Here is a 128,516-nt window from a genome sequence, read left to right on the forward strand (position 1 = left end):
CTCCGGTGGCCCGGTTCCGGAGAAATATGCTGCTACTATCTTCCATGATTCCTTAAAATGTCCTTCTAAAATTGTTAACATTTGTTGCATTACTGCATTTCGTCACTCCGTAAAAAATACACAATCTACGATTTTGCAAAATCTTTTTAATTCTATTTCAACACGGTTAACCGTTACATATACTCTGCTTAAGGCCACAAATGCCAAAAAGGTTGTAAATGCAAGTTTTCTTATTTTGAATTTGCAGTAATGCAGGCAACTCTATAATATTTCAGGAATTGAGCTTTAAAAGTGAAGAAATTAGTTAAATGAAAATGTGAAACTATTCATTTAAGTTTTAATTATCTACAATTTAAATTCAGACCGAATCAGAATTACAAAATTCTGTTGCTATGAACATATTGCTAAAGATATCTATAGAAAGAGCTGTTTTATATATAATGACAAAATAATATTTAACTCGTGATATCAAATATATTTGCGTTATCCAAACAATCAAAGTGTTCTCTTTTGGATTATCAGTGATGATTTGCAGATTTCCAAGCTTTGATTGCATTTTATCTTGCAATGGTAAAATGTTATCTTACGCCCATGCTTGGATAATTTATCAAAGATGAAGATTAAAAATATCTCATTAAATATTATTTTAAATACAGCCAATCTAATAATATGAAATATTTATAGTTATGTGAATTTCAAGGATTTTGAAATTAGAAGAAAACAAATTATTATAAATAAAAAAACACAGAATAAGTTTCCACGACAGGGGACAATTTATAAGATTTAACACAGGCATCCAAATGTAGCAAGCTATCACACAAGAATCGAAAGAATTTCTTCAATTTTTACTTTTTCAATACTTAAGCATTGAAAGTTCGAGTTTTAAAAGTAGACTGTAGTCTGACAATATGCTTCTGTAAGATCGCAGTTAAGATAAATCTACTCAAGGTTAATCTTGTTTCCCACAACACTCCCTCGGCCCTCACCCTATCCCCCCTCCCCTTCCAATTCCTACTCCTTTTACCTCCCTTTGTTCAAGAACTTATATTCTAAGTTCTTTAATAACTAATGCTCAAAACGAGGGAAAGCCAAACATTAAACTTTATAAATAGAACTTACAAGAATATTTGACCATTTAATTAATCGGTGATATTTTGATCGTATTAAATAAAAAATCCTACAAGAAGAGAAAGAAAAAAAATCTTCTTCGAAAACACGAAAGGAAATATTTTTTCTGAATTTCTGAATTCTCTAAAACAACAATCTGGAATTAAAAGATATTGTAAGTTCATAGTATATTCTGTATAACTTTATAATGGGAACCCAGCTTTACCTGGAAACTAAACTTTCTCTGTGAAAGTTAACCCTCTGAACTTAAAATTCTTAAACCGAGTACCCCAATCAAATTGGTCAAGGGGGTCATGAGTTATGATCGAACATACAAACAAACAGGCAAACAGAGATTAATACTTACAAATACAGTTCCAGTTTATCATGTGTGCAGGTGAAAATATACCGTAATTAAAGAAGAAAAATACTCTTAATCTACCTGGCCTGAACCTACTCTACTCAGTTCTGAATATACTATGTACTATCTACATGATTCCACAACATTTTATTTTTTCTATGTTTCTTATTCCGATATTATATCTTTTACTAATTATTGGATAACTCGGGATTTAGTACCGATATTCAAATTATATTTCATCTACGTGGGATTAGTTCTATGTTTTGATTTGTTATACAGGGTGTCCCACGAAACATGACAGTTGGTGAATAGTTTGAAATGTCTTCTTCCATGAGTTTTAAGTTGTTTGATAGTAAAAAGACTAATAAAAAATAGTATATGACAGTCCTATTATAGTAAAACTGATTTCAAAGTAAAATATATTTTAGTAAAAGACTTTTTGACGAAATAAACTGCACAAAAAAATCTTCAATATCTAATACAGTTATGGAAGAAGACATTCAAAACTATTCACCAGCTGTCATGTTTAGTGGGACACCCTGTAGTTTTCCGAAAAAATAAGAGGCTAATAAGTTCGAATTTTGTTACGTTAATAAGTATCCCTTAATTTAAACGTTAATCAAAATCAGATAAAAATTTTAAAAAAGAGTTTTTAAATATATATAGTTCGTCTATTATGATGTCCTTGTTTTTTGTCTTCTTTCTCATCAAGGGGGAATTCTTAATTAGTTTATGTAAACTATCAACTTTCGTAAATTAAATGATGTTGACATATATATATATATATATACGTATGAAAGCAAATAAACTTTTATTCAATGAAACATGTATTAAAATATATTTTATCAGGTATTGTGAAGGTGGTATAAAATTTAGTTTATTTATCAATTTATATGTAACTTTAGATATGTGGATATCGAGATCAATGTTGATCATCTTTAATTAATCTTGAGACTGACCTAATCTCGTGTTTGTGTCTCGAAAAATATATAGAATTCAACCAATCAGAGTGGCGTATCAGCATATTCAACCAATCAGAGTGGCGTATCAGCATCGGTTTGTAAATAGCTAACTTTGTAATTGAACGTAATTATGTATGAGTCCAATTAATATCAAATGTAACTTTGATACAGTAGGGTTATCCAAAAAGAGAGGATTAAGAAGAAAATCAGAAGTGTGTACATTGTATACTGGATACAGATTGATACTGAATATGATTCTAATTAACTGTAAGAGCACCTGCAGTAATTCGCATTAACAGGTATTCTGCTTATTGTTGCAGAAATCTTAAAAATGGAATTGGATATTTTAAGGTCATCAGAGTCATTTAGGGATCCAAGACTTGGCTCCTGGCTTTTCTCAAGAAAGGTAAAATCAAGTTTTGCAAACAAACATTGAATTAAATTTTATGATTGTTTTTTTTTCACTGTTTGTTAATTTAGTCTTGTAGATATTTCTTGATTTTTAAACTAGTCTTGTCTGTTTTTGAGACTGATGAATATGATGAAGAAGACCCATTCCCTGATGGACTTCAGCCTCACGAATTTTTTGCTATGTCTAAGCAACACACAGCAAAGGCATCAAAGCAAGAGTCCAAGTATAATAGTAAAAAATTGAACAAAAAGAATTCAAAAAAGAAAATTCTAAACAAGATTAGTCCCCCCAGAGCGGAATTTTTAATGCCAGGTATTATTTATATTTTTATTGATTTCATCTTTTCTAATTTCCTCTCTATCTTTTTTACTGCCTACAATCCGTCAATATATACATCCCTACCATGTTACTTATTAGAAGGAACCCTAACATGAAACTTACAGAAAACATTTAGAAAGCATAAATATTTTCTTCCAAATTATACAAACAGAATATTGGAGACCTCTTGTTATTGGAGACCCCTTTTATTCGGAGACCCCAACTGCAAAGTGCACAGACACACTTTTTTTCTATTTTGGTCCATTTTCACCGGACCGCATTTTTTTTTTAATAATCTTTCTCCTCTTTCAATTCATTTTCTTTTACTTTTAACATTTTTTCGTCTATTATCTTCACCCTATGCTTTCCTGTTTTATCTCAACTATATTTGTTCATCAATTTAAGTTTAGCTTTCTATAAATCATACAGTGAAACCCTTAATAACGAATACATCGGAAGAATTTATCAAATGTCGTCTTGACAATATTTCAATGAGTTTTAAACTATATTTCGTAAATTTCAGTATTTGCGAAAATAAATAAATAGCCATGAATATGCGGGAACAGTTTTAAAGAGTTCCATATAATCATTTAATTAAAAAAAAACTAAATATCTGCAACATTCCATTATCAGAAAGTGAAGAATACGACATTTGATGAATTCTTTCGATGTATTCCTTATTAAGGGTTTCACTGTACATAAAGTATAATGCTTTCTTTAATTCGTCTTCCCCGTCCTACCCTTAAAATATATTTACTTATTAAAAATGTTCTACCGTTTTCTCTAGTAATTATTTTAAAGCCGAAACCTTGTCAGACAAACAATTTTAGAAAATTGCACACCCTGGTCATAATTAAACCAAGTTTTAATGAACTTTTTCATTAGCATGAGTTTGCAGTTTGCACAATCTTGCATTCAGCCAAAAATAAGTATTTTATTTTAGAAAGCTATGATGCTGAACCAAATTGTAAGGTAATCTTTACACATTTTATCTTTTCATGTACCTTATCAAGAGTAGAGTTGAGGCGGGATATTTTGCGATTGAAGCGAGATTTTTACTTTTTAAGAGGTATTGAGATCTATTCAAGTCACGTACAGTGAAACCCTTAATAACGAATACATCGGAAGAGTTTATCAAATGTCGTCTTGACAATTTTTCAATGAGTTTTATACTATATTACGTAAATTTCAGTATTTGCGAAAATGAATGAATAGCCATGAATATGCGGCAGTTTTAAAGAGTTACATATAATCATTTAATTAAAAAACTAAATATCTGCAACATTCTATTATCAGAAAGTGAAGAATACGATATTTGATGAATTCTTTCGATGTATTCGTTATTAAGGGTTTTTCTGTATGTCGCAAGCGTAGCGAGGGACATAAACGACCTTTATATAAAAGACACTAAAAACAAGATAAAAATTAAAATCCCAACTTAAACTCAAAATGTCGTAACCTAACCATTGACTAGGTACACAGGCAGTTGTATATCCCATGTGGGGACCACAACATGTTTAAGAAAATTAACAAATTCAAAGGGAATTTAAAGTCAAATACAAAATAACTATACATAGTTATGTTCAAAGACTTTGCTAATTAAAGATAGCGCATCAGAAAATCGACGCAAATTTGACGCATTTTCTCGGGTACCAGAAGATAGTAACTAATGTCGTCTTCTCCAGAAAACTATATATTTACCCTGATGACATTTTATAATGTCGTCTTTTGTAATGTATTAAATAGTTATTTAAAAACAAAACAAGGGGAATCCACCTAATTTTTACTATCTTGAAATATTTTTTTGTCAATAGTCCATAACAGTGACTAGTGGAAAAACAATGAATATAAATTACAGAATTTATCACTTTTTAAGATGAAATAACCACGATATCTCCCTCATTGTTACCCAGATAAATGTTTAAATGGTACCGTTGTTGATAGGAACTTTAATGGCCAACTTGAAATTACATCTGTCAGTCCCTTAGAACATTTACTTTTGGTTTGAAGTATATGAAGTGCTTATAAGAAGAAAATTAATGTCTCATATCTTTTATGCAATTGTAACCTTGTACTTTTTAACAGTTATAAATTATCTCATTAATTTTTCATTCAAGATTGAATTCTCTCTCAACCTGATTTAAATGAATTATTGAAAAATATAACGTCATAATATTTATTTAACAGTGTAATAGTTTTTTTCACACTCTAAGATCTTTCAGCGTGAGGAATTCATATGGTCCACTTAAAGAGCCTTCATCCAAACTTTTTTTTGGTATTGCAAACGCAGACTCTCCTATTCTTTGTTGGCTTGGCAGTTGGGTATCATACATGTTATACTTAGCTAGGCAGTGGCACCGACAAACCTGAGTTTATCAGAATTATTTATTGAATTTATATACATAAAACTCCGGAATTTGAAGACGAAATTTAGACAATCTCCATGTTCACTGCTCAATTACGGTATTTTATGTTCATTGAACTATTTAGTCAAAAATCTAAAAGTCGTCTTTATATTCCCCAGTTTTATTTTCACCAATGTATTTCTTTAATCCACCTTTTTAAAATCCTCCAATAATTCATGCCTCAAACCTTCTGTAATCAACTTTAAAAGACTTCTAAGTAAAAGGTCGTCCTTTAATTCGCATTTTTAACGAAGCTGTCTGTGATAGTTTTTTCTTTAATGGTGGATATTTTTCAAACAAAATTCCCATAAATTAATTGAAGAGTAAGATTAATATATTAAGTTATGCGATATCATTTCTTTGCCTAAGATTAAACAGAAGACGACATTTACACAATATTTATTTACCGTTTATAATATTTGAAATTTCTGGTCCCCTCTCGTCTTCATCGCCTAAAATTCCATTCCATAGAACCTCAGGAAAAATATTTGACGACATCTGAAAATTTTCACTAACAATTATTGGCTATTTTTAATACAAAAGAGATGCGTAACTTTATCACAAATTCAGCTATAATTCACCAGCCGATCCTCATATCCAACAAATGATTGAACAAATTTTAAAATACAAATTAATATCATTAATTTTAGTTAACTTTCATCTCAAAACATTCACAATTGAGTTAAATATCTAAGGTTTTAATGTCGATCGTTAGACTCTCAAACAACCAAAATAACCAATGACGTCAAAATACAGCTGTCTTTATAATTAGCAAAGTCTTTGGTTATGTTAAAACCCAGCCGACCAGAACAATTAAGTGGTAAATGGGGATTTAAAAACTATACAAAACATACACAATGGGGTTACATTTTTATTTAAAAATTTATCGTTGTTCAGAAAATACTTTTGTATGTTGTCAAAATGAAAAAGATTTTTACGCCGTTCAAAAATTAATAATGTGTACATACATCAAAAAGATATGCATTAGATATATCATAATGAAGCAGGAGTTTTTTGAACAAATTAAGATTAGATATTGCGGTATAGTATAATAAAATAACTGCATGATAAAAAGTACATTAATATTATATAGGGTGGTTCTGGAATAAGTGGATTTACTTTTGTTAATTTTGTTCTTTCTGCGGCTTCTGTTGCTGCCAACTTAGGTATATTTCAATAATTGTAAAACTGTCATCTGTTCAATTTCTTTAAATCGACATCGTCGTTTTTAAATTTTTTTTTAAAATGTAATAACTGGAAAATTATTAGTGTTATTTTTTATTAAAATAAGAAGAAAAGACGGTTGTGAATGTAATCTGTAATTCAAAGACACCCTTTTTAAGTAAACAACGCCAACAATAACAACAACAACAACAACAACAACAACAATGACAACAATGACAATGTAAACAACTTCAATATCGGAAACAACAATAACGCAGCTAACAACCTAAATACCATCCAGATATGTCCATTTCCCTGTTTACCAGGCCCCCCTCCTGTAATAACAAGTAAGTTCAATTTTATTTTAGCCTAGTTTTCACAAAATAGGTTTTGTTAATTTTCCTCCAAAAAGCAAAAATCTTGAAGCCAAATTGTTCTGAAATAATTATAACATTGCTTAAAGTTTGTTATATTACATTTTAAAATATTTTTGCCAAAAAGATCAAATTTTAATTTGTGTTTTTTTACAATAAACTAGGGTTTCCAGCGAAAAAAAAAATATTATTTCAAAAAAAATTTCGCGACAAAAAAGGAAATTATACCAAAAAAACACGAAAATTTCGCAAAAAAAACATGGTCGATTTGAAAGATTCTTTCTTGAAATTGGGTGGGTCAAAGCTAGCTGGATTGTGGTGAACGTACCTTGACGGACAGAAACTCAGAAAGATAGCGAGAGAAATCGAATTTTCTTTATCAAACAGTTATTAAAGTAAAGGAAGAGAAATTGTTAATATGATAGCAAAACTTAAAATGTTGAGCTCTTAGAGCAGAGAATTTCACAAGTTTTTTTGATCAATTAATTGTTGCAGCTATACAAATTTATGGCTTTCGCGGAATTTTATTTTTCGCTTCATTAATTTTCACAATAAAATGTGAAATTTTGCGAAACGTTTCGTTTGCTGGAAACTCTACGATGATTTTTGCTTTCAATCCCCTTTAAAGTGACCTTTATTAAGGGAGAAAACGGAAAGCAAGTGTTATTGGAGAACTGTCCTATTTAGTATTACAAGGAAACAGGTTCTAATCAAATATGTCTTTGTTTGCAATCTGATTTTTAAACCAAAATGTAATTTAAATAATTTTTTTCAGATCCAGACTTCATGATGTCCAACGAAATGGCAAAATTGAATATTTACCTAGATCATCCAACTATGTAAATTCAGAAAAGATAAAGGACGACATTGCTATAACATCGATGATTCTTTTAGAATTTGGATTTGAATTGGACAAAGGTAAATAGCCAAAGGTCAACCACAAGTAAAGCAATCANTCACATATAAGATTTACTCTTTCTAATGTAACAACGATTTTTAGATCATTCTCAGTTATCAAATTTACTGTGCACTGTTGGAAAACAACTAAAAGAACTGGATATCGGAATGACAGGTTTACATTTACATTATAACATTATACCTTATTAATAGCAAAGCTTGAGCATCAATGAGGGGGCGGAGAGGAAGGAAACATCTGTAGAAATTAATATTCCCAGAATTCTCTGGAGACCACTTACATCCTGAGGACGGGGCTAAAGGGGTAATGCATCAATATGACGGTGGAGAGGACTAATCCCTGCAGGAGTGATCTTGTAGTGAACTAGACCATTCTGCACCATGAGGTCAAGAACCAAATGGAGATGTTCGAGGTGGAGGTCTCTATCCTGACTTACCACTAGAACATCATCTAGATGCATGAGGCGTTGAAACGTCTGAGTCGCATTTCTTTTACCCAAATACAGGGTGTCCCAAAAAACATGGGAATTCAGTGACAAATTCGATATCGTCTTCACAAATAATTCTTTGATTTAGTATAGTGATACCTACTGAGAAAGCTGTAATCTGTAAGAGTTTCGTCTGCTATGTTTACATTTTGTTTGTTTACGTTTTGACTGCATACAGTTGTACTTAGAAAAACAAGAAAATTACAGTATACAAACAGAGTAAACTTGTCCGTATTCCTTGTTCATCTTGCGGAGACATTATAGACACATCTTTACAGTCTTTTACCCTTTTCATTAAATAAACTCTAGCAGACATAATAATATTATGGCTTTTGAAATTAGGTATTACAATGCTAATTCATAACAAAGACGATATCGAATTCGTCACTGAATTCCCATGTTTTTTGGGACACCCTGTAGCATAGAGAGGAATTAGAACAAACCGAATGGCATTACTATGGCAGTCTTGTAGATGTCAGCTTCACTCATGGGTACTTGGTTATAACCCTTCACCACTAGGTACAGTTGTGAAAAAACTGTCCAATCTTTCAAATTGTATGTGAAATCACAAATGTTTGGAAGAAAATAATAATCTGGGCTGGTAACATTGTTCAAACGGCGGTAATGGCTGCAAGGGCTTCAAGATCCATCTGGCTTGGGAACCATAAGAAGAGGAGAGGCCCAGGGACTATCAGAACGGCAAATAATACCCTCAGTTTCCATCTTCTGATACTCCAAGTATCGTTCATGACTGTCTCTGTGCACCCTTATAGAGGCCGACTATCGTGTTCCACAATAACTACATTTAAATCATTTAGATCCTTGTCTTTAAATTTAAATGTTAAAACTTGACACCGCAATGTAGGAGCATGATTTGGTTAATTTTCAAGACTAAGCATTAAAGATTTTTAAAAAAATATACTTAGCTTCTATTTTTAATTAAACGAGAAAAGGTTTTTATATATACAAAATGATTTTTTCTTTTCATATCGCTTTTTTAAACTGTTGTGCTTTAAATCTCTAAAAAATAAGCACGGAAAAAACAAATATTACAAAAATTTTGTTTTCGTTTTTCTATTTTTAGGAATAATGATGGCTGAGATAATAATTCAAAATGTTTGGAGTTTATTGACGTCAATAGATTTACGAGGTTAGTGATTGAGTTAATATCTAGTTTTTACAACAAAACCTTGAAAATTATCTGGAAGTTTATTAAAATCATATCAAGACGTTTGGTTTGTTGTTTCTTTAATTCCATGGCCAAAATATTTCAAACGCCTAAACCTTACACTCAATTTTTATTAAATACCTTTTACTACATCCATCAAGATTTAGATACCAGTAAATTTATATACAGATACAGGGTGTCCCACATCATATTAGATCATCAATGGGTCTGAATAACGTTTTTTGGGACTAATCAGAAAATTTAAGAATAGTTAATCATTTTGAAAAATTGAATAAGGCTAATACAAAAATTTTCTTGAGAAAAAAGCAAGGTTTTTCGAGTATTACGTGTTTATTTTGAAGCTACAGCTTACAGAGATAATCTAAAATAATATGGGACGTTCTGTAGATGTATTGCACAGATACAGGGTTATCCACAAAGGATGAGACGTCAGAAACGATTATACGGAAATTTTTTGTCCGTTTTCTTGCATTCAGGGTTCCTTGTAGGTCAAACTGGTTTTTTTCTGTACTTGATCATTTAGTAAACCATCAAAATACTCAATTAAATGCAGAAACCAAAAAACACGCTTAAAATTGTCATGGTTTTAGAATTGTGGGTCGTCTTTACAGTCTCATCCTTTGTGGGTAACCCTGTATCTAGTTTCATGAACTATGAGAGTTATTCTCCCGATTTTTAAAACCGCGCGACTTTAAAGTGCTGCAATGACTTGGGTCTTGGTTTTACCTCACTAACTTGCTTATGCTTTTTTATACAGTTTTCTTGTTTATATTTACCTTTAATTTAAAAGAAATGATTGGCAAAATTCTGTTAGATTTTGCTTTAGAGCTTGCTCATTTTGGTTTTCAGTAACTGACAAACTATTTGATCTCTATTTCTTGGGTTACTTCTATTTTATATTATGTGTACTGTAAACGTAATTTTGATTTATCCTTTTGTTGGCATGTCCGATTCATAACGGTACTTTTAAGAATTGTATTTGATTACGTTTGAATTGGATATCCATGACTGTATTGATAACTGATTAATTCATTTGTGGTTTCTCCACAAAAGTAATTTGTGCATTTTTGGTTAAAAAATAATGGATAAATTTATGTTATCTTCGTATTGTTAATCAGATAAAGAATTTCAATGTTATCGATATGAATCGGGTATGCCCCTCTTTACATGGCAAAGTGAATTAATAGATAAAACTAAGGTGAACCAAACTCATAGTTGAATGACGACATTTTATGTCCCAAAGATTTTATAATAAAATTGTGGGGACCTCACAATCTTTTTGTACAGAGTGTACAGTACTAAATAAACTTGACTTCATTTGTTTACAAATTTGCAATTAGATTTTATGTGAACTTTGAATCAACAAAAATATGTTAAAGAACAGAAGTATGAAGGCTTTAATGACTGTTGACAATTTCATATTACATGTGATAAGCCTGTAATATGCATAATTGGTAATAAAAACAAATGCCTATAGCTTGACTTGTGATATAAAAAGTGAAGCTGCATAGAAAGAAACAGATGTCTCGGATCCAGAATGTGCATTGTAAGGCCGGGTTTAAAAATGTGATTTTAAGTGACGACGACATTAAAAATCGCAGAATTTTTCTAGTCCTTACTTTGTAAAAAGGGTCCCGCAACAATAATATGGAAAGTCTACCAAACCAAAAAATAGCTTATTGCCCGACTAGTCGTCTTTATTCTGTTTGTTCCACTTCAGTATTTATTCACTTTGTTTAAATGAAGGGTCACTTGGAATCACGTCTGCTGTATACAGCTAACATTTTTTTCTTGTTTAGACATGACAGAGAGTTTAAACGAGACTGGGAGAAATAAACAACAGTTAATTGATCGATCTAAAAACGAATTTCTGTCTGGATATCACTTAAAGGCGTGCTAGTAAAAATATAGATGCATAACTATGTATTGTTTTCTTATAGTAACCAATTTGAAGCAGATAAAAAATGTCGTCTTCAACAAGACACACTTTTGAAAACAATTAATGTGGATACTAGATAAACAAAACACTTATCTAATATTTTTTATCAATTGCCAATTTTTCGAAAAAAAATAATTATAAAATAAAGGAAGACATTATGAAAATAGTCTGAAGGCTCTCACATAGAATGAGGCTGGTATGAAAAGTTTCATCAATTTTCAAAACTGGGTTGACTTTGGAATGTCCCAACGCCTTGGCCTTTGGTTTTACCTCACTAACTCAATTTTAATTATATGTAGCCCTAGACATGTAATTTCAGAACGTTAAAGCATTTGTTTTGAGCTTTAGTTTTAAAGAAGTAATTGGCAAAATTCTCATGGAATTTAGAGTGAGATCTTGCAGCCTTCGAATCGCAGTGTGTTATTTCTCCAAATTACAATGGTCGATCAGATGACGTGTCCGATTGTGTGCGTACCAGGGGGGGGGGGGTGATAATTCTTAACCTGTGTGCTACGTTAGCTTTGATGTACACACATCTGTATACTAATATTGATATGCTATAGGTTAAGTCAGATTCTCCCTATAATAAACAAATATGCACTACGCTCTCGGTATAGTTTATGGCATATACAATTAGTAAAGGATTAGCGTACATCATCACTCTATACACTATAACCTCGTTGGTGCGTACGTATCTCTATCAGATAAGAATTTAGCGTAAGACTATATCTATATATACTTTGCTTGTATGGGTGTTTGTTTGTTTATATCCAAAAAACTTCAAAATGGCTGAACCGATCGGGCCCAAATTTTGTGCAAGACTTTACATGTCCCTAGGGAAGGTTTATAGATTATCAAATGTCAAAAAATGCCTAAAACAAAATTCGATTTTCGTTAAATGTTGAAAATCCACGATTTTTTTTAATAAAATCCGCGATGTTTTCTTGTTTTTGTTTTACAATGTACACAAAGAAAAAAATGTTCACAATTGAAATAGATAATGGGCGCGAAGCGCCCTAAAAGCCTATTATTTAGAGATTTCATAGAAAAAAATGTGCATCAAACTATTTAAAGATGGCCATCTTTATATATTTTAGTACAGCTACAAATAATGACATTCATAAAACTTCAGCAACGCACATATTTTCTTATGTTTACGGAACGTTAATTACGAAATTACATACACGGGTTATATATGAACTATTAAATGATTATTGTCGATGTGGCTGTGAGCACTGGTTTTTCCAAGTTAACCATCTAGGTATTGCTGTTCAAAGTAGTCTGAAAACAAACACATATAAAGCATTTTAAAACCAACCATCCAAGTTATATGTTAAGCGCTTTATTATGGCATTTTTGCTGTAGTCATTTGCTAGAGTCATACTTTATAGCATTTTTCTTCATGGATTATTCCTGATAGATAATAAATAATTCGAGATGTCGAAAAATATGCAAGGATCTAGGACAGTGAAAAAGAAAAGACATAATTTAAAAAGTGACCTGTATCCATGGTTCTAGTTGGGTTAGATCTGAGTATACACCTGGAGAAGTGCCACACCCTATTCCCCAGCTAGTCACACCCACCTTTAAACAATTATCTAAGTTGTACATGGACGAATTGTTAATTAATCTAAAATGTTTTCAAAAGTAATGGAAATCGTGTAATCTTTTTTCGATGTAAACTGCAGAGGACATGACGAAACATGACAGTTGGTGAATAGTTTAAAATGTCTTCTTAAAAAATTAGTTAAGTTGTTTTATATTAAAGAGAATGATAATAAATATTGTATGCGAATTATATTATTGTAAAATTGATAGCAAAGTAAAATATATTGGAGAAAAAGATGTTTTTATCGAAATGAAATGCAAAAAGTCTTTAATATGCTATATATTAAATGGAAGAAGACATTCCAAACTATTCAACAACTGTCATGTTTTGTGGGACACCCTGTATACAATTTTAATTTCCACCCCATCTTTTCAGGATCTTAGAAATATAACCAAAATATCTATAACGTGCTTCAGCCTCTTTGAGATAAATCGCTAATGAAATGTTAAACTTCGATTGGTCAGAACATGGTTTGATTTTAATATGGTTTGTATATGCAGATTATGTCAAAATGAGAGCAGCATTCTATTTCCTTACCATTCATCACTATAAGATTAAAGTAAACTTAATAAAACTTACCTGTATAAATCGTTTAGGTTGATCAGATAGGGGACACATTAAAGGTCCACCTCCGTCACCTGTACATGCATCCGCCCCATTCTATAATTAAAACTTTGCATCCGTGGTCTGTTTTACAAATATGACAATTGTCAAAAGTAATCATAGCACCATCAAGGAATAATGCTTTCGGAAATTTTTTTATCCAAGATTGATATTTAAAGTGATTTAAGTGTTAATATATTTAAGGAGAGAAAACATTTCTTTCAATCAAACACCCNATCAATATTAGACAAAAATAGTCCAATAGAGAGAGAAGGTTTTGATAAATATAGTTGTGCAGGCAACGGACAACAGATTTCTTAAAATCACTGTAATATTTACAGAAAAAAATAAATTAATTGATATGGTTACCTTCCCTGCACACATAAACTTTTCATGCAGTCTAAATGTTTTCCCAAGCCTTGTTCCCTGTAAGGTGGTCTGACAATCTCCGTGCTGAACTACTGGAACTATACAAATTTTTTTAATTTAAAATATTTCTTTAAATACAAACCGAAAATTAGAAAAATTTACCTAAAACTTTCTTGAGGATTGCTGAAAATCCCGGGTCATTAAAATTCTGTTTTCCCCAACCTAAATTTGTAAATACAGCTTTATCTTTAGTATTCTACCTTAAAGCTTGTTTGTTTGGTATTATAGGTTGCAGCCAGATACACTAGCATCCATGAATCTTTGTCCTGCATTACTATTTTTCAAAATTTCCTTGTCTTCACATGCGGCAGTGGTTGACATATTGCTCGCTTTTATATGAATTTAGTACTTGGGAACATAATTTTCAAAAAGAATTTTTTCTAAAATTATTGTGAATGACCAAAAGTACAAAAAGAAGGTATAAGGTAAATATATATGCCCTATTAAAACAGTTTTAGTGAGTTCAGAAGAAGATTACAAACGTTGTTTTTAAAACGTTGATCTCACTCTGTCACACTAATAACATTTTGAAATGAAAATAATTCATTTTTAATGTTATCGTGTGTCCAAACATATTTTTTTATAATGTTCAGGATGGTTATTGTCATTTAAGCAGATTTCTGTCTGATTTGAAGGTATATTTTTAGTTATATGCATACTGCACAGTAGATGCACACCGTTTTAAAGGAAAAGAAAAATATCTTACCAAGAGAGATGCATTTATCTCTGTGGTACTGATCACTTGCAGAAGGTAGACAAGAAAATCTAATATTCGGTCTGAAAATTAAAAATTACCATATTTTTATGAACTATTTTCGTTTATCCAGCCAATACTTTTAAAAGAAAATACAGGCACACATTGGATACCGAGATCAAGCGTTCAAGATTCACACTACTCCCCACTAAAGTTCTGACCTCAGACACAAGAAGACAAAATGATTTCATCGAGTTTTTTTTTGCTAACACCATGTTTCCTAGCTATGTAAAAAATAACTGCTTATATGCTTGACTGCAAGCTTTACATTACCTTGATGTATCTGCATCACTGGAAAGAATGATGACTGCCACATCGTTAAACAAGGCTCCAGCGTAGAACTCAGGATGAAGGATGACTTTCGAAGCTGTGATTTCCTGTTTAGATAATAGGTCAATCGTACATGTTTGAGTTCAGGATATACCTGTATAATGTGGGGTTTGGCAAATACCTGTGTTGGATAAAGTTCATTGGTTGAGGCTGCATCCCATTCTCCAAGTCGTACAACTATATTTTCTTTAGCCTGCAAATTAATGTTATTAATGTGAAATGAAATGCGATGGTTTATTTCAAATAAACCTTATTTTGAAGGCAATGAGCTGCAGTTAGAACAGCTCTTGGATGAATTAAAGTCCCTCCACAGATGAAAAGTCTTCCTCCACCCACATTTTCTAGAACAGCCGTCATCCATGGAAACTCTCCATATGCTGTAAGTGTGTCAGATGTTACTCTTGTCAGTCCTATACCCTCTGGGTTAGCTACTCCACAACCAGTAAGAGGAGCGGATGTAGGTTTGACTGTGGTAGTTGGAGCAACTGTTGAAGCTGGTTTTGGTCTGGTGCAGCATACATCTCCAGATATACAGAGCCTGCGTGGGTCTATCATTCCGTTTCCAAATTGATGAATATCAGCAGCATCACATCGATAGGATTCAACGCAGGTGCAGTTCGAAACAGAAGCTGGTGCTATGATGGGTCCAATATTGTAATGAATAGTTGTTGATGCTGTCGTAGTAGTCGTTGTTGTTGCAGTAGTGGTAGTTGGGACTGCTCCTGTAGGATTATTTGGAATTATTACAAGAGAAGGGCCGGTAGGCTGGGGTCCCCCTGGATTAAATCCTGAATTCATACAATTTTGTCCAGTCAATATTGAAATTATAACTCCTGGGCAAGGTTTATTATGCTGTGGGTACAGGACTTGTTGGGGGCGTCCATGATGATGCCCTTGGTGATGTTGATTCTGGTAAACAGGTGGTAGAGGAATAAAGGGGGAAAATGGTTTGGAAAATACAAAGAATAGTCGGCTATCATTTTCTCTTGATCGTTCTGCAAGTTTATTGTCCACGGTTTCAGTATTAAAAAGCGTATCATCAACAATTTCAGAATTATCAGAAGAATCAGGAGTTTCATTACCTCGTTCCCACATCCAGTTCTGTCCAAGACATGGTTGTAAGACGAGCACTATCAAGAGAACTATCTCCATATTCTAGAAAAATTTGGAACGTCCTAAATCACAAAGTTGAATTATGAAACACTTACCTTAAGCTTTCAAGTTTAAATTCACATGGAGTTTTGATACTTTCAGTAGAACTCAACTCAGGCCCTCAGAAAAGACTAATGAAGTTTGAACTGTTCACCTGCTTTTGTAAATATATTCCACACTTTCCCCTTTCATTTTGCCAAACAACAGTTTTAAAAAGAATTAGATCAAATAAATAATTTTTTTTTGAATAAATGAATCAATTTAAATCAAATATAACTTTCAACCATCTATAAATCCCAGCCTGTTTGAAAATTTAATTTTTAAACATTTAACCAAAATTTAAAAAGTAAAATTTAAAACCATCTTATTTAAAATGGTGGGGGGTGGGGGTATTTATGAGAACTAATTTTAAAATGAGTTTGAAAATCGGTGAACATATTTGGTCTGTGCTTATAATGGTTTCATTTCAATAAGTTCCATGCTACTTATAGATTGAAATAGAATGGCGTGACAACAAACACCATTATTCCCAGTGGGTTTGTATGGAAAGTTAAATAAATGTCTTCAACTCCTCCTTGGACAAATTTCTGAAGAGGGTCCTAAACTGAATTGCAAAGGTTTGAATTTTCAAAATTACTGAACTGTTAATAAATGGATCGTAAAATATTGTTTGCGAATTTTACATTGTAAAGTACAATGTGTATTATTCGACTATTATGACGGGAAGGTTGATAAATTTAATTTAGACAATTTATCAATTTCTGTTTACTGAAGTTTAAAGGAATAAACATTGTTACTATATCAGGAAGAAATATTAATCCCTTTCACTCAAAATATTTCCCTTTATCAAGACACACATAATGGGTTATTTATTATTGTGTAACAAATATTACACGTACCTTCAACTCAAGTTTTACATTAAATGTTACACATACCTTCAACTCAAGTTTTACATTAAATATTACACGAATGATATATACTTTGGAGAAAAAAACTCAGCGGGAGCGGTTGAACCAGCGGTTGAGATATAGCCTAGACTCTACGCAGTTCAGAATAAGAAATGCATCTTTTTTGCTCAAATTTAAAATTTGTTCAGCCGCTAACTTTTTTGATTTCAACCGCTGGTTTTCAGATTTTTCAGAACTTTTTTGCTTTCAACCGCTGGTTTAAAGATTTTTCAGCAACCTTTTGCTTACAACCGTTTTCCAATATTTCAGCAACTTTTTGCTTTCAACCGCTGTTTTTCCGATTGTTCAGCAACTTTTTAACTTTCAATCGCTGATTTAAAGATTTTTCAGCAACTTTTTTGCTTTCAACCGCTGGTTTAAAAATTTTTCAGCAAATTTTTTTCCAGCAACTTTTTAACTTTCAGCCAATGATTTAAAGATTTTTCAGCAATTTTTTTTTTCAGCAACTTTTTAACTTTCAACCGCTGATTTAAAGATTTTTCAGCAACTTTTTCTGATTTCAACCGCTGTAAAAAAGTTGCTGAAAAATCTTTAAATCAGCTATCGAAAGTTAAAAAGTTGCTGAAAAATATTTAAACCAGTGGTTGAAAGCAAAAAAAGTTGTTGAAATATCTGAAAACGGTTGTAAGTAAAAAAGTTGCTGAAAAATCTGAAAAACAGCGGTTGCAAGCAAAAAAGTTGCTAAAATATCTGAAAACGGTTGTAAGCAAAATGTTGCTGAAAAATCTTTAAACCAGCGGTTGAAAGTAAAAAAGTTCTGAAAAATCTGTAAACTGGCGGTTGCAAGCAAAAAAATTGCTGAAAAATCTTAAAATTAGTGGTTGAAAGTTAAAAAGTGCAAAAAAAATCATTAAACCAGCGGCTGAAAGCAAAAAAGTTGCTGAAATATCTTTAAACCAGTGGTTGAAAGTAAAAAAGTTCTGAAAAATCTGAAAACCGGCGGTTACAAGCAAAAAAGTTGCTGAAAATTCTTTAAACCAGCAGTTGAAAGCAAAAAAGTTGCTGAAAAATCTTAAAATCAGCGGTTGAAAGTTAAAAAGTTGCTAAAAATCTTTAAACCAGCGGTTAAAAGCAAAAAAGTTGTTGAAATATCTGAAAACAGATGTCAGCAAAAAGTTGTTGAAATATCTGAAACGGTTGTCAGCAAAAAGTTGCTGAAAAATCTTTAAACCAGCGGTTGAAAGTAAAAAAATTCTGAAAGATCTGAAAACCGGCGGTTACAAGCAAAAAAGTTGCTGAAAAATCTGAAAAACAGCGGTTGAAATCAAAAAAGTTGCTGAAATATCTGAAAACAGTTGAAAGCAAAAAAATTGCTGAAAAATCTTTAAAACAGTGGTTTAAAGCAAAAAGTTGCTGAAAAATCTGAAAACCAGCAGTTGAAAGCAAAAAAGTTGCTAAAAAATCAGAAAACGTTATTCATGAAAAATTATATTTCATTTGTTGAAAAAGTGCGAACAAATTATTCTGAATTGCGTAGAGTCTATGCTAGATCTCAACCGCTGGTTCAACCGCTCCCGCTGGGTTGTTTTCTCCAAAGTATATAGCATTCATATTACACATACATTTAACTCAAGTTTACATTAAATATTACACTAAATTCAACTCAAGTTTTACATTAAATATTACACATACATTCAACTCAAGTTTTACATTAAATATTACACAATAAATTCAACTCAAGTTTTACATTAAATGTTACACATACCTTTAACTCAAGTTTTACATTAAATATTACACATTCATTCAACTCAAGTTTTACATTAAATGTTGCACATACATTCAACTCAAGTTTTACATTAAATATTGCACATACATTCAACTCGAGTTTTACATTAAATATTGCACATACATTCAACCTCTAGTTTTACATTAAATGTTTCACATACCTTCAACTCAAGTTTTACATTAAATATCACACATACATTCAACTCAAGTTTTACATTAAATGTTACACAAACATTTACCTCAAGTTTTACATTAAATATTACACATACATTCAACCTCAGGTTTTACACTAAATGTTACAAATACCTTCAACTCAAGTTTTACATTAAATATTGTTACAAATACCTTCAACTCAAGTTTTACATTAAATATTACACATACATTCAACCTCAAGTTTTACATTAAATATTACACATACATTCAACTCAAGTTTTAGATTAAATATTACACATGCATTCAACTCAAGTTTTACATTAAATATTACACATCCATTCAACTCAAGTTTTACATTAAATGTAGGGCTGGTAAAAGTTCCGTTAACAGAACGGAAGTTTTCGAAAATTAACGGAAAAGTCCGTTAACGAACGGCAAAAACCGTTCATTTTAAACCGTTAACTAAATGGATTATCCGCTTTTGAAAAAAAATAACAGTTTAAAACGAAAAAGGAACGGATTTCTATTTGAAAACGTTAAATTTAGCTTTTTCTGCTTAATATTGCATTACATGTGTAAAAATATTTTACCTGTTTTGATGTTTTTAAATGTCGTCTTCTGAGTTTCGAAATTTGAATCTTGATAAAAATTTGGAGTTTTTCCAGCCGTAAAAGAATCTGGGTTCTCCTCAGAAAAGGATAAATATAGTTGATTTGGACATCTATATACAGGGTGTCCAAAAAACATAGGAATTCAGTGACGAATTTGATATCGTCTTTGTTATGAATTATCATTGTAATACCTAATTTCAATAGCCATAATATTATTATGTCTGCTAGAGTTTATTTTATGAAAAGGGTAAAAGACTGCAAAGATGTGTCTATAATGTCTCCGCATGATGAACAGTGAAGACGGACAAGTTTACTCTGTTTGTATATACTGCAATTTTCTTGTTTTACTAAATACAATCGTATGCAGTCAAAACATAAACAAACAAAATGTGAACATAGCAGAAGAAACTCTTACAGATTACATTCTCAGTAAGTATCACTATACTAAATCAAAGAATTATTTAAAAAGACGACATCGAATTCGTCACTGAATTCCCATGTTTATTGGGACACCCTTTACTACTCAGTCCGCAGAAAAGGATAAATATAGTTCAACTGCTATTGCCGTTAACGATTTTACAAACCGCTAACGCCGTTAATACTACAAAAGACCGTTATGATAGCACCGTTAACAATTATATAACCGTTATCGATTTTTTTTCGGTGCTTGACGCCGTTAATACTGATCAGTAGACCGTTAACAACTGCGAGCTGTTACGATTTTTTAACCGTTAACGATTTTTGGCACTTCGCGCCGTTAATAATGTGATAGACCGTTAACGACTGAAGCTTTTAACAATTGTTATTAACAATTAGAAATTTTCCGTTAACTTCGTAAATAAAATTGAGATCGTTAACTAACGGTAATTTTTAAAAAATATGGTAAATGCCGTTACAGAAATACTAGAACCCCTGAGATGGTACAGGTTATAAGTATACAATTATTGTTACAGGGTGAGTTTGTAGCAGAGATAAGAGAGTTACTGAGATCGAATATCAGCTAAAATATGCGATATTTTCCACAGCATGTTCTATTGTGTACACGTGCTGTACGCGACCAATCAGGAAACATCTATATTAAGGGATATTTAAGGATCCTTTGGATACGAAACACAAAATCTTGTAAAAAAAAAGACTGAATTCATAAATGTTGTGTTTCACGTTTAAAATTGGAGTATTTCTTTGAAAGTTGTGAATGGGTATTATGTTCAGCAAGTGGCCGTGAGATGGCACTCTAAAACCCTATCGTAAAAATGTAGCATGTCGTGCTGGGTCAACTTAGGCCTACATAGCCCACCCTGTAAAAGGAGATGTCTGTGTAGTCTAAGGTTTTGAAGATACAGAGCGTCCCATATCATATTAGATTATCTCCAATCTTTAACGCCAAAATATGCACATAATACTCGAAATAATCCAGCAATTTCCACAAATAATTGTTCTATTAGACTTATTAAATTTTTCAAAAGGATTCATTCTTCTTAAATTTTCTGATTTGTCCCCCAAATCGTAGTTTAGACCCATTGAAGCGGTCTAATTTGATGTGGGACACCCTGTACAATATTCAAATACAATCTAATCATTCTGATTATTATGAGTACAAAGATACTTACCGCAACTTTTTAAATCCAATGTACTGTATGTCAGTAGCTAGTAAATATTTATAATAATTGTACTAAGGTTATTTCAGATTTGCACTAGTCTTCACTTTTCAATAAGATGTTATGCATAGAATAATAGAATTTATCTGATATAATTACAATTTGTATGATCATTAACCAATTTATTAGATAATAATACTTTTATTCAAATAGATTGTCAAGTACAGGGTGTCCCACGAAACATGACAGTTGGTAAATAGTTTAAAATGTCTTCTTCCATAATTTCTTAAGCTGTTTGATATAAGAGAATAACAAAAAATATTATTTGGCAGTCATATAGTTGTAAACATGATTTTAGATTAAAATGTATTTGAGTAAAAGATTTTTTTAACAAAATAAACTGCAAAAAGTCTTTATAAATTAACACAGTATATGGAACAAGACATTTAAAACTATTCACAAACTGTCATGTTTCGTGGGACACCCTGTACAATAGATGGCAACAGAAAATTCGACCAACTGCGCACAACGTCACAAGTGTCAAATGTAAAAAGAAATACGACATGTCCTCTAACTAGTTGATATGAATTCCAAGATTCAGCGGAGATAAATGTCGTCTTTGTAGGAATACGTAAAAAAATATTTACAACTCAAAATTACATACAGTATATTTACTGTCGTTTGGTGGCCTGATTCTTTTTTTCTGTATATCTATGTAAACTAAATAGTATGAGGGGGGGGGGTGGCTTTTTAAAACCAGTTATTTTTTTGAAAATTCAGACTTCTAATTTTTTTAAACACAGGCCGTCCTCTACTCATACAATATACAAATTTTACAAAAAAAACAGTTTGATTTCTCTGTCTTTAAAATAACAACGTTTTGGTGGTTTAAACAATGACTGAAGTATGCACATTATATCATCATACACAAGAACAACAAAAAAAAACAATAATAAAAATACAAAAATATTTTTAATAATTTATTGAAAAATAGATGGACCTTTTTGCTTCAAATTTCTTATCATGTGATGACCGAGTTTGTTCACTAATACATTTAGGTGCTTTATTCTTTGGAAAAACAGGATTTTTTATATATTTAAATATAAATATAATCCAACAAAATAGACATTTAGTTTGGCATTGGAAAAAGAAGGCGCTCTCATTATTCTCTTCAGACTAGAAAATTGTAAAACGCCCAGGTTTAGGCCAAAAACGACATAAATGAGCTTTTCGTTGAATTAAAAAAATTGTACTCAAACAAATGCTTTTTAAGTTGTGAGTGTGCCCCCCCCCCCACACACAGATAGATTTTTAAAGTATTGCAACCCGATGTCAGGTTGTTCAGATATAAGAGTTAGAAAATTTGACTTTGTGGCAAAGATCCAATTCGTTTGCGAACTACTTTGTTAATCGCAAATATTGTGTAATATCGTTTGACAAAATACGTCGCTGAACCTTTTTACATTCAACTCATTAATATGCTCTCTCTGAGAATCCAAGTTTTGTTGCTGAATTATTCACGGTATGTTGGTGCACAATGGAGACAGATTTGAATTAATGGGAGTCTACAGTGTCAACAAAAACCGCTCTGGATTGTTTCGGCCTCACTCTCCCTTTAGCATTTATTCTACATTCAAGCTCAACTTTTTAATTCTGTTTCTTTTTTATTGTTTATTTATTTCTTCGATTGTATATATTAAGTACAGTAAAATAGGTGGCTAACAGGGAAACGGACCAATAATACACGACGTCACAAGTGTCAAATATAACAAGGAAAACGAAAGATTAAATAAAAAAAGTGTAATAACAGAAAATAAAGGACACATAAAATTGCACCATAAACGCTTTATTCTAAAATTATCACTATTATTAATAATTTTGTCGGACACAAAAACTGAGTTGACACTTGTGACGTAAGAATACAACTGTATTGAGAGTGTACAAATTCTACGTTGCCATCTATTGTATTATAATCTATTAGGATTGTACAACTATTAATTTATTCTTTATAATCTTTTCTGAAACATTTATATTTTGTAGCTTAAAAATACATGATTTTCTCAGAAAAAGAAGAATTCCTTTGGTTGTCTAACTATATTATCCTATTTTAAGACTATAACTAGTATTTAAGCCCTAGGACTATAAGTTGAGCCCACTCCCGTCTGTGGAAACTAGTTGCTGGAGTTAAATAAATGAAAAATCATAATTACAAAGTTTTCAGATCTAATTTATGGGTCACAAAACTAATCTTCATTATACCTCAGTTCTCTTAATGGGCCAGATCGAATTTCGAAATAACAAAAGTGACAAAAGATAATGCTTTGGACCGGAACGAACAAATTCAGCCGGTAAAAAATCCTTTACAATAATTTTTTATATGTCTTTAAAATAAAATATTTTTACAAATTTAGGATTATGTTAGGCTTTTACATCGGAGCCACAGAGACAGTTGTTAAAACTATCGTTTACTATTTTAAGTGTTCAGTTTGGCGAACTTTTTGTTTCAAAACGAAAAGATCGGGTTTTTTTAATTTTTTATAACGAAAAAATCGTCGTGGAAAAATCTAAAACGACTTTTGAATTTTAAGCTCAAAATTATGAACATTTTTCAAGTTCTGTTTACGTACAATCATAGATTTTTTCAATTAGTGAACAGTACCTTTAATGACAAAATCGATGACTGTAAAATTTAAAAAACACCAATAACGTTAACACTGCAAGGGTCAAAAATGTTCCTAGATTATACAACTAAACATTTGTCTCAACATTTATCTTAAACCCATAATTGATTGTTCTTCATTGTCGGATAATTTTTTCTTACATTATTATTTTTGTAATTTTCTATTTGTCATAAAAAGGGATTGTTCGTCAAATGACTGAATCTATGAATGATGTATATTTACTGCTAAGAGAAATAAAATAGTATGATCTCAAATGAGAACAATCATGATGAGATGTAAATTGAATTCGGACACTCCAGTTTACCAGAATTGAGACTCAATTTTCAGCCTAAACAAAGTTTCCCAGTATACAATGCACTATAAATTAATACCAAGGATTCAATGTAAAAAAGGTATAATTAAAGTTTTTGAAATTCTTTTAAAATTCTTTTTTAAAAGATGACTTCAAAGTTTTTCAGAATTGTAAAATTTAACAGAATACTCTTGCTTTTTAACAATCTTTTAAAATGAATCTATCTTTATTGATGAATTCCTTTTTTTTCTGTGCGTTTCAAACAAATTGGATTCACTGTATTTAAAATGTTTTAAAGCAATATCATATCATCACTTTAACTTGATTCAGAACGTCCAATGTCTCTTTAAGTTGTTGTTGGNGGGTTCTTACAGGGACTAAGTCTGAATCTAAGTGATAGCTTATCTAATTAAAATCATATAATTTCAATATGGTCTTGATTTATATATTTATCTGAATTGCACAAGACATTTTACTGCGCAACAATGGTGTGAAAATTGACGATCATGTGTCTGCACGCAACAACTTAATCAATCATTGAAAAATGGAATTAGTTTTCTATGAGAAGTTTACATGAATGGTAATGTATTCTGTTATTTAAAAGAACTAGATTCCATTAAGCTTCGCGCCCTCTTTCGTGAAATAATTTTAGCTTTTAAGTTTAACTTTAACAGAACTTCAAGGCAACACTTTTTCATAAAAAATAACAATTCTAGATTTCGTAGGATTTTCAGATTGGTTCAGTGCAGTGCTTTGATGTTCAAAACATACAAACAGAGACAGTCCAAATATGTATGGCACATGTGAGATTTTGATTTGAAATAAGGGATTTTTAAAAATGTATGTTCAACCAAACTAAGAAACTAAGCAAACTAGAATCTTATAATCCCTATATCTTTGCAACCTGGTGATTTACCCTATGAAATTTCAAATTGCAACTAACTTACTATCAGAATCCATATAGTTTGTAATATCAAACATCAGATTGCAAAGATATACAGATTATAATGATATAGTTTGTGACAAGTATTCAGTTCGTTTACTTGATTAAGCAAACTAGAATCTTATAATCCCTATATCTTTGCAACCTGGTGATTTACCCTATGAAATTTCAAATTGCAACTAACTTACTATCAGAATCCATATAGTTTGTAATATCAAACAACAGATTGCAAAGATATACAGATTATAATGATATAGTTTGTGACAAGTATTCAGTTCGTTTACTTGATTATACAATTTATAGCTATATAAACAAATATGCAACTTCTCCACTGCTTTAAATACATTATATAGACAGATGTCACTGTTCTCTGCACCATGTAGATAAAAAAAATTATTATAAATTTTGAATGATGAAGGGTTATAAATTGTTTGAATGCATGAAACAAGTATTGTAAAGAAATGTTTAGAATAGAATGAAGTATAAAAATATTTTCAACTTCTTAACTGTGTGTACTGGAAACTTTATGGCAGCAGCATCATATACAATAGCTAATCCTATTTATCCTTCGGAGGTATAAAATATCATTAAAGACAAGATTTCAAAAGTGTTACATATTGCAAGTGATTGGATTTCAAAGCTAAATTGATTGCAACAAAATTGAGTTGATTTCAGCCAAGATTGATTGCAAACAAGTTAATTATTTTTAATGCCAATTTAAGTATAAATGAAACTGTCTGAATTTTCAGGCTCTTGCACGAGGAGTCATCGTGTCCAACACAGGAGTAGTACTAGGTATGTCTGGACATTTTAAAAATTCTATTCGTAAGATAGTTTTTCTGGGTAAATGCACAGAGCCATCCAGTTCATTACTTAGAAATTTTATAATCAAATCAGATCTGAAATATTTTGTATTTGTTAGGTTCCGCATATGTTACTGCCTCCTTAATTACCCCATTTTGCTGTAAATTGGTAACAGTATATACTAACCATGAGGAAACACAATTTTTGATAGATAACTTCCAATTCCGACGGGAACATTAACATTACATTTTCATTAAAAAAAAAACAATAGTCAAAAATGGTATTTCTACATTTTTTAAATTGTTATTTGAAAATTATCTTTTTTTTAAAACAATCGTCATAGATTCTAAGTATATTCTTTTAATTTCAATTTAAAAGCTTAGACCTGGGTTTTAATTAATTCGGTAAATCCAAGTGTAAAACCAACTTCAGAATCAAATTTGGTTGGTTTTTGTTAAGAATAAATCTCAATGTTAAGTTTTCAAGGTCGTAATTTTATCGTTTGCTAGTTACGAATATAGAGCATTTTAAACGAATTGTTCCGATTTTCTTTTAAATTCCAACTAATGAAAATCCACCAAATTCTTTATTAAACCAAACTATATGGAAAGTTAGTCCCTACTTAACACGAAGCTTTAGTTCTAAATTAATCTCTATTACAGTTTAAACTCTAGAGGCTTATCTTTTCGAATTTAAGCTCTGATGTCGTAGATAAACCTATGAGTTCAGCTAAACCAATTATTGCAAGTATGAAATATCAAAGACTAATATGATGGTTGCAAATATGTCTGTATTAGAAAATTCGAGTTTTCTCGCAACTGATTTAATTTACGGTGAAATATTTGAAAAGAATTTAAAAAATAACATTTTTTTAGATTTCAAAGTGGGGCGCTAAGAAAGTGTATGCTTTTGGATCAATGGTTGGAGGAGCAGGAAACATTTTGTTCGGGTAATAAATACTTGATTTAGATAATTATATTAGATTATCGACATGAATTTGATGAACAGGCGCGTTTGCTGGGCGTCGCGTTGTTGACCCCTTTTCCAATACAAGTTTACCTCTTATCTGTTGATTTTTAAGCCACCATTTTTCATCGTACTTCAATGAACACAAATGTTTGGGAATGTTTTTGTTTAAATTCTTAGATTTTCAAAAATCCTTGAAGTCGAAATTTTTTCCAGGCAAGATCATTTCATTTTTACCAGCCAGAAACCTTTCCTGGGCTCATGTTAGTTGCCACAAAAAACGTGGGCCCTATCGGTTCAGCCGTTTTGAGGTATACCCACTGTACACTTTTAAATAGCTTTGTAAACCATTCTCCACTTATCTTTACAAATATCTTTCGTTGCAACATCTGTATATGGTTTCAAGATCTAGTACTCATTTCAAACTTTAGATTACTTGACTACATTCACGGGCCTGTAGAGTTCTTTTGGTTATCTCTTTTATTTCGGACAATAAGCTCATTTGGAGAGGCAGTTGTATTAAATTCATCATATCCCATAGGTACCAATTTCTTTGTATACTTTTTGTACCTTATTTTACGTGGGTTCTATTGTGAGATGACATGTAAACAGGGGCCGAATTTAATGACTTTAATGACTGCCTACCGCTGGTTAAAACTGTTATCACTGATTCAAATCCTTCTTTAATATTTAACTTTGAATCGGCAGTTGGTATTTCAGTGACGTAGCTCAAATTCTATAAATTCGGCCACTAGTGTTTTATTTGTGCATAAAGCATGCACACATTTTTCCAGATTTGGTACCCCCCACTCTATGTGAAATTCAAGATATTTTTGGTATGCTTATCAGTTTCTTAGCTTTTGGTAAAGGAAATTATTTATATTTATCATAAGTCTTAAAATCCATCATTTTTTGGGAAGGAAATTATATATATTTATGAAAGGTCTTAAAATCTATCATTAATAATCTACATATTATTAAATTTTCTTGTCAAATTAATTTTAAACCGGCTGTACCAGTTGGGCCCACAAGTTGTATAGTTCCGGACTCGAACCTCTTTATTCATAGCCTTGGAAAAAAATTGCCTCCTTGGAAATTGACAGTAAATGAATATCTGACTTGAACAGTGATAAATAGATATCATTTTTTGAGACTTAAATCCAATCTTAACATATCCACAAAAAATGTCTCTTCTCAAATGCATTGTCAAATCTTTAAGTATGATGAAAATATCATGCATCTACAACATCTGGATCGACGTAAAAAGATTTCAACATCGCTTGATAAGTTTAAATTTAAAAAAATGGAGTCTTGCACAATCTCAATTTTTAACCCCTACATCCTTGCAACCAGATGGTGTAGATCTTTGATATTGCAAACTTAGATTAGTTTACCTTACAAAATTGATGGTTTTAAATACTTAAGGTCTACGACATTGGGTTGCAAATTTATAGGGATAAGAAAATCAGAGTTTGTGGCAAAGACTCAATTCCTTTCCGCCTCAATTCTTAAGTACATGATTAGTTATTTCATCATAGGTACAAAGCAGTTTTCTGAGAACCACAGAGGAAAAGTTGTGGTAAGTTCTTTCAAAATGTCTCAAAAACATTATAAGAAAACCCCTAATATAGGCTTTTCTGGATTGCTGCTTTGGTTTTGGAACAGCTGCAGGGCCGTCAATAGGAAGTTTGTTATTCTATGCATCAAAAGGATTTCTTGCACCCTTCTTATCTATTGGTATAATTATGATTCTTCTTGGTGGGCTTATGCTTTCACAAGACTTAAAGAATGAAGAACAGGATACTCAATCCAAGTAGGATTATCAATATTTCTAATCTCCCTATCTCTTTATATATCTATATATTTAAAACTAATATAATATTTTACAGTGAAATTTTAAAGTGGACAGATATTCTCAACTGTCCTGGTATATCAGCAAATATTGTGGTTTTGGTTTTTGGTTCACCTGCAACAAAATGGGTGGCTGCATCCTCAGAACCACACTTCATAGAATTGGTAAACTAACAAAGATTTTTTGTATGCTAATTAAACATTTAATTTCTTGTAATGAATTTGTAGTGTATAATGTATATAAACTATATAACTGAAAAGGAGCTAACCATTGTGTTTTAATTAACTATGAAAAACTGAGGCTGCTCATGATGAATTGCAAAAAAGTTACTGTATATGCATAGTAAATACTATATGTGTAATACAAATGGTATCAAACTTGCATAATAAGGGAACAGCTAATCTGTTGTTTGTACCTTTCGATGTTCAGTATGGTATGACCTCTGTTGATGTTGGATTGGCACTTACTGGAAATGCCATTGCTATCGCACTAACACATCCTATAGTCGGAGTGCTCTTAGATTATGGATTGTCATCAATATTCCTAATTTTTGTTGGAAATGCACTTGTTGTTTTAGGCTTAATAGGAATAGGTGAGAATTAGTTTAAAACTGCAAACTTTCATTTCTTTTAATGAAAAATAACAATAATTTTCATACAAAAACGGAATTTTTACAGGACCCTTCCCTGGGCTTCAAGCTCTTCAAACAATCCCGATGGCAGTTTTCTCACTTGTACTAATTGGGATGGGGATAGCAACAATCATTCTTGCCACCTTTTCTAACATGATGGAATGTGCCAAAAGAGCTGAAATTCCTGACTCTGAGCAAGCAACTGTAAGTTTGAAATCAATTTTGGTGATAGAAAAATGCCGTTTTTAGAGCATTACGCTTTTAGTATATGAATTACACAAATAAGACTAACATTTTCCATTTGTTTTTAAAACTTTTCGATTTACTATAGCAACAATAAAGATAAAATTAAAATCTAGCATGGCCCGTGGGTGATTTGTTTTCATTCTGACACAGTTACTGAGGGCTAAACTTGATAGTTTTTAAACCTAGTTTACATTATTTCATAACATTCAGAAACGTTAGCTCTAAGAAAGAAAAGAAAGTCACGTTTGACCTTTATCTTTAAAAAGAAATTCTAATGATTCTTAATTAATTACTTATTCTTAGAGCATGATTACCAGTTTATGGTTACTGGGTAACTATGTTGGTGCATTCTTATCCTCGATAGCTGGTGGACTTACATTTGATCTGATTGGATTCTCATGGAGCTGTACTTTACTAGCAAGCATTATTACAGTTGCGGTAAGTGATGTTTATAATATGACTATTAAATCTAAACCGTTGCAAGAGGCTGGTTTCAATGGCAATTAAATTGGTGTATTTCTAACTATAGATAAATGATAAAATCAATTTTGAGGTTTATTGAATAATCAGTCTTTTTTTATTTAGGCTTGTGGAAGCTTGATCAGCTCAATCATTAGCAGAAAAAAATGGGCTTCTTATCAACAGTTTTAACATTATTTGCACACTTTTTGCAGACCTTTAATAAAAGCACCATAAAAAGTAATAAATAAAAATCATATACCTATTATGATATCCTTTCATTGCAGTGTAAATGTGGAAGGTAAAAATAGCATAAAAATGCATTGATCTTAGGATAAATGGTTGTGTGTAATGGATGTTAGAATTACCATGGTATTTGCTCAACCGATAACTACTTTTTAACACAATTAAATTAAGTAATAGTTATGTAATTTCTATTAAAGTGCTCTTCCGCTATACTAAATGCTGTATCATTGCAGTTAATATTTATATAATGTATAAAGTTGTAGATAAAATCAAAAAATGCATATAGGAATGAAAGAATTAATTTTCAAACAATTTAGGTTGCTTTCTTTGGGTTTATTAAGTCAGAGTGCAAAGTAATAGTTTATCACAATCGAAATCATAACAAGGATTTTTTCATTACCAATTTGATTATTTGCCAGAACAATCAATGTTAGTTATTATGCAGTAAAAACTACAAAGTTATAAACAAACATTCAAATGTTCACACTTTATGTACATAAGTTCATTTTATGGATTGTATATGTTTGCACACTGTACAATGTATCTATATATGTTATAGACTATATTTAGGTTTGTAAGAAGGTTAATTATAAAGTATATACACTTTAAAAGAACACAAAGTACATCTACTACAGTTTTTCATAGGATTCAGATTTTCTTCTGATGAATATTGAACTTATCAGGCTTCCAAAGGCCTGAAACATAGATTTTTAAAATAAATATTGATAACAAATATGAATCTTTGATATCAGGATGATGAACCTTTTGAATTTAATATTATTGCATAGAAACAAATATGAAAACAGTCTCTTCTATGAATTAAAACTTAATAGCCTTTATTTTACTTTAGGCTAATTGGGATAATTATGATGAGCTGTGAATCCCCTCCAGACAATTATATGACAAAGGTCCAATCCCTATTTATTAGCAACCTGATGGTAAAAACCTTTGATATTTCAAACTTAGACTATTTGATCGAACAGAAATAACACCATGAAATATCAAAGGTCTATGATATTGGGTTGCAAAGATATAAGTACTATAAAACAGAATTTGTGACAAAAACACAGTTCCTTTGTTAATAAAATAATTGGAAGCTCTTACCGAAACTGCAATAATACTTGCCAGTACAGTACAACTCCATGAGAATCCAATCAAATCATAAAAAACTCCACCAGCTAGCGAAGACAGGAAAGCACCAATATAATTACTTAGCAGCCAAAGACTGGTTATCTTACTCTGATAAAGATTATAATGAATGATCTTCTTTATTTTTAAAATATCAAGAAAAAAATCCAATTCCACTTAACCCGCTTTTTAATCTTGTATAATTAGATATCACTAAAATTAAGAGCTCTAATTTTTCTTTCTCGTTTCTTATTTCAGTGGAAATAATTCTTTCCTTCCAGAGGTTAAATTGCATAAAACTTACCGTTGTGATATCAGTCAATGGAAGACCTGCTATGTTGTAGCTTTCAATAATATTGAAAAAGGAAGCTAGACTAATAGTAGCTATTCCAAACCCAATTAATATCAGTGATACAACTGCTATAGGGAAGGTTTGAAGAGTCTCCAGTCCAGGCAAAGGTCCTTTTAGAGTATTGGGGTAGATGAAAATTACAATATTAGATTATTTAGATTTTATAAATTCTATTCTTCAATAAAATTCTATTTTAAATATGTACTATTAATATGTTTATGCAGTATGACAATGTTCATTTTAATGTGCAGTGGCTGAATTAAAGTAATAAATTGCAGAAGATTTGGCTCAGCGCTAGGTTCTGTGGTTACATTTCTCTTAATTACATTAGCTGTAATTTTAATCTTATATATGTAGGTAGAAGACTTTTTAAAATTTATGATTTTCATTTCCCAACAATGTCAGAAACATGTGACTTATATTTTGCTGGCAGAAAACTATCCTATATTAAGTTTACTCATGAAGTGGCATCAGCGCTAGAACCAGTAATGCTCTAAGCAATTGGACCGGAATCTGTCTTATCCCGACGTAATCCAACGTAAGGAGGGAAAATTCAAAGGCAAATTATTATTTCATATCTGGATAGCCTCAGCACTCAGACACTAGACTAATTATAGGAAGTGTAACTTCATATACAGTAAGAACCATACAACTGTGGAACAGAAAGACGACTTAAAGTCTTAAAAATAGTCTAATAAACAAAAACCACAGCGCTTTGTAAAAGTGTTTGCTTTGTAGCAACATCAAATATGCATAGGATTGCAAAAAAAATCGTTTTCCTCCCACAGTTTTGTGATTCTTACTGTAATAAGGAGAACCTGAAAATTTCAGAATTAAACATTTTCTTTTAGATTTAAATAGTCAAGATTCTCACATGAGGCCCACAAGGTCCTGTAGAAATGCCTATTTATAGAATCAAATACAAATTGCTTACCTATACCTATCAAACCAAATACGGTAAAAATATTTCCAGCAAAAACTATAAATGTTGATGAAATGTCATGATCCAAGAGTATTCCCACTAGAGGATATGCTAATACAGTAGCAACTGCGCTTCCAGTCATTGCCAGTCCAACATCAAGGGAGGCCATTCCGTACTGAATACAGACAATAGACAATACGAGATGTGTTTACTAAATCTTGCAAAGTTCTACTTCTAGACGCCTCAGCCTGAGGGTTTTTTTCAGCTCATGTTATTTATCCAAATTTATTTCTTTAACCAGAAAATGTCGCCATTAGGTTGCACCAGGAGGCTGTTTAAATTTCTTGTCACAGCCTAAATGTTCCATCTGTGACTAAAACTTGATCCATTTAAGGGCGTTTTAGTTGCTTTAACCCTAAACAGGCTGGGTTTTTTTTTGTCCTAGCACTCCCATTTTTGTCACTATCACTGTGAAATTTTTTGACTATTAATAAATAGTAATTTAAAGGAAATTTTTTTAAAAATGTTTTTTTTAATTTATAGGGTAGGGTGAGTAGGGTACAGGGCGGAAAAAAATCTTAAATAGCCCATAACTTTTTTGTGACTAAAGCTAAAGATCTAATCTAAAAACTATATTTTTGAAAAGCCCTTGAAAAATGCAAAGCATGTGTCACACTTTGATATTTGTTAAAAAAAAAATTTTAATTTTTTTGACCCTTTTTTTGGCATTTTTTGTCCACCCTCCCTAGCACCCACACTATTAAAGTTATCGGTCTAATTTTTTTTTCTTTGAGCTGGCCATGCCAAATTGGGCTATGAACATGTATTTCATTCCTATACCTCATACAACTCTGACCCTTGAGTAAAAGTAAATTACCGCGTCCACCTTGTTGCACCAGCTAGTCCTATTGAGTGTCTGCTTTATTTACCTTATGTCCGGGCGTGCAGTACAAACTGGGACCGGAAATTCAAATGTACTACGGCTGCCTATGTTCTATTCTCTAAGGCCTTTTTCTAGGGGGGCGCCAATCGCACCTCCCCCCCCCCCCTGGCAGTACATAGATTCAGAGCCCCCAGCCTTTATAGAGTTTAGGAGTGCTGGATTTTTTTGTCTGAATCTTGACAGTTTTAAAATCTTTTTAATTTTGTATTAAGGACCAAAGCAGATGAATATATTTGGAAAAATAAGGATGGATTTAGTGAACTTAAAAAGAAATGAAGGTCTGAGACGTCTAAAGTACATGTACAAAAATTGCGCTAAACTTAATGACTATGTAAGAAAAAAGTTGCCCTTTTTAGCAATCAGGTCTTAACATAAATGTATAGACCAACAAAAAGCATGAAAGTTTTAAAATGATAAAAGGGCCAAAATGCGATGGAAAAATTAATCTTTCTTCAGAAAGATCCAAATAATCATAAATGTAGGTGTTAGTACAACAATATAATAATCTCGTCTGTCATACATACCAGTTGAATAAAATGTGGTTCCAAGGAAGCAGCCACCCATTTATTTGCAGGGGATGCCAAAACTAAAACCGCAAGGATAGCAGCAACACCAGGACAGGTTATGAGCTCCGTCCATGCCAAGGATTCACTGTGAAATATTCAATCGTAGATAAAGAAGAATAAACTAATAATTTCCAACTTAAACAATTACAACATACTCTTTTTTTGATTCTTTCTCTTGGTTTGTGAAGTCTTGTGAAAGCATTATCCCGCCAAGGAGTATCATAAATATACCAATGGATAAAAAGGGGGCAAAGAACCCTCGAAAGGTATAGAATAACAAGCTTCCCAATGATGGCCCTGCAGCAGTCCCCAAACCGTAGCAGCTATCCATAACAGCCTAAATTATGAAAGCAGAGTTATTATCTTTTAATGGAAAACCTATATATATAAAGATATATTCTGCATAAGACAATGTTTCTCAACATCACAGAAATGTACATATTCCTTTTTAAAAAGCTGGTTTATTGGCATTCAACAATTTTCATTGAAACTATTATAAAACTTATTTATGTACCAGGTGTTCCAAAAAAATGTAAGCAGAAAAAATCCTTCCCCCATTTACCAGCAACGTTGTCACTTAGTCTACCGTTAATACTCAGTTATGTCATAGAGTCGCCAATGCTATGAAGACAACATTTCTAGTTCATTGGAGCGCATTCAGAGTATATAACCTAACTATACAACCTTGAAGCAAATGTTTTATAAATATTTCCTACTTAAAGATTTTGTGGGTTAATTGTGATCAATAATGATCAAGAATACAGTCTATCAGCATCTTTTTTATGGCATCATTAGGGATCGTTTCACACTCAAATCTTGACAGATGCTTCTCTAATTCGCCACACCAGTCAAACACCTTACTAGGGTTACCATCATATGTTGGGGCTCTACATCTAAAATCCAACAGTCTCTTCTTATTTCAGCTTCGGCCCTGCTCAGATCTCGTAACGTCATTCTATCTCCTCTGCCTGCTGCCTTCAGAAAGGAAACGTAAACTTCTTGTGCATCTTCCACCTTAGGGCGTTCTAGTCTTGCAACTACTCTTCCGATAGAGTCCTGTGTCTCTGGTGTCGCTGACTCCTGCCATGTCTGGGTGAATGATTTGTCCATATCTTTCTGCTCAATATCTGCCAATTTATTCTTAGTCTCCGTCAGCTGGGCTTGGAGCAGCTGAAACTGCTGCCTTATTTCCGCCATGTCATCTATCGCTGGATGAGATTGTCCCTCCATCTCTACTTCCGATCCAGAATCGTCACTGGGTAAACTTGGATATCCTTGAAAGGTAGCCACTGTATTTCCTGTAGCCACACTTGATTCACTCACAGGCAATTCCTCTCCTGTTAAAACTTCTCTAGCTAATCTGTTAAACCAAGTTTTCACTTTACTCTTTTTCCGGAATACTTTCAGAGTCTCAGGCATCTAGATTTGGGGTCCTAGGTTATCCCACCGCTGCCACCACTTTTGTAATAAATCTAGGTCCTGATATTACGCTACTCAAAGTCTAATTATAGTCTCACTGACTCTATCTCTAGCCAAAACTCCAGGCTCTCAACTCTAGCCAAAACTCAAGGCTCTATATTCATCCGTATGATACAAAGGTTCATTTAGTACTAAATTTATTTATATACAGGTAAATCAAACTGACCAGATCAGCCGGTCAGAGCAACATTGATAAGACATATATTGATAACATAGATAATAAAGATTGTGATAAGCATTACAACAGAAAATGCTACATACATAAGATTTTTGTATATTGTCATTTCTTATCATAATTCTGTTGACAGGTTGAATGTCCATTATGAATGATATATGGGCCAGGATATTATTTATTATAACAATTTAAAAAACAGATGCTCCAGCAAGGCAAACTAAATGATGGAACACAAAATTTTAAAAAGATTTTTTTGATTGATTTAAATTTGATAATCAATGAAATGGGAAACTTGCACAGGTTCATAAGGATTGGGCCAGCCGTTTTTATTTTTAAAAATTCAAAATCTACCGTCAAATCTTTTCTTATAAATATTTAAATCTTACCATGACTTTTCCTCTGTGATTGCTCGAAAATTGATAAGCACCTGAATGCATCATATATTTGTATTTATTTTAGAAAACCTAAATCAAAAATTGAAAGTTAGCAAAATCATACTTAAGGGATATGATGTATTCAGTACAACTGCCTCTCCTAAGGAGCTTATTGTTCGGAATATTAGAGATAACCAAAAGAACTCTACAGGCCCGTGAATGTAGTCCAGAAGTCTAAACATATGCTTTTCTGATAGGCGGATTTTTGGTAACTAACATTTTGGTAGCTAACAATTTGGTTACTAATAATTTAGTAACTTGACAATTTGGTAACTTACAATTTGGTAACTAACAATATGGTAACTTGAAAATTTGTTAATTTAATAATTTGGTAGCTAATAATTTGGTAACCTGACAATTTGGTAACTAACAATTTGGTAACTGGACAATTTGGTAACCTGACAATTTGGTAACTAACAATTTGATAACTTGACAATTTGGTATCCTTGCAATTTGGTTAGGTTAGGTTAAGACGATTTCTGGGACAAACGCTACAGCTAGGACAGGATAGAGGGCCGAGCACTGCGGCCTTATTTAAGAAAATAATACAATGATATCTGATATGTGAGGTTAGGTTAGGTTAAGTCTTTTTCTGGGCCTATCCCTGCGGCTAGGATAAGTTTTGGCCAACCGCTGCGGTCATATTTATTATACTAAAAAGTACAAAGGTCAGCAGAAAAAAGAGAAATACGTAGACAACCTTTGTTAAACAAATACAGTGGTCTGCAGAGAAAAGTGGAAAAAGAGGACAACAATTTTCAAAAACAGAAAAGTGGAAAACAACGTTTGTTTAATAAAAAAATAGTCCACAGAAAATAAATTTACAAACAATGATTGTGAAACTTATGTTTCAAATGTACAAATTGTTAGTTACCAAATTGTCAGTTACCAAATTTTTGGTTACCAAATTGTTGGTTACCAAATTGTCGGCTACCAAATTGTAATGTTACCAAATTGTCAAGTTACTAAATTGTTGGTTACCAAATTGTTAGTTACCAAATTGTCGGGTTGCCAAATTGTTAGATTACCAAACTTTTAGTTACCAAATTATTAGTTACCAAATTGTTAGTTACCAAAATGTTGGTTACCAAATTATTAGTTCCCAAAAATCTGCCCATTGCTTATCTATGTAAATGGTTCCATACATACATACTTTTCTTATTTCATGATTAACTGATAAGGAACAAAAAATGTTTCATTCTATTATTTTTGTTCTTCTTAAAGTATTTTTTTATATTTATAATATAATAATATTCCTTAATACTACTTTATATTTAACTGATAAGAAACAGCAAATGTGTCATTCTACTATTTTTGTGGTTGTTAAAGAAATAAGCATTCTTTATATTTACAAAGAACCCGTGTCAAGTAAGACATTTTGTAATATCTCTTTCAATATTAACAGCAGCCGGTTCTATTTTTGAATGTAGACTCATATAGTTTGTTAGAAGCAGGATATGAAGTCAGATTGTCGATATCTCTTTCTGGAGTCTTGGAACCTCTGAAAAGTGACCTCCGTCAGCTCCGATTTTTTATCTCCGGCCTCGTTGGACATAAATAGCCCATTTTTTAAATATGTACTCCCAATGACCCCTAAAATACACAAAAAAAAGATTATTCTTTTTTTATCAAGTTTTGATGTCAAAACAGGGTGTCAAAAATTGCATTTTTTTTTTTTTAATCGCAAAAAATGACAAGTTCTGATAAAAAATATCGGAGTAAAAGAAAAGATAAAATATTATTTATATTATTATCTAACACATTGATGAAAAAAAAATTTCAAAAAATTAATTTTTTCGTGGGCTACGGGGTGTTTATATTTTTTTTTTTTACAAATCACTCTTTTTTTGGCATTCTCCTCCCTTTTATAAATGGTGACTGGTTCTAATTTTAAAAATAATGTTATATAATTACCTAGGGGCAGGATATGAAGTCAGATTAACAATATCTCTTTCCGGAGATTTTGAACCTCTAAAAAATGACCTCCGTTGGCTCCAATTTTGTATCTCCGGTCTTGTTAGACTAAATAGCCAATTTAAAAAAATACTCCCAATAGCCCATAAAATGAATGAAAAAAAAATATTCAAGTTTTTGATGTTAAAACAGGGTGTCAAAAAGTGTTTTTTTTCGATATGTTTAAAAGTGAAGAAATCAACTTTTTACATTATATTTTCCTTCCTTTTATAGATGGTGGCCGGTTCTAATTACCTAGGAGCAGGATATAAAATCAGATTACGGATATCTCTTCTCGGAGACTTGAAACCTCTGTGAAGATGTACATCCGCACTGCTCATCGTTTTAATGATGGACGAATCCCATTCCAGAACTACTAGCTTCAAATTATGTGGAGCGGCCGGATTCCTAAATGAGTAGTTAAAGAATGACAAAAAATATATATTTATAAAATATCCCTTGAAGAAATGTTCAAAGGAACATAAAATTCCCAAAAGAATAATGGCCTCAAAATATTATTACATGAATTGATCTTGAAAGTAAAAGTAAACATTTTTTTTGGATATACTCTTCTCATATTTTAAATGTTATATCTTAGTTGAATATTAAAGCTGGACTACAAACCTGTGGTTATACTCCTGCATCTAGGAGTCATAGACTTTTGAGCTTCATTCATTTCTTAGAGTGGCCTGGTGAGCTTTCATAAAGAAATCTAGAATATGGATTTACAAAATATGATAAACGAGGCTTTTAAAATAATTTTAGCCTTTTTAACTGTTGCTCTGAAAGTCGGCCATTTTAAATAATTTCTAATTTTGGCGAATTTTTCTTTTCGAATTAGCGGCTTTCCCCAAAAAATAAATCCAACTATTTTCCAGGATTTTAATCCAATTGATTGATTGATAAACCAGTTGATATATTAAAAACCCAGATGATTGATCGATAAACCGAAGGATTGATTACTAACTAGATGGTGTATTGATTATCTAGGTCATTTATTGATAAACCGGATGGTTGATTGATAAATTCGATGATGGATTAACAAACCAGATGATTGATCGAAAAACCGGATGATCAATAACTTGATGATAAACTTGATGGCTGATAAACCGATTAGTTGATTGATAACCCAGTTGATATATTGATTGATTAATAACCCGGATGATAAACATATTTCCCCTGATCTTCCCATGTCACTTATAGCTGTTATTTTACAAGGTTTCAAATCACATTCTTCTTATTTAAAAACCACTTTACATTTCTCTTTAATTCGTCTTAAATTAGCTTTCCGTGTAAAAGTCTTTTTACATGTTTCACACTCCATGACTAAAAAACATGTAATCCCCTTTCTTTGATTACAATAAAAAAAATAGTAAAAACCCGGTTTTTAATTGTAAACATGCATACAATTGCAGTACTATTGTACAGTACATAACTTTGTAAGGTCACATGGTTTTTACCTGATATAAAACTTTCTCTCGGGATATGTGATCAGTAGAACAAGAACAATAGTTAGCCACCCTTCTATAAAGTAAGACAACGAAGAAAAAAGATTAGTAAAATAATTAACACCCTGAAGTTCACAAGTCATTTTATGGAAATTATATTTGCCTCACTAATGGTTTAGATAAATATTGTTTACTCTTTTTATTTTCCTAAAATGTTTCATATTATTTATCTATGAAAGACATAGACAAAAAAAACTTAAATAATCTGTCTTCTACATTTATAAATTGTCAGTCCACAGAGGTTTCACGTCTCCGTGAAGAGATATCCGTAATCTGATTTCATATCCTGCTCCTAGGTAATTAGAACCGGCCACCATCTATAAAAGGAAGGAAAATATAATGTAAAAAGTAGATTTCTTCATTTATAAATGTTTCGAAAAAAAAACACTTTTTGACACCCTGTTCTTAATATCAAAAACTTGGAATTTTATTTTTCATTCATTTTAAGGGCTATTGGGAGTATTTTTTTTTTAAATTGGCTATTTATGTCCAACGAGGCCGGAGAGACAAAATTGGAGCAGACGGAGGTCTTTTTTCAGAGGTTCCAAGACTCCGGAAAGAGATATTGGTGATCTGACTTCATTTCCTGCTCCTAGGTAATTATATAACTAAAATTAGAACCAGCCACCATCTATAAAAGGGAGGAGAATGCCTAAAAAGGGTGATTTGTAAAAAAAATATATAAACACAAAAAAATTAATTTTTTGAAATTTTTTTTTCATCAATGTGTTAGATAATAATATAAATAATATCTTATCTTTTCTTTTACTCCGATATTTTTTATCAGAACTTGTCATTTTTTGCGATTTAAAAAAAAATAAAAAAACGCAATTTTTGACACCCTGTTTTGACATCAAAAACTTGATGAAAAAAGAATAATCTTTTTTTTGTGTATTTTAGGGGTCATTGGGAGTATATATTTAAAAAATGGGCTATTTATGTCCAACGAGGCCGAAGATAAAAAATCGGAGCCGATGGAGGTCACTTTTCAGAGGTTCCAAGACTCCGGAAAGAGATATCGACAATCTGACTTCATATCCTGCTTCTAACAAATTATATGAGTCTACATTCAAAAATAGAACCGACTGCTATTAATATTGAAAGAGATATTACAAAATGTTTTACTTGACACGGGTTCTTTAAAAATTGATTGATTTAAAGCAGTTAATTATGTTGACTACCCGAATGAAATGTTTCCTGCTCCTGCAACTATAGATCCAAGTGCATACACTTTCTCTGCACTCCACTTAGAAATCTTAAATACTTATCACTGCTCAAATATTACATGGTCTTTTGGATTTTTCAAATTGTACAACAAATCTGATCATTTTATTCTTTTCCTTGACCAAATATTGATTAATTCACATAAAGAACCAAATCTAATGAGACCATCCAAGTAAAAAAATTCAAGAGCAAAAATTGGCTTGGTTTTTAGGTTATTTAGCTCTATGCACATAAAGAAATATATGTAAAAAGCCCATTTAAGTTTCTCCCATGGTCAGATTTAGAGATAGAGTTTTCAAAACATCTAAAGATTATCTAATAATCATAATAAACAGATTTGGTAATTCGTTAAGTAAATGGTGCTGTTGGGTATTTACTATTTTCTACAAAATCCACCCATAATTGTTAAGATTATGGTCTTTTCAGGCTAAAAATAGGAAAAATAATTTTTATCTTTGCCTCTTATTCAAAAACCAATAAAGATATATGCTGATCAAGATGGTAAATTTGTTTATCATGGCTTTAAGATAATTTAACATATTTCTATTTGCACATAAAGCAAAATAACCTACAAACCAAGCCAATTTTTGCTTATGTAATTCTTTTTCTTGGATGTACACATTAGATTTATTTCTTAATATTTGGTCAAGGAAAAATATAAAATAATCAGATTTTTTGTACAATTTATTAAATCTAGGAGACCTAATATTTGAGTATTGTATGTATAGGGTTAAAACAAAAATTTCTTTGTTTTTAGCACAGGCTTTTGTTTGAAATAGCGATAATTAGTATCACAACGGTCAGGTTTTTATAAAGAAGATTTCATAAGATTTAAAAATTTAAAAGATGATCTAAGAAAAGTCAATTAAAAAAGCTTCTTGTTATTTATTTGTAAAATTGTGATTCGAAAAAGCTTGTTAAGAATTAAAACTTGAGTAAAAATTTGTCGTTATGTTATTGATATAATCGCCTACCAGCCTATGATAACTAAATATCTTCAATTTAGAATGCATAAAATATTACTCAAGGAAAGAAATATTGTTCAAGTTTAATATACTATAAAATAATGATTACATTCAATTTTACCAGTTGACAGCAAAACGGTGTGATCAAGAAAGCCGTGAAATATGCAGAACCTGAATATTTTAATATCTATTTAAATAATTTTTCATTTAATATTAAAACTCTTTCTATAGTAATGTATGTGACCTACCCAGCACGATTCCTGTTTCTGATACACTAACTCCCCGCAAAAGGGCCTATATTTTCAAATTGGTTAACACACAAACATGGTGCATATAGAACTGTTTGTTGAATAATATGTGTAAAAACGAAATATATAAAATTATATTCTATTGCAATAAAACAGAGTTCATTCTTTAAGTTTTATTACATTTTTCTTTTTAAATTTTAAATTTTTTTTACAATTTTCTATATTTCTTGTTCTTCTGCATTCACTTCATAAAAAAATCAAATCAATTAAAATTTAAACCCATTTGAAACATTCTCCAGTTACCTTTAAACCTTTGACTAATCAAGTATGACGGACATCTTCATTTTTATTGGTAAACATTGTTTGCTAGCTGTTTTAATATAAAGTAATATTGTTATTTACATTCTAGAAGTCACAGAAATGAATATTTACGTTAAACTTTTTAAACCCCAGATTAACATAGAATATTTAGAATTTTTTTAGAAATATATGTAACTTCAGCTGTGTTGAGTTCACACTGTACGCTCTCACTGAAATTGTTCCGCAATTTGAAATCCATTTTAAAGATAAACACACATGGTTTTCTTTTCTTGATGATACGCCTTTCCATGGAGGGTCACTTTTAATTAAGTTTAAAGTAATTTGACATGCAGCTTAAACTTTCAGGTATCACTAGTCAAATGTTGGTTTTTAAGATAAATTTAATTGTCAACAAATCTAACCTTTCAGGGTTCTTCCAGGTAACTTAGGTAACAGATTTATGAAGAAAACAAATTATTTGGTGTAAAGCATTAAAAGATAATTGAATATCATGGTTTTGCCCCTGTCTTCTTTTACAAATACTCATATAATAATTCCGTAATCCTGTTTTTTTATTAATTGATTATAATTTACCATTTAAAGATCTAAACTGAAGAATTAAAACAAAGGGTCGGATTCTGTAGTAAGGCTGGTATGTTTTGCACTCATGCAGTAATGCTTAGCTTACATATTTCACTAAATAATTGGCAAATCGTAAAAGAAAAAGCATGATCTTTGATCATTGTTGATCGTTTTATGCTCAAGATAATATTTTCAATGCTTATTTTCTGTGATATCCGACCATCTTTAGAGCATTGAAGAAATACACTTCATGTCTGCCAATGACAATTATTAAACAATTATTAGATGAGAATTTACATAGTTATACAGGGCAAAACTAAGACACTCAGTTATCTTTTTAGTATGTACACCAAATATTTGGTTCTCTTTATAAATATTTTACCTAAGGTACTTGGGGCAACCCTAAAAGGTTAGATTTTTTGTGCAATTGGATTTATCTTAAAACCCTACATTTGACTAGCTAAGGGCTTAAAGTTATTCATTATTACATGCCATTCCTTTACCAACAATTTGTATGACGATTCTACATGCTTTGATTTTACCTCCGAAGGATAAATAGGATTAGCTATTGTATATGATGCAGCTGCCAAAAAGTTTCCAGTACACACAGATAAGAAGTTGAATATAATCTTAAACTCCATTTTATTCTATTTATCACTCAATCATTGTGATGTTATTGTTTATATTACAAATCTGCGAGAAAATATTGCAACAAATATTGAACTAGATCCACATTTAAAAAACAAAGATAAAAAATAAGTGGTGCATCTTCTTACGCGTTTTAGGAAGAAACATGTTTTACCTTCTGAACAATTATGTAAAGAATATTTTAAAATAATCATTTCATTGTTAACATGTTTCCCTTATTAACTACAGTTTATCATCAGTAATAAGTCAGAGATAAAACCATTTACAGCAATTAATAAGAATATTAAAACCAACACAAACATAGAGGACAAATATTAAAACCAACACAAAGATTTTTTCCAGAAGAACACACTAATGAATGCTATGATTTAATACTGCTTAACAATTATAATAATGTCTTGTTTTGTTATATGCCCTTGACATTGATGCAGTTTAACACTAAATGACTTGCTTTTATTAAAAAATGCAGCTTTCGATGCACTTTATTATAAATAAAAATAAACTCATGATCTGAATTACCCTGCACATGGGGGGCCTCAAATCACATTTTAAAAAGTAAATCTTTCAGAGCTTTTTTATTCATACTTGAAATCTAGAACTACTGAACTTTAAACCGAACCTTGATAACCTGGAACTAACATTAAGTAATGTTCAAATTGGTCGTGCCAATGTACCAGATAGTTCAATTTTAAGGATGTTTGAGTTGTAGCTGAATGATTCTAAGGTTGAGTGGTACACTTAATCTAAGCTTACGTTGCGTACTGCAGATATAGTGTGTTTTAGTGGAGAGTTTGTGCAACTAAGTTAAATGCTCTGGGTATTAGGGCTGGGCACGTTCCGACTTTTTTGAAATCGTTCCGTTCTAGAACGAGGGCCTTCAGCTAAATCGTTCTGTTCTCGTTCCTTTTTTAATAGTTCTGTTCTCGTTCCGTTCTGTTCTGAGTATAAGAACGGTCTTTCCATTCCGTTTCGTTATTGGCGTTCTTATTTAAAGAACGGTTCCATACCACCCATTTCATTCTTAGTCAAAGAACGTTTCCATCCCTCATTCTGTTCCCACGACAAAAGTTTAATAGAAAAGAGTTGGTTAAAAAGTAAAAATAAATACGATTTTAAAATAAAAAGTTTCTCACGGCCGTAAATAATACTTTAAATTATATATTTTAAATTTAGGGTTAAAAGAATAAGATTAGATAATTTAAAATTTTGTGAGAGCGGGGGCGAGGGGAAACACATTCATGATTTAAAATGCGTTCCCAACTTAGATTGCGTTCTTGATAATAAGAACACATCAATGATTTTAACCGTTCTTTTCAAGCAATTCCCATTCCGTTACATTCCGTTCTTTTACAAATCGTTCCAATATTTTTAAGAACTCATTCTAAGCGTTCGTTTAATTTCGGAACGATGGGATCATTCTTGATTGTTCCATTCGTTCTTGGGAAAGAACGATTGTTCCACCAGGAAAAAGCCCAGCCCTACTGGGTATGGGGTGTTTTTACTACAAGAGTAAATAGAACCCAGGATGCAATTCTGTTAAGAGGACAGAGTTTGCTCGAAAAAACATCCTGATCAACAATGCTATTGTCGGCAGCTCCCAGCTCCCAGCTCATGCCTAGCAACTGACTCAACAAAATTCAACACTCATTAATAAACTGACTCCTAAACCCATTAATAACCTGAATCCACCACCCATTAATAAACTGACTCCAAAACCCATTAATAAACTGACTCCGAAAACCATTAATAACCTGACTCCAACACCCATAAATAAACTGACTCCACCACCCATTAATAAACTGACTCCAACACCATTAATAAACTGACTCCAATACCCAATTGGCTATTTATGTCCAACGAGGCCGGAGATAAAAAATCGGAGCCGACGGAGGTCACTTTTCAGAGGTTCCAAGACTCCGGAAAGAGATATCGACAATCTGACTTCATATCCTGCTCCTAACAAATTATATGAGTCTACGTTCAAAAATAGAACCGGCTGCTATTAATATTGAAAGAGATATTACAAAATGTCTTACTTGACACGGGTTCNACCCATTAATAAACTGACTCCAACACCCATTAATAAACTGACTCCAAAACCCATTAATAAACTGACTCCCAAAACCCATTAATAAACTGACTCCAATCCCCATTAATAAGCTGACTCTAAAACCCATTAATAAGCTGACTCTAAAACCTGAGCATCCCGAAGTTAAAAGAATTTAAGAAACCCTAGCTAAGTCAAGTTTTATAATAAAGATCCGGAGTTTTGAGGGAATCTAATTTACCAGAACAAATTGTGTGTCCTGGTTTCGTATCTTCCTAAATATTGGTTCTTTACAGAAAAGGATGCAGCCAATAAAAAAATTCAAAAAGGCTAAATAAAATACAAACTTTACTAAAAATATACGTGAAGTTTGAGCAGCATCATTAACTATGAAGACATGTTTATTCTTCTTTCATAACCTACAACTGTAGACTGTTGTAGACGTCTGACTCTTGAGGGTGAAACACAAAATCCAATCAAATCGAGTTCACCAAGAACTGAGGTAAACTCAAAAATCTGAAGTCAGAATGAATATTGAATACTCAACTTTTGACGAGGATTGCCACAATAATTCTAATGTTGTAATGACAAGTGTTATCCAGGCCATCCTTTCACAATAAGCAGATGTTGTATTTTATGTTTTGTCTTGTGAAGCAATGATTAGAATTCTTAATAAAATATTCAGGAAACACAAACACTTTTCAAGCAGTCTGGGAACTGGGTTTAGGAAATTCAAATTGGAATAAGTCAGTGAAGATGAAGGAAAAGTTCTTTTTTAAAACAAAATATTTTTATTTTCGTAAACATAGTTAGTTACACAAACTTTTACTTGTGATGTTTCAAGAGTTAACAATATTTTACAATATAAATTGGCTATACTTTCATAGCTAGTATTACAGTTAATTATGTTTGAGATATGTAATGATATGCTATAATATTATAGCATTTTGTATAGTTAATAAGGATCAAGGGATACACTTTAGTTTGACAACAGTTGCACTTGGAATGAAAGCTATATTCATTTTTTAAACATTCGATAAAAATTAAAATATTGATATAATTTTATTTTGCATTGTGTTTGCTAATCCAATGAACAGAGACGTTTTGCATAGTTTTACATAGTTTAACCTATGAATTATACAACTTTTAGGTAATTGTAGATTTAAGCTGGCGCTTAATTGAAATCAGGTTTTGGCAGATTTAAACCACAGCTCAAATTCTTTAAATTCCATCTCAGTTAATATGAACGCTAGTCAGGATTGTATTAACGAGGTTGGAAGTTTGTAAAATTCTCGATGGAACGATCAGGTTGAGTAATCCCGGGTTAAAAAGGTAATCAAAATGCACTGATATATATATGAGATTAACATTTAAAATTAACCGCGCACATTGGCTCGTTTGACCGATTTGAGGTCTGAAAGAGGTCGATGGAGTTTCAAGAAGTTGTTGGTCCTGTAGCGTAGCGTATATGTTACTAGGGATGTTAACGTTTTCATTTTTCAGAAAAAACGATCGTTTCGTTATGATAACGACGACGAAAAATCGAAAACGAAACTATCGTTTTTAAAAACGATCGTTTTTTAAAAAGTTCGTTTTTTAAAAATGGTCGTTTTTGAAACGATCGTTTTTCAAAACGCTCGTTTTTAAAAACGATCGTTTTTCAAAACAATCGTTTTTATAAAATTTGTCGTTTTGTTAACGATCATTAACGACAGACCTTCGTTAACGATTGTTAACGACGACCCTTCGTTAACGATCGTTAACGACGACCCTTCGTTAACGATCGTTAACGATCGTTAATCTGTACTTATCATTGAGTAGTTTTTAAGAAAATATCAAGGAGTTTTAACTCCCCCACAACTGTTAAACTTCATGTAAGACGACATTCAATAAAGTTGCATGTAATTTTTTTCCAAAAACAACCGTTTTGATAAAGTTCGTCGTTTCGTTAACGATCGTTAACGACAACCCTTCGTTAACGATCGTTAACGACGACCTTTTGTTAACGATCGTTAACGACGACCCTTCGTTAACGATCGATAACGACGACCCCTTCGTTAACGATCGTTGACAAAGAGAGGAAACCTACCTGAAGGGCATCTGTACTTATCATTGAGCAGTTTTTAAGAAAATATCAAGGAGTTTTAACTCCCCCACAACTGTTAAACTTCATGTAAGACAACATTCAATAAAGTTGCATGTAATTTTTTTTCCAAAATTAACCGTTTTGATAAAGTTCGTCGTTTCATTAACGATCGTTAACGACAACCCTTCGTTAACGATCGTTAACGACGACCTTTCGTTAACGATCGTTAACGACGACCCTTCGTTAACAATCGTTAACGACGACCCTTCGTTAACGATCCTTAACATAATTGTTAATAAAAAAATTCAAAAACGATTGTTTTTTTAAATACAATCGTATAAAAAACGATCGCAAATTGTTTTAAAAAAACGATCGTTTTCAAAAACAATCGCTATTCGTTTTCTAAAAGTTCAAAACGAGTGGGTCGTTTTTAAAAACGATCGTTTTTTTCTGAAAACGAAACGATCGTTTTTGAAAACGAAACAAAAAACGATCGTTTAACGATCGTTCAACGATCGTTTACAAAAACGATTAACAACCCTATATGTTACCCAGCATACACCAGAGTTTGAGTGGGTCGAGAGGTAGGTCCTCGAGTTATTTAACGCAGACATTCTACACTTGGAGCTCATTCTACAGTACACTGTTAATGACTCGTGGAGTTGATTCAGGGTAGGGACCGGTGCTCATCTTTAGTTAGCTGATCAAAAAGGTCTTACTACGTCTAATCTAAAAATAGTACTTAAAAATATAATAAGGAACTTTCTTTTTTGGACGTAAATTTGAACTGGTTTTAAAATCAAATTTTTTCGCAAATTTTGAAATATTTAAAAAAATTTTTTTTCAGAAATGTAATTTAAACACATGAGCAACCTATAATCCTCAATAATTTGTTAAATTAAGACAAAAACTATAATAAAAAATTGATCTGTATCATCGTTAAGGCTAGTATGGAATTAAAACAGGAACATAAAACCAGAGTATGTTTTAATAATTTTAGTTCAGATCTTTGGGGATATTTTAAAAAAATGTTAAATATTCCCAAAAATTTCTTAATACTGTTAATTTATTTGATTTGTATTTATATTAGTATAAACAAGCTAGTTTATATATAACTTGTAATTGAGCTGATGAGACAGGAGAAGTCATACAATAACACAATGTAGAATTTTACCTTTGTAAATAAATTTTGAATTTTGTCCATTTTTTTCTTCTATTTTATAAAAAATTCTTTTTTATCATAGTCGTGAGGGAACAGAATATGTTACTTTTAGAATGTTACTATACAATTATCAAAATTTGAATTGCACAATTTAAAAATCAAATAAATATAAGCTAAAATTACTTGTTTTATTCAAAAAAAAAATTATTTCTGTTCCATCTAGCACTCCACCTCAGATTACTATTACATATGAAAGAAAAATGAATCAAGGCAATCACTCGTATTATTAATATTCAACGAGTCGGTTTTTCTTACAGTTTATTATTTACAAAGATACAAAAACTAAAAGGATGATACTATACGAATCAAATATTATGAATTGAAGTTGTTTCAGAGTGATGGGGAATCTTCAAGGGAACCTCTATTAAAGGGAGCTGGTCTTCAACTGATTCTTTTCCCTTGATTTTGCTCCACCCTCGGCTAGGGTTTAACCCTAGTTCCCTGGGAGCTGGCCTACTGTCCCCCCCGGCACCCGGGCCTCTGGAATGACGGAACTTTCAGCTTGGCTTGGGTTATTTATAGAATCCACATGCAAACTCAACTAAATCCGTTAAGATTCAAAATAGGATTCAAAAGTCCAACCGAATGGTAAAAGGGGGGGGGGCATGATACCCCTAGGTAGCTATGATCTCAGCGATCTAAAAAATCCTTGAATCGCTGATCGTAAAAGATCAACAAAATCACACGTTGTTACATTACAAAAATACTTGTAAAATTAGATCTAGTAAGAAAATCATGAAGGCTCTAAAGATCAAACCTTAGCTCTAAAATAAAACACTCAATTTTTTGTGATCTCTGACAACATCTTACTTTAAGATCTAAATTGAAATAAGGCCTAAATTATTTCTGTTAATTATCGGCTCAGGCAAGTTTTAACTTGATTACACTAGCAGAATTTAAAACCGCCTAAATACTAAATCATGTCTCATTATCTAACGCTGTGATGAAAATCTAAAGAATATTTTTTAACAAGCTTATTGTGAGGGGTTGTTTAAGTAAATTGTTTAAAATAGGTACATAGTGCTAAAGATACTGAAAGTAATCACATAATAGAATATTTGAAAAAATGGACTAAGCTTTTTCTACATTTATTTTTTGAATATTGGTTTTAACAAATTTTATTACAAAATTGTTAAAATAATCATATGATGGCAGCTGCTGGTTTTTATGTCTCTTTTGTTCTTTAAATCTCCATTTTTATTGTTCATGTTTTGCATTATTGACCATATGTTGGCTGATTTTGAAAAAGAAAGAAAAACTTTTTTGTTTTGACATCCTTGCGAAGCCAAGATTTTACAGGTTTCAAAACTGAGAATACAGTAGTGCTATTGCTCACGATCAAATTTGTTCATAGGAACTGAATCTTCTGCTGGTAAACATTGAACTAATGAATGTTCCAAAGGCCTAAAAAGTTGACTTTTAGTATGAATAGGGAGTAAAACTTATTGTCTTGCTTATTTATAGAGACCCTTTGTTATGAAAAACCCCTGGTAGAATCCAATTTAATTTACAGTCACAGAAAACTTAAATATGTTTAAAAATGCTTATACTCATTCAATTCAATAATGCACAGTTTAAGTAGCTACAATGGTATATACTTACAACGAATGTAATAATGGTTGCTAGTACAGTACAACTCCATGAGAATCCAATTAGATCATAAGTAACTCCACCAGTAAGAGAAGATAGAAAAGCCCCAATATAGTTACTTTGAAGCCATAAGCTCGTAATCATACTCTGAAACATTTAAATATCTTTTAATAATAGATCTAATGGCATTAACAATAAAATGCCAATGGAAGAGAATTATAAATTTAAAAAACTCGAATCTAGTTTGGATCCAAGGATCAATTGTCAAATGATTTATTCGATTATTTTTGTAAACGTTGGCAATCTTTTTCTTTCTTTTTAAATTTTCTTTAATTGATTGCTGATGTAACCCCAAACCTAAAAATCAGCCTTGGCTTCAATAAACTTTAATTTTTGAATCCCATGATTTCGTAGACCTTATTGATATTTCAAACAATAACTTTGTTCTAATCAATTGATCTATGTTTAAGATATCAAAGGTTTACGTCATAAGGTTTTTAAAAAAAAAGAAATTAGAAAATTTAATTTTTTGGCAAAGACTTCATGCAAACTTAACAAAATAATTTGTTGATTATGCTATCTATTCAAATTACTGTAGTTTTCTCTGAATTTTGAATCCCGGTCTTTGCTGCACAGTCCATCATATTAAGAATAGTAGCAAGGAAAATGCAGGACAATCCAATCCCAATGAGTGCCAAAGAGATCAATACAACAGGAATGGTTTGAAGAAAAGCAAGTCCTGGAACTGGTCCTGATAACGAGTAAAGTGCAGATTTCATTGTGCCAAATACAATTTGTTTATTTTGTGAACTTACCTATTCCAATAAGACCAATAATAGTCAGACAATTTCCAACCAAGATCATATTTAATGATGAGAACCCAAAGTCAAGAATTATCCCTACTATTGGATTTGCTAATGCTGCTGATATAGCAAGGGCCGTATTTATCAGTCCCACATCTACCGTGGATATGCCATACTAACAATAGATATATTATTCCAAAATTAGGTAAAAAACCATCGCTTTAACTAACCAGATCTTTGAGATGTGGTTCAAGAGAGGAAGAAATCCATTTTTGTGCCGGAGCTGATACTACTAGTACCAATACAGATTCAAACATTCCTGGACATGTGATTAAATCCTTCCACTTACAGGTTCCACTGCCACTGCATATAGCATAGTTAGTTTTTACAGGTAAATTGTCACCACTTTTCCATAAAACAAACATTAAAAAATTCAAAAAGGCGTTTTTTCTACCTCCCTGTGAATTAATATCTTTTAAAGTCTTGATTGCTTAATATGAACATATACTTACACTAAGCCAACACCTTCAATTTCATTATTAAAGTCTTGGAGCAGAAGGAGTCCGCCAAGCATGATCATGATTATTCCAACAGTCCAAAAAGGTAAAGTAAACCCACCAGCAATGTTGAATAAAAAACTTCCCAATGACGGTCCTATGGCTGTTCCAAATCCATAGAAGCAGTCCATAGTAGCCTATCCAAGCATGCACAATGAAAAAGTATATTATATTATATGGTGCAGAATTTGAAACAATTTAAACAAAGTAAAGAGTGCACAAATTTCTTTATTAAAGGGAGTATTCACGAAAAATTAAAGGGAATATAGGCTTTCAGCAAAAAACTATCGATGGTGATTTCTACTAATATTAATTCTACCGTCGCGTTTTTATGGAGAAAATTGATAAAAAAAAACGCATAAATTCAGAAAGTTGGATCGTAAAAAAGTCAAATTAATTCCAAACAAATCACTCAGATATTACAACCTATAATTCTCAATAATTTTTTGACGAATTCGTATAAAGTGATATTTCATAATAATTTTTATTTGTTTTATATACAATGCACTTAAAACGACGATTTATCCCCGCCCGCTAGGTGTCTCTGTCACATGGAATCATTCAGAGCATCAAGAGCAGGGTTCACCAACAAAGGGTCAAATGACACAGGGTCAAATGACAAAGGGTCAAACGACACTGGGTCAAATGACAAAGGGTCAAAAATTGCAACAAAGGGGCAAATTTTGTTTAAATTTTGACATCTGTTACAGTTAGTATTTATTTATTATTATTTAGGGTTAGGTTAGGTTAAGACACTTTCTGGGTTGAGCTCTGTGGCTAGGTCAGGCTATGGGGCCGAGAACTGCGACCACGGGTTAGGTTAGTAAGACACTTTCTGGGCTGAGTGCTGTGGCTAGGACAGGCTAGGGGGCCCAGTGCTGCGGCCACATGGTCAATTATATCCATGTCTGACATATAAGATCCATGTTCAAAATTGATAGGAGGGTTGCGAGTTTCCTATGATTCAAATCAAAAAATATTTTTATCATTTTGACCTTTTGTCCTTTGACCCTTTGTGGCACTTTTGACCCTTTGTCGTTTGACCCTTTGTCGTTTGATCCTGTGTTATTTGACCTTTTGTCGGTGAATCAAAAAACAACTTTATACAAATGTGTTAAAAAATTATCGATGATTTTATATATATATATCAGTATGATTTGTTTGGAATTAAATTAATTTTTTTGTGTCGTATATTGCAACTTTCTGAATTTGTATGAACGCTATGTTCTTCGGTAAGAGTCGTTTTTAACAATTTTCTCCTTATTGACGTAACCAATAGAAGTAAGATTAGTAGTGATCACAATCGATAATTATTCACCATAAGCCTATAAACCCTTTCATTTTTCACGAACACTCCCTTTAAAATACATTTCTTGAATGTTTTTTTTTGTAAATGAATAACTTACAATAACTTTGCCTCTTTCATTGTCAGAAAATAACTTTGTCCCTGAAAAAGTATTTTTTTAATTTCTGTTTTATTAGAAAGATACCAACTCACCTAAAGGATATGATGCATTTGCCACAACTGTCTCCCCTAAGGAACCTATAGATCTGAATATCAAGGAAAACCAGAAGAATTCGGCCGAGCCTGATATATAATCTAAAAAGCTAAAAAAACAGAGAAAGATTTTGGAAAAAATTAGGTTAAAATTTTAATAATTTTTAAATTACCCGAACAGAACATTTCCTATTCCTCCAATAAAAGATCCAAATGCGTAAACCTTCCTGGCACCCAAGTTGGATATCTTAATTTAAATATGGATTACTTTTTTATTGTGTCTAATGAAATGAAATAATATTTTCTAAACAATTCATGTCAAATTAAAGCAAATTACAGGTAAGAATGAAAACTTTTATGTTTACAATCATAACTCTGCTTATTGAAGAGCTTTTAAAATGACAATTTTTAAAAATTTATTATATGTAATGGAATAAATTTTCTTTTATCATACTTGTACATATAATTACAAAGTCATTCTAGTAATGTTGCATTAATTTATCCTTCTCCTTCTATAGTTTACAGTCAATAAAGCTTTGATTTAGTTATTGTACTTTACATCAATGACAATGTAGAAGATGAAAAAAACCTTCTAATTTCTAGAATGAACGAAATAGTCATTGAAATATTAGTCTAACTGAAAGGAAACTTTTAGAAATGTTAACTGATATATGTTTATTCAAAAGATAATTTATGTTTATATTGATTGCTTACTAATTTGCTACAAAATGGTGTTATAACTAAGCCTGTGACATATGCTGAACCTGTAACAGTGAAAGAAGAGGTTACATTATTTTTTTAAACAAACATCTTAAAAGCTTTTACAACATAATGCAAAAAATTACCTAATACAACACCGGTTTTAGACACACTGACTCCTCTTGAAAGCCCCTTAATAATTAATAATTAAACCATGGTTAAAACTCTTACTTTAATACAAGGAAATTGCAGTTGCATTCCTACAGCCAAGGAGAGCAGAGCTATGCTCACCAAGCTCTTTGCACTATTTGCAGTGGGCACTGAGACAGGTGTCTACACATAATAGGGAGGAAAGACCATGTGGGGGCCTGTACCCCATGCTCAGTGCTCAATGCTCATGCTTAGCTAACCTACTTTTTTAACTACAGTACTCATGGCTGGGGTACTTAAAAACTTTGAATAAAATCCAATTTTAATAAATACTTATTTCTAATAATTTGATTCACGATTACAAAATATAACGCAATTAACACAAAACAATTACTTTATTCATATTAATGAAAATAAAATAAAATAGTTTATAGCAACACAGCGATTGAAGGAAACAGCATGATCACAAACAACTCTGCTGCACTGTGCTCTGTCAGAAATCGTACTCGGCTGCCCCTCAAGCCTAGCCTCCTGAGCCCAAAACTTAAGACAAGGTATCATTGTGAAAACCAGTTTTAGAACTCGGGTTTCATGCATGGGGTTAGGCAGTTTTGTGAATATCAATATTATTGTTTTGAAATATTATTTCATTTAGTTTATTCATATTCTCCATTTTTTTCGAATCTCTTAATCAAAATCTACACAAATGTTATAAGACCCAAAAAGGAAACTCAGGAGTTTCGTTTAACGATACTCTTTTAACTTTCGGGCTCAGCCCCTATTTTCTGAGTTCAGATCGATGAACCCACACCATCCCTAACATGGGGACGCTATCAGCAAGTTGGCTTGGCTTGGTTCCACAAATAGCATATTTACTGGTGATAGAGAAAACACGAGCCAATGGGGGTGTTTATTCTCCCCTCATTGTCATATATACAATTTATCAAAAAACCATCCTTCTGACTAGGGTCACAATACTAATTCAAATAAATAGGATAACAAAGAGCTAATATGTATAATACTAATCCGGTTTTATGCCCACTCCACTTAGCGTGTGGAGCTCTTTCTGGAAAGGCCCTGCTCAACAGCTGATAAAAAGGTACAACTCTGCATTCTGCATGTAGCAGTGCACACAAAATGCAATAATACCAAAGGAATTCCACTGGGCTGGGAAACAGTATAAAATGTGGACAAATAGATTGGTTTTTTTTTAAAAACATTTATGATATGCCACTCCTGCAAACCCTTATCCTCATTTCCACTCTTTTTTTTCATATTTTTTTAATTTTCAACAATATCATTTTAATCATGCAAATATTTTGATATTTCTTATTCTCTTGTTCTTCCTTTTCTTCTTGTTCATACATTTTTCATCATATATTTTGGATGATTTTGAAAAAAAAGAAATTTAGGGACATCCTTGAAGTTTTGCCAAGCTGCAAGCTGTAGAACTATGATGAGAGGATCTTGCGTTCCTTATTTTCTGAGCTCTGTATTGTTTACTCAGCAACAAATATTCTTCATATTCTCTATCTTCTACTTAGGGTGAAAAAAATGGAGAGGGGGGGGGGACGTCTCACAGCCCAATCTCTAATGCTGTCTCTATCCTAATGGAATAAATTGATAGTGTGAAGCTTATAATCAGAGATCTCCCTTCTAATTTTTCCTGTTCAATTTTCTTTTTTCTTCTTGTTTCTTGTTTCAACCTTATAATGCCTCTCCAAATAGTTCTTGTGACATCAAGTTGTGGAGCAGCAAAATGAGACTTAAGGACATTTCTCTGTTGGATCCTAAGTACGTCACTTGATTTTTTTCATTGGAATAACAATCCTCATTTGTATTGAAGAGTAAAAATGAAGTTTAAGGCAGGGAAGTTATTGCTCCCTTGCTGCAAATAGAGACTAACTTGAAGTACTTTGAGTGGTGACCTAGCTCATGCAAGTAGACAGAATGTGCAGACCTTAGGCTGCAATTACAATTAATCAAAACAAAAACAAAAAACAAAGAGGGGAAAATCTATGAAATGAATAGGTGATTTTATAATGCCGCAAAAACATTCTTTCAAAAGCTGTGCCATACATGAGCAAGCAAGAAAAAGAGAACCTGCGGACGAGCAGATAGAGAAAGGAGAAAACAGATGAACATTTAAAATTATTAACTATGCCTTTTATCATTTTATTTTATAAATATTATAGAAAAAATAAATCATAAAAACATTGTTAGTACAAGGAAATTGTATCTTAGCCACAAACTCTGATTTTTAATCTATATATCTTTGCAAACCCTTAGATATTTCACAATATGAATTCTGCTAGATGAAATATCTCAGGTTTACATTATCAGAGCTGAAAACTTTAGAATTGATATCCTTAATCAGAGTATCCAATGGACACACTTTTCTTCTTAAACCGTTCTTTCCTGGATATAGTAGAGAAAAATCAAAAACCAGTTTTTTAAAATTAGATAGTCCCTCCTGTTTCTGTATATTAATCTTAAATCTTATATTTCAAACTATCAGCTTCATATATGCGACCCTGATTGGTTGAATTGTATACACTTTTCAGGATACAAGTGCAAGATTAGGTTAGTCTCGATATTAAGAAAAAGAGATGATGAAGCATTAATCTCAATATCCACCATTCTAAAGTTTTCAGCTCATGTTGCAAAGATATAGGTAAGAGAAAATTTGAGTTTTTAGCAAAGACACAAGTTCTTTGCAATAATTTTGTTGGTCATAATATTAGCAACACAAAAAATATAGCTCGATATTTTTTTAGAAATTAATTCTTATGGTTTTTTATAAATGAAATGGTATGTTTTTGCCCGTCCTTTTTAAGCACTGTTTTCTGAAAGAAAAGAACCAAATTGCTGTCTTTAAGCCTGTTTAAAGACAGTGTAATTTAAATCACACATTCAAGATAAAGCATTTCATAGCAGCCGCATTGCAACTTACAGCTGGAGTCAAGAACTTTTGTGTTGTGAATCCCCATGAACAAGCATTGATCGCCATCCTGTGCAGACCTTCATATCGGTGTAATTCCTCTACGAAATCCTGTGGGCATCATATTCTGGAGGGATAATTTTAATTGGGAGATCAATCGAGTAGATTAACTAATTAGTATCCTTTCGGTGGAATAATTTGTGCCCCCTGTGGTTTACAGTACCACTCCTGAGGAGGCATTGTTGTCCGTTCTGATTTGTAATCTCTTTTTCGAATAATTGTAAAGCAATTGGTGTCCTGAGTCCATTCTTCCGATAAAGTTGTAAGTGTAAATTAACATCGCTCTGATAGATTAATTAGTTTCCTGATTATTAATCACCAATCCTCCGATAGAGCAATTAGTGTCCTAATTAATCAGTGTATATTAAGATACAACTCAATCACAAACTACAGGTTGCTCAATAATACTTTAGTCAATATTAAACAGGATATGACTATGTCTATTTTTAACTTTAATAACTTATTTTAATTGAATTTTACAATATTTTTTAATTTCTATATGATATCAGATGGAAACATTTGAGACTTCTATATTTTTTTTTCATTCTTTCTTCTTGATCATACTTCTCTCGTCCATTCTTCAATCATACTTTGACTAATTTTGAAAATAAAAAGAAATACATTTTGTGGATGTCCCTGCACGCTAGCCAAATTGCAAGAAAAGAACTATTTTTCTGAACCCTGTATTTTGGAAATATTCTAAATTCTCGGGTGAGAGGAGCAAGGTCACTACCCTTTCATATTTTGCTCAAGTCAGCTGTTCCAGACATTTTCCAGCATGCTTTATTTCAAATAGGAATACATAGAAGGGGGGGGGATGGGATATCTGGCATCCTGTGTATTTGTCTTCATTCGCTATCAGTGAAAAAAAATATATATAGATAGTGTAAAGCTCAAATCCCCTTCTAATTTTCTGTTCAAAATTTTCTTTTTCTTGTTTATCTTGTTTTTCCTATGTTTTCAGTTTCAGTTTTCTATCCTGTTAATACATGTTGCTTGTGCAGCTACTTTTCTACACACTTTCCATGATATTTTCTTGGGGGTGGAAAGGGGGGGGGGCATGCTTTATCCACCCCCCTCCCCGGTGGAGGGGGGGGGACTGTCAAGAGATTTCCCCTCCCCTTTTTTTTCTTTTCAATTTTATTTTTTCTTCCTGCTTCTTGTTTTTTGTTTTTACACTTTTAGGCCTTTCCAAATAGTTCTTTAGACATAGAGTTGTGAAGCAGGTAGGATAGAGATAAGGAGGTTTGTAGTAGGAAGGGTATAGGGGATTTTTCCATGTTGTCCTTCTTTATTATACTCTTTCTGAGTTAGGGGAATAAGGAAACCCCATAACTGCACTCCTTAAGTAAAATGGGGAGTTGTGAGCCCTGAAAGCTCTTTTGAGAGAAATCTTCCTCACATCTAGCTGGTAGAGTAACAAACCGGTATTGTTGTGTATGGCTTATATACCCACAAGGGGTTAAAGTCCTTCTTTCAGTGCACCACGCAGAAGCTGAAGTTTTGTTTAAATCTATGTACAATTCTTGCCTCCCCTGTAGGATACAAGATGCGTAACTAAACTCATTGCTTCTCCAGCTGTAATTCTGTGACCACATAGGATAGGTTTGCTCTCCTTGGAGGCAGTCAGGCAACTGTTCTAGCCTATATCTAATATCTATCTTTCAAGACTCAAAGTTCAGGTCGCTCTCGTTTTGCTACATAAGGCATATAATTACTCTAACACTGTAATCAAAGCAGAGTATTATTCCAACTGAAGTATATTTTGAGTTCTATGGTACAGGTTACATTAATGAACATAATCACAAGTTTTACGTAGTTATTTATAAGTGTAGTCAGGCTTAATCGCAATACAGGTGTTACGTAGTTATCTACTAGCGTAGTTAGGTTACAATTTACAAGGTAATTTATCTAGGTGTGTTCAGGTTTATAAATATGGGCTTTGTTATGATATTTATTACAATCATTTACAATCTACAATCCCTCCATTAAAATAAGTATTGTTTTTAGTGCTAATTATTATCACTTTGATGGACTAATTAGTGTCCTGATTCTGGGTGTTAATTACCATATAGAGTAAGATAATTTTCGCACATTAACGTGGCTGATTCAAACAGACATGACATTTGAATATGGAAAAAAATGTTTTTGCTAAAAGTTTTGACGGCAGTATAGAAAGGCTCATGCAGCAATAATGTAAAACAGGGAAGAATGAAAAAAATGGGTTTGAAGTTTGAACTAACCTCTGAAGGATATATAGGGTTGGCCATTGTGTATGATGCGGCAGCCAGTAAGTTTCCAGTACATACAACTAGAAAACTGAATAATTTCTTCCACATCATCCTTTGCTTGAAAAGTAAGAAACGAAATTGGATTTTTAATTTCTCTGATTATTGGTCTAGGGGGTTCAAACCAGAGCCAAATAAATTAGATAGATTATATACGCTATTACAGGTAAATGATTACTTCTTTGTTTTTAACATGTCTCTAAACTTAAGTATTTTTGTTGTGTTTATCAAAAAGGTGGAAGTCAAAATTGCTTCCATTTCAATGATAATATTATAGATTTAAAGAACAAGTTTGCACTCTGCAGTCAATTTTAAATTCCTCTCTAGGGTTTCCACCGGAATTCCGGGTTACGGTTTACGTACGGAAATGATTCGGAATTTTTTTCCATTTCCATTATGGAAAAGGTTCCGGAAATCCGGAATTCCGGAACGATTTTTTTCCGTAAACCGGAAATTTCCGGGACGTTGTTCTGGAATTACGGAACGTTACGGAATAGTGTTCCGGAAAATTCCGGTTTACGGAACAATTGTTCCAAAATTTTCAGGAAAAAGGTTCCGGAAAACGTTGAAGACATCTTAAACTTATGTAAAAGATAAAACCAGTAAGTAATACTATGTACAGAATAATAGAATGTGCGCCTGGTGTAGCTGTATTTAAAGTTATAGTACTGTGAATTATCATGAAATAATATAAATCCTGACTGCCATGTCTCAAAATAATTTCATCTACAGAAAACTGAGGAAAGGAAGACGACATGTATATCAATCCTTGAGTCTAATTGATGTTGTTTCAAAGCAAATAGGTTAAATAGTAACTTATAAAATCACTTTTAAATTGGTTCGTATACAGTAGTATAGTATATACTATGTAATTGCCGTGTCTCATGTTCATTGGATTATTCAGAGTCATAATTTAAGTCTAAAAGTCGTCCTCCTATTCCAGAGTTTTCTGGTTCTCACTCTATTTATATACTTTGCTCGTCTGTTTGTTTGTCCCTTTGTATTCAGTAAACGTCCAAACAGCTGAACCGACCGAGCCCAACATTTGTGAGGCAACTCACATGGCCCAAGGGAAAGTTTAAAACTAGTTAAAAATTTATGCGGGAAAAAACGTCTAAATTTATTATTTTTTTAATTCACCAGTTTAAAACCTAGTTTTTATAAACTCTTATTTATATGGTTCATTTCATCCCATCCTGAGGGGGGGGGGCATAAGCCTATCCGATGATCCTCTTGAAAAATAAAAACTAATTTGTCAAAAAATATTGTGGGGAAAGTGAAAGCTGTAACTGTAAAATAGTCATGATGAACTATAGTGAAATATGTGTGAATATAATTGTAGAACTAAATGCATATTTAATGTATGTAAACTAAAACGTTCTAACTCTTAATGTTTTAACATTGCTTTCTATGTCTAATATTGTGTTAAAATTTTCCGGTTTACGAAATGGAAACTGGAAATTTTCCGATTTACGTTACGTAAACTGGAAAAATTTCCGGTTTAAGAAATGGAAACTTTAAATTTTCCGGTTTACGATACGTAAACCGGAAAAATTTCCGGTTTACGAAATGGAAACTGGAAATTTTCCGATTTACGTTACGTAAACTGGAAAAATTTCCGGTTTAAGAAATGGAAACTTGAAATTTTCCGGTTTACGTTATGTAAACCGGAAAAATTTCCGGTTTACGAAATGGAAACTGGAAATTTTACAGTTTACATTCCGTAAACCGGAAAAATTTCCGGTTTACGTAACGTAAACCGGAATTATCCCGGAATTCCGGTTTACGCAACCAATTTCCGGATCATTCCATTTCCAAAATGGAAATTTTTTTCCGGAAAAATGGAAACCTTATTCCTCTCCCTCCCCCCTTTTCCACTAAAATTTGATATGAGTTACTTCAACTGCAGGAACAGTTAAACTATTTTGTTATCTGTACTTAATTGATAAAGGATTTGTGGCTTCAGAAAAACGCTTTTTCTTTTAAGTTTACTTCTTATATTATCGTGTACTGTCATGGTTGCTTATATCAATACAAATAAGACGGCTTTCGATTTCAATTTTTGATTTATATCAAGCTTTTAAACAGCAAAGATAGTACATATAACATGTCACAAAGGAAAACAACTTCTCTACTTTAACCCAACCGCTGTATATCTATATTTTATTGAAATTATGTGTACTGGCTTGTTTTAAACTAACTGTGGCTTGGATTCTTGTTTTAGGAAACATGTGATGCATGATAAGTTGAGAATATTGCTAATATGTTAGGAATTTATTTTTCTCATTTATAAGATTTTTTTTCGATGTAAATGAAATGTTTTAACCTGTCCAATTGAGATGTCTTGAAAATAAACAATTATTGTCAAGATTAAATTACAAGAAATGAGAACTTAATTACACTTTAAATTATGTACGTGATTAGAGATTATGAAGATTATGGGGAACCATGGGAAAGAGAATATTGTTCAGTGTTTGTGTTCGTATAGAAAGTATGTCTGTGCACCTCAGCTTAACCCATTCCCTAGTTCTATATAATCCTACTTAATGTTCCATATAATGAGCAGAATCCTAGAAAAATGTCCTCCTGCCATTCTTGATAGTGAAATCCTCTTTATTATACGAAATACAGGGTTAAATATTATATCTATGATTTGATATATTACACGTTTTTTTGTTGAAAATATAAGGATTTTTAGAATACGGGGCTCAGCAACAAGAAAATAATAATTTAAAAATTTGTCTTTACCAAACAAAAACAATAAATAAAAGTGAACAAGTGCATCCTTTGTGAAAAATTTAAGGACACCAACACGTTTTAAATTTTTTTAAATTAAAATTTATGCTANAAATCAAATAGGGATGTATCTTTTTCTTGTTTTATATCATATACTCACGAAACCTCAATGGTTTATGTTATAGTCACGCAACCTTGCTGGCTAATAAAATATTCACGCAACCTCCATGGTTTTGGTGTCGCCAGATAATCCGTAAGTTTTATAATTTATTACAATATGGCACAATTTTCAATCTACAAAAAATGTTGAAAAATGAAGGAAACGATGGTTGTTCCTGTTCAAATTCTCAAACCCCTTGAATATTAAAGTAAGAAACCAAACACGTAAAAGTCGTCGAGTCGATGAGAGTTTTGCCAAGAAAAAACAGCTTTTTAATTATAAAAGTATAAAATTGTGACTTAGTGAATCTAAGACCAAGATGATGTGGCACTTTGAAGTGGAACCTTTTATTTCTCCTTATTCATAGAGAAGTATTCTTGTAAGCAATTGATTCATATTCCTGGTCTTACTCTTGCGAACGTAATAATGACCATTGGTGGCCGGATATGAAGGGGAATACAGAAAAAAAAAACAGTAAAAGGGTAAATATATTTTACCAACCCTTTTAAACAAGATTTAATTAAATTAGAATATGTTTTTTTTGTGTTCCTGTTCAATTTGGGGAGGGGGGGTGTAAAAAGTGATCTATAATATAGGAATATTACTCTTTCACATACGTTGCTTTCATGCCCCTCAAATAGAAGTAAAGTAAAGAATTAAAGATAAAGACAGCCATTGCGTGTTTTAAATATTAGGTTGTTAATGGTCCGGTAGGCCCTGTACTATATGTATGAGTAATGGCTGTATGATTATTATGACTATTAATAATGGCATCTAATAACCCATAAAGGATAGAGGGAGGGATAGGGAAACAGAACAAATATATAATTACTTCTAAGCAAGGAGGGGATGAGGAGGGCCTGCAGGAGGGAATGAGGGGGGCCTGCAGGAGGGGATGAGGAGGGTCTACAGGAGGGTCTGCAGGAGGGGAGTAGGAGGGCCTGCAGGAGGGAAGGAGGAAAGCCTCCAGGAAGCAGGGAATTAGTGCGGACATGAACACAAATAAAAAACAACTTTACCTCGTCTTAAAATTAAAATGTTGTTAATTTAATTATATCTTTTTCGTGATTTATGTGTTTTTATTTTTATTGGTGAGTACTTCCATTAAGTTACTTTGCTCAGAAGAGAAAATAGACTTTTCATAACTATTTGGAAAAAGATTGACCTTTAAAATAAAGCAATATTGGAACTTGGAAAACTGAGGGGACAATGAGGTTGGGGGTTGGGTTTAGGGGACACAAAAAGAAAGGTTGAGGGGGGGGGATGCATTGTTAAATTTGACATTTATTGTATGAAAGACAGGGGGATAGGATATTAATTATGATATGTTTTGGTTGTCTAATTCTGAGACATCACCCCCCCCCCCATTCTCTCCATACCGCCTCCCTTCCCTGTTCCTTCAGACAAAAGCTCTTTTCTTCCCCTCCATTCATGAATATTCCTAGATAGCAAGACTAGATTATACAATACAATCAAATTGGAACTTTTTGCAATAGCACAATAAAGCAAATTAAGCTGCATAAATATTGCCTTCATTAAACAAATGAAGATTAAACTTTGCATTATATCGTGAACGATCCATTTTGTCTTTTTTTTGGGCTTTGACCCAACCATTCCTGAGATAAGTTTACTGAAGTTTTCCTTTTTTGCCTCTACTTGCACACATGCACAACGTAAACGCCATAAACTACGCCCTCATCAGCCTCTTCACAATACTATTCCTTCTACTTCTGAACTGAATTTTACTCCTCAGCTCCTACACCAACAACCAATTCTAGTTCTACTCCTACACTATAAACATACTCCTAAACATTCTCATATACCATAAACAACTCCTATTACTCATGCTAAAGTATAAAGTACACCTACTCGTACTTCTCCTTTTACCTCATTACCTACTTCTGCTCTACATATTACATCGTTAACAATTCCTACTCCTCCTTCTCCACCATAAACTACTCCTACTCCTCCTATGCCATAAACTATTCCTACATCATAAAGTACACCTACTCTTCTTTTAACACCATAAACTATTCGTACTACTCATCCTACACCATAAAAAACTCCTACAACTCATCCTATGCCATAAACTACTCCTGCTAAACCAAAAATTACTCCTACAACTCTTCCTACATTATAAACTACTCCTACAACGCTTATTAAACAATAAACTACTCGTACAACTCCTACTACACCATAAAATACTCCTACAACTCATCCTATGTCATAAACTACTCCTACAAGTCCTGCTAAACCAAAAATTACTCCTACAACTTTTCCTACATTATAAACTACTCCTACAACGCTTATTAAACAATAAACTACTCGAACAACTCCTCCTACACTTTAAAATACTCCTACAACTTATCCTATGCCATAAACTACTCCTACAACTCCTGTTAAACCAAAAATTACTCCTACAACTCTTCCTACATCATAAACTACTCATAAAACTCCTCCTACACCATAAAGTACTCCTACAACTCCTCCTACATCATAAACTACTCCAACACCTCCTCCCTGCAGTTTACTCGCTATGGTTCGGATATGATCATGATATAAACAGTGGAGCAGTGAAAAGTAATGATTTTAGATGCTTTGAAGAAAAATAAATGGTTTCCGCTTGTATTGTAGAATCACAAAAGGCGCTGGTTTCAGAGTGTCTGGAACTGTTATTACTCGCATTTCAGTCTGAATATATTATATATTTAATACTCAGAGGAATATAGATATAATCCTTCACACACCATATACCTTTTTAAATCATAAACAACACGTGTATCTTCTTCTTTTCATCTAACTTCTATACTTTTTCATAATTTCTTTTACAAAGGAATTGAGTCTTTGGAACAAAATCAAATATTTAAACCTCAATATCTTAAGAACCCGATGTTGTAAACCTTTGATATTTCAAACTGAGATGATTTGATCTAACAGAATTCATAGTTTGAAATATCTAAGGTTTGCAACATTTGTTTCCAAAGATTGTGATTAGAAAATCAGAGTATGTGGCAAAGACTCAATTCCTTTTTCTTTTCTTTCCTTTTTCCTCTTTACGCAAAACAAAAGTGCATTGTTGAGAAAATAAACGTTTACTTTGATAAATGATAAAATAAAACCCATAATTAGTATTTTTAGTTTAAACTAGGCTTTTAGGGCGCTTCGCGCCCGTCTTCTATTTAAATTGTGAACATGTTCTTTTTGTTTACATTTTAAAACAAAAAAGAAACAAATTTTGCGGATTTTTAAAAAAAAATTCGCGGATTTTCAAGAATTTAAATTAAATTAAAAACCTTTAAAACACATTTTTTTATCATTCATAAACCTTCCCTGTGGTCACGTGATGTCCCACAAATGTCAGCCGTTTTGACGTTTATTGGATACAAACAAACATACAACAAGACACCCAAACAGACAAGCCAAATTTATATATAGATGACATCATCGCTCATTTTTTCTACTCATTTCACTTTAAATCCCATATTTAAATATCAAGTCAAAAAATATTTATATAAAAGAAAGAAAAAACTTACCCTATTTTCCTTCCTCCCTTTTCTTCTCCTTCTCTGTTAGATTACCTTCTTTACTGTTGAAATAAGATCTGACAGAGTTTGATGTAAGAAAGTAAAAGAAAGTGAGATATTTTGTCTGACAGGCGAGAAAATTAGAAACTAAAAAAAAACTGTTGGAAACATAGAATCCTGTAAAACAAACGTGTGTCATCAATTTCAACACGAATGAATCAAAATAACTCTTCAAATTCTTTAATTTTATAACAGAAGATAGGTTTACTATGGACACCAATAGTTAAAAAGATTGTAAGGGCAAAAAGTAATAATTATCATGCTTACTACGTAGAACCATAAATGGAATAGGAAAACGAATTTTAGCAATATTATGCAATATATTTATTGTTTTTATAATTTAAATAGGTTACTAGTCTTCAAAATAATTGAGTTTTTTAGTGAAGTGCGTATGTACATATTACAGCACAATTGCCGTATTAAGAAATATCTAAAAGGCTTTTGTAATTTTTAATTGTTATTAGTAATATGTATATTTCTAATAATATTAGGGCTCCTTTAAAAAAAGTCTTTGACTTTTACATACTATCAAACTTGTAACTGTCATATTAACTCATGTTAAGTTAAGACTTTCACTAAACTCGTAAATATTTTTAAAACCCTAGATGGCAGTAGGGATGTTAACGTTTTCATTTTTTATAAAAACGATCGTTTTTTTTTCGTTTTCCTATCGTTTTTTGTTTCGTTTTCCGATCGTTTTAAAAACTATCGTTTTTTAAAAAGTTTTTAAAACGATTGTTTTTGAAATGATCGGAAAACGAAACAAAAAACTATAGGAAAACGAAAAAAACGATCGTATCGTTTTCAAAAACGATTAACAACCCTAGATGGCAATGACGGAACGGCATTAGAGTTATAGCCTACAGAATATTATCTATATCGTTAAACATTCATTACATTTACCTTTAAAAAAATCATTATAGGTTTTATTATTAAAAGGTGAATTCAAGCACATATTAAGATAGTATATCTTGGAATGGTTCATATCCACCTATTCCATATCAGTGTATCGCAGGTTTATAGAAAACCATTAAAATAATCCACAAAGTTTTGCAAGAAAATAGAAAGAAAACAAAATAGTTTGAATTTCTTTTCTAACAGTTTAATTAGAGAAATTAGAAAAGATAAAACTTTTACTGACTTTCCACCCGGGGAATTAGCATCGGAAATGAGAAGGTGGTTTCACCACAAGGGGGGGGGGGAGGGGGATTACATTTTTTTAGATTTAATGTGGGGTATAAAAAGGAAACATTACCCTCCCCCCACCTCATCATGTTTCCATGTATGTCCTTTAAAGCTATATTTTTTTGTGCTTCGTACCTATTTCCACTAAAAGCTTGCAAATTCAAACTTTCATTATTTGAAACATCTAGTTTGGCCTTTAAGAATAAAGAATTAAAAAATAACAAAGTTTGAATCAAAAATCAATATCCTCGTGGGGTAATTTTTGTTGAAATGGCGTGAAAAAGAAAGAAGGAGAGGGGGAGGGGACTGGGAGACATAATATAAAAGCTGATTAAATTAAAACCGAAATGGGAGAATTTAGCGCCATCCAATTAGATAAAAACTCAACCGGAGAATCATTTTAAATTATAATTCAAACTTTTAGAGTCAATTCATAATTTTGGAAATAGCAGAGATTGAAACAATTTTGCAGGGATCTATGACAAAAACTCTTATAAATAGCTTTTAAGGAGAGGAACTGAACACTTGCCTCAAACTGTATATTTCTATTTTAGTGACACATGGTGGTTGTAAACCAAATTGATATTTCAAACTTTGAGAATTTGATCTCGGAAAATTCATGTTTTTATATAGCAAAAGGGTTACAATATTTGGTTGCAAAGATATAAGGATTCAAAGTTTGAGTTTGACGCAAGTGTTCAGTTCCTTTAAGATTTGCTCCTGGAGAATTGGTAAGATTGGCAGCTCAATATTTTCTACATATACAAACAGTTGAAGATGTCCATTGTGACATAACAAGGATTTTGTGAATTTGATATTTGCGGATTTTCCCGAATATTTTGACAAGGGTTTCTATAAACCGTTGAACTGTTCTAATCCCCGTGGAATTTGACACTGTGCAGTGTGTAGAGTGGGGTTGGAGTACCTGGACCTTCTATATTTGAAGAATGCTTTATCAATCAGACAATAGGTAGCCAGGGCTTTGATTGAATTCTTTCAGGGCACGCCTACAGGGGGGCAGGAAGGGGAGGTTTCTCAATATGCTTATTCTTCCTAAAAGAGGTCTTAATATCAGTAAATTACAGTTAATAGCATTTAGAGTGAATAGGATATCTTTCTAATTATTTGTTAGGTAAATATGTTTGCGTTCCTTCATTAATTCCTGAATTGTCGGTTTATAACTTTAAGTTTTAAATTTTTCAGAGCCCGCGATTTAAAAGCTTCGGCTCGAGTCTTAATTCCTTAAACAATCTATTTTTCAACAGAATTTAGTTCATAAAACCGGTTTAATGTTATATTTGGCGGATTTTCATAGTTGGAATTGGTGCATTCCGGGTTTTGATGAGAATAAGACCCAACATTGAGCCTTATTCTCCACTAAAACCAACAAAGGTCGGTTTTATTTTCATTGGGCCTAACTCCTTAAGTCGAGCCGAAGATCTTGCAGCTGTCAATCACGTGACACAAGCTGTCGTTAGAGTTGGGGATTGGGTCTTAAAGTTGGGTTTAAGGAATTACGACTCGCGCCGAAGCTTTTAAATCGCGGGCTCTGGTTTTCAGTTTTAAGGTTACCCTGGTTTTCAGTTTCCTTACTCTGCTTTCCTAGTTTCTAGTTTACTCTTGTTTTCAGTTTCCCAGTTACACTGGTTTTCAGTTTCCAGGTTACCCTGGTTTTCAGCTTTCAGGTTACCCTGATTTCCTAGTTTACAGTTTACTCTGGTTTCTTAGTTTCCAGTTTACTCTGGTATCCTATAGTTACCAGTTTACCCTGATTTTCTAGGTTCCAGGTTACCCTGGTTTCTAGTTTCCTGTTTACCCTGGTTTTCTAGTTTCAAGTTTACTCTGGTTTTCTAGTTTCCAGTTTAATCTGGTTTCCTAGTTTCCAGTTTACTCTGGTTTCCTAGTTTCCCGTTTACCCTGATTTTCTAGTTTCCAGTTTACTCTGGTCTCCTATAGTTTCCATGCAGTTTACCCTGATTTTCTAGTTTCCAGTTTACTCTGGTTTCCTAGTTTCCGCTTTACCCTGATTTTCTAGTTTCCAGTTTACTCTGGTTTCCTAGTTTCCGGTTTACTCTGGTTTCCCAGTTTCCAGTTTACCCTGGTTTCCTAGTTTTCAGCTTAATTTGTTTTTCTAGTTTCCAGTTTACTCTGGTTTCCTACTTTTCAGAAGTAGATTTTGGTTTTAGGATTTATCAAATCTAGGTTTCTAATTTAAAACAGGACTACCAGTCTTTGTGACTTAGGCCCAGGCAGGGGCTTTTTGGTTTCCGTTTCCAGGATTCCTGGTACACTGCATGGCTCGATTAATGTATCTTGTATAAAAAGCTTAGTTCCGGAGTTGGCGCCTTAATCTTCATTGAATAAAAGAGAATTAAGAGACTAGAAGTAAGAAGAAAATGATAAAAGATGAGAGTAAAAAGTTTCTTTTCTCTCTCCTGCTGCTCTTTTCTACTTGTAGTGCCGGGGGGTTGGAGGAGCTCAAACTAATCTGGGAGTATATATAATGGAATACAAAGAGATCAGTCAAAATTTTAATTTAATATTAACATCTTTTAATGCTTTTACTTTTGCCTGAAACAATTGGAAAAGAAACTGTTATTATCATTTTTTGAAAGGAATCAAGTTCATTATACTCCTAGACAAGCTCTTTAATCATCATATTTTAAACTCAGTCTAACTTCATTAAACCGAAACAACTCGCAGAATTATTTTATATAATTTTCTTTCAGAAAATACTTCGTCATTTATTTCATCATGTGTATTGTGCACAGCAAACAAGTAAACCTTATAAAGGAAAAAAAGTAGGTTTTATTTAATATAGAAATGTATATATTTCGGCCTGGGGGTTAACCCTCTTTATAAGTTCTAACGATATATATTAACCATCAAATCAATGAAAAAAGTTTAAAATATTTTTAAAAAGTAAAAAGGATTTCGCACATGTTGCAAAGATTGTTAAAAAACAATTATCAATCTTTGATATTTTTACTGTTATTAGAAACAAAACTGCTGTTTATTATTTTAACACACATACTCATAACACATTACATATCCCCTCATTTAATTAGTATGAATTATAAATTAATTGGTAAAATTAATTATTAATAAACATATAAGCCGAGTCTTTACCACACATATCTATATCATAACAACCCAATTTTGTGAACGTTAGTTATTTCAACCTTCTACCATATATATTTTGTGAGATGTGGGGTTTGAACCCGTGACTTCTTGTGGAACACCAATCCCCATTTCGGTCAATGAAAGGTGTTTACTAAAATCAGGGAATAAGAATAAAGGGAAAGGAACTGGCGCTGGTCTGACATGAGAAAGCCAGTCGCACTGCTTTGCAGACGAGTTCGGTATTCCTTACACACACTCTTTTGGTACAGACACACAACATGACTATAGTCAAGGAAATTGCAGAAAAATGTCGTCAATTATAATTAAACTGGAATAACGAGTAGTTTATTGTAAACTTTAATCAAATTATATTCTTTGCATGCAAATTTGGCTTTATAGTGTTGACTTAAATATATAGATAATATATTACATGTACATTAAACTTATTTTTAAGTAAACAATAAACAATAAACAAATGTATTACCATTTAACAGGGTGCACTTTGGTTGAATAGTAATGATTGATACGCCAAAAAGAGGAATCATTAGTTTGTTTCTTATTCAACAAAAACATTGGTATTATCATTATTCCCCATATAGTCAATATTCCGTGCCAACAACCAACATCTACTAAATTTGTTTTAAATATCAAAATATATTTTAGGTTTTGCACAATCACGAAACCTCTATTTGTTTGCTCGAGGTTGCGAGATAGAAAAAGAAAAAAATATATTAAATATTTAAATCAATCTCAGGAAAATGACGTTCTTGAATAAAACGGAAAACATGGTATAAGGGACGTTTACATCGCATTCCAAAAAAATGTTTACCCCCCCCCTTTTCTCCCCCTTTTGTTCGTAATAATTTCAGATCACTATTTAACAAGGAGATACTAAACTTCTCGCAAGAATATAACCATCTCCTGAGTCCTGCTTCCTGTGGAGCGTGATTTTTTTTTATATTTTGAAAATTGGTTGACTTAAGGTCGGTGAACTGTTTTTTTTTCTGTAAATTTCTTATATTTTTACCTAAATATTACTATTATTAGAAGGTTTGATAGAAGAAGATGAATACAATGCAATTATCTAGATAAACTAATCCAATGTTGAAGTAACGATTATCAAAAGATAAAATTTAAGAATTGATAAATAGCCATTACCTCGGGGACTGTCCGTGCATAATGTTCAACTATACAGATAACTGCAGGTTTCAAAGATTAAGTATTTTACACTTATTTCCAGAACATATTTTCATCACAGTTTTTGTACACCATTTTTACTGTAAAGATTTTTTACGTGGACAAGTCAACATGTATTGTATGTGTATTAACTTTTATGTTGTACCATGCATGGATATAAAACACTTACTTTTAGGAATATTAACTGTACCGAGCAGCTGAAACTATCACTAAATAAATGCTGCTTTCCTGTACATGAATCTGTACCTGTACATGTCCTAGTACTGCTGGGGATCTTAGTTATGCTTATTCTCAAGCTAATCAGCTGTTTTCTTATGTTTATCTGCAGAAAGGTAATAAATGCTTTAAATAAAATAGTTTGAATTTCAACGAAGTGTTCATGAAATGTGAAAGGAATTGAGTCTTTGTCACAAACTCAAATTTTCTAATCCCTATATCTTAGCAACTTGATAACTCAAACCTTTGATATTTGAAACATAGATTATTTGATCTACCGGAATTGATATTTAATTTGAAATATCTAAGTCTACGACATTGGGTTGCAAAGATATAGTGATTAGAAAATCTGAATTTGTGGCAAAGACTCAATTCCTTTATCAACGATTTTCAATAACCAGAACTAAAAATTAAATTTGAACTACGTTGAAGGTAAAGGGAAGTGGTTTAAACTACCTCGCGTTATTCAACACATATTATGCTTGATATTTTTTTCTTTTGGAACACATTTTTACAAACTTTCTTCCCAAAAAGAGTGTACGAAAAACAACAAAAATACCGAAATAATTTTCACCGTTCTAAAAATGATAATGAATATTATTCACTAAGAATAAGATCGATTAATAATTAAAAAAAAATATATAAAAATTTTAAAGCTCTTTAAAAATATAGTTAGTCGTTTATCTAAATCCTCGTCTTATTGCTATCCGCCAAATCTTCTTGTTTTTTGAAATGTTTTACGCCCCCATTATTTCCTGTAAAATTGAAGTTAATTAGTATGAACTGTATGATGGGAATCTTTTTAAATCTTAAAGGGAGTGTTCGCGAAAAATGAAAGGGGGTATAGGCTTAATGCGATAAAAAAGCGCTTTTGATCTCTACTAATCTTACTTCTATCTGTTGCGTCTATAAGGAGAAAATTGTTAAAGACGTCTCATACCGAATAACATAGCGCCCATACAAATTCAGAAAATTGCAACATACAACTTAGACCGTAAAAAATCAATTTAATTTCAAACAAATCATTCAGATATTACAACCTATGGTCATCGATTATCTTTCGCCACATTTGTATATAGTTTATATTTTATAATATTTTTAAATTAATTTGTTTTGAATTTGATTATTTCTCTTGTTGCTTGCGCAACTATCTAAGAAATCCGCGAACCACTTACAGTTTTCAAAATCCGTTAAAACGTTTTCTAAACAAATAAAATATTGTAAAATATGAACTATATACAAATGTAGCGAAATATAATCGATGACTATAGGTTGTAATATCTGAATGATTTCTTTGAAATTAAATTGATGTTATATGGTCTAAGTCATATGTTGCAATTTTCTGAATTTGTACGGCGCTAAGTTATTCGGTATGAGACGTCTTTAACAATTTTCTCCTTATAGACGCAACTGATAGAAGTCAAATTAGTGGCGATCAAAAGCGCTTTTTTATCGCATAAAGCCTATACCCCCTTTCATTTTTCGCGAACACTCCCTTTAATTTGCCTTTTGACCATTAGAAAGTCAAACAAACTAAATATACAAACCCTTTATACAAATCCTGAGGCTTGTGTTTTCAAAGATAGGAAAACTATGAAGGTGTGGGGGGGGGGCGGTTTAAGAGGAAATTTTTTATTCTTTATTTTCATATTTTAATGATGCTCAGAAGGCAAAAATCAATATTGAAATAAAGTTTGTGCATTCACCCAAAAAAAGGAAATAGGGCGAAATTGGATTCTAAAAAATGGATCACTTTCTAATTTTTTGAGACGTCTGCTAGCCTACAGGTACATTTAGACGTCTGCTAGCCTACAGGTACATTTAGACGTCTGCTAGCTTACAGGTACATTTAGACGTCTGCAAGCCTACAGGTACATTTAGACGTCTGCTAGCCTACAGGTACATTTTCTGAACAAGTCATTGATACAGTTTGATATTCGACATTTTATTACATTTCAAAATCTTCCATTTTTGACCTTTCGATTTAATGAAACAAAAATTGTGTAATGTTTTATAAGAAATAGTTTCTTTTTGCTCTAGGAGGAACTTGGGGAACGGGATTATTTGTTAGCCCAGACTGTACGGTTCCAGACTTTGACTAGGTCAACTGGTCAAGAACCGGTTTTATCGAGTCCGCTGGTTATCTTGGAGTGCCGAAACTGTACAGTACATGACGGACAAATTAGAGAGACGGCTCTTTTTCACCATGAACAGATTCAGAACAGCAAAGTATTAAATGTAAACAATTGTACTTCAAAACGTCCGGTAAATCATTATATGCATGAACATCCAGAAATTTGTGAACTCGTGAAAGAAATTGAACTATTATAATATTAAAATACTACTACTATAACAATGAACTACTATAATATTAAAATACTACTACTATAACAATACACTAACATAACTCAATAGTTTTTTAGTCTAAATAAGTCAGACTTATTAAGCTAATTTTCCTATTTGATTATACTTTAGTTTTAATTACAACATTAATTAAGTTTACAATATAAAATACACTATTTAACGTTGATTAAAAAATCAAATAATCCACCATGTCTGCATCATAGTTACTTCATTCTATAAATATTAGAATACTTGATAGAACAACGTGTAAAAAATCTGACGTTGCAATTATTTTAATCTCGAGAAAACGTTAATTATTATTTCACTTTCTAACCTTCAATACAATTTATCTGTCTATACCAACTACCAGTCTACCAATGCCATTCGCAGGTTTTCGCGTATAGTTGACTACAAAATGTATCAAGCAAGTCAATGCTTGATACATTTTTTACTCAATTGTAATACACTGCACGCACAGCCCATGCTGCACTGGGAGGAAATCAAAACAAAGAATTTAGGGGCAAAACATCATGTACGTGGGCGGAGGGGGGAATAAGAAGATATTGCAACAGTAGGTATGAACATTAAACATCATGATTAATGATTATAAAAAGCAAGAATATTTGTAGCTTTGAGAGGAGGAATCAAACTTTTGGAAAAAGGATTCAGTTAGAGAAAAAATTAAAAGCTTTGTGACCTTGGAAAGAGGAATTTAAACGTTGGTAGAAAAAATCCAAGATCAGGAGGAAGGAAAAAATCCTTGGGGGGAAGAAATTATATCAAAGGAAGAAGAAATAAAACCTTAGGACGAAAGATTAAACCATAGGGAGGCAGTGTTTAAACCTAAGAAGTAATCATTTTAATCTTGTGAGGAAGTAAACAAACGTCAGGAGGAAGAATTTAAACCTTGGGAGGAAGAATTGAAATCTCGTCGGGAGGAAAAAGAAAAACCTTGAAATGAAGGGGAAAAAATATTCTACCTTGCTTTTTTCGGAGCCCATACAAAACATATTACCACAAAACTTATCACCACAAAACTTATCTTTTCAAAACTTATCAGCGACAAAACTTATCAACTACAAAACTTATCAAACTACAAAACAAATCAAACTACAAAACATATCAAAATTAAAACTTATCAATAAAATTCATGAATCTAAATTTTCAAATCATGGAAATGTTTCAACAATTGTTAAAAAATCCGCGAATTTTACTAGAAAATTCGGTAAACTCTCAGTTTCCCAGTCCCTTTCAACCGAGATGGAGGCTAATTTTGTTCTCTAACAGAAGGGTACAAACTTACTTAAGGATGATGAAAATCATCTTTACAACAAATACAAAGAGAACAAGAACAAGACCTGAAGGCTATGTGTGCAAGCTTTGATAGTGTACCCTTGAACACATATCTGTTCAATATTGCCAGCCTATTTACAGATGAATAATGATTTATAAATATAAATTCTAAGTCAAGTTTAAGTTGTAACAACTTTTAAAAATGTTTTGAAAAATAAGTTTTGTAGTTATTCTATTAAGTTTTGAGTTTGATAAGTTTTGTAGTTTGATAAGGTTTGTTTATATTGCTCCCAGAAAATACAGTACACAATTTGCGTACATTTGAGAAGGGCGTTCCTGTCTTCAGTTCCTTGATTTATGGTATTTGAATTTTTTATTATTCATTAGCATCGTTTTCTGTTCAGTTTTTAATTAAACAAGTTTTTTACAAAGTGTCAGCGGCGGAAAAATCAAAACTTAGTTACTAAAATCATGTTCGCTATGTTCTTTACTACAGGGTGTCCCACGAAACAGCAGTTGGTGAATAGTTTAAATGTCTTCTTCCATAATTTGTTTAACTGTTTGATACCATAGCGAATAACAAACAAATATTTTATGGCTGTCCTTTATAGTAAAATTGATTTCAAAGAGTTTTTTAATGAAATAAACTGTAAAAAGGTTTTTTATATCTAATACAGCATATGGAAGAAGACATTAAACACTTTTCACCAACTTTTATGTTTCGTGGGACACCCTGTATATATTAGAAGATCCTGATTTCTTATTTTAAAAATAACTATCGTTTGTTAGATCCAAGGAGTAGACAATAATGAAAAAATACTGCCAATAATCAATAATTAATAATTTGTTATCCTTCATGATATAACGTGGAAACTGGAAAGGAAAACTTCATAACATTTTTTAAAGGTAAATTAATATATTTGTGTGTGAAAAAAAAACGTATTTCTACGCTTTCTATGTAATGGTTGGTTGAGCATTTGTCACGAATTCTTCTTGCCAAGATTATGAAAAATTACAGAATATCATGTAGAATTAGCGAACTGTCTTCAGGAAACGTTATATGCGATATTATTGGTTTTGAACTCAATCAATCAATATTTAAACTCCAGAAAACGATTCACCGACAAAAGGTCAAACGACACAGGGTCAAACGACAAAGGGTCAAACGATAAAGGGTCAAACGACAAAGGGTCAAAGGTGCGACAAAGGGTCAAAGGTGCGACAAAGGGTCAAACGACAAAAGGTTAAAATGATAAAAATATTTTTTGATTTGAATCATAGGAAACTCGCAATCCTCCTATCAATTTTGTACATGGATCTTATATGCTAGACATGGATATAATTGACCATGTGGCCGCAGCGCTCAGCCCCCTAGCCTGTCCTAGCCGCAGCGCTCGGCCCAGAAAGTGTCTTAACCCAACCTAACCCTAAATAAAAATAAATAAATACTAACTGTAACAGATGTCAAAATTTAAAAAATTTGCCCCTTTGTCGCATTTTATGACCCTATGTCGTTTTACCCTTTGTCGCACTTTTGACCCTTTGTAGTTTGACCCAGTGTCGTTTGACCCAGTGTCGTTTGACCCTGTGTCGTTTGACCCTTTGTCGGTGAACCCAGAAAACGTGCTTAAAAGGTTGAAAATTATTGATAATGTTTTAAACTTCAAAATTTGTTTAACCATTTGTTGGATATTATGAATGATGATATCCTGATAATATACAGTTTAAGATAAGTTTTTACTAAGAAATATGCTTTAAAAAGCCTAAAATCTTTTGAATTTAAATAAAAAACGAAAAATAAGGGTTATGGTTTGCGTGTATAAAAGCTGTTGCCTAGTATTTAATTAAAACAAGGTAATTTTTTGCCTTAAAGAATAAAAAAAGGATAATCCAGTCAACATCATTGATAACATGACATTCTTTATGTATTTATACTCTCTGGTCCCAGCGTTTCCCCACCTGCACATCAAATATAAAGATATTAATCAAAACTCTTTTGGAGACTTTTGGTCCAGAAATATCAGGTTAATTGTGCGAGAGAAGTTGAACGGGACAGATGCAGCATTATCATAGATGTCAGACATAACATTTTAATTTTGTATAGTATGAAAAAAAAATAAACTCCGTAAACACCTAGAGCCATTTTATGAAGACTGTTCCATTACAACATCAGTTAATGTGGTGTTAATATCTCTAATTTTAATAATGTTCTATATTATGTCGTTTACTGACAGATCTCCTTAGTTTCGACCGACAAAAAAAAAAATTATCAACAACTTAATCATGCACCGTTATAGAATTAAACTATAACTACAGTTACACCGATTTCTAATCATTAATCATGGTCATGAAAGGTAACTCTGACCATCAATGATGGTTGTGTAGATGGTTATTGATTATTTTGTAATGTTTTATAATATTTATAAGGTTCTAATTAATTTTTATAATTTTTGCTATTTAACTCGAATTTAGAAATAAATACATATATGAAGATGATTGCGTATTTGTGAAATCTCTATATTTCTCATGTAAACATCTATACGCAGATATATCGTGTAAATTAATTTAGTCCTGTATTTATTGTAGGCTCAACAGTGATTCATATATTTACTTAACAAGCTAGAATAATTTGTCAGATACAATATAAGGGACAAAAATGTTAGTTTTCTATAAAGCGTCACTCGTCAAATTGTACTAGTGAATGCATAGTCAATCCATATTACGAAGGAATTGAGTTTTTGCCACACACTCTGATTTTCTCATTCCTCTATCTTTGCAACTCGATGTCGTAGACCCTATTTCAAACTGTGATTTATGTTGGATCAAATAATCTACGTTTGATGATTACAAATTTGAGTTTGTATTAACGACTTAATCCCTCTTCCAACATGCGATCACAATTGTTATTATAAGATACAGGGTGTCCCACGAAACATGACAGTTGGTAAATATTTTAGAATGTCATCTTCCATAATTTGTTAAGTTGTTTAATACCAAAGACAATAGTAAAATGATTATATAGGAGTCATATTATCTTTATACTATCTTTATCTATAGTAAAATTAATTTCAAAGTAAAATATACTTAAGTAAAAGGTTTTTTAAAACGAAATAAACTGCAAACAGCCTTTAATACCTAATACAGTGTATAGAAGACGACATTTAAACATATTTACAAACTGTCATGTTTCGTGGGACACCCTGTATGTAACTTTGACATCGGATAAAAGTAACATTCTCATTGTTCTCGGGAGCAAATCACAAAATAGGAAAAAATTGGAACCAAGAAGTAAGATTTTTCTGTCGTTGAATCGTTTAGTTCTCATTATGTTTCAGTAAAACTGTAATTTGTATTAAAAACTTGTGTTTATAATCTGGATTTGATATCCTCGCTTGAAAACTGCCTGTCTGCCAACTACAGATTTAGGCATAGAAATCATCCTTTTTTTCTTTACTCCCCCCATCACCAATCATACCCATATTACCTATCCCCTTCCCAAACCTACTCCTCCGCCCCCCCCCCCTTTAGCTCTCATAATTAACCTATTCCTAACCCTCCAACCCCATCATCGATTCTCAGGCACGTAGACGGGGGGGGGGGGGCATATCAAGGTAAAATTTGAGAGAGTTCGCGCTAAGCGCTAATAAAATGTTTGCCACCCGCTAGGCGTTTTTCAGCCCCCCTGCTCCCATTTGGCCCTAAAATTGCTTTTATTTTCTTTAAAGTCTAAATGTCTCCTGTGGAGCCCACCGCAGTCCCAATTCAAGGACTGTATAAATGTATACTATAACGTATCCCTCTGTATAGTTCTTTATTTTTCTCTGTAGTTCTGAGTAGGCTCCCCCCCTTGGGATGCTCATGAAGGGGCAAGAGGACTATTTTTTGTACGCTGCTGTCGATTCTACCAGACAAGCGTCAGTAAAAATAACAATTCTTTGTTAAGCAAGACAAAGAAATATAATTACGAGTAATACGGATAAAAAAAATGTATATTAATGTGAAATTATTTGATGCTTGTGAATAGCTTTCTCTGCAAAAGCTTTAATTTTGCATTATGCAAACTTATATCCCTCTATGTAATATCTGTAATATGAACAGTGGACAAAGAAATTTTTTATAGCTGCAGTTTTACATTTTAGTTTAGAGTCCCAAAAATATTTTTTTACAAAGAATAGACATTTAGTATAATAATATAAAGATGTCAATGCCCGATTCACAACGTTACTCTTAAAGCTTTGTCTGATCAAGTATGAATTAGATATCCATGGTTTAATATTAAAAAAAATTAGTGTTTTCAATTTTGGGTTCTTTACATATGTATCTTGCATATTTTTATTACAGGAAAAAATATAGAAATGATCAGAAATAAGTACTTTTAAACCTATAAAAACGACAACATCTTCCACATTATTAATCAGATTTCAAGATTACCGTTGTGAATCGGGCATTGTCGTCTTTGCATGGACTTAAGTCTGTATTTAATAGTAAAATGTTTCTGAAAAAAAGCATATTATCGACCTAAAATTGAATCTCTATATTTGTCCGTCTACTCTGGATATCACATCTTTTCAGACAGAGAGACAGTTTGTCACATAGTGTAAGTTAGTTAGATAGACGTTAATTCAACCCTTTGATCCATGTATATAGAATGGTAGGGGCAGGTGCTAGGTTTCTCATAGATCCGTAGCTCCGCCATTGTACAAATCTTATCCACATACACAGATAAAAATTTACTGCCTAGAGACCTATTCATGGAACCTGACATGTTAAATACTATTAAACCTACTTAGCTACTATACTGGTACTGGTTAGGGTAGGTAGGAGGCCCAGTAGGGGGGCACTTATGCACTCAGGGAGGGGGTACCAATCTATAAGGGGGCGGGGTTGTTAAGAGAGGAGAGGAGGGGTTGACTGCATGGAAGGGTACTATAAATATGTTATATACGGACATATGATGATTGGTACATTTCCATTTCCAAAACTATAATTTCCTTAAGCAAGACAGTGCAAATTTCTCAATTTTCGTTGTGGGAGCTTCTTTAATACGTGTAGTAGTAGTGTAGTAGCAATAGCATTTACTTTTTAAAACTGTAGTAAATAGTTACTGGGAAAGATACCCTTAAAATTGTATTTATCAGCATTGTATTATAATAATAATGATTATTAAAACCAGATATAAGAGAGTAACAGCGATTAATTGAAACCTAGAATAATAGAGAAAGATAAAGTCGTAATCCCCCCCACCCCACCTCTTCCCCCCATTTCCTGCCGGGGCTAACTGGAACCCCCTCCCCTTGGCGATACATTTTAATTAAAATTGCGGCGTTGATGTCACTGAGTCTGTAGAAAGCTAAGAAAATAAACATGGCCGCTTTCTTTCTTTTACAGGGTACTACATGTAATAACTTCATAGCGGACATAGCGCTTCTACAGTGAGAAATATTTCTAAAATCTACATCTACCTGATTCCGCTTGTACTCACGTACACCTATATTCTATTCCTTATAACTCTATTCCTAAAATTACGATATTTTCCACAGCAGGTTATATTTTCAAGTACTGTACAAGACCAACCAGCAGACATCTGTATTTATGGATCCTTTGGATACGAAATACAAAATCTTCCAAAATAGACTAAATTCATAAATTTTATGTTTCATGTTAAAAATTGGAGTATATCTTTAAAAGTTGTAAAACTTAACCCATGAATGGGTATTATACGCAACAAGGGTCGGTTAGATGGTAGTCAACAAACCTTTCATGTAACTCTAGCAGGGCGTGCCGGGACACAATAGGCCAGCTCAGCCTATCCAGGTAGAGCATATGCGCAGTCTGGTTAGTCTGTGTTAAAAACCAAGATTGTGAAATTTTAAAATCTACTTAAATTTTTGTATGAAGCACCATGTATGTATTGTATACAGATTTACGCATCAGATTTGGCGGTTTCTAGTCTATACGTTTCTTGATATAAAGAATCTCGTTGTGTGAAGAACCTAATGATTTGGATTCTAGATTCAGAAAAAGAGATCGAGGAGATAAAAGATAAATCGGGTTTCTTCCCATTTTAAAACAAAGTTTAAACCCAAAGAGAAAGGACTAAGATAAGTTGATAACCAGTTGAAGGGAAAATTGTATCTGAGTAAATGTATACTGTGGATCTTTATAGTTAAGAAACTGAAAGCATAAGAAAAATATTCAAATCATTTTTAGAAACACTTTTTCTTGTACAATGTACATACTGTATTTCTACTTGTCAAACACGGACTTCTTTATAAGTATCTCTGATTTAAAAAGCCAATTAATTTCGCTGTAAGGAATTTTAGCGTATGTTTACTTACAGTGCACGATGTTGGATGTTTAAATGTGTATGTTGGGATGATAGTTTATGTATGTTGGAATGATTGTGTGAAAATCGGGATGATGTGTGTGTACCGTGTATGTGTGTAGGGGTGTGTGTGTTGTGTGAGTGATTGAGTGGCTATTATTAGGGTATGTATTGTGTGAAGGACTATTGAACTGTGGATTTATTGAATGATGGACTANTGATGTGCGGGGAGGGGGACAGAATGGATTAAAATTGATTTATAGGAGCTAAATTTATATCATCCATTTTTCTTTTTATCATTTCTTTTAATTTTCCTAATTCTCCCCTTTTCGTATCTTTAGTTTTCTTCATTTCACATTATTTTACTTTTTCCTCTTCTTTTCGTCAGCCCTTTATCTCTAATCTTTTGCATATTATAGCCTTATTTCTCGAATTTCATCTTGTTTCTTTTTTCTACTTTTCAGTTTTTTCCTCACATTTACGAAATATGTAGTGCATGGACTAAACAAGAGAATGAAAAAATCTCTTGATACATTTTAATGATATATGTACAATCACAAGCTGGGCAAAGTTTTTTACGCATGGGGCTCACCGAACATATCAATAAGATTTCTGTATATTCATCTTAAATTACTTGACAAAGCCAAGACTAAGAGACCAGGGATCAAGCAATGAACACCAAATTATGCAGAAATGTTCCGATCTTAATTCACATCAATAAAAATTGGTTCTTGATTGAAAAGACTTAATTGCATTTCTAAATATAACGTGTGTAGAGATCTTGTAAGCAATCTTAAATTGTTCTCTTTTTGGATAATATTACAATTATTAATTCCTATTCCTATAATACTGTTATTTAATTGTGATGTTCAGTGATGATAAATCATGCTGCTGTACCCTTTACAGCAACATTTTTGTGAGATCTCTTTTGTTTCCTTTGTCTTTTCTTCGCCGCTCGGGCATTTTTCTCATTCTATAAACAATGCGTTATAACCATCTTCTGAAACAACATTCAGTTAAAAAAATCTCTTTCGCTGCAGGCAGCAACATATTATTAAATACAAAATTATATCTGGCACAATATTTTTAATCTTGCTCTTGTTTCATGTATTTCTCCGATTTTAATCTTAATTTTATCAATTATCCTAGGTTTGGACCAAAACTAAAAAAAACCTTAATAATCTCTTACTATTTATTTCTTCCTATTTTCTCCTTTGTCTATCTTTCTATAATTCATTTACTCTATAGCTCTTTTGCTCCATTTCTTCGCCCCCATCCTCTCCTGCAGGTTGCTGTAAAAATGTATCTATCGGTCTCCTCTCTGTGAATGTTTGTATAATTCTGTTCAGTGTTTACTTAACGTTTTTATTACTTTGGACAATCTTTTATATAAAATATGGATTAACGTGCAGAAGGGAAGGGCCGTTGGGATGCTTTCAGATCAACCAAATTTAACGCCAAGGAAAGGGGAGGGTTTGATAATTAATATAAAATAAATCGAGAAATGTTTACTAATATTTTTTATATTAAAACGGAAAAATGGGTACTGAAACGATTGATGAAAGAAAGACTGACAGCTAGAGAATAGAAAAACAAATATCAAGAATCGTGTTTGAGTCTAACATTAGGAGATTATCATTCCTGTAAACCCGGTCTTAAACCAGTCATAAAGGTAAAGGATAAAAACCTACAAAAGAAAATTTATTCATAACATTTCTCTTTCTTTTCTCATTCTTTATCATACTGAGAGCTATTGACAAAACTTTAAAGTAGAGCTGGTTCAGACAGGGGCATGGGGTGGAGAGGGAGGAATGGAAAGGGTAGTGGGTGTGGGGGGGGGGGTGAAAACCTGGATATAAGAGATCTGAAAAAATTTTGAACATTTATTATTGGAAAGAATCATATAGATACGATAATTTCAAAAAGGTATTGTCATCTTGATATGAACTAACTTCTCGTTCTAAAGAGTGCGCCATATACCATTTACAACTACATTCTTCACAACTGTGCTTTTTAACCAACTAACAACTCAAACTTTAGGCAAGAAAGAGGAATATTTCAAAGCAAAGGTATTAGAAGAAAATGACTTAAATTTACGTAATGACAGATAATTTTAGAAAAAACATCAATTATAATGAAAGATTTAATTTTATTTTAAATTTTAAATATATATAAAAAACTGAAAAATCTATCCTTAACCTTACTTAAATGAATAAAATAGTTTTAAAAGTTTTAAAAGATACATCAAAAGACAACTTTTGTGTTGTGAAACAAGCATTCATCTCCGTCACATGCAGACTTATGGATTTATTCCTCTTCAATATGTCCTGGTGGGCTTATTCTGTGGTGATAACTTAAACTAAAGCATATATTTTCAAATTCAAAGGTTCCCACATTGGATATCGAGATCTTGTGTTCTAGATTAACGATACTCCAAATACTCTGACCTCAGGAATAATAACAATCACAATTTAGTAAATATTTTTGCATCTGCAAACAGCTTCATTAAACTTAATGCATAGGCACACTCTAGAGGCATGCATAAACTTTTCAAATTAAATAAAAACCATTTATTAGCAGTAATCAGACATTTTCTGTCTTTTAAAGGGAGTATACGCAAAAAATGAAAGGTGGTATAAGCTTATGTCGAAAAATATTCGAAGGTCATTGCTACTAATCTTACTTCTAACTGTTGCGTCTTTAAGAAGAAAATTGTTAAAAACAACTCATGCCGAAGCACTTACAGCGTCCATACAAATTCAGAAAGTTGCAACATTCAAATTGGATCGTAAAAAATTAATTTAATTCCAAACAAAGCATTCAGATTTTACAACCTATAATCATCGATTTTTTTCACGCAATCGTATATAGTTGACACTTAATAATATTTTTTATTTGCTTTAAATACGACTTTTTGTCCGCTAGGCGGCCAGGTGTCTCTGCCACAAGAGCAGAGACACCTGGCGGCGAACTAATCGTCTTTTAAATTGCATTATAAATAAAACAAATAAAAAATCGCATCCTGTGAAAAAAAATTCCGGCATTGAGCACTTTCAAAAAAATTATCGATGATTAGGTTGTATAATCTGAATGATTTGTACGGAATTAAATGGATTTTTTATAATCCGGGTCGAATATTGAAACTTTCTGAAATCGTGTGGACGTTACGTTCTTCCATAAGAGTCGTTTTTAGCAAGTTTCTTCATTTAGACGCGATTACCATCGATCATTTTTCGCCGTAAACCTATAACCCCTTTCATTTTTTGCGAACACTCTCTTTAAATGTTAATTTTTAGCATATTTTTGTTGTTGCACTGAAAAGGATGTGGCAAAAAATTTGGTTTTGGAATTCTATTTGTCGTTTTATCTTCATGTTGTACCATCTTTGCCTTGTTCAACACTGTCCAATTATAAAAAAATTGATGGATTGTCAAAAAGAGAGTTAACTTGATGATTGATTTCAAAATTCCACATGCTTTCTTACATCTTTAAATCCTCAAGAGTGTTAAGCCTGTCACCAAAAAACGTTGTATATATTGTTTGAGCAATATTAATACATTTTTGTTGGATTTAGGGAAAATTAGTCAATCAGTCCATAATTGAATATTTGAACATTTAAAACAAAGTTTTTTCGTGATCATCAGAGTTATCTATTTATATTTATGTTCCTCATATAATAAGCATCATACCAAATTTAAGCAAGTTAAACAATTTAAACATTTAAATTTTTGATTTCATTGAAACCCCTTGTTTGTTCGAGTAAAACCCAACAAAATATGAAACTTTCAAATATGAAAATTTTTGTCCAGACACAAAAAGGTTTAAGAAATTATCAACAGAGATGATGGATTGAGACATTTAAAACTGACAGATACACACTTGAAAATTGGAATCTCTCATTTAAAATAAGAGTCTGTTTACAAATTTTATTTTCAAACAAATCTTTTTTATTTTAAAATATTTTGAAATTCTCGCATTTGTAAATATTTGTGCTGACTATCATTAGAATCGCCTTTTGAAATTGTATGCATCTTCCCTTTTATCTGACCAAGTGAACAATTGACAAATGAAGTAACTAAGTTGACCTGCAGGTTTAGCGGGGGCTGGAGACACCGATATATTGAAGTATAAAGATATGAAGAAGAAATGTATTATTTTAAATATTTTTATTTGGGACTCCGTATTTTAGGTGTCTTTTATAATAAAGTTCTTATATATACATATATATATATATATATATATATATTTATATATCTCACATAAATGTGCATCTTATCTCTATTGGTTCATGCTAAAAATATACTCCTAGGGTGACCGACTCTGCTCATAACATGACTGCTCACATGGAACATTATTTCCGATTAGTAGTTTTAGGATTTGTTTTTCTTAAATAGTTTATACTTTCTTTACAACTGCTCTAGGGCAAGCCTGGACAGAGGAGACGTTTTGTAAGGGACAAAGAAGGAGAGGGGTGAAAAAGATAAAATATTACAAGTGGAGAAATGTTTGAAATTCATTTTTCTCGCAAATATTTACAAAAAAAGAACAAAAAAGAAAAAAAAATGAACAAGTCCTAATTTTCAATTTTTAAAATTTAAAAATTAAAACTCTTTAGACGTGAAAACAATTTTAAGACATTTAAGGTTTAAATTAAAATTTGTTTTTTAGAATAACGATGGCTATTTTTCTATTTAACATTTGTGCTATACCTGACGTATTTTCGAAGCTTTTGTAAGCTACGCTGTCTTTGTATTTCATTTGTCCTCTATATTTTGTATTAAATATTGGTCGGATGAGAAAAGAAGAGGAGAGAATAGGGAACCTTAAACCACTGTCTGCTGAGTACCCGGAGAAGCCTGAGTATCCGTCCCAACCTGTCCTGGGTGTAATTTGAACCCTCCTTACACAAACCCGCTCTCGGAGACCGGGTGATCAAGAGCAAATATATTTATTTAAAGATATATTTTCTTAATTAATATATTATTTAATATATTGTTTTTTTATCTGTATATATCAGACATAATTCTAAACATAATTATTTTCTACTCAAAAATTGAATTAAAACAACAGAATAAACATTTTCACATCAATTTAAAAAAATTGGTTTTCCGGACATTTTTCCTATGTTTCAAAAATATTTTAGAATTTTTTTGTACACCGTACACTGTACAGTGTATACTTATCACACATCTGTGATGTCAGAAAGACGGCAACACAATTATTACACTGTCAAAATTTCTATCTCATAGCTTAAATTAACCATATAAATTCACACTAGTCTTTCAAAGCAATGTAAAAACAGAACCCTTAAGTTATGAAAACACAAACCAGACTTACATCGAAAATTAAAGATTTAATATTTTGATAATCTAATTCACATTTTACCTTAATTTTCACTTTCCAAGTCTAAGAAAAAGGCGTTTTTATTATTTTATACCCTATAGCTGTGCACATTGATTAACTAAGGTTCTTTGTCCACATACTATCTATTATATTATATGAATATATATATATAAACTGTGCTTTGAGCAACTAAAGTAAGATATTTTCTTTGTTAGTTTTTATGTTCCCATCTATCCCAACCTATCCTAGCATACTTCTTTTTATTCTGAATCTCCTTCATACCTTCTCCTTTACCCTTACAACTCTACTACATTCTTTCTTCTAGAAGTATAGAAGAGTAAGGGGTTATTCACATTTTACGCTGACGTTAGACCAGACCTGAAACTAGTTTTAGTGTAAAAATATTCAGTTCTATCAGTTGCTTGAAAAACAACTTATTAATTGAAATGGGTTTTGTGTAAACTATTTCAAATCATAACTGAGTCTAGCAGTCGCGTCGTCTTCCTATTCCACTGTGTTATGAGTCTCAGTATAGCTTTCTGAAGACATTTTTTACCCTTCATCCTATGTTATTTAAAACATTTCTCAGCTGAATTAATTTTTTAATTAAAATTAAAATCAAATTCTTTTTTCATCCAAAATTTGTACAATCTTCAGAAATTTAAATTACAAAATAATGAAACCTCTAATGATAAAACGAAGGAAAAAAGACAATATACATGCTCCAGCACCCCCCCCCCCCCCCCCACCTAGCTTTATCTCTCACTAATCCTCCCCTCCCCTCTTAAATTCTTCAAAAATACAAATAATAGCAAAAACACATTAAGAAAGAATAACATAAATATTCCTGTTGTACTAAACAACACTTACACAGTCACACAGAGTTGAAATATTAGAATATTCAAAGTTTCAAAACGAAAGCAATTATTATTTTAAGAGTTTGTGAATTTAAAAGGATGAATTTTTGCTTAAATTCTGAATCAGAATTTTCTTAATGAAAATGTGATTTGTGAAGTATAAAAATATGCAAAACTAAGAATTTAGAAATTTAGAAAAATATTTTTGGTACAACTATTTCTTTTATAGCGTCAAATGCTGTCTTTTTTACCAAAAAAAATTAAGTTTTGTTAAATTTAAAGTTTTGATAATTGTGTATGTTACGCAAAAAATCACCTATTGAAGATGGAGATTTTTTGCATATAAATTTAACTAGCCTGAAGGGCAGAAAAATCAGAAAGAATGTCTAAAAAACTGAAAACCTGAATCCTGCTCTGCTTGGAGATGATTGAAACCCGATGTGGTCTAGCACAGCACCCTGTGTATAAAATCTCGCATATGCTCTACAAAGACGTAGTCGTTTACTGTGGTTCGTTCCATAAGCAAAAAGAAAAAGAAGAGGGAATAAATACAAAAGTATAAAATCTAAAATGATAAGCATAAACATACATGGATAAAACTACAAATTATTTGTCAACATCAAAAATGGTTTAAGCGTAGATTCTTTAGCTCAATTTGCCGGAAAAGTGAAATTGGTGTTGCTGCATTTTGTGTTGAGATTCATCAAAACAATTCCAATTCAGACATTAACCCATCTCATTTTATAATTCATACCTATGTTGCTCCTTACAGACAAAAAATACTTGGTGTAGCTTCAAGCCTTTAAACCTTTTTCTTCTAAAGCATTGCATAGGTTAACCCTACCTAAATTTTTACTTTACAATACCTTCGATATGCGGTTAAGGTTTTAGTTTTACCGTACAATTCACTCCCCCTAGTTCAACTTAGGCCGTTCCTACCATAAACTACACAACTTGACGTCTCCTATGATGGTCGTCAAGACTCAAGTGTACGGAGAAATTATCTATTTATCAGATAAGAATTAAGCATGAGACATCTGGCGGCCAACATATCGTTTCTTAAAGTACGTAAACTACACGACCACTATCTATGGAGAGAGAGAACGGGCTTGGCATTGCACAGTACGCTTAGAACTGCGTCTACTTGGGCCCTGGCTTTGGCTTATCTGATCCAAAACTACCTTTGAGCCCTGGAATAACAAAACAGTTTATATATGTTACAAAAAATACTATAATTAGCCTCAATTAAAACAGATTTATGGCACTTTGCCTAACTTAACATCATTAATTTTTTTTCAATTTCTAACTTTGCCCGCCTTTTTTTATAAACAATCCTTAGGGATTATCAAAGATTGCATGTACAATATGCATGAATGAGAGGAACTAGAGTATAGAATGACATGCCTTGAAATGGTACATTACCGTACTAATTTATAATAATTGATAAATACTTCTGATCTTTGATAAACTTTGTCTAAAAAAATTGTTAATAATTCTTTATTACCTGTAAAAACCAGGAGATTTAAGGAAACCTGTGATGTATAGCGGAGGCTCTTACTGCATGATCCGGAGGCTTGTACTGCATAGCAAATCCGGGAGCCTCGTTTCTGCATTGCAGTGGCTCATGGCGGCCGGGGGTTCCCTCCCAAACAACAGACATTGTTATTAATTTACAGTGGGAGTGGGACTAAAAAAACTGCCAAAAGTAAAAAGTCGACTTTAAAAAAAAAAAATATGTTATCAGTTTACACTCTTATTACACATACACTGCGTTTCAAGTTATTATGCCAGAAAATTTATTTAAAATTCCGACTCAGAAATAATTTTTTTCAAAATCTCCATTTTACAAAAAGGTGTCCTTCAATGGAAACTTGGTTATTTAAATCACAGAAAAATGGGAAATAAAGGTGATCTGGAATGAAGGGAGTAAAGGGTAAAAAACAAAAATTATCAAGAAATTTAACTTTCTGCCTGTACATATACATTTAAAACGGAGATCACTGTAAAGATCTTACGTAAAGGCTAAATAGTAAAAATGTAACCTTAAGATGACTTAATTGAGAATAAAGATAAGCAGAACACCCGAGGCTACCAGTTTAAACCATGTTTGAGATCGCTATTTTGAATATTTCGCACAGGGCGACGCATTGTAAATTGTGACAATAATGAAAAAAATAAGAAATTTGCCACTCCTGATCAAACGACACAAGTAAAAAAGAGTCAAACGGGCCTCATCATATGATAAGCTGGACTTATCAAAAGTCGTCTTTACAAGCTAGTGCATGCCGTGAGATACTTGATGGCCCAGACGGTTGGGCTATAGGTTTGGGTCTAAAAACCAGGAGCGTAAAAAGAGCCAAGTGCGTGGGATGGGATCTCAGCTGGATCATCGTGGAAGAGATCATTGGACCAATCATGGTTGAAGAAATCTGAATTCTGAGGTTCATAAAAAGCTTGTATTCCAACAAGGTAATACTCCCTGGCATGCATTTATGGAGAACATGGGTTGGCTTGCTAATCAAGGATTCAGTGACAAAAAATTAGGGTCAAAAAGGCAAAATGCCCTTATTTAAATCCCATAAGGTTCTTGTAGGCCATCCTGAAGAAGAAAGTTTACCACTCTGGTAGGGAGAGTTGTGGGTTGTTGTACAGACAGCTGAAGCTAGTGTTAGGCCAGAGCAAATAAATAAAATATAACCAATTCCATGAAGAAGAGGCTCCTAGGGGTCAACATGAGGTCATGCAGGAGGCAACATAGAAATGTAATTTCATGTTGAGGATTTTTCTTACTTTTTTTTTGGTTGAAATATAATTTTCCATCATATGTATATAAGTATTTTAAAGTCATCTACATAATAACTTGAAACAATTGACAATTGTTTTTCATATTTTTCATTTTTTTTAATCTAAAATGCAAAAAATTAATTAAATGTTTATTTTTTCTTCATGAAATTAAAAGTCAATTTTTTGTAAAAATCTATATCTTAAATTTTGTCTTCCTATTCCTTTACGCCTTAAAAAACCTATTTGTATAATAACTTGAAATTTTGTATATAGTTTATTGATTTTAAGTTAAAGATTTTACAGTTATTATGTTGATAAGTTTGCAAGATTATACTTTTTTCCACACTTCAATATTCGGAATTATTTTTCATTATTTTTTATCGTAAGTAAAAAATTAAGTTTTTAGAGATTTATCAAATAATATAATATTTTATCTTAATTTATCATATTTTATGGGTTTACATAATCAAACTTAAGCCTAAATATTTCTATCGCTAATAAAAATAAATTTTCAAAACTGTTCCTGAATCTTTAGTGTGGAAATTTGATAAGTTCTAAAAGTTAAGAAACAATAAACTAAAAATTATTTTTAAAATACAGAAAAGCTACGAAAAGAGCTATTTCTTTGATAATCATAACTCTCTTTTCTCTCATTTAAAAACATGAAATATAAACTGTATATTTTATTTAAAGCCATCACTGCGTAAAAAACGTCTCTATGTATACTGGAATGGTGAAGTGCAGTGTACTGCAGACAGTGTACATAGCTAGTGTACATGAATATTTGAGCTGAGAAGAGCAGTATAAATCTCATGGAATTGCGAGCACCGACATTTTTGGACTACATTTGCGTGAGATTTCACATTTGAAGAAGCACACAGAGAGAAAACTTATAAAATGAAAAATATTGCTCTATTTTGAGATTCATCTTCCCTATGTACACAAGGATAATGCCCGAAATCCCAAAATGATTAATATCAACGGTTTCAAAAATATTTCGAATTATTTTTAATTTGAACAATATACAGCTGAAAGAAATTATGCCTTTTCTAAAACGAGGCCTGATTGTTTAACTGGTATTTTCACTGAGTTGCATTGAATATATTAGGCTCGAAAGTTGACAGATGACTAGACTTGATCTTTTGTAGCTCCCAGTCCAGCTTAGACGATATTCTATATAATGTTAACATGGCGAAAGCAGAAAAATTGAATTAAAGCGGTATTAAAAGAAGCATTGATGAAGAAAGCATAGAATTTTAGGATTATAATCTTTTTTATGTCTTTGGCGCGGCTGTAACAAGTTTCATATTATAAAAAATATTAATAATTGGTGGTTTTTGAAATTTTCATTTATGTTCATTTAATTTCATATCTAAATTGTTTGTAACACATTTGCATGATCATTGTTGTAGTTAACCATTTTGTTTTAGTTGCTCATTTTTACATCAATCTTTTTGGATAAATAACTATAAACTATACGATGAGTATTTTTACATAATTGGCACATATGAATTCACATATTTCTCAGAGTATACTATTTATATATATATATAACACAGAAATAATAACTATAAAACGTATGGGGGGGTCTGAAAAAAGCGTCCAGTTACTTTATGCTAGAAAATCCTCCTCCACTTTGCGTACTATCATACTTACAAATAGAAGAACAATGAAAACCTGGGAATACTTATTTTGATTTTAATTAGAACGCTAATTTCAAATCCCCCTTTGCTAGAATTAGATCTAGCTTCCAAAACCCCCGCTAGAGGGATCTGAAGGTTGCATAGAGTAATCATCAACTCATCACATCTGTCGCTGAGGAAGGATTTGCTCGACCTCGGACATCGAGATCGGAAAGATTTTGGCACAAGTGCAAAAAATAATTTTTTGCTTAAATATATTTATAATATGTAGGAAAATAATGCCATCATCGAAGACTTTGTTTTGACGCTCAGTAACTGGTAGTTTGGCAAAATTCTCCAAAAATGCATTTTAAAACCATTTCACAGATTTTAGCCACAGATAAATTTACCGTATTCAATTAACCAAGTTTTCCATGGTTTCCTGCTTGATGGTTTGGTTTGGCAAGTTGGCGGGTTTGCAGTAGGAAAACCTATGATTAATATGCTGGGAGTAGGATCCAGAATGAGAAAACCTTTTCAGGCATTTAGGACACTGGAACGGTTTCTCCCCACTATGAAGTCGTCTGTGCTCGGTGAGATGGTGTTTATGTTTGAAAGCCTTGTCACATTCAGCACATTTATGTGGACGTAGGTCTGAAATACAAATATTATCTTTATTTTTTTTTAAATCTTGAAATATATATATATATATCATATATTTTATACTGTAAACTTTTAATTATTGAAAAATGAAACTTTAAAATATTATATAGGTCTGAGAAAATATAATGATTACAGTTCACATGAATTTTTTTTTACTTATAAAATTTGAAATTTCAGATTAAAAGGTGAACAAAATTGAATGTAAAGAATTGGGTTCTATACGCGTACTCTGATTTTTATACACCATAAGATGGCAAACATATATACTATTTAGGGATTGAAAAATTTGAGTTTGTGGCAAAGACTCAATTTTGTTTTTATCATTATCAAAATTGAGATTTCAGAAAAAAAAAATTTTAAATTAAATGTAAATTTGATTTTATCATCATCATAAGGACAGTTCTTTTTTTCTATTTGTTTTTTATTTCTATAATTGTATTGACTGAATCTATCAATTGCAGTAAAAGATTGGAGAAGATGATTGAATTGGTAATTTCATTTCGAGCTTAGGAGATTTTTTCTTTCCTCAGTACTAAAAATTATTAGATTTGGAAAATACAGAAAAAAAGTTTCTATGTAAGCTGTTGTTTTTTTCAGTCATTCAAAAAAATTTAAATATTTTGCTAAATAAGAGTAAATAGTCTCAAACTCTGCCATGACATTTTTATAAAAACGTCTTTTCCATGATGTAATGATTGATTCGAACGTATACTGCTTTTTTTGTAGTTTTATGATATTGTCAACCTATAAGTTCTAAATTTGGTAAAAATATAAAATTTAGTGTAAACAAGATTGAAATATGATCAATCTCAATCAATTGAGTAATCTAGCTTATTTTCAGGGGTTAATGTTTCAAGAAAAGTAAACAAAAATTTTTTTACAATTAGAAATTTTGTAATTTTTATAGAAAAATATTTTTTTTTGTAAATTATGCAGTATAAACACCCCTGAAATGTTTCTAGGTAACAGATCAGAAACTTCAAGCTTTAAACACTTTAATAAATCAACTCAAACCTGAAATATTAAGCTTTACTTTTAAGAAATTTTAAAATGTTCAGGTTTAGAGTAATAAAAAAAACATGTATTAAATCAAAATCTTAAGCTCTGGAAAAGTTAAAAAAATGCATGCGTAAAAATGTTTAAAATGAATGAGTAGTGTGTACTCTATACATATTTTTAAATATTTGAATACCATTATTGGTATTACAAGGATCTCACCTGAATGCTCATATTTGTGTCTTGTTATTGAACTCTTTTTAGTAAATGTTTTATCGCACTGATCACAATTAAATAGTCCGGACTGATCTTCCTCTGGTCTTACATCCCTTCGTAGAACAGACTCAACCACGTCTCGATCTGGAGTTAAATTTACCAGCTTTTCCCGGATCATTTGCTCGAAACTTCGTTTGTTACAATATTCATCTTCCTCTTCCTCATCTTCCTCTTCCTCCTCCTGCTTCATAAAGAACTCCTCCTGGGTGTTCTCCTGCTCGGCAACTACAAGGGGAGGTGGGGTTGAACTCGGACTTAGTTGCTGCTTGGTTGTAAGGTCCAGGGGCAGGTTATCTCTCCGGTGTATCAGGTCTAGTGGAATCAGATCTCGTTTAGCTCCAGGTGGTGGAGTACTACCCGGAGACTGGAGTATAGAACCAATAGACGGTGGAGGGGTTGGATATTTCGGAGAGGACGATACAGGATGCTTTCCTTCTCTTCTATCCCGGGCTCGGGAGTTTTGAAACCAGACCTTGACAACCTTGTAAGGATGTCCTATTGTATCAGCGATTTGGAGCAGTTCTTCCTTCCTTGGCATAGGATTGATCTTGTAACAGCTTCTTAAAATTCCTAACTGCTCCTCAGATATCAAAGATCGAACTCGGCTCTTTTTCTCTTCCTTTTCAGTCATCTCAATATCCGGTTCTATGTATAATGTATCTTCGTCACTTATTCCGTCACTGTCGTAGCTATTGTGCCGTAAACCTAGTTTCTCCGGAGCCGGCCAAGGTCGAGGGATCATCGAATTCCATCTGAGGAGGTTATCCTCTAGGAGGGATCTTGTAACAGCAAGATTTACATGCTCCAGTAAGGTTCTAAGGTTTCCAGTTTCAGGGTTCAGTATTCCTCCGTTCAATCCGTTTATTAGGCTCATGTTGGCGAGTAAAGCCTCTGCCATGGCAGGTTTTCTTGTCTCCGGTCTCTGCAGTCCACAGAGGAGTGAAGTTAAGTGTAGTCGGTCTAACACTCCTTGTGGTTCTTCTGTTTTTAGAAGGTTACCTAGACCGAGAGAATGAGGGAGAAGGAAGGACGGAAAACTATGTTTAAGATCTTGGATAGGCTTAGAACTAGAATCTGGAGTGGGAGAAGGTGAGGACTGAAATCTATCCGGAAAAGATTCAGGAATGATTGAAAGCTTCTTGGCGAATGAAATCGGACCGTCCTGGACTGGAGAATGGAGGTCGTCGGAGCTACAGTGGAGGTTTTCATACGTATTTTCCATCTTAAAGCTGGTGGATTCATCGTTTGAGGAAGGTTTCCCTCCTTGACACTTCCTGGACGTCATATGCGAGGAGTAGGAACCAGAATGAGAAAACCTTTTTCCACAGAAGTTACACTCAAAGGGTTTGTCTCCAGTATGGATTCTGACATGCTCCTGAGCAAAAATAAAATCAATTTTGCTGTTAAGAATAAGGAAATAATAGCAATTTTGCGACAAAAAACCAAGAGGTCCAAAATTTACCTTCAAGTGGTGCTTAAACTTAAAAGCTTTTCCACAATCTGTACATTTAAATCTCCTCTGGACCGCGGAGTCATCATGGCTTATCATGTGTCTTTGCAACCTATACACATTTGCAAACTCCTTCTTGCACACCGAACACTGCTAAACAAAGATATTTTTTTAAACTATCAAAACATTAGTAGAGAAAAAATATGTGAACCGTTTAAATTCTAAATTTTATTTTAGATGATTCTTTGATCTTTTCTTTTTCATCATATATATTTAGATAAACATGATAACTACAGGAATCTTTTCCAAACATTCAAATTTTCTAATCCCTAAATCTTTGTAACCTAATGGTATAAACCTTTGATATTTCAAGCTTAGATTATTTAATCAAACATTAATCATTTATATGAAATATATAATTTCTACGACATTGGGTTGCAAAGATTTAGGGATGAACCAGAGTTTGTGGCAAAGACTCAATTCCTTTTAAAACTGAAGAATTTAAATTACCACTTGAGTATCTGCAGAGAACTCTTGTAGTTGTGTTGAGAGGTTTGAACCAGATGATTTCCAGTTGAGGGTAGAGGGTTGAGTAGGGTAGGGTTGAGGAGGAGAGGAGCAGGTATGGGGCTCAAGGGAGACCAGAGGTACTCCACAGAGTCCACACACAACACACTCTAGAGAAGAGTTTTATTTTATTATTATTGTTATTATTATCATTATTATCATTATTTTTATTATTATCATTATTAAAGAAAACATATTCAAATGAGACATGGACACTGGACAGATCTCAATAACAGATCTTACAACCCATTTTTACAAGGCTGCAAAGTTATATAGAACTAGGAAAGAAAAGTTGCAAATGAGAACACAAATGTAAAGAAATTAAATGTATTCGCTTTATTGATGGAGAAGGTAAAAATTGAAGGCAGAAAGATATTAAATATTGAATACCATTATCCGGGTTGTGTGCTGGCAGGATGGTTATCATGGTTTTGTCAGGACTTCCTCCGGGACTTCGAGAAGTGTCGCTTAGGCTCAATAGAGCTTCCACGGTCTCCATCTTATCATCCTCCAGGCCTGGCTCCAGGGAGCTTAAACTTCCATTATAATTGGACTGAAGGGAGCTGTTGTTCGGAGTCATAATTATTTGAACTTCCTTTTTGTTCAAGTTTTGATTGGACTCAGGGGTTCTCAGGGTTTCACATTGAACTGAGAGTTTGGATACATCGTCTGATCTCTCCTGTAGGATAGGTTTGGAATTATCTCCCGGGTAGCTTGGCAAGGGTTGGGGTGAATCTGTTCGGTCTGGGAAGGGCGAATCTGACCCCTCAGTTGGATGGGGAGATCCTGACCCCGTGTCGGAGTCTGGACTGGACGGTGAGGGTTCGCTGTCTACACCGCTGTCGGTTGTGCAGTCGGTTTCAACTGAAAAAAAATTAATATTATTGTTATTTTTATTTCGTGAATTTAAAATTTTTTATCCCTCTACTTTAATGATTATTAAAAACTTTTTGGGTGTGCCGCTATATCTTTTTGTTTGTTAAAAATCACATTTGCTGACTTAATAATTAATAAATTTTGAATTATACGACAGTAAACCCTCCAATGACAGGTAAGGGGAGGTGGCCCAGAGTTACATTCATTGGTTGTAATCAGGCCAGGTGAGTTCTGATTGGCCTTCACCTGGGGTACAGGACCTGTGTACCTGGATTTAGCTGGGATTGGTTCAACTAGTTTAATTGCTTAGCTCTCATTGGTTGGTTTGTCAGGGCAGGTGGTTGGGCGGAAATGGTTCATTATAAAAGGACGTGGTGGGGAGAGGAGGGTTGGGACAGTTTAACGGTCTTAACAGAGTACAGACAGACAAATAGTTAGTTAGACAAAAACAGAAAATATTTTCAAAATGGAAGACTCTAAAATTGATAGAGAAAAGAGATTAAAAGACACTTGAAATTGATAGACACTATAGAAGAATAATGGACATATCTAGATAAAAAGCTGAAATTTAATTTTAAAAGGATATTTTGCGCAGCGTACTTTATTCTAGTGCGCTATTTTTCTATTGACAGTTTTTTATTAAAATTATGTCAACACTATATTCAAGAAAGAAAAAAACTTGGCAAACCTGTATTTAATATAAACAAGATACAAACTACTTTGAAATATTCAGACAGTGTAGTAGTGTGTACCTACGTTAAAAAAATATTGAAACTGAATCGTTTTTTAGAAGAAATATTTTCAAATATAGAATAAAAAGTTCCAAAACGTGATATTGATTTTATCATGTTTGAAATGACATTTTTTCTATAGGAGTGGTATATTTTTTTTTTGGGGGGGGGGGCTTTAATTTTCAATAGCTGTGGAAGTGATTAACCTGACTTTTAAATGTTTTGCCAAACTTTAAACTTCATTAATAACTATTCAAGTGAGTTGCTTCAACGATATATCCTGATATATATTAATGAATTAGACGTGTTGTCAGTAGTTATCTATCTAAATGCAAAGTTAAGAAGCTTGTTCTTGGATTTGCGTAAATTATATAATATATATATATATAGTTAAATAGTTTTTCTGAATTTCTTATTTTTTGTATTTTTACTTATATTACTTATTTGGCATGTGGAATTAAAACTCTTGTTCTAACGAACGCAGATCATAAATTTAAGGAAAAGACTCTTGTTCTATATTTGCAGTCACGAGGGAACCCCTTTCCCGCGTAACGGAGAGAAAATACACACTTTCCTTACTATTTAAATTGTTAAAGTTTCCCTTTATTATATACAAATATATTATATACAGATATTGTACAATGTACATTGCACATTATATACAGATATTGTAGAATGTACAATGTACATTGCACATTATATACAGATATTGTACATTGCACATTATATACAGATATTGTAGAATGTACAATGTACATTGCACATAATGTACAATGTACATTGCACATTATATACAGATATTGTAGAATGTACATTGTACATTATATACAGATATTGTACCATGTACATTGCACATTATATAATTTACTTGGAGTTTATAATTTGAAACTAGAAGGCTGAAGGTGTGTGATGTTAGTGACGCTATGACGCTGAAACCCCAGTTAGGGTCGGTCAATCTTTAAAAGCTTTTTGCGTCTCCCAACTTACCCCCTAAAGGAAGTTCAAATACTGATTTAATCCACTTTTTCTTCAAAGGGAATTGAGTTTTTGCCAAAAACGTTGTTTATTTTTTATATCTTTGTAACCCGATGTCGTAGACCTTTGACATTTCAAACTATGACACCTATTATATCTGATATAATATTGAAGTCACAATGGTTTATACAATCAGGTTCTAAAGATATTGTAATTAGAAATTTTGAGTTTGTTGCTATATAAGAATAAAATACTAAAAAGCACTATAATTGTGATAATTCGCTGTTCAAATCACAATCACTAAAATATTTACACTTAGTAAATATATGATTTTGCAAAGTTTTTTCCTTTTCTTCTTAAGTCTTAAAAAATTTCTATGTAGGAACTATTAGATACTTAGTAGATAGTTAATAGATAGTGAATAGATAGAAAATACATTAAAATACATTCTATCAACGTACAACTTAAAATATCACATCAAAATTTGAGAAAACATCATGTATTTTTATAATTTTAACTTTGTATCATGTCATCCATATATATATATAAAGTTGTAATCTTTAATAGCGAAATATTTCCCCTTAAAATCGTTCCAGTGCGGGTAAACGGCGGAAATAACTTTTAGTAACCTTGGCTGGGTTCCTAAGCTAGTTTCATATATTTTTTAACTTTACCATAGTGAATTTGAGAGCTTAATTGAAGGCCTTTAGAGTCATGCACATTATTTCACACGTTTATTGAACAACTATTTTTAACTTCTAGGGTCAGGCTTATCCACTGCCATTTTTAAAATTTATTTTTTTGTTTTGCTTTCAGGTACAATCTTTAAAGCTGAAACTTTTACGGCTCGTGGAGTAATTTAAAAATGAAAAGTTTACTTTTCTATAAAATTGACAGGACAAATTTTCCGCATAGATGAACACGGGTTGGGAGGGTCAAAAGGCGGAACTTTTATAGGGTTTAGGGACTTCCTCAGAGAAGTAGATATATCAAATAAAGGCATTGAGTCAGGATGGGAATAGATATTCTAAATAATTAAGTAATGACCTAACTTTAAAACTTGAACACTACCTTGGGACATTCCTAACAAATTTTTTCCAATCAGCTTGAAATATTTTGTTTCAATTACTAGGTCTGTCCTAAGTTTGAAAATTACAAAAAAAGTTTAAGATATCCAATCCAATAAGGTAACATCATAAATTGCATTTCAACTTCACTTAACTTAGGATCGAGAATATTTTTTAAACGTAAATGATCTCTACTAAATAAACGTAAATGATCTCTACTAAATAAAACTGATTTAAAGATGGGTTAAGACACGTTTCTCACCATTTACATGCAGCAGAAAATATACACATAAATGTAGTGTATATCTCTTTAATTTTGTATGTATCTTTTTAATTAAATACGTATATTTATATATTAAAAGATATATATATATATATAACTAATAAAGCAATAATCAGAACAGCTTCTCCGTTTTCATATTTATTAATACAAACTGTTTCAGATCTCTCGATCCTCATCAGTCAATAAACATGGGTTATACATATTATATATTTATATACATATATATATTTATATTTACGATATATTTTTTTGCAGCAGACTAGTATTAAAATATATTTGCAATTAGCTGTGTGTTGATATATCTTAACTCAAGTATTTACAGAGTGTTATATTTCCATTAGCAGTAGGGTCAGCCTCAATACCTGGATATTTCAGGTATATTTAGTATGGTCATCCCTTATATCTCGGGGCCGGCCATTGAACCTGGATATTCGGTTTATTCTCTGAATTGTGGAGTAATAGGTAGATTCAGTAGGGTTAGCACATAAACCAATTTGGATTGGGGAACTGGTTTGAACCGAAGAAATTTTCATGGTCTGGTTCAGCAATTCTAATTGAGTATAAGGAAATTTCAGATTTCCAGAAAAGCCTGATCTTTCCAACTTAGGATATCATTTATTAAGTAGGGTCAACCTGAATATTTAAGGTATATTCATTGGGTAAACCTGGGGTTTTAAAGTAGTTTTAAGAAATTCCTTCAGATCCCTAGATAACCAAACAAGACTATAATTAATTTGTATTTCAGGTTTAAAATAGAAGGGCCTTCCTCTGAATCGATCGCCTATATCTACACTAACGAACTCATAGTACTTGTCCATAATTTATTAAATTGTTTTGGAAAAATATATTATTGCAATATTTGCTTGGCCGTATTTTTTGCGCCTGTCAGAATGTCAATATGTTGGAGGGGAAAAAGTTTATCTCTTCTGAAAGTTTCTCTCAAACGTAGAAATAATTTGATAAAGACCTTCACATGGAGCAAAACATATCTTATCAAATCTAATCAAATCAAATATATACACCGTAGTCGCCGAGCTTTGATCTTTCAAAACTAAAAAAAGATATAAACTCTTTAAATGCGTGTAATATTTTGGATACAAAAAATTGAAATAATGATCTCGACCAAAACAGTAGTTCGAACCTTTAAAAATCCTACTTACAGTGAGTTGAACTAATAGGAAATAGGTGAGCTAGCATATTGAATAGATCACGTATGTTTAGATTATCATGAAGCAGGTTTTTAACGATTGAGCTTGATATCACATGTGTCCTGTCCTAGCTCCGGTATTGAACTGAACTGAATAGTGAATACACACATCTGCCTAACACACCTATACCGTGTAAACCCCAATATATACCCATCTGGGGATATAGAGGTGACACACCGGGTTGGACAGACAGGGGCAACATCAGCCTGGTCCCTACTGTTTATGTCAGCGGCGATACAGACCCCCCCCCCCCCCCGACATTACTAAATACCTGGTCTCCCCTAGTTATATACAATAGACGTGCAACCAAACATGCTCATTGAGATTTAGTGCAAAATATTATACATTCAATTCATTTAGAACACTCAAATCTCGAGTGCCTGAAAGAGACTCTCTAACCTAGTGGAAAATAAAATTTTAGGCATAACAGACGCATTTAACAGAACAGTTTCTAACCACTTTCATCCTCCTATAATCATATAATTTTGAAACCAACTCGTTCTTAATTTTTTACTTGTTTCTTGCTATAATGTCTTGCATAAAATCTTTCACCTCTTTTTCTACTTTCCCCTCCTTTCACAAACCCTTTCTACTTCCCTGCCTCCCACTCCTTGTTGTTTACCCATTAGAAAAGGGTGAAACTTAACTAAATACAAGAAATTTTGCATTTCACTATTTATTTTGTTTTTCATAAAAATCGTCTTGTTACAGCAAAAAAAGGTAAATTTCCGTATCATCCTCAAGGGTAAGGTGCTCAATCATCGTACCCACCTTCAACCGCAGTCCACCCACAAGCAATTATTCCGTGTACATTTCTCATTTCACTGACTCAAATAGTTAAAAAAAAACCATTCGAAACAGATTTAAAAAATATGCAATTTTGCGTTTACATGAAAGAGAAATTAATATTATTTTAGTTTACCTCGTTACCCCTTTTAACTAATTTTTTAAATTGCTAAATTGTTTCGTTAAATATTTTAGGATGTAATCTTTATTTACAAAATGTTTTTTATAGAAATCATTTTCTTGAATTTATTGGGAATTTGTTTTTAAATTAAAAGAAAACAGAATTTTAAGTAAAAAAATGTTCTTAAAAAGCTAGTTCATCTTCCTTTTGACTTTCCGACAGAAATATCCCTATCCTTATCCTAGTATAATTCCCCCAAGAATATCTTAAAATTAGATTTTATTTTCTGCTAAACATGAACCACAGAGTTCTCAGTAGAACCATAAATAAATCTATACGTATTGCGTATATACTTACAGTGGAACCCATAACACCATGAAATAGGTTGAATAATATAGTTAATCCGATGAATCATGAAACACTGCAATCGTGCACCGTGCACTTGCACAGCCCATTTCACTCAGACCAGTAACTAGGATTCCATTTGTAACAAGTAGTAAACAGCCATTTGCACAGCACTTGCACAGCCCATTTCACTCAGACCAGTAACTAAGATTCCATTTGTAACAAGTAGTAAACAGCCATTTTTTAGGGACTTGAATAAAATGCACCAAACCAAGGATATACTTTCTGATAATTATGTTTTACTTAACAATTTTTCAATAATATTTTATGCTGGTTATGCGTGTAATAAGGTGGCGCTAAAAGGCCCTGAAAGGAGGAGACTAAATAATGTTTCTTGTTCCTGACCATTCAGCACATGGGGAACAAATCAGGAACCCATGGTGTAGCATTCCACTATAGAAAGATAGATGGATAAACAGATAGATAGACAGATGGATAGAGAAGGTGGGTATATGGCAGGTGGGATCCAGGCTTAGAATAAACATTAAAGAAAAGAGAATATCCAAGTTCAGTTAAAGGTATTGTTATAGTTTTACATTTGGTATTTTCCTCAATAGAAGGAACGAAATGGTTGTAACATATAGAACAGAATAGAATAGACCGATGAATGAATTGATGATTGGATTTAGATCAAAAAAAGAAAATTATGAGGTGTAAAGAATGAGATAAATGAAAAGTACGCAAAATAAACATGTATAAATGGTGATTATTCAATAAGAGACCTCAGTTCCCTGAGTGAATTGGGTGACAAGACGACCCCCCAGATGATAAGCCGGATGAGGAATTGAATATTTCCCGCCAAATTTTTCAGGAATTCGTCCAGGTGTGAGAGAGATGGATTCACGAGAAATTTTCTTGTTTATCAGACTCGATATATACAGAAATAAGATTTAGCGTTTATCTTCCAGCATTTGGATAGAGATTTAGGTCGGGTTAAGCTCCAGGCTTAATTGAATAAGATTGAATAAGGTTTTGTCATATAAATATATATATATATATGGGTTTTGTCTGTGTGTTTTCTTAGCTCCAGGTATAGGTAATTACAATGAGAGTAAGGTTGATGTGATTGTTAATGTTTCTTTAGCTCCGATCCAGCATAGTAATGTGTTCCATAGCTTCAGCATAGAAAGGTTTAGTTTATGTGTTTACTTAGCTCCAGGTATGGGGTTCCAGTGGAGTTGCACCTGCCTCTATTGTAATCAGTATAGCCCAGGTATTTAGAGTTTATATAGAGCACAGATTTTACCATATTATCACACCTGGTGGGATTCTTTCTTACAAAGAGGGAGGGTTTGCCCCTGAACAGACTGAATAACTAATATGAATATGTGTGCATTACTAAGCCTGGAGATGTATAAGACAGATTATCAGAATTTAGAATGATAAATGTTAAGAGATACAGAGACAGATAGACAGATGAATCAATGTTCTGATCAATTTCTGCTGAATTGCAATAATTTTTATAAGTTTATAAATTTTGTTGGTATTATTTTACACATTAATTCAACTATTGGGTCAAAAATATTACTATTTACCATTTATAATATTTACCAAGGTCTATAAAAAAAGGTGACGGGGATTGCATACAATACACATTTGACTATGACGCAACGAAGGCCTGGCTTATTGTTTATTTAAAATAAACCAGTTCCTGGGCTGTTCTTATACGACACAATAAAAATGTACACAAACCCTCTACCCCTCTCAAACTTTTTTGAAAATGAAAGTAAATTTTGGATGTAAAAGTGTACGTACCCTGGTTGATTCAGGAGTTTTTAATAATCAATATAAATGTGGTAAAAAATCTTTTTTTGAGCCTTCAATTCTCCATTCATCCATTAAATACAGATACATGCTCACTAGATATATCCGTAGGATTACGAAAGGTATGGGGGGGGCAGGTGAGGAGCAAGGGAAGGCAGCTGAGTGGGAGTGGGGGTTTAAAAGCAGTAATCATTACACTTTTTTGGGGATTTGTGGCAATCAACTGAAAATCCTGAATACAGGAACTAAACTAATCCTTAGACAAAGGAAACACGTTAAAGAGAAATTAGAAATTAGAACAAAATCATCAAACTGAAAGGTAAAACGGACAAATACCGTCTCAACAGCCAATATTCTCTATATTTTTCAAAATTCTGAACTCTTCGTAGAATTTTAAAAACTCTAGGGTTCAATGCTTATCTTCGTTTCTTTGAAAACAGTTTAAATATCCTAACAAAGAAGTGTTTTGAAATATTGACCCCGAATAATTCACCTTCAAAACACATGATAAATAAATACCAGCAACCCTTCAACTAACAGAGCTTTATTCATTTACTTTTACCTTAAGCCATCATTTTTTCCCGTATTCAATCCTCTTTTTTCCATCTATTTTCACCCCTCTCTTAATTCCCCCCCCCTCCAGTTTTTAACCCCCCCCCCACCCCACCGTACCTCCAGTCCAGACTCTTCTTTACGCCTCTTCTCATTACAAACCTTTCAACTTTTTGTTAACATACTTAGACAAAATCTACGAAATATTTTAGTTACTTCTTATCCTTTGTCTTCCTACCTTTCTCCTTTAAACATAAATATACTTCTTAATGTTTATTTGTTGTGAATTATATTATTTATTATCCCGATCAACTGCAGTCTTAAAATAATAAGTTTTAATTAACATATTACTGAGCTACGTGTATAATGTATATTGTGGCTCAATTTTCGTTCTAAATTTTTAAAGCTACATATAGACAACATGTAGCAAATATCGGATAACAGGATATTCTGTAAACCTGCAGTACGTTGTATATTATCAACAAGCTATGTTTGTAAACTTATACGTAAAACCATTATTCATTAAAACTGCGTTTCAATTGAATCCGTAGGATGATTAGTTTAAATCATGGGATATAAAATGACGTACATCTTAATTGCGCTGATTTCAACTGTGCTGTAATACGTAAAATAATTACCTTAATCATGTGATATAGATAACGACGAGGAATTGTAATTACGTCTAATAAGTTTAACTTGTAACATATAAACCAAAAATATACTAGTTGATATAGTAACTCTCTACTGTTTACTGCGAGAGAGTAATCGTTCTCTACTTTAAAAATTGGTTGAAGATCATCCCATTTAATTTGGGATTGATAGCTAATAGCTTCCGATTGATATCGATAGCTGACGAGATCGCGCCCATTGTTAGTAACGTTAATAGATCACGAGATTATATCCGTGTGGTTCCCTGTTTTGATCGACAGGAGGAGGATTGTCCCCTAATAATTTGGAGCGATAGTTGCGAGCTTCAGATTGATATTGATAGCTAACGAGATCGCGCCCAGTGGTAGAGGCGTTGATAGATCATAAAATTGTATCCGTGTGATCCCTGTGTTGATAAACAGGTTGAGAATCGCCCCCTTTGATTTGGGATCAATAGTTACGGGATTGTATTCCGGTTTAAACATTGATTGCTAAATGAAACTGAACTGTATCTGGATAGATACGTGTTAGAGAAACCATTCTGGAGTAGGGTATTACTACAAACATAGATTGCATTAACAAACTTCAGATTTATTTCATATCGCTTTACAATTTTTATATTCTAGATACCACCGTATATTCTACATAATCCTCCAGAGAAGGCTTCTCTGTGTATGATTGAGTGAGGGGAAAAAAGTTCCGGAATTTGTAATTATACAGAGTACTTTGGATAATATGAGCAAATACAGAGGATAGAAAACATTAGAATATATAGCTTCACAAAATCTCTCTTCATTCGTCTTCTTTTATCATATTTATGTTAAACGTTTCATAAAGAGCTTTTAAACTTTGAGAATTTTTGAGTTTTCATCGTTCTAAAATGTTCGTTTATTTTCCGAAATTTTCAAGAAAGTTTATTCGCAATCTAAGCGCAGCGAAGGCAAAGAAAATGTAAAAAAGTTAAAAAATGAGGCCGAAAATATAAGTCCAGGACAAGAAACAATAAGAAATGGAAAATCAAAAACATTTTGTAAAGGAAAGCGAAAGAAAAATAAAAGTGAAAAAGAAAACAAAAGTTTTCTAAATATTCTAAATTTAAGTTTGAATATATAACCTTCTATGTGAGCATACTGCGTGGAGGGGTTTATGGATCTCAAGCAGAATACTGATTTCAGGACTTTAGGACCAGAAATATAAATAGAAAGATAGATTGATAGATAGATAGACTGTAAAATTTAGAAAAAAGAGAGCGGAAGCAGTAAAAAATGTTTACGTTATGATTTTCCGTGGAAAACTATGTGATTCCCTAATTCTCCTGTCCGACCCCCCTTCCCTTCAATATCTTCCCTCCCTTCTATATCCTCCCCTCTCTCCGATTTCTTTCTTCCCTACCTTCAACTCTCCTTCCTTTTCGTTCCCTTCCCTCCCTACCTTTCCTATCCCTTCCCCCGGAACCTTTCTCTTCCATACCTTTCCCTTCTCTTCTCTACCATCTTCTTTTCTTCCATTTCATTCGCTACATTCCCCTTTTTCTGCCTTCCCCTATACCTTCTCCTTCTCTGCCTTTTCCCTTCCCTCCATTTCTTTACTTTTCAAAACTACCTTCCCCTTCCCTGTTTCACAAATTAAAAAGAAATAACATTTTCTATTTTCTAATTACGATTATTTTATTAAGAAAAGGGTTGTCATTCAATTTGTTGTCCTTTAAGTACGTTAATCTTTTTCAGTTAATATATCAGTCTCAACTTTTAAATTTGCAATGTTGCAATTCTTAACAAGGGCTAGGTATTTCTATCTATTGGAACCGGATACTCGGCCACCATCTTGGTTTCAATATCTCAATTCTATATCCGGTTTGAGTTAAGTATAATTTAACTTCCGTTTCAATTTCATAGAATTGCCAGTAGCAGTTATAAAAATATTTATACAGATACCAGTTAAATGTAATTTTTTTTCATTTCAAATACCTGGATCATTGATGTGTATGAAAAGTCAAAGTGTTATAAATTGTCTTTTATATACATCTAAAAAAGCATCAGAGAAAATCTAAGACACTTTCATTAATCACTTCAGCATTTTTAAGTCACAAAAGGGAAGACACAATAATTTGTATTAATTTTTAATGATGTCTTGTTAAACCAAATTGGAATATTTAGATTATAGATAAACCTCTAAATAGACAGTTGATAATGTAGAATAATTTTCCAAACAAACCTGAAATAATGATAAAGGAAATATTAGTTATAATATTTGAGAGAGGTGTGTAATATATTTAGATGTATTAATCATGTATTAATATATATTATATTTAATCTGCTGAAGGGGGACTGGTAACATCTGTTGCCCCCCCCTGACACATCTGTAAATTACAAAGTGTTGTTTCGTACAGTTTTAATCGTCTTCATCTCGTTTTTCAAATCGAAACTTAAAATAGTACTGCAATAATTAAATTCTTCTTTATCTATCTTGAAAAAAAAACACAATCGTTAATTTAATATTTCAATATGGGTTAATCCTCCCCCTCCTCTCTTCCATTCCAAAGTACTGTAGGTTTAATTTATATCTACATATTATCGAATATATAGATTATATTAAATCTCTATAGATTATCACACTTAATAGAACAATGAGAATACGTTACAGAATGTTAAAAAATTTAGACATGATATTTAGAATTGATTGATACACGATACACAACATGTTTTATATGACAAATATCAAAGAAATGTTTTTAGAATTGTATTTTTTTTAACCCTGTAAAACCCATTTAGAAAATTAACCTGATTTCAAATTGCTGAAAAGGTATTAAGGGAAACCTATTAGGGAAATAGATTTATACAAATAGAGTTCTGTGGATTAGTGGACAATTAAACTATTAGGCAATTATATTAAAGGACAATTAAATTACTAGGCAATTATATTAAAGGAAAATTATAGTACTAGGCAATTATATTAAAGGAAAATTAAACTACTAGGCAATTATATTAAAGGAAAATTAAACTACTAGGCAATTATATTAAAGGACAGTTAAACTATTAGGCAATTATATTAAAGGACAATTAAACTACTAGGCAATTATATCAAAGAAAAATTAAACTACTGGACAATTATATTAAAGGAAAATTAAACTATTAGGCAGTTTTATTAAAGGACAATTAAACTACTAGGCAATTATATTAAAGGAAAATTAAACTACTAGGCAATTATATTAAAGGAAAATTAAACTACTGGACAATTATAATAAAGGACAATTGAACTACTAGGCAATTACATTAAAGGACAATTAAACTGGAAGACAATAATATTAAATGACAATTGAACCACTAAACATTTACTTAAGAATAATTAGACTAGACTGAATGTACTTGTTTGTTTGTCAAATAAAACTGAAATGAATAAATTCCTTAGATAAAAAGGGTGAAATTTGGATTGTCATGAAAAGAATTCGTTGATTGGAAATAAATTAAAAAGAATCCTTTTAAACAGAAGCCAAAACAGACACTTAAAATAGAGCGTGGAGTTAAAAAAAGGATTCTGTCTTTTCTTATTTACTTTGTTTAAAAAACTTTTTTTTCTGCTGAACATCTTGAACTCTTATTATTTTTCCTGTTCTTTCTTGTTCAATATACAGTTCTATTTTTTATACTTTTATCCTAGCACGTCCTATAAGTTTCTGTTAAATACTGTTCTTATTATTCCTTTTCTATTTTGTTTTATAATATTTTTTTCCTATTATTTCATGTCATAATCGGTATGATATTTCCTTATTTGTTCGCTTCATTCAATATTCTGTTTTAAAATTGTTCCATTATTCCATTACTTTCTTTTTGTCTACAAACTGGCCGGTTAAATCCTTATTTTAGAATATTCAGTATTGATCCTATCCTGTTCTATTCTGCTCTTTCCTGTTCTTTCCTGTTCTATCCTGTTCCATCCTGTTCCATCCTGTTCTATCCTGTTCCATCCTGTTCTATCCTGTTCTATCCTGTTCTATTCTGCTCTTTCCTGTTCTTTCCATTTCTATCATGTTCCATCCTGTTCTATCCTGTTCCATCCTGTTCCGTCCTGTTCCGTCCTGTTCCTTCCTGTTCCATCCTGTTCCATCCTGTTCCATCCTGTTCCATCCTGTTCCATCCTGTTCCATCCTGTTCCATCCTGTTCTATCCTGTTCTATCCTGTTCTATCCTGTTCTATCCTGTTATATCCTGTTATATCCTGTTCTATCTTGTCATTTTTCAATATTCTGTTTCATGTTTTGTTAAAAAACATGATCATCTTTATTCCGGATTATGAAAAACACGTCCATTAACTTTTTGTTTGTCTTCAGTGGGGAGAATATGTGTATGTGTTTGTGTGTTTGTGTGCTTGTCTGTTAGTGAGCAGGTATGTTTACTGTTGACAGTAACGACCAATAAAGAACCCTCGCTCTACCGTACACTGCCCTATATTGTAGTATTTGAGATTAAACTTTACAATAATATATCTGCAGTTAGGAATGTGGGTTCGGATCAAATAATTAATGCCAGGAATTTGTTATACCTCGCACTGTGCTCTGCAACATTAAATTGAAACAAAAAGAAATCATTCAATCTGTGAAATAAATAAAAAAACACATCTACGCCAAAACGAGTCAAGTGAATATTTAAAATACATCCTGATATTTATCACCACATATCATAAAGCAATGCTTTGAGGAAAACGATGAGAAAAATTTGACCAGGAAGTAAACAGGAAGTTCCTAACTCTCTCTTTATTCGTTTATCCAGCTAGAGCTCTCTTTATTTCCTAAGGTATATACAGGATACAATAATAATAGATTGGCTCTAGGATCAACTATCATTCTACTTTCATAGATAAATAGATAGATAGATAAATAGATATATATTATTTTATTCCTCATAGTTACTCCAGCTGTTTACCCGCGCTTGGTTTTGAGCTATGATTTTACCGGATTGTCTGACGTTGCCCGTGGAATTTCAAAATGTCATTTTTTTAGCCTTTGTCACCCCCAGGTACACGGGCCATGGGTTATCTAAAAAATGTCAGTCAAATGTTAGTTAAGAAACAAATGAAATATTTTGATGTCCCATTGGACCATGAATGGAAAGTTCTGGTTTTACAAGAACTTTTAAATACAAGAACGAATAATTTTTATGTTGAAGGATTCGATGATAACGTAATAACTGAAATGATAAATATGTTATGTAGTGAGTAATGATTAATGTCGTCTATTTGTGCATAATTTTGCATGTTTTTTTCTTTTCTTTTGGAAAGCTGTATTTTTAAAAAAAATGTATTTAAACAAATTTAAACTAAACCATTTATATATGTATTTTTATATTTGTGTGTGAACAAATCTTTATAATAATAATAATTTGGTCCAATAATAGCGAACATATTTACATATGATTATATCTTGATTGAATAGCATTTTCACATGATTTTACTATTTATTCTCTATATAATGTTTTTCACAAACTTTAGGGCACCCTTTATAATTGTGAGATATATTAATTAGACCAGAGACCGAATTTAAAGAATTTAAGCCGTGGTTTAAATTTAAGCCGCGGCTCAAATTTTGTTGGTTCCACTCAAATTTGTATTAAATTTTTCAAGATTTAAGTCGGCGCTCAATAGAAACCGGTTTTTGGGGATTTTAGACGCGGCTTAAATTCATTAAATTCGCACATAGGATTAATTTTACATACATTAATATATATATATTAGATATTTATATCTATATAGATAGATAGACAGAAAGACAGATAGAAAATTAGACAATTAGATCATTACATTTCTAATAAAAAAGCATTGATAACAGTCAAAATTTAGAAAAACTTAAAAAAGAATGTTAAAACGCTGTATGCATATTTTTCTGTTTTGAGAATAAATAAAATCAAATAGATAGGCAACATATGTCTATTTGGTTCTCCCTTAATATTTCTTGAATTTAATGGTTTTCAAAAACACAAATATAAAATGTCCAGACACAGAAAAGTTTTTTTTAGTAAGTTTTTTAGGAGGTCGTAAGGGAGAGGGAGAAAAATAAACAAAAGTTTTATGCACAATAAACTTTGCTACCTATAATATGTTCAATATCTTTATATTGGTATCATATGACAGGTTGAGTAAAATACGGGTTAACCCTCAATAGAAACCCTACTCCCTCTTTCATCCTCGTCCCCCCCCTTACATTCATTGCCCTTTCCTTTCAAGCCATCCTCCTTTTTTGTTAACTAATTTAATGAAAAAAAAATCTGAACTTATATTACTTTTCGTTCTTATTTGATTTTTATATTTTTGTTTGGGAATAAGTGTTGGGAGTAAGTGTTTATAAATTAATATCCATCCCTGGTATTCTCATATTACCTAGGTTCCACCTGCGCACTGTATTACGCGACCATTGTACAGATTCAATACACAACAACGGGTTGACATGAGGGGGGAGATACAGGGGTTTGTGCGGATGTTTCAAGAAAATTAATATCCCTGTGGATACAAAGATTGGAGGTTAGGATACAGAGATTAATGCTAATATGAACTAGAGTTTCATTTGAGATTTTAAATCAAAGTAAAAATACATGTTTTGGAACATATAAATTTTATTTCGTATAAGATTATATTCAAATTAACAACCAAACAAGTTAGCTTTTCTCCAAGTTTTCTGTAAAAATTAAAAAGCTACAGGATTTGCAAGATCGCAAAGTCATACCTGTAATTACGCATATATTTGCTTATATTTAGATTGGAGCTATGATATAGAAAATATGTGCATATATTTCTTCATACCTGTAATACAGATAATCCTTTTTTTAAGTGAAGTGAGACTTTTGTAGGGTGAATCTCATGATCAAGCATTGATCGTCATCTTATGCAGATCATACAAATTAATTTCTCTCCGATATTCCTTGGTAATCATACCCTGCGGGGGTAATTTTAATTCAGGGATCAAGCATTGATCCTCAAATTTAAAAGTGAGCCCACTGGATATTGAGATCAAACGTTCAAGATTGCAAAAACTCGAGACAAAAGTTTCGACCCCTGAAGTTAAAAAAATGAGGTTTGAAAATAACTCTACATTAGGAAAACTAAAACCTTTATCGAGGTGAACAAATTTAAATGAAATTTTTATCTATCAAAGTATTAGAAGGTTAATTAAGTTTGAGTTATAGAGTAGAATTTGGTAGACTAATGTGCTGTGCAGTTATTTCTTAAAGATGCAAGTTTCTTGCAGATATTTGCAGATATTTGCAGAGGGAAAAAAATCTGGGGAGAAACGAGCAAAAATCTGTGGTAGATTTGTTCAAATGAATTTAGTTTTTACCGCAAGCTCTAATGTTCTAATCCGTATATCTTTGCAACCCAATGTCGATAAAAATTTCAAACTCAGAATTCTATTATATCAAATATTCTAAGTTGGAAAATCAAAAGTTTCCACCATAAGGTAACATAGATATAGGGGTTAGAAAACTTGAGTTTGTGGCAAAAACTCTATTCCTTTCTAGTGTGAATTCACGCATACAAACATTTTTAAGGATTAATATGATGATGATATCGTTATAACCAATAAAAGATGGAAATATTTTTGTATTCTTTCTCTCTTGTAAAAGTACCACACACAGCTTTGTAATTTGTACTTACTCCAATACATTATATAACTAATTTTTCCTTTAGGAGTATTTTTCATTTGAAGAATAAGAAAAGACGACACGGAACTTCTTTCGTGTTATTGATTATTACTCTTAGCTATATTTAATTATATTGTCACTTCCATAAAACTTTTATAGGACTCCATAATATATCTATAGGGCCAGAGCTAGCTCTAAAGATATTCATTTTTTAGATTTTTATATTTCTGAGTACAAACTCAATTTGATACTTGTCAGAGACAATTCGAAGGAAAACTAAACTTTGGAAAGATATAGAAATATATGTTATATACTGTATACAATATATGTTATATACAATATATGTTTACGTTGAGTTCAGAGAACTTATTGCCCCTGATTTTTTTGTTAATTTTTTTCATTTTTTTATTCATTGATTATTGTTTTACCTGAACTACAATGTAAAATAAAATTAATATGGAGAAAACTTTTCATTATTTCACTTTTCATTTCACAGTGCGCTGCATAAAAAGATTGATGTTTTAAATATTTTACGCAATTCAATAAGCAATTACGCTTTGCGTCTCCAGCTGCGCGGGATGTTACTGAGTAGGTCAACTCAGGTGAACTGAAGGCAGTATAGGAGTCCCATATTCATATATTTATATATACAAACACCTTCACTCACACACACACAACTTCACGTATCCACGTTCACACCGCAGTTTTGCGACAGAGGGGAGAGAGGCGAAACGAAAAAATCGGTAAAGCGCTAAAGCAAAACAAAATTAAGTAATTTCATGATCGTCAAAGATTTTTTTTATTTTAAAAAGAAAACAAACATTACCGATAAGTGCAAAAATTATGAAGCAAGTGGCAAAAAAAAAACTCTTTGAAGAATGAAAAAGAAAATAAAATTCTGTAAAAGTGTCCTCAGCTAATCCCGAAAAGGATGCAAACGAACCCATTTATAAGAAAAACAAAATTTAATTTGCAAAACATGCCAAAATATTTTGACATTTTATCAAGTTTATTCCTGAAAATAAGCAATGCAAATAAAAAAAAAAATCAAGTATGAAAGGTTGGCAGATTTTCAGACAGTCGGCCAAATGAGACGAAAGCAGCACTTTTAACTTTTTATGTGAATTTTATTCTGACATGATCCAGGTATAATGATCCCAAAGAGAGCTCTGATAAATTTTTAAAATATTATAATCTGATCTGTTTAATTTTAATATTTCTGATACGATAAGGATAAGGTTAGGTTACAGTGTATCAGGGCAGGAGTTAAAGCTTGAAAGATATCAATCCTGCTTACGGAGCTCAGTACAAACCTTTGAACTTCGTAGTAAATTGATACTTTTTAAAATTTTCTTTCATCACACCTTTAGAGATCTATCAGACCTTTTCAAAAGTATCATTAGATGACATAGTTTCTTTAAATCTGCACTTCTTATTGGCATATCAAAATTTAATTAGTTTCATTTTTCTCATGTTTAAATGAAAATTCTACTCACAATATTTACCCAAACCCCCACCCTCAAACTCCTTAATACATTTTTAAACTGCATTATCCCGAAAATTTGTAGAATGCGAGAGAAGAAGATTGTTTAAATTTCTCAGTGTAATAGATCACATTCATGAGAATACCGGGGAATATGAAACGTGCTATAACATCATGCATCTCAGGATAATAGGTAAACACTATAATTCATCAAAAATTTTGTTGCATTATTTTTCTTACAGTAAAAAATGTTCAAATAAAAGAAAGCACATTGGTGAACATCATACTAATTATATTGGAGTAGCTTGGAAACCCGGCTCTGCCTGAAGACTAAACTTTCTCTTAACCCAACCCACTGATATTGGAATTTTTAAGCCAAGCTCAGAAAATTCCCGGGGATGTAGATATCACTGTTTGTAACGAAAATCTGCGAAAATAGATCAACATCACTTATTTATCCTTGTTTTGCACGAATGCCATATAACTTTTAATACAAAAATTTCAAACATTCTCTTCTGTTTTTAGCTCCAAAAAATTTGTATTATTCAAACCCTTTTAAACTTAAAATGTTTGTAAAACTGGTTTCACGGAACTGCCTCGTAAATAAGAAAAGTTTAAAAAGATTCATCCAAGTTTTCCTTCTCCTGGCATACCTGAATAATTCTATGCAAATTTAAAAGAGGTTGTTTAAAACTTGAAAACGAGAGTTTTACACAAAAAAAGAGAGATTGGAATAGAAAATACATAACAAATCTGTAAGTTTATGAACATATGGGTATTGAACTAAATTTAATTCAACTAAGCGTGCACATTTTTTTATCGCCATTAAGCGCATTGAGCAGTATGGACATATGGTTTATATGAGCGAATGAAAAGGGCAAAGGTTGAGGTTGTCACCTGTTCTAAATAATAATTAAATCTGCAAATGGTTCCAATAGATTAGGTGGATAATATATCATGAGAATAGTAGAGATCCAAATTCAACCGGCATTGCGCGTCGCGGGGGAGACAGAGGATGGGGGGGGGCTGCAGATTAGAGAGAAGAGTTAATTAACTGTTTAGAACAAAAAAAAACATTTCAAAAACGACTTCATATCGTATCAAGGTTGATCAATATGTTAACTGTTATACGTTGACTGTAGCTGTACAACGTAAATCAATAAATATATATTATACTTTACAGTAAACTTTACACTGTCAAGTGTAAAATAAAGTTTACTGTACACTATAATAAAGTAACTGAACACTGTAAAGTATCTGTACTCTAACAATGGTATTTACCATATAAGCTGTACAGCATCTACCTATATACTACATTTTGTATCTATAAAAGAGTAAAAGAGGAAAAATATTTAATTATAAAATTAATTAAGAACATTTGTATCAAGACCATTACCCCCATCATCAAATACACACAAACAAGCAAACACCCAAGCAAACAAACAAACAAAGCAAAATAAAAAGATTCTAAATTATGAAATAGTTTGAAATATCTAGGAATAAATATATTCTAATAATGACAGAAAAACTTTCAAAATCCTCTCATTCCTTCATTCTTAAAATGTTGATCCCTTTAGTTTTCCTGCCATCCTCTAATCCCTTTCACCTATAATCCTAATAATCCGCCTTGAATATAAAATGAACAGAGGAGTATATTAAAACTGTTATTTTACTCCTGATATTGTTATTGTCTGGGTTCAGCTGCAGGGAGGAAGGGGAATTACCAGGTTGGGGCACGTGTGAGTTCCCCACTAGGGGGGAGAGGGGGAGGTACGATCGATATTTTTATCGATTGGTTACTCACTATGGAATACCTACACTTTGGGTTGATGTGTTTAGTGTGTGCGTGTGTTGATGTGTATGTTTGTTTTCTTAGATTAATCCCAATGTTAAAAGTTTTTATTAGAAGCATGCTAATCACTGCAAACTAGATAGAATGCATGAAGGTCAAATTTATGCAACATTACTAGTACTTTGTAAACCCATAAAGTGCCTCTAGTTTAGATTTTACACACACCTCTATTAGAAATTCATTACTTTTAGAACACGTTAGATATATGTTTAGGAATTTGTTGTTAGGAATATCTTACATAATTTGCGAACTGTTTTGTTAAACTTGAAAGATTCACTGTATTAAACAGTGTTATATAATGTGTGAGTTCTAAAGTTGCTCAACAGCTCAATATGTGTGTTTTTAGGGAAGTTTGTAAATGTGTACGTGTAAGTTAAAGCCTGGTTTTCACGTAATCAGATTTGTTTGAGTCCTACTGATATTCCTTATATACAGGGATATTCTTAACACTCTCCCCATCTCGTAGCAACCCCCTCCCCCCCCCCCATCCACTATGTCAGGAGAGCCCCTGCATCCTCCTCTCATCCCAACGGAGAAACGTCTTCCGTATCGCACTTTAAAGAAGCTAAGAAATAAAAATAGCAGAAAGGTTTTTTTTCACATATAAAAACGAAGGGATAAATTCCCCCCACCCCACCCTTTCTCAACCTTAACACTGATATTTTGGGAGGTTGAGTTTCTAAAAATAACTATTTCAGATAAAAGTTAAGCTTATTGGCTATTTTTATTTTCCTTATTTTTTTTTTTTCTTGACTAATAACAAAATAGTTTTGGCTATTTTTATTTTTATTTCTTTATTTTGACTGATTTAAGATAATGAACTACATAATGTAATAATAGAGCAGATTTGAAATGGTAGATGGTAGAAGATAAAGGGCGGGAAGGGTAAGGGGGCCAAACAAAGAGCATTTACATCATTGAAACATGAAACGTATATCTGGTGTGTATATATGTGTATTAGTAACTAGAATGTATTGTGCGGATGGTTGTACTGTGTACGTCCTCTAAATAAAAAAACCTCCAGTGAAACAATTTGCCAATACAATTTTTTATTTTCAGGAGTCTTGTCTTTGCAACAAATCCCAATTTTCTATTACCTATATAACTACAAACAAATTATGTAAACCTTTGATATTTCAAACTTTGATTGTTTGATATAACAGAAGTCATAATTTGAAATATCAAAGGTCTACAACATTGGGTTCTTAAGATATAGAGATTTAAAAATCAGAATTTGTGGCAAACACTCAAATCCTTTAGGGTTAAACCAAAATTCAAAAAAGGGTAAGAATAAGAATTATATCAGTAAGATTTTAATTTGATGTGTGAGCTTTTTATGAGAGTTCTGAGTCTGTGTATCGATATAGAGGGTTGTATAAACAGAAAATATTATTTCTGCACAATTTATTTTTATAGAAAATATCTTCAGAAAGTAGAAAAAAAAAGAAAAAAAGAGGAGAAGGAGAGGGACGGCGGATATTAATAAAGTGGGATAAAAAAGATAAAAAGCAAAAGTAAATATGATTAGATTATTTAATTAAAAAGAATAGAAAAGTTGTCAAAATATAAGAGGAGAAATAAAATGACTAATTCTCATCATATTTAATACTTTAAAATCATTAATTGATATTCATCCTGCATTATTTGTTGAAAGAACTTACCTAAAAAATAGTTTTTTTATTATTAAATTAAAACATTATTTTAATTAGCAGCTATATTTCAGGAGTTGGTAAAATATAGAATCTGGGGTAAACACCTGGAATTAAACTAGCCGTCCTGGTTACAAGTCCTAAGAAAAATTGCCACTGGAAATGAAATTATCAATTATTTAATGGTTGGAAATATTAAGATGCAAAAAATCAGATAAAAATAAATCGCTCTATTTTATTCAAGTCCCAATATTGGTTGGCTATCTCATTTTTAACAATAGATATATTTTTGGGATTTTTTTGAGAGTCATAATAACAACTCCCGTCTATATTTCACTTCCAGGTCGTAATTTCCTTGGTTTTATTTGCTAAATAAATAGATGCTGGGAGGTGACTCAGTTTAATCGAAATCTTTATATTATTCAACCAGGCTGAGAATAATAGGATAGACGCCGGTATTCAACCTAGCATTCAATATCGACCCTTCTTATACCAACCGGTAACGCCTCCCCTCCTTCTCTCTTCCTCTCTCCCCCTCCCCCTTTGGGTACCCATTGTGTCGGGTGACACGTGCACATATACACCAATCATCAAATCAATCATTTTATGTCAATTAGTATTTTCTCCAGAATAGGGCGTCAAGTGGGATAGGTGTACTATACAGTGAGCTTCAATGAGCAAGATAAAAGAAAAACCTTTCGTAACATATAATCTTAATAATATTTCAGAAATAAAACGATCAATAGAAAAAGTTCGGTAAAATATAAAGTTTGAGTTTGACTGTATTAACAGATTTCACTTTACTTCCTATAACATTCTGTCATTTCTGCTTCCTTTAAACAATCAAAGTTCGGGCGGAACTTTAACATGAACCTTAGACGCCGCGGCGGAGCTGTATTAAAAAACTTTAAAGAAAAGAAATAATGTAAGAAGGGGTTTACTTTTTACATTGTATTCTTATTCTGCCAGTCTTTGAGTCGGGGTGTATCTATTTATAAAGAAAAAAACACACAAAGCATCATAAATACTAATGTTTGAACACTCAGAAAACTAAACCTGAGACAGTAGATAGATCTTAGTTACTCAGAATCTAGGACATTACGTTTCTTTATAAAAGACAATTACTTACACAATTACATAACAGCTTCTTTTGTGCTCTCACAAATGGAGGAAAAAGAAACACAAGGTCAACCAGAATGGAAAAAATCAAACAAAAATAAAGAGGAAAGAATTTCATAAACTAAAAAAGAACACGATCAACATTTCAAAAAGGAATAAAATGGAACAATGACAGAAAGCGGTTTTTGTCATTCGATTGCGATAAAGATTTAGTCGCAACCAAAACTCTAACCAAGACTGATAAACGTAGTTTAAAGTTATCCTTTATATAAAAAGTGCCATAAAAGATTCACAACAACCCCTTTAAACCTTTCTCAAAGGAATTGAGTCTTTCTCACAAACTATGATTTTCTAATCTCTATATCCTTGCAACCCAATGCCGTAGACCTGAGATATTTCAAACTATGAATCCGGTTAGATGAAAGAATCTTAGTTTAAAATATCAAAGGTTTACACCATCAGGTGGAAAAAATATAGGTATTATAAAATCAGAGTTTGTTACGAAGACTCAATTCCTTTACAAAAAGATATCTCAGCTACTGCAAAAATATTATTATTAACTAGAAAAGTTAGTCTGTTAAACAACTTTATTTAGTTTGTCTAGTTTACTTAGTTTACTTAGTTCAATGTAAACAATATAAAAATAAACTGTAAACATGAAAATGAAGGATCAAACATGGAATATATTAAACTTTCTAAAATATGTCAACAACACAAATGTTTGCAGTTGTATTTTGAAGACTCTTAAAAATCTAGTTAACAATGAAGAATCATATAAAAAACTGTAAAAATAGCGTCTATATCTTAGACCAAGCGTGACTCAGAGAGAAACCTTTCGCTGCATTTTAATATTGTAAGTTTTTTTAATGAAATACTTCCATATTGATTCAGTATCCAGGTTGTTTTTCTAAACTAGTGGTGCACTTTACTTTACTTTACTTCTTCATTTATATAATATATATATATAAAAATATATATTTCTATATATTATATGTTGTATAAATATATATATATATATATATATCAGTATCGAAAGTTTTATTATTTATATTTTTGGGACTTTAAAATGAACCAATTCTAAATCGTATGAAATATCTACGACTCTATCTAAAATCCAAATATTGATTCCAGAAATCCGGCCTGTTTTAAAACAAAATCTGTCCCAGAAGGACGGACATATATCTGTTTACTTCGTTCTTTACTTCAATATTAATGAACTCTTTTTTAGCCTTGAGAAGTGCAAATAATACCATCCTTCTTGAATTTCAAGAATTCTACTCTAACTCTAACCTAATCCTAGTGTATAAGGATAATTAATCATGTTTACTCCGTCTTACATATGTTTTAAGAACCTCTTTTGATCCAACACCTTGAAGACAATAAGTCTGGTTTACTCCGTCCTATACATTTATCGCATGGAACTCTTCTCAACCTAAACCCGGAAAAAATAACGACTAATACATATGGTTTACTCCGTCCTATATTCACTTCAAAAAATTCTCTTGAACCTAGACCCGAGATGGAATTTAAAGAATTTGAGCCGCGGTTTAAATCCGCCAAAATCCGCCAAAACCCGGTTTAAATTTAGCGCCGGCTTAAATCTTGAAACATTTGATACAATTTTAAGTGGAACCAACCATATTTAAACCGCGGCTTAAATTTAAACCACCGCTCAAATTCTTTAAATTCGGCCACTGGAGAAGGACTTACGATAAATATGGTTTACTCTGTTCTACTCGTATTCCCAGGAACCCGGTAGTATTTGCTCTCGTATGATTTATAGAGGAGGGGGTCACAGCCCATATGCCAGACCTATGCTTTATGTATATATAGAGCAGAGGGTAATGAGTATGGGGGGGGGGGGTGGAACAAGGGGCATGAGTGGGGGGAAACCTGGTAGCAATTTGTAACTGTACCCTGCATAAAGGGAATACGGTAGAAACCAGTAATTTTTATTCCGCTCAAGCAATCTTTCATATACAGGCGCACTTATAGTTTACAAACTGCATAGTTCATAGCCTTTACTTACAGGACAACGTTTTACAGTGCATCAACAAAGTACTATTTTTTTAAATCATTCTTTATTTTCTCTTTTAAATTCCGAAAATGCTGGACAGTTCAAATTTATTAACTAAGCCTATCAACTATCTTATTGTTTTATAAACACCAAAATTGAAGGAGAAAATATATTTTGATTTAACATATTTCTGTGTTGAAGAGCAAACAAACATTCGTAGTTTTAAGTAGCAAAATAGTAGTACTTATTAAAAAGTTAACTGACACAAATGCAAAAAGGCTTGAATGCATAAGAGTGACATAAATGCCAGAAGTAATAAGCGTTGAAATATTTTATTCAACGCAGTAAAACAATATGAAGGAGGGGAAAGGTTGCGAGAAAGAATGACAGGAAAAATGAATTTAATAGCCATTGAAAAGTGAAAAAAATCTACAATGATAAAAACGAACAACCTAAAAAATTACATAATTGAAATGCAACCTATTAATCTTAATTAAACAAAGTACCTTGATAAAAAAGAAAAAAGCTAAAAATTATTAGAGTAGGTATAATACTAAATTTAAGGAATTACTGAAATAAACAATAAAAAGAATTGAGTATTTTACTGAAACATGGACTACAGACTCATGTAGAATTAGAAATAAAAAAATGGATTGTATAACGGATTAGAATAGTTTCCCAGTGTGTATCTGGAAGATCGTGTGTGGGGGGGGACCTAATCCTTCTCTCCCGTCATTTCTTCCCCCATCGCCATATTTATTTCTTTTCTATAAGTCTAACCCTTTCACATCATTACAGCTTACAATAGAATAAACAAATTTTTGGCCTCAGTGACTATTTCGGGACAGCATGTATGTATTCATCTCAGTCTAGTCCTTCAAGCTTGCAGGATAATCCTTGATAAAAGAGTTTAAACCCCGTGAAATGTGAAACAGTTTAAACAGTTTAAACGTGTAGACTGTAGGCTGCTCGGCTGTATTGTTGTTATCACGTTGTTATCAGATAAATCATATCTTGGCTCAATACCAGTCTTAGACCACTCACCCCCTACGGCCATGTTAACCCAATACATGAAGGGACTCAAGGTTTATTTTAAAAGACTCTTTACGGATTAATATTCTAAACATGTTGAACATTTTAGTTTGACTATTTATTGAAGGAAAATTAAACCTTAAAGAATGATTTAACTAAACATTTTTATAGAATATCAGAACCTGATTTTAATAAGGAACACAGCTATTTGAATGGATTTTTTTACGCCACAGTTGCAATCAGAGAAATATGTTAGAACCATAGAGATTAGAACATTGGTAATACACCCCCAATGTAATGAATCAACCATTCCTATCTATCATAAATATTTTGTTGTATTGTTGCCGAAATACAAATATGTATTTTTTATAATTTTGTAAAATTTTGTTTTAATAATTTATGATTAAAAAAAAATTGTATAAAATTTTAAAAAATTATGTCAGATTTTCTTCTCAGGGTGAAAACATTGAAGTTTTCTATTCAGTAGAAGAAAAAATAGATTCTAAAAGTTGGTTGGATATTGTAAAGTTTAAATCTTGAATATAAGCGAAAACAATATCTTAAATCGATTTTGGAAAGCACACCCAGAGGTAACTGCCAATATTTATTCTAATGATCAAAGATCTGTATTAATTTATTCCAATTTCTTCTTCATTAAAAAAATTATTCAAACTTAACTTTTTATAGATTAAACTTTATAAACTTGACAAATTTTAAACTTGACAAGTAACAAAATGAAGAAACTACTAAAATCATATTTTTGTTTGATCCTTAATCAAATATTCAGAAATATTCCAACATTTCTACCTTTCCATCTAAATCTGAATATTCTCTAAAACCTTTTCTGAAACTTTCTAATTCTTTCAGTATAATTTAAACAGTTTCATAAGCTTATGATAAAATATTGCAAATTATTAATGAAATTTCAAATCTGGTTAACGACGAATAGAAAATACCTTTACCGGTTAAAGACAATACCTTTAACCTGGTTAGAGACAATATCTTAAACCTAGTTAAAGACAATACCTTTAACCTGGTTAGAGACAATACCATACCTGTAACCTGGTTAAAGACAATACATTAAACCTAGTTAGAGACAATACTTTTAACCTGGTTAGAGACAATACCTTTAACCTGGTAAGAGATAATACCTTAAACCTGGTTAGAAACAATACCTAAAACCTGGCTAGAGACAATGCCTTAAGCCTGGTTAGAGACAATACCTTTAACCTGATCAGAAACAATACCTTTAACCTGGTTAGAGACAATACCTTTAATCTGGTAGACAATACCTTTAACCTGGTTAGAGAAAATACCATTAACCAGGTTAGAGACAATACCTCTAACCTGGTTAGAGGCAATACCTTAAACCTGATTTTAGATATTACCTTAAACCTGGTTAGAGACAATACCTTAAACCTGGTTATAGGCAATACCTTAAAGTCCTGATTGGAGCTAGTAACTTAAACCCGGCTAGAGACAATACCTTAAACTTGATTAGATACAATACCTTAAACCTGGTTAGAGACAATACCTTGAACCTGGTTAGAGACAATACCTTAAACCTGGTTAGAGACAATACCTTAAACCTGGTAATTGACAATACCTTAAACCTGGTTAGAGACAATACCTTAAACCTAGTTAGTGACAAGGTTATAATGCAAGGAAAGTTATTTCATAGGCGTACGCATCTTTTGTACTGTAATGTACTGTCTCTGGGCGGTAATTTAAACTTGGTTAGAGACAGTACATTAAACCTGGTTAGAGACATTACATTAAACCTGGTTAGAGACAATACCTTAAACCTGGTCAGAGACAATACCTTAAACCTGGTTAGAGACAATAACTTAAACCTGGTTAGAGACAATACCTTTAACCTGGTTAGAGACAATACCTTTAACCTGGTTAAAGACAATACCTTAAACCTGGTTAGAGACAATACTTTAAACCTGGCTAGAGACACTACCTTAAACCTGGTTAGAGACAATACCTTAAACCTGGTTAGAGACAACACTTTAAACCTGGCTAGAGACACTACCTTAAACCTGGTTAGAGACAATACCTTAAACCTGGTTAGAGACAATACCTTAAACCTGGTTAGAGACAATACCTTAAACCTGGTTAGAGACAATACCTTAAACCTGGTTAGAGACAATAACTTAAACCTGGTTAGAGACAATACCTTAAACCTGGTTAGAGACAATACCTTAAACCTGGTAATTGACAATACCTTAACCCTGGTAATCGACAGTACCTTAAACCGCATACATTTATGGAATACTTTGTAGTGTGTAGTGTATACCATATATAATTAAAACTTTGGTATTAAATAATAAGAAAGGAATTTATAGAAATATAATACTTCTTACTGATTACTATTACAATTACAGATTTCCGTATTTTGAATGTTCTGTCGAAATGCATTTGTTTTCACTTTTTTTAATTTTCTAATTTTCTTTTACTCTTTTTCTAGTTTGAGCAAAGTTTCTGCATCAACAATGCCAATCTTTTAACCAAACTCTTAACTATTCTCTAAATCCTGCGGCTAGTTTAAACTTTCTCAGATATTTTAAAGGATTATTCATCAATGTGGTTGTATAATGTATAGACGTATTCAAAACTTTTAAATTTCTATTCAACAGTAACAAAAATTATATAAAACAATACGGTAAAATGTCGTTTTAGTGTTTATTTTACTACAATATTAACTACAAAGAGCAAAATTTAGCAAAAGAAAGAGATAATTTTTGCCATTTCTTGAAATTTATGTAACATTTTGGGTGTCCTTTAGTTTTAATCAAGAAAGATTTCTAGGGCCGAGAGAATAAAAACCCGTGATCATGAAGAAAATAGTATATAAATCATTATGTATTGTACTGTAATAAAGTAATTAAGAACAAGTTTAGAGCTTCAGAAAATCATTCATTTATTCATCGACAAATAGTCTCAAACTCTACGTATTTAAGAATGAATTAAGAGTCATTTATAGTATAATTCAGGCTTTAAACTTCTCTCAATTCATTAACAAATGTGCTGGGATTTCTATAACTAGTGTAACTATATCATTCTTATATTATCTATCTTACTTTAAACTTGCTACATATTTATCTATCTATCTTTAATTTCTTAATTAAATTTAATGTACCGAAGTAGGAGGTACTTTTTATCTTTTCCTATTAGCTTGAAACAAAATGAAGAAGTTTCAACCATTAATTTTAGTTTGAAAGGAATCTTTTGTTCTATTTTTGCCATCAGCAAACCAACATTGCAAACAAATACTCATAATTTCTTCCCTTATTTATTATTTTTGATAGTTATACACTTAATTTACCATATCATTCATCCGCCTTATTTCATATATTTTTTTATTTCATATGACACCTTAATCTAATATCTTTTATTCTTTTTTATAATTTCATCTCATACATTTCCACATGTAACAAGCTTCATGCTTCTTCTATTTTTTTACTTCTTATTCTCTACTATTCATTTCAACATACTTTGTTTCAATACATTTCGTTACTGAAATTCAAATCAATAGTTTTCCATTTTTTATTACCAAAACTGATCTCCATACTAGCACTTAGCTAAACAATATTAATTCATTTTGATTCATAAGTAAACATAGAAATCAAACTCAAATCATTCTTAAAAATCAAGAATGACGAATATGAATTGCATATCTAGAAGATAATTAAGTCAATGTTGACTATTTGATAAAATGGAGAAGAATAGTAGAAAAAGAACAGTGCCAAACTAGACCTTGGATGACAAAATGCTGCGGGATCCCATACCAAAAAAAAAAAAAAAATCAATGTATTGTCAATATTAATATATTTCTTCTAAAATTGTGTAGGTATATATATATATATACAATGGATAAAGAAGTGAAAAAATAAGAAAGATGGAAGAAAAGGAGGGAAGGCTACATACTAACAAAGAATGCGAGGTGCGTTTAAATCCCTGAAATTTAACAAAAAGGATAAAAGAATATGTTCTATAGTGTAGGGATAGGATTAGAGGATTAGTCTAGTGGGATTAGAATTATTATAATGATTAAAAAGAACGTCACATTTTTAAACTAAATCGTAAACCTATTTATAAAACTTTAAAGAAATTGGATTGATATTTTTCCCTGAACCAAATATATATCTTTACTATAAAAACATATATTTCTGGTGGAAAAGTGGAATGGACAAAGTTGTCTGTATAAGTATATATATATCTATATTGAATAATGTATATATGACACAACTATATAAATTCTACTGCAGGATTACACAAAAGAAGCACTGGACTGTTAGATACATATACTTACTGTATGCTGCCTACATTATCAAGAATACATATTATAATACATATTCTAAAAGGTATCGCTGTATATTTGAAAGTAAATACTAACAGAAAACTATGTTTTCCAACAACTTTACAATCTGTTAAAAAATTATTATCGAACTATTTCGTGTATATAAAATNTCCCCCTCCTGGTCCACTCCCCACTTATCTCCCTTCTAAAGTTTCTTCTGCCCTCCACTGTATTTTCTTTATATCTCTTGTTACAACTTGATACATATGACTACAGAACTCCTTTTCTCATGTAACCATTAGTAAATAATACGCTGAAACGAATTACTCATTAATTTAAGGAGTTGGGAGGATATTCAGGGAAAGGAGCGGGGTAAGGGTGTATTTTAGGAAGAAAGGGGTTGTGTAATATTCAGGGAAAGGAGCGGTGTGGGGGTGTTTTTTTAGGAAAAAAGGGAGTTTGGGTAATATTCAGGGGAAGGAGCGGGGTGGGAGTGTATTTTAGGTAAAGATAGAGCTGATTAATATTCAAAGGGGAAGGAGGGTGGTGGTGGTGTATTTTAGGAAGAGAGAGGGTTGTATATTGTTAAAACCTACCCTGGTTAGGCGGGTCCAAACTGCATAGTAAATTGTGATTGCTTATTTGTAATATCTTATGCTTTGTAGTTGAATAAAAATATGAAATATAAAACAAGGAATGGGTTTATATTTTAGGTGGAGGAAGGTGGGACTAGGAGGATATTTTACAATTCATTTTCTGTCAGTATGAAAAATAAACGAAACCATAGGTTATTAAGATTCTTTAGAAAATCTTTTTTTTATCCTCATCAAACTATCTTTATTTCCTACAATGAAAATATTGCTTGCGCATGCATTGATATATGGTAATACAAAATTGTATTGAATAATTCAAAAAGAACAGCCAAAATAATTCCTATAAAAGAAAAAAGAAACAAAAATGTCAATAATCGGATGTTTTTAACAAAATGACAAAAATATCTCAGATTTTCAATTTAATAATAAAAAGGATCAGAACAAAATTTAAGGATCTACAGGGTGTCCCACGAAACATGACAATAGGAAGACGACTTGAAAGTCGTCTTTGGTATTTGAATTCATTTGTGACATTTAGTCTTCTATCTACTTTAACATGTATGATTCTTGAAACAATTATAACATAATTCTCCTAGCCCTGGCATTTCCAAAAAGTGGTCTGCGTTTTTTGTGCTTTCAATATTACC

At 32.1% G+C, this 128,516-nt stretch overlaps 7 protein-coding genes and 1 long non-coding RNA gene across 17 annotated transcripts in view; 3 read left to right on the forward strand and 5 right to left on the reverse strand.

The window, feature by feature from the left end:
* The first annotated feature begins 2,754 nt into the window (after positions 1–2,754).
* Positions 2,755–11,619, forward strand: LOC111700172 (putative mediator of RNA polymerase II transcription subunit 7). The gene is made up of 10 exons (XM_023471003.1): positions 2,755–2,836; positions 2,959–3,154; positions 4,104–4,132; positions 6,659–6,731; positions 6,909–7,076; positions 7,746–7,806; positions 7,879–8,021; positions 8,104–8,175; positions 9,591–9,656; positions 11,495–11,619. Exons 1-10 carry the CDS (start codon positions 2,762–2,764, stop codon positions 11,593–11,595), a joined length of 984 nt encoding a protein of 327 aa, XP_023326771.1. The 5' UTR covers positions 2,755–2,761; the 3' UTR covers positions 11,596–11,619.
* On the reverse strand, positions 5,323–6,161 carry LOC111700174 (uncharacterized). Its single transcript, XR_002764926.1, has 2 exons — positions 5,973–6,161; positions 5,323–5,526 (listed from the first exon to the last, which is right to left on the reverse strand). It is a non-coding gene; the product is annotated as an uncharacterized LOC111700174 (long non-coding RNA).
* Positions 11,620–12,696: 1,077 nt separating the features above from the next.
* LOC111700181 (chymotrypsinogen A) lies at positions 12,697–16,657 on the reverse strand. 2 transcript variants are annotated; one of them, XM_023471020.1, is made up of 11 exons: positions 16,568–16,657; positions 16,442–16,514; positions 15,609–16,081; positions 15,481–15,552; positions 15,303–15,406; positions 14,982–15,052; positions 14,378–14,437; positions 14,216–14,313; positions 13,823–13,903; positions 13,135–13,218; positions 12,697–12,915 (listed from the first exon to the last, which is right to left on the reverse strand). In XM_023471020.1, the coding sequence occupies exons 2-11, from the start codon at positions 16,509–16,511 to the stop codon at positions 12,892–12,894; spliced, it is 1,137 nt and encodes a 378-aa protein (XP_023326788.1). In that variant the 5' UTR covers positions 16,512–16,514; positions 16,568–16,657; the 3' UTR covers positions 12,697–12,891. The 2 variants fall into 2 exon arrangements, with proteins under 2 accessions (XP_023326788.1, XP_023326787.1); XM_023471019.1 differs by having other exon boundaries at positions 15,609–16,514.
* An 8,459-nt stretch (positions 16,658–25,116) lies between these two features.
* On the forward strand, positions 25,117–30,706 carry LOC111700177 (MFS-type transporter SLC18B1). 4 transcript variants are annotated; one of them, XM_023471011.1, is made up of 13 exons: positions 25,117–25,342; positions 25,952–26,056; positions 26,232–26,277; positions 26,405–26,454; positions 27,162–27,235; positions 27,684–27,793; positions 28,791–28,831; positions 28,884–29,065; positions 29,142–29,268; positions 29,534–29,696; positions 29,782–29,939; positions 30,285–30,419; positions 30,567–30,706. In XM_023471011.1, the coding sequence occupies exons 1-13, from the start codon at positions 25,334–25,336 to the stop codon at positions 30,630–30,632; spliced, it is 1,266 nt and encodes a 421-aa protein (XP_023326779.1). In that variant the 5' UTR covers positions 25,117–25,333; the 3' UTR covers positions 30,633–30,706. The 4 variants fall into 4 exon arrangements, with proteins under 4 accessions (XP_023326779.1, XP_023326778.1, XP_023326780.1 ...); XM_023471010.1 differs by having other exon boundaries at positions 25,957–26,056; XM_023471012.1 differs by lacking the exon at positions 26,405–26,454 and having other exon boundaries at positions 25,118–26,056.
* Positions 30,707–31,233: 527 nt separating this feature from the next.
* LOC111700178 (MFS-type transporter SLC18B1) lies at positions 31,234–44,139 on the reverse strand. 2 transcript variants are annotated; one of them, XM_023471015.1, is made up of 12 exons: positions 44,008–44,139; positions 42,584–42,629; positions 42,457–42,506; positions 41,328–41,392; positions 36,750–36,859; positions 36,638–36,678; positions 34,753–34,934; positions 34,556–34,682; positions 33,101–33,263; positions 32,119–32,276; positions 31,791–31,925; positions 31,234–31,381 (listed from the first exon to the last, which is right to left on the reverse strand). In XM_023471015.1, the coding sequence occupies exons 1-12, from the start codon at positions 44,104–44,106 to the stop codon at positions 31,316–31,318; spliced, it is 1,242 nt and encodes a 413-aa protein (XP_023326783.1). In that variant the 5' UTR covers positions 44,107–44,139; the 3' UTR covers positions 31,234–31,315. The 2 variants fall into 2 exon arrangements, with proteins under 2 accessions (XP_023326783.1, XP_023326782.1); XM_023471014.1 differs by having other exon boundaries at positions 41,328–41,401.
* Positions 44,140–50,540: 6,401 nt separating this feature from the next.
* Positions 50,541–60,403, reverse strand: LOC111700179 (MFS-type transporter SLC18B1). The gene is made up of 12 exons (XM_023471016.1): positions 60,010–60,403; positions 54,762–54,807; positions 54,631–54,680; positions 54,090–54,163; positions 53,917–54,026; positions 53,825–53,865; positions 52,374–52,555; positions 52,092–52,224; positions 51,874–52,036; positions 51,652–51,809; positions 51,071–51,205; positions 50,541–50,872 (listed from the first exon to the last, which is right to left on the reverse strand). Exons 1-12 carry the CDS (start codon positions 60,106–60,108, stop codon positions 50,807–50,809), a joined length of 1,257 nt encoding a protein of 418 aa, XP_023326784.1. The 5' UTR covers positions 60,109–60,403; the 3' UTR covers positions 50,541–50,806.
* Positions 60,404–72,010: 11,607 nt separating this feature from the next.
* On the forward strand, positions 72,011–74,636 carry LOC111700180 (uncharacterized). Of its 2 annotated transcripts, XM_023471017.1 has the most exons (4): positions 72,011–72,047; positions 72,215–72,371; positions 74,025–74,042; positions 74,296–74,636. In XM_023471017.1, exons 1-4 carry the CDS (start codon positions 72,022–72,024, stop codon positions 74,584–74,586), a joined length of 492 nt encoding a protein of 163 aa, XP_023326785.1. In that variant the 5' UTR covers positions 72,011–72,021; the 3' UTR covers positions 74,587–74,636. The 2 variants fall into 2 exon arrangements, with proteins under 2 accessions (XP_023326785.1, XP_023326786.1); XM_023471018.1 differs by lacking the exon at positions 74,025–74,042.
* A 17,232-nt stretch (positions 74,637–91,868) lies between these two features.
* Positions 91,869–128,516, reverse strand: part of LOC111700175 (zinc finger E-box-binding homeobox 1) — a 47,391-nt gene continuing 10,743 nt past the window's right edge. Inside the window, exons 1-6 of one of the 4 annotated variants that reach the window (XM_023471006.1) lie at positions 114,247–114,399; positions 97,165–97,638; positions 96,718–96,884; positions 96,220–96,360; positions 94,704–96,132; positions 91,869–93,476 (exon numbers count right to left, since the gene is read on the reverse strand). In XM_023471006.1, the coding sequence (XP_023326774.1) occupies positions 93,238–93,476; positions 94,704–96,132; positions 96,220–96,360; positions 96,718–96,884; positions 97,165–97,638; positions 114,247–114,307 (2,511 nt within the window). In that variant the 5' untranslated portion in view covers positions 114,308–114,399 and the 3' untranslated portion in view covers positions 91,869–93,237. Of the gene's footprint in view, positions 93,477–94,703; positions 96,133–96,219; positions 96,361–96,717; positions 96,885–97,164; positions 97,639–101,866; positions 101,998–114,246; positions 114,400–128,516 lie in introns of those variants that run through there. The other 3 variants (XM_023471007.1, XM_023471005.1, XM_023471004.1) reach the window with 3 other exon arrangements.

This window comes from Eurytemora carolleeae, unplaced genomic scaffold (assembly GCF_000591075.1).
Source record: "Eurytemora carolleeae unplaced genomic scaffold, Eaff_2.0 scaffold379, whole genome shotgun sequence".
In the NCBI taxonomy this organism is placed as follows: domain Eukaryota; kingdom Metazoa; phylum Arthropoda; class Copepoda; order Calanoida; family Temoridae; genus Eurytemora; species Eurytemora carolleeae.

What these genes read in the sequence shown, in the direction of transcription:
- LOC111700172 (XM_023471003.1), top strand. Translation starts at nt 2,762, where the DNA reads ATGGAATTGGATATTTTAAGGTCATCAGAGTCATTTAGGGATCCAAGA. An exon ending in CCCCCCTCCTGTAATAACAA is followed by an intron (nt 7,077 to 7,745) that starts GTAAGTTCAATT and finishes ACCTTTATTAAG; the next exon opens with GGAGAAAACGGAAAGCAAGT. An exon ending in TGGATTTGAATTGGACAAAG is followed by an intron (nt 8,022 to 8,103) that starts GTAAATAGCCAA and finishes AACGATTTTTAG; the next exon opens with ATCATTCTCAGTTATCAAAT.
- LOC111700181 (XM_023471019.1), bottom strand. Translation starts at nt 16,511, where the DNA reads ATGGAGATAGTTCTCTTGATAGTGCTCGTCTTACAACCATGTCTTGGA. An exon ending in CTCATTGCCTTCAAAATAAG is followed by an intron (nt 15,553 to 15,608) that starts GTTTATTTGAAA and finishes ATTAATTTGCAG; the next exon opens with GCTAAAGAAAATATAGTTGT. An exon ending in AGTGATGCAGATACATCAAG is followed by an intron (nt 15,053 to 15,302) that starts GTAATGTAAAGC and finishes TTTAATTTTCAG; the next exon opens with ACCGAATATTAGATTTTCTT.
- LOC111700178 (XM_023471014.1), bottom strand. Translation starts at nt 44,106, where the DNA reads ATGGAGTTTAAGATTATATTCAACTTCTTATCTGTGTGTACTGGAAAC. An exon ending in AACCACATTTTATTCAACTG is followed by an intron (nt 33,264 to 34,555) that starts GTATGTATGACA and finishes GTCTGTATTCAG; the next exon opens with TACGGAATGGCCTCCCTTGA. An exon ending in ATTTGGTTTGATAGGTATAG is followed by an intron (nt 32,277 to 33,100) that starts GTAAGCAATTTG and finishes ATACTCTAAAAG; the next exon opens with GACCTTTGCCTGGACTGGAG.
- LOC111700180 (XM_023471017.1), top strand. Translation starts at nt 72,022, where the DNA reads ATGTTCAACTATACAGATAACTGCAG. An exon ending in AACTATACAGATAACTGCAG is followed by an intron (nt 72,048 to 72,214) that starts GTTTCAAAGATT and finishes ACTTACTTTTAG; the next exon opens with GAATATTAACTGTACCGAGC.
- LOC111700179 (XM_023471016.1), bottom strand. Translation starts at nt 60,108, where the DNA reads ATGATGTGGAAGAAATTATTCAGTTTTCTAGTTGTATGTACTGGAAAC. An exon ending in AAATGCATCATATCCTTTAG is followed by an intron (nt 53,866 to 53,916) that starts GTGAGTTGGTAT and finishes ATACTTTTTCAG; the next exon opens with GGACAAAGTTATTTTCTGAC. An exon ending in CAACCATTATTACATTCGTT is followed by an intron (nt 50,873 to 51,070) that starts GTAAGTATATAC and finishes TCAACTTTTTAG; the next exon opens with GCCTTTGGAACATTCATTAG.
- LOC111700177 (XM_023471010.1), top strand. Translation starts at nt 25,296, where the DNA reads ATGTTCAAAACATACAAACAGAGACAGTCCAAATATGTATGGCACAT. An exon ending in ATCCTATTTATCCTTCGGAG is followed by an intron (nt 26,057 to 26,231) that starts GTATAAAATATC and finishes CTGAATTTTCAG; the next exon opens with GCTCTTGCACGAGGAGTCAT. An exon ending in CTGACTCTGAGCAAGCAACT is followed by an intron (nt 29,940 to 30,284) that starts GTAAGTTTGAAA and finishes ACTTATTCTTAG; the next exon opens with AGCATGATTACCAGTTTATG.